This window comes from Lepus europaeus, chromosome 8, assembly GCF_033115175.1.
Source record: "Lepus europaeus isolate LE1 chromosome 8, mLepTim1.pri, whole genome shotgun sequence".
NCBI lineage: Eukaryota > Metazoa > Chordata > Mammalia > Lagomorpha > Leporidae > Lepus > Lepus europaeus.
The window spans coordinates 5,606,362-5,750,540 of NC_084834.1; the positions used below are offsets into that span (position 1 = coordinate 5,606,362).

Below are 144,179 nucleotides of genomic sequence, written 5' to 3' on the forward strand. Positions count from 1 at the left end.
GCTATCTCAGATGAAATACAAAAGATGTTAAGAAAATAAAGATATACCACCAACACACCCAAGACTATTCACTACTCACAATGACCTTTGCCTTCTTGCTTTGTTTCCTACCTTATGCTGAGATACCTAACCCTGCCACTTCCCCTATTGTTCCCAGAGAGATGAAACCAGAGTGACCTTCCTAGGAAGCTGAGTGACTGCCTCTGGTTCTCTTTTGTAGAAACTGTGAGCCCAGGGAACACCTTTCCTCTGGGGTTGTGCCAAGTGGGGGTGGGTGGGGAGGAGGGCAGTGCTGTCCAAGGCAGGTTGTTCTTCCTACCCTTCTAACTCCGATTTCATTCAGCTCTGTGGACTATACAGGGATCTCAGGCTTCTATCCATGTACTGGGGTTCTCAATAAGAGGGTCTAGCCTAGGGGTAGTTGCTAGATAAACTTTCTCTAGGGAAGAGTGGAACCTGATACTTGTTATCTCACCATTGGGCTGATCTCAACGCCATTTGCTCCATCTTTCAGAATGAAATCAGGTCGGCTTCAACGTTACAAAGCCAAGTATATCAACTTACAGGAAAAGCCTTTAAGTTAAATTTACACATAAATAAAACTTGGTTTCCTTCTCCCTTAACTTTTGTTTATGGTCTTATTGTTCACCATGGTTCTTTCTAGATTCAGAGAAGCAATTTTAACTTTTTTTCAGATGCTTCAGTCCTGAGCTATCAAGACTTTACTGCAAAAGAACTCTCAGAGTTCAGGACTGTCAGCCACTCAAGGCTGTATTTACAGCTGCGGGCTGTGACTTCAGACTCGGTTTCCTCCTCTTTCATCTTCCATAGGATGAACTACCAAAGGAGAGCCAGAAACAGCTTCTTTCCTTTCTGATGGCTTCCCTATGCTTTTACTTTCAGTATATAATGCAAAAGGAAGCGGGGAGGGGATCGTAGAAAAGAAGCTACAAGACTTCGCTTCAACACTGATAGGTCAAAAAGCAACTAAGCCGAATTTTCTACAATTTAAAGTGACCTACAGACTCACAGGGAGCTTACACTTTTTTTCTTTTATTGAATATTCCAGCTTACTTAAGTCTTTGTCAGCTATTCTATTAAAATAAAAACAGAGGCACTTCTTCATTGTGATTGAACCACACAAGCGATTGTTACAATTACTATGTATTTACTTGGCATTTCTCTCTGATTATTACTTAACTGTCTGCCTATAACTAGGTTGCAAGTTTTTTACGCATAGAGAATGCACCCTTTGTCAAATTATTCTGCATACAACAATACAGTGTATGCATTTGTTAATTACAAGAGCTCATTGAAAATAAACATCTGTAATTAAGGCTGCAGTTTCTATTAGTACCACATGCGATGTACTGAGCATTTCACAGAAATGGATTTTCAATAAAATTGAATAGACATACTTAGGGCCAGTGCTGTGGCACAGCATGTTAAGTCACTGCCAGCAGCACTAATAACTTACATAGGCACCAGTTCCAATCCCAGCTGTTCCACTTCAAATCCTGTTTTCTATAAATGAACTTGGGAAAGTAGAGAAGGATGACCCAAGTGCTTGGGCCCCTGCCACTCATGTGGGAGACTTGGATGAAGCTGCTGGCTCCAGGCTTTGGCTGGCCCAGCCCTGATCATATAAGCTCACTTGCTCGCTCGCTCTCTCTCTCTCTCTTCTCTGTAACTCACTCTTTCAAATAAATCAATAGTTAAAAATTAAAAAATAAATAAACATACTCAACAGGAAAAAGATACTATTGTAAATATATCCACAAAAATATAGCTAATACTGAACTGTTTTCTATTGTATTTCATACATGTGATTTCATTTTTTTAAATTTTATTTATTTTTATTTATTTGAAAGTCAGAGCAATAGCAAGAGACAGAGAGTGAGAGATCCTCCTGGTTAACTCACCAAATGCTCACAACAGCTAGAACCAAGGCAGGACTAGGCCAGGAGCCTGGAATGCCATGTCTCCCCTGTGGGTGGCAGGGACCCAAGTATTTGTACGATCATCTGCTGCCTCCCAACATGCATTGGCAGGAAGATGTACCAGAAGTAGCGGGGCGAGGACTCAAACCCAGGCTCTCCAATAGGGTACAGACATCACAGAAGTGTCTTAACCACTGTGCCACAGGCCTGCTCTGTAGTATCATTTTATCCTTAGTTGTATGAATATAACCAAACATGGAAAAAGATGTTGCCATTTTTACATCTGAAATTACTTAGTTATATTAAAGTAGTAAGGAGAGACACTTATAGTAAAAGAGACCTACTCATCCCAGATTCTGAGTTCATTCATTTCTTAGCCAGAGTCACAATTAAAAATCACTAAGAAACAATTTAAGAGCTGGCATTGTGTCACAGCAGGTTAAGCTGCCACCTGTGATGCTGGCATCCCATATGAGTGCCAGTTCATGGCCTGGCTGCCCTACATCCATCCAGCTTCTTGCTAATGTGCCTAGGAAACCAGTGCAAGATGATGGCCCAAGTGCTCCTGACTTCATCCTGGCCCAACTCCAGCTGTGTGGCCATTTGTGGAGTAAACCAGTAGATGGAAGATCAATCTCTCTCTCTCTCTCTCTCTCTCTCTCTCTCTCTGCCTTTCAAAAATTGTTCTTTTAAAAACAATTTACAATGCAGTAGAAATGATATGTACTGGTTTCTGCGTATCAGAGGAAGTGGTTCCATAAGAATGCTTGCAGGATGTTCTTTCCAATTTCAGTAATGATTACACAAGTCTTGTGAAATTCTTCGTTGATTTAGTATAGATGACTAGGAAACTATTTGTGCATAAGGTAATCCAACTAAATTATATCCACAACTCAACAATTTGCTCAGAGCTTTTCATGCATTGGGAAATTATATGTCTCAAAAGAAAATACAAGAAAAAATTCCAGCAGTCTCAGCAGTTGAAATTGTCATTATTATACTCAAGATAAATCTTTCTCCATCCTTGCTATTATTTAAAGCTATAGTCTCACCGTGTTACACTAAGACATCAGCAGATCCTCCCTTTTTTTAAAGATTTTATTTGAAAGTTAGAATTACAGACAGTGAGAAGGAGAGACAGAGAGAAAGGTCCTCCATCCTCTGGTTCACTCCCCAAGTGGCTGCAATGGCCGGAGCTGCACCGATCCGGAGCCAGGAGCCAGGAGCTTCCTCCGGTCTCCCACACGGGTGCAGGGGTCCAAGGACCTGGGGCATCCTCTACTGCTTTCCCAGGCCACAGCAGAGAGCCAGATTGGAAGAGGAGCAGCCAGGACTAGAACCAGCACCCATATGGGATGCCAGCGCTGCAGGTGGAAGATTAACCTTCTGTGCCACAGCACTGGCCCCAGCACATCCTCCTTTTTATCACCAGTTTTCAAGGTCCCTACAGTTTGCTGTTCTGGGATATGCTGTTATATACTGGCAGAAGCAACTGGAACACAAGCGAAGATTGCAGAACCCAGTGCACATCCCAGCCACAATTTAGTGGCTATGTGAGGTTTGGTAAATCAATCACCACAATCTGTAGTCTATTACCTATTGTAATTCAGATAACAATAGCACTTATATAATGGAATTGTTTTAAACATTAAATGAAATAAGATCTAATTAGCACTTAACACAGTGCTTGGTGTATAGTTTCAAATGCTTAATAAATGCTACCTATAATTGGATTATCAAGTGAAAACTGTGGAAAATAAGAGGTATAATCACAAACTAAAACATCACTTTTAAACAAACCTAATATCTATGATTCTTAACTAGGAAAAAAGGTAGCTGTTTAATACTAAACCAACTAATATGAATATTCTCTCATGTCTCTAAAATTTAGAAAACAATGTTATAATTGTAAAATTCTATTGGGAGTTATAATTTAGACTACAAATATACTGGATTACATTTTCATGTTATTATAAGACAAAAATTCACTCCTACAAAATAACATAACTACCTAAATTGTTCCAAAAGTAAAATAACTCATTTCTGGTAGACAAAAATATAATCCCTTTTGACCAAATATATTGCACTTTATAAATAAAATATATATGCATGTCTGGTTTGTATTTATCTTACATCCTTTAGTAGATATGGAAAACATGTTTATTTCTCAGGGCTCAATAATTAGTTGCTAAATTTTTGTCACTAATTTCAAGTTCTGATTCAGTTTCTATTGATATTTAGCTTGAGTTTTGATTGAAACTATGAAAAAATATGAGGAAGTGGTCTTGCAATGTTTATTTCTTAACATTTTCTTCTAAACTTCATAATTCATTTAAATATGATATCAACATGACTATCTTTTAATGTTAACCTTACTCATTTAAATAATTTGGTTTTTATTTAAGAAATGCACAATTAACCAATGTATTTTCCCCTAGAAACCTTAAGTTTTATAGACTTCACACATTTCATAAATACAATTTTAGAGACATAGTGACCCTTCCCACCATACCCATCCTCCCACCCACTCTCTCACCCTTCTTCCCCCTCCCTCTCCTATTCCCATCCTTATTTTTTATGAAAATCTAGTTTCAATTAACATTATAAACAGAAGATTAACTCTATACTAATTAGAGTTCAACAAATCGTATGAAAAAAAAAAAAAAAAAAAAAAAACCTGTTCCTCAACAGTTCTTTGGTTTCTCTTTTGGTTTCTTTTATGACCCACTGTTCATTCAGGAGCATTCTGTTCAGTCTCCATGTGTTTGCTTATGTTCTAGAGATTAGTTGTTGATTAAGTTATTGATTTCCAGCTTCACTCCATTGTGATCAGAGAAGATGCATGGTATGATTTCAATATTTTTTGAATTTGCTGAGATTTGCTTTATGGCCTGCATGTAGTCTATTCTAGAGAAAGTTCAATGCACTGGTGAGAAGAATGTGTATTCTGCAACTGTAGGATGAAAAGTTTTATAGATATCCGTTAGTTCCATTTGGTCTATACTGCGATTAACTGTTGTTTCCTTGCTGATTTTCTGTCTGGTTAATCTGTCCATTGCTGGAAGTGGAGTATTGAAGTCCCCCAATACATTGTATTGCATTTGTCTCCGTTTAAATCCATTAACATTTCTTTTTAACAGCCAGGTGCCATGAATTTAAGTGCATATGCGTTTATAGTAGTGATATCTTCCTGCTGAACTGATCCCTTAATCATGACAGTGACCTTATTTGTCTCTTTTAACATTGTTTGTGTTAATGCCAATTTTGTCTGATATTAGGATGAATATACCAACACTTTTCTGGTTTCTGTCAGAATGGAATATCTTTTTCCATCCTTCCACTTTCAATCTGCACGTATCTTTGTTGGTGAGATGTGTTTCCTATAGGCAACAAATAGATGGGTTTTGTTTTTTAATCCATTTAGCCAGTCTGTATCTTTTAACTGGAGAGTTGAAGCCATTTACATTCAAGGTTACTATTGATAAGTAACATCTTGGCCTTGCCATTTTTCCATAAATATCCCTAATGTTTACTTTGGATTTCCTTTGTACTTTGTGAAATTTTCTGCCTTCACCTTCTTTCACAGTGATGACCATGTTTCTGGGTGTAGCACATCCTTATTAAGCATCTTTTGTAAGGCTGGATGAGTGGTGACAAATTCTTTCCATTTCTGTTTGTTATGGAAGGTCTTTATTTCACTGTCACTCATAAATGAGAGCTTTGCAGATATTCTGGGTTGACAGTTTTTTTTTTTTCTCTTAAGACTTGGAATATATCTCACCATTCTTTCCTAACCTGTAGGGTTTCTGATGAGAAGTCCACTGTGTTTAATTGGAGATCCTTTGAAGGTAACCTAGTGTTTCTCTCGTGCACATTCTAGAAACTTTTCTATACATTTCTTTTAGTTGACAGCTTCACCACAATGTGTTGTGGTGAGGATCTTTTACAACAATTACGGTAACATGGTAAAGTAAAAAACAGAGAAACTGGAGCAGCGTGTGTCTCTACAATATTTACAACTGTCTATAAACCTTATATTGTTCTCTTTAAAACTATTTCAGAATAAAAAGGAAGACCACAAACAACTAAAAGAAACTGAATTGCACTCCTGCATCTTCTGAATCAAAGCTCCATTTCCCTCCCTAACTACCTCCTAGGTTCTGCAAGTTCTTCATTTGGAAACACATCTATGTGTTTATCTCCTACAGCTTCCTTCGTTAGCTTTGGGTCCTTGGCCATTGAATTTTTTGCCCTCCACAGTGGGTCTTCTGTTTTACTATGGAAAATTGGTCCTGTTTTCCTAACATCTCTTTCTCACATACTGGGTTCAGCCTTCCCATAAGTACTTTAATACTGACATGTTATTTTCCCGTGCTGCTCATTATTCTTTATGAAATTATTGGTAAGTAGCTGAAGTTTCACTGCTTTCTTAACTTGGGATACAGAAAAAAACACTAGCCTATTCTTTTTATTGCTCCCTTACCATTCATCTTTCTCAATGCTCATGTTGGAGGCATTAATTTCTTCATTCTTATACCTCATGCTCTTCTCTAAAAGCTACATATCTCAATGACAAAGTTCTTAGTCATTTCACCATATTAAAATACACAAAACTGTAAAAGATTGTATGTAAACAGTATCAACCTAGAAGAATTATAACAGGACTTCTTTTAACATTTGTTTAAAACTAAACACATACTTTTGCTTCCCATAATCATGTGATCTCCTATTTCCTTGCATTTGTTATCCTTCTTACCAATCTTCCTACCCAACTTTTTAATTTTTAGTTAGTGTTTAACAGATTCAGTATGCTCTGTAGATACAATTCTAAGAACATAATATTGGGGCCGGTGCCATGGCACAGTAGGTTAATCCTCCACCTATGACACCAGCATCCCATATGGGCACTGGTTCGTGTCCCGACTGCCCCTCTTCCAATCCAGCTCTCTGCTGTGGCCTGGGAAAGCAGTATAAGAAGGCCCAAGTCCTTGGGCCCCTGTACCTGCATGGGAGACTAGGAAGAAGTACCTGGCTCCTGGCTTTGGATCGGCACAGCTCCGGCCGTTGCAGCCACCTGGGGAGTGAACCAACGGAAGGAAGACCTGTCTCTCTCTCTCACATCTGTAACTCTATCTCTCAAATAAATAAATAAAATATTTAAAAAAAAAACATAATATTTCCTCCCTCTTTACTTCCCTCCTCTTTTCTCCCTCCCATGTTCCTTTATCCTCCCTCTCTTTTTTTTTTCCAGTCTTTGAGATAACATACTTTAAATTTACATTACAGAAAAAAAAGACTTAATACTTCACTAAATAAGAAATTTAACAAGGAGCAAAAAGACCCTAGTTTAGTAGGAATATAGACAACAGTTATAAATAATAATTGAATGGAAAAATGATCATTTCACCCATATACAGTAAATTTGAAAGTAATCACAGATAATTAAAACTACAGTAGTACAACATTATCATTGGTTTCACAAAGCTATAAAACAAAGTTTTACAAAATCATATTTGCAGCACATACCTGATGCAGACAGATATTTCTTCTTTATTCTTTCTTTTGTTCATTTTTTTTTTTATTTTAGCTCTCACATATAAGGGAGAACATGTGATATTTGTCTTTCTGGGTCAGGCTTACTTCACTCAACAGACTATAGTATTTATTTTTATAATTTGAAAGCCAGAGTTACAAAGAGAAGAGGAAAGACAAAGAGAGAGAAAGGGAGAGAGAGAGACAGAGAGCTAGTTAGCTAACTAGCTAGTTAGTTAGTTAGTTCTTCTATCTGCTGGTTCACTCCACAAATGGCTGCAATGTCTGAGACTGGGCAGGCCAAAGTCAGGGCCTGGAGCTTCTTCTGAGTCTCCCACATGGGTGCAGGGGCCCAAGCACTTGAGCCATCTTTTGCTGCTTTCCCATGCACAATAGTAGGGAACTAGATTGGAAGTGGAGTAGCTGGTACTCGAACTGGTGCCCATATAGCATTCCAGCCTCACAGGCAGTCTTAGCATGCTGCACCACAACGCTGCCTCCTCACCCCCAATTACAGTATTTCAAGCTAAGTACTTTGATGGTGCAAGGTATCCCAAACATTCTCAGATTCTACGTGTTGCATTGACCATTATGTCAAAGCATTCAGCTCATGTGGCTATGTAAGTTTCAATTAATGAGCACTAAATTTTAATTCAATCCCTCAGTCCCACTAGCCATACTACAAATGCCCAATAGCCCCTCACAGCATCATATTGGAGTGTAAATGTAGATCACTTCCATCAGACAACACGTCTTGATTTTCCACTTACTTCTTTTTCCTTCATAATTTTTGTTCTATTTGGTTTTTAATTTTTATTTTATTTGAAAAGCAGAGAGATAGAGACAGACAGATACAGAGAGAGCTTTCATTTACTCATTCACTCCCCAAATACCCATGGCTACCACGGCTGAACCAAGTACTCCAAAGCTTGGAGCCCAAAACTCAGTCCAGGTCTCTGAGAGTAGCAAGGACCTGAGTACTTGAGCCATCGTCTGCTGTCCCCTACAGTGTGCACTAACAGAAGGTTGAATCAGAAGAGAAGCCAGAACTAGACCAAGAACTCGGATGTGGCTGTTCCAGGAAGCATCCTGACCACTGCACAACATGCCTTCCCCTTCATTTTCTATAGTAATGAAAACTAAAGCTAAAAAGAATTGCTGACATCACACATGGTAAAATAATTTAATTTTTTCTTCTTTTAATCCTTCGGTTCAATTTCTTTTTTCTTCTCCTTCCTCCGATTTGTTCTTCTCAATATAATCAGTCAATGTGATGTCATTATAAATAGAATGAATACTTCATTTTAATTAAGAATTAATTTAGAAAAAAAAACTTATGTTTCCTAAGAAATTCAGATAACAATATAGACAAAGATATTTTAAAACCAAAGCATTAGGGGGCCGGAACTGTGGCACAGTTGGTAAAGCTACTACCTGCAGCACCAGCATTCCATATAGGCATCAGTTCCTGTCCTGGCTGCTCCACTTCTGATCCATCTCCCTGCTAAGACACCTGGGAAAGCGGTGGACAATGGCCTAAGTGCTTGAGCCCCTGCACATGTGTTGGGAGACCCAGAAGAGGCTCCTGGCTCTGGCCTAGCCCCCAGCCCAACCGTTATAGCCATTTGGGGAGTGAACCAGTGATGAAAGCTTTCTTTCTCTCTCTGATTTTAACTCTGCCTTTCAAATACATAAATAAATCTTTAAAAAAATCCAAGCATTAGATAGATAAGTATGTAGGTTACAAATACAATTCTAAAATAATAATGATTTACCAATGGTGAGTCAGGCAAAACTAGTAGCAAAATTTATTTTGATTTTTGGTATTGCACATTAGAGAGAATCCTACATCCTTTTCTCATTAATTACAAAGATACAGTTCAGGGTTATTTCTTCACATTTGTTTCTCTTAGGAGAACTGGCTATTCTCGCTACTCTGCGGGGTGGGGGGCAGTTCTTCCAGGAGTAGGGGTCACTGGGCCTGGAAGAAGAACCCCCAGCATCCACTTGCTCAGACCAGCCCCTGCCCAGGCACAGCAGGCTCTTTCGCCCACTTCCTCCTCTGTGAGGCAAGTACACTGTGTTCTCACTATACAGTCTTCTCCAGAGCAGAGCTTTCTGTTTCAAGTTTAGATTATCCACAGGAATAACTCAACTTCAATCCAAAGTGGCCTCACTGTAGCCTCACATCTAAGCACGTTTTTGATCAAGCTTTTCTCTCTGAGTTTTCATTACCTCAACCATTTATTTAAAAAATGATTCCCATAGGCCTATTCTTTCTCTATCATCTGTTCCATGAGCCAGAACTTGGGGGAGGACAGAAATCTTTAACTAAAAGCACAATGTACAATGTTTGCTGACTTGTTTTTCTTATTATTACTCCTCCCAAGGAGCCATTTTAGATTTTTTTTCCTAATCCCTACCATAAAGTGTTAATATCCAAGACAACACTGTGTAATTACTATATGTTGTCTACATATATATTTATGCGCATTATGCATAAAAAGACTAAGAATTTTTCACCTTTCGAGAATCAAGTTTCATCTTATTGAGAGCAATATGGCTCCCTTTGCTAATACTTGATATATAGATATGAAAATACCAGAAATGCATGCGATTTTCCAGATCTTTTATTTTGTTGCAGCGTTCTGTGATATATGTCTCAAAGCTAAAACAGCTTGTTTGAATGTGGAGAACATTAGGAGACCATATTCTCCTGCATTCACACATCTTAATTTGCATAAGGGTAACACCTGCTTGGGCTATCTAAGAAGTCACAGTGTCTGAAGCCAGTGACCACTGGCCTTTGAGATCTTATGTCATTCTACTCCAACATTTTCATTATAACTGCTTACAGGCAGTGAGCGACTGTGAATATCTGTGAAATAAAATCATGGAAGGAGAAGGGTCAAAATGGATGAAGATACCTAGATAATAACATATGGTACATTTAAAATTTTCCAATTTCCATTCATTCAAACCCATGAACCAGAAGCTTACTCATGTCTCTTTTGAAACTCCTAAATTGGTAGTTGGCAGCTGGACAGTATCGTGCTCAATCACAATTACTAAAATCTCCCCAATTTCCAAGGAAGAAAATAATATTCAAATGTTGAGTGCTGAATTATATATGAGGATCAATCAGGCCTAAAGAGAATAATTGCTACAGATTTACACTAACCTCATATTTTCATTGAATGAAAATCTTCTTCCTTTGTATTAGTTGATAAATAAAGAAATATTCAGAGTTACAACATGAAAGTCATTTGTTTCATTGATATTTTCCATTATTTTGCTTCACACAAGTAATAAAAATATGCAAATGTACAGTGGAACATATTATCCTTAACATGTGTGTAATTAAAATAACACAAGCAGAAATACACTCTCGTTTATTTTATCATTCATTCGCTCAATGAATATTCACTGTGGGTCTAATATGTGCCATGCATCATATGCCAAAGGAAGAAGCAAATACCCTAAGAAACTTGTTGCTTAGTGACTGTTCCAGTTTGTCTTCGATTCTCCCTTCCCTGATTAGTTCCCTATAAGCTTAGTGACGACTCCCTTGATTAGGGTTCCTTGGTGAAATTAAAACCAGAGAAACAAAGTCCCCTACTCCCTCCATTCTCTGCCCGAATCTTTGCTATCTGTTTATAATAAATTGTTAAAAGCTCTCCATCCAGGAGTGAGTATATAGTGTAACAGTTATAACACTGCTCAGGACAACAGCAGCTCATACTGTATTGCCTGGGTTCAAGCCCAGTTCCACTCTCCATTTCAGCTTCCTCCTAATGCAAACCCTGGGAGTCAACAGTGACAGCTCAAGAAGTTGGGCTCCTGTCCCAAGTGGAAGACGAAAATGGAGTTCTAGATTCCTGGCTTTAGGCCTGGCCCAGCCCTGGCATGTGGCAGGCTTTGGGAAGAGTAAACAGGCACAAAGGAGATTCCCTCTCTCTCTCTCTCTCTCTCTCTGTAACTTTCAAAATAAAATTTATTAAAAAATAAAGTGTGTGTGTGTATCCATGTGTACTTACCACACGTTAAACTGTGCCCAAGCTTTTAGTCTTGTTTCACTTGAGTTTTTACTTTTGTCACCATCAAGTTAAACTCCAGTATGGATTTCTGGAACTCAGAGTTAATGGGCTCCAGCCAATTCATAACAGAGATATTTATATTAGTAGTTCCAGGAACCAAGAATCATATTTCTATGGGCTTATTTAAATTTAGAAAAATAGATCAAAAGTCTACCTTAAACCTCAGAAAGCATGATTTTGTTTCTTTCTACAATAACTAGAAATTGTACTCCTTTCCATATAACAACTCACAAAAACATGTGTAAAAGTGAAAGCCCAAAGATTACTTTTTCAAGACTTCAGAAAACTCCTTACCTGTCTATATCTAGCAAAAACCTTTTTTACTTTGTAGATTTCTGGATGTGACTTCCAGCTATTATACACCTATACTTTGCTGTTTTGCCAAAGTGATGTGTTAAATATATTCTATTCCATATGGAGTTGAAAGATCAATCCAATGTTAAACAAATAGATGACTACTGGTCAAATAAGGAAGGGCTGATTATCAGGGTAAAAGGAAAAAACAAAGGGGAAATTTCTTGGGTGGTTTCCAACTCCATTGAGATGTTTAAATTCAGAAAGCTAACCCTGGAAAATTGGAAAGTAGGTCAATTCCCTACCTTAACCACTCCAATTCCCTCCTCAGCCCTAACACAAAGTAAAGGAAGCACGCAGTCCTTACTGTTGTTCTACTTGCTTGAGTCAGGTCTCTGATGCCTGAGCAACTGGAATAATGAGGTATCATCGACAGAGAAGGCAGAAGCTTCCAGCATTTCGCTGGAAAGTTTGGACATGTCAAGGTATCTATCACGTGTCTCACTAAAGATATCAGGTAGTCTGGGTTTCTGAGTCTGAGTGAAGTCTGAAAGAAAGAAGTGTGACTAGAAAACAGAAAAGAATCGAGCACAGTGCTCTGCGGACACTGTTATGTTAAGAAGCTGGGAAAAGAATGAGGTAGAAAATGAGACTGAAAAGTGCTTGAATCTGGGGGTGCCATTGGTATCTCTTAACAACTGTGCAATAGTGGACCATCTGAGAAAGATGGCCAGGGAAAATGAAGGAAAAAAAAAAAAAACACAACAAAAGAGAATTTGAGATCCTAGAAACCAGGTGGGAAAAATTCAGTAAATAGAAAATTTTATCAACCATGGGAAGAAGTTAAGCCTGATGAAGACTGAAATCAAACCATCACAGTTGGCATTGCTGAAGTCACTGATGACCTGGACAAGAGCAGTTTCCCCTAATCAGTGGGGACAAAAGCCTGATTAGAAGAAGTTAAGAAAAGGCTGGCGCCATGGCTCAATAGGCTAATCCTCCGCCTGTGGCGCCGGCACACTGGGTTCTAGTCCAGGTAGCACACCGGGTTCTAGTCCCAGTCGGGGCGCCGGATTCTGTCCCGGTTGCTCCTTTTCCAGGCCAGCTCTCTGCTGTGGCCCGGGAGTGCAGTGGAGGATGGCCCAAGTCCTTGGGCCCTACACCCACATGGGAGACCAGGAGAAGCACCTGACTCCTGCCTTCGGATCAGCGCCATGCGCTGGCCACAGCAGCCATTGGGGGGTGAACCAACGGAAAAGGAAGACCTTTCTCTCTGTCTCTCTCACTATCCACTCTGCCTGTCAAAAAAGGAAAAAAAAAAGTAAGTTAAGAAAAAAGATAGAAATCGCAAAGTAGGAGACTGGGATTATAAGCAGTTCTGATTTTTTGCAAAAGCGGGCAGAGAAGCAGGGTGCAAACTGGTGAAGTGGGCCAAAATAAGGATTATATTATAAAAGTATAACATGAAAGACGTAATGGCAATTTACCAACAAACCAAAAAATGGTGAAGTTGGAGGAGAAGAGAGTACTACTAGAGTGGAGTCTTTCAAATGCGCCGTCCAAGGGAAGCAAATCCTTTAAATGGAAGCATTCTCTACAGAAAACAGTTCTAGAGTACAAGATTAAGGCAGGCTCATGGGTGGGCATGCTAATGAGAGTCTGGAGTGAGAATTTCATTTGAGGTGTCACAGGTTAGTTTCTCTGGAAACAGATACTGAGATAGAGTTTGGAAATCTGTAGGATATTGTAGGGTTCCACATCTGAGAGTGGGAGGGACAGGAAATGTGAATGGGAGGAGGAAAAATTTAAAATGTAATCAATGCCTGGTGAAGCTTCACACATCCAAAAAGAGCTCTGGACTGGTCCTCTATGCATCAGGCCACCCTCAACCATTTCCCCTGAAACTAACACTTTAGGGCTTCCCCTAAAGCGTGCACTTTTTTGGTCTCTTGCCAAACTGTCTAATCTAGGAAGATAACCTTGACTCCATAAGCTGAGGTAGTAATGACTCTATCCATGAAAAAAGTAGATGATATATCATTATATCTGCCTAGCAGAATTGTTTCCATTCTCTCAGTACAGAATGCCAAATTCAATACTTGGGAGGTAGGATGGAAGGTGAAATTGGGGAAGTCAAGTGTTAAAGATAGAGCACTGTGAAATCATCACCTATATGAGTATCAAGTAAATGGACCAAGAAAACACAGTGCACTTCCAGGCATGTTTAAGGGTCCAGTATAGGTTCAGTGGATAGGAACTTCAAGTAATGGCAGGTTGCTGGGTGTTCTTCAATTATGTGCAACCACCCATGTGGGAAAGAAAGAGCAGAGCACAAGAGTAATTAAGAAGTCCAAGTTATTAAAGGAACCGATAATTTGGAGACTGGGGACCTTAAGGTTTCTTTATGGAATTGAACGGCAAGCTATCTCACGGCCATTCACTGTAATCCTCTGCATTTTGAGAATACACGTGTGGAAAACTGCACAGAACATAAATGGAGAACTGAATGCATTGTCACAAAGTAAGCACTCTGACAGCCCTCATTAGGCTCTGAAATACAGTAGGACCATTACAGTGGAAGGTGCCTCTCCCATCCCTTACGAATCATTACTCCCTTCTTCGCTGCTAATGGTAATTACTATCCTGGTATCTATGGTAATGTCTTTTGTGTTTTTTTTAAATTGTTGTTCTTCAAAATATGTGGTTTGCTGTTGGCTTTAATTTTAAATTTTCAGTTTTTCATGAATGGCATCAAATAATATATACTATTATTGTCTGGTATTTTTTGCTATTTTTTTTTTAGAGATTCATCCATGCTGCTTCACTTGTAAAGGCACCAGGCTTAGTTTTTAAGCTTGTTTTTCAGAAATCCCCAGCTATGCAATTATAGGAGATAACTTTCGTGGGATTTTGTTTTTGTTTTCATCTCAGAATAAATATAGAAGGCTTTTGGGTCTCTACCTAGGTTATGAGATTTGGATGTGAAGCCCTCAGTTCATTTTTTCTTTCTCCCAACTCTACTGCATGCAGAAGATGACCCAATGTACAGTTCCTTGTTATTTGATGCCTACTCTTTTATGGCAGCAGCTATTTGATCTTCTCTAGACACTAGGAAACTATTAATTCGCTGAATGCCATGAACTTCTCATGTTTTACTGGCCATGGTAATGTGGTCAATAATGCCTTTAAATCTAGTTACATCAGACAAACAGCTTCAGATTCTCACCCTTAAAATTGCATTGCTTCTATTTTAATTCACTTCCATTACCAACAACCCTACTGGTCAAGGTTCAACCAGGAAAACAAAGCCACTAAAAGTGATATGTGAGTAAGAGGTCTGCAGTAGAGATTACAGCACACACAAATATGGGGGGAACTGGCAAAGGGAACTCTGGAAGAGGTGGGTCAATAAATAACAGCAGGTCACTAGCATGACAGTGCCGGGCAGGAAGCAGAAATCCAAGCAGCTCTGTGTGTCTGGTTATGAAGTCGGACTACAAATTGGGGCTTTCTGGAGAGGGCTGTAGAAGCACTCATCTCAGAAGAAACTGCAGTGACACTCCTGGTGGTCAGTAAGCCCAGGAGCTGGTTGGAGACAGAAGCTGAGGCTACTTCTATTTCTGTAACTCTGCCTGAAGATCAGAAGCTCCCGTGAGTGTTTCTCTTCTTTCCTACCAAGTGGCCAACCTTGCATGGGTGCCTTCCTTGATCAATCCCACTCCAGAACCATACAGACAGGGGAGTCTGGAAAATATATTTCCCAGGCCTAGATAGGAATGGAAGTGCCGGCTGGCGCTGTGGCTCACTAGGCTAATCCTCCGCCTGCAGTGCCAGTACCCCAGGTTCTAGTTCTGGTTGGGCGCTGGATTCTGTCCCAGTTGCCCCTCTTCCAGGCCAGCTCTCTTCTGTGGGCTGGGAAGGCAGTGGAGAATGGCCCAAGTGCTTGGGCCCTGCACCCACATGGGAGACCAGGAGGAAGCACCTGGCTCCTGGCTTCGGATCGGCACAGTGCGCCAGCCATAGCGGCCATTTGGGGGGTGAACCAGCAGAAGGAAGACCTTTCTCTCTGTTTCTCTAACTCTGTCTGTCAAAAAAAAAAAAAAAAAAAAAAAGGAATGGAAGTGCCAAACTGATCAGCTCAGCATTTTCTCTTTATGGTCCACATTGATATTCACATGTTAAACTAATCTTTACTTCACGAAATAAATCCTACTTACCAGTGTTGTATCATATATATACTCTCAAATATGTGGTGTGTGTGTGTGTGTGTGTGTGAGAGAGAGAGAGAGAGAGAGAGAGAGAGAGAAAGAGAGAGAGAGAGAGAGAAAGAGAGAGAGAGGATCTTCCTGTAATATTTTCTTTTTTATAATGTCGTTTTCAGGTTTTGGCATCAAGTTTATGCTGGGCTCATAAATAGATAACATGGTATAGGTAACATGGTTTGTTTTTTCCAATTTTCTGGTAAATGTGTGTAAAAGTGAATATTTGTTCCTATAGTATTCACTGGTAAACCTATGCAAACTTGCTAAAATTCATATGGAAACACAGGAGACCAAAATAACAAAGCAATCTTACACAACAAAAACAAAGCCAGAGATATCACAATACCAGATTTCAGTTCATACTACAGGACAGTTATAATCAAGGTGATACTGGCACAAAAATAGGCATGTAGACCAATGGAACAGAATAGAAACTCCAGAAACGAATCCAAGAATCAGCAACCAACTAATTTTTGACAAAGGAGCTAAAATCAACTCCTGGAGAAATGACAGTCTCATCAACAAATGTGCTGGGGAAAACAGAGCTCCATGTGCAAAAATATGAAACAAGATCTTTCCCTTACCAAATCAACTCAAAACGGATCAAGGATCTAAATCTACAACCTGATGCCATCAAATTACTAGAGAAGAAATTGGAGGAACTCTGCAACACATTGGCATAGTCGAAGGCTTCTTAGAAAAGACCACTGAAGCACAGGCAATGAAGAAAAATAGACAAGTAGGATTACATCAAGCTGAAAAGCTTCGGCATTACAAAGGAAACACTCAGCAAAGTGAAGACAACTGACAGAATGGGAGACAACATCTGCAAGCAATGAAACTGATAAATAGTTAATATCCAGAATCTATAAAGAGCTTAAGAAACTAGACAACTAAACAAATAATCCAGTTAAGAAATGGGCAAAGGACTTGAACAGGCATTTTTCAAAAGAGGAAATTCAAATGGCCAACAGACACATGAAAAAATGCTCAGCATCACTAGCCATCAGGGAAATGCAGATCAAAACCACAAATGAGATTTCACCTCACTCCAATTAGAATGGCTCTCATACAGAAATCAACAAAAAATAAATGCTGGCAAGGATGTGGGAAAAAGATCCGCTGTTGGTGAGAATGTACAATAATATTCTCTTTGTGGAAGACAGTAAGGAGATACCTCAGAAATCTGAAAATAGATATACTATATGATCCAACAATATCACTTCTGAGTATTTAACAAAGGGAAATGAAATCAGCATAAGAAAGAATGATCTGTACCCCCATGTTTATTGCAGCTGCATTCACAATAGCTAAGATGTGGAATCAACCCAAATGTCCATCAATTGATGACTGTATAAACTATGGCATATATATATATTCTGGAATCCTACTCAACTGTAAAAAAGAATGAAATCCTGTCTTTTGTAACAAAATGGATGCAACTGGAAACCATTTACGTAGTAAAATAATCCAGTCCTAAAAAGACGAATATCAAATGTTTCCCCTGATCTGTATGACTAATAGAGTACCAAAAATGTAATGTATGGGAGTCAAATTGTTTGTAGCCCTTGTCTCTACTGTTGAGGAACAGTGTTTCTTAATTCTGACTATTTGTTTAAATCTGTATACATGAAATAATGAAATTTGTATACCTTAAATGAAATTTAAGAAAAATTCTACAAAGTAAAATTACTAGAGCCAAGAGTATAAAAAACTTTTGTTTCTTTTACTAACTTATCTTCTATAAGTGTGATACTCCAGTGGTATAAAAAATAATTTTTGTAGCCTCTGATATATGGTATCTCTTTTTATCTATACTTTGGCATTCTGATATACTGAAAGTTGCTTCCCACTAGTTAATCTTATTTATTATTGTTTATTTATTTAATTTTACCAGGAAGACTGAGCACATTTTAACTTTTTCATTCATTTTATTCATTTGAGAGACAGATAGAGCTCTTATCCACTGGTATATCACAAATACCTGGAGGCCAGGAACTCAATCTAGGTTTCTTAAATGGGTGGCAGGCAACTAATTACTTGGGCCATCACCTGCTGCCTCCTATGGTACACATTACCAGGAAGCCGGAATCAGGAGCAGAGGCAGGACTCAAACCCAAGCTCTCTGGTATTGGATCAGGTGTTCCAAAAACTTCACAGCTGCACCAAACCCCCACAGTTGAAAAAAATTTTTTAACAAATGTATTTTCCTTATATAGTTTTTGGTTAATTGACTGACATATCCTTTGATCTGAATGACTAAACAGGCAAAATGTACAAATACAAAAAGTCAAATTCTTTCAATATGACCATTGACCACAAGGTCACTCACAGTATGCAACATTCTCTCTTGGTTAAAACAACCATAGGTTTTACACTTTTAAAATATATATAAATGCAACAAAACTTAGTTAGCTGTTTTATATAATTCTTGCCTGTCATTTTATTTGTAGAGATCTATTTCATCGAATGAATTTCAAGGCAAAACAAAAGACAACCTAAATGCCTGCTAAATTATCATGTAAATTAATATCAACATTAGGACACCAAATTGCCTCTTGTAGCAAAATTGCCTCTTCTATAGTAAACAAATAAAATTAAGATGCAGCAGATGCACTCAATTAAAAACATCTTAGGTGTCTGTCAATGAAAATACTCAACATAAATTCCTGACATTGACACAATATGACACAGATATACCATCAGTTTTTGGTTGATATTAAGAGTTGAAGGGTCGGTCCTGTGGCATAGAAGTCTCAGCCTGCAGCACCAGCATCCCATATGGGTGCCAGTTTTGAGTCCCAGCTACTCCACTTCCGACCCAGCTCCCTGGCCTGGGAAAGCAGAGGAAGATGACCCAAATGCTTGGGCCCCTGATACTCACGTGGGAGACCCAGATGAAACTCCTGGCTTCAGCTGGATTCAGCTCCAGCCGTTTCAGCCATTTGGTGAGTGGACCAGTAGACGCAAGACCTCTCTTTCTGTCTCACCCTCTTTGTGTCTGTAACTCTGCCTCTCAAATAAATATTTTTAAAATTTTGAATTGCTTTAATAACCTGAAAAGTACATACCAATTTTAAAAATAATCTAAAGTTTCTTACCAATTATTTTGTATTAATTTTTAAAACAATTAATTTAAAAAACAATCCAGTTTCCAACTAATGACTTTAGAAGATACCAGAATGTTATGGAGTATTGAGCCAGTGGAGAGTGCCTACTTAGCTCATTGAGACTTAGCTTAATTATGTAACTGCTGCAAATACCCTCATTACAGAATCAAGAGGAACAAGTAAAAGTTCTAAGTAGATGAGTAGAGAACTACATCACTGAATCAAGCCTAAATTATTTTTATTCATGGATATCTGCATGTTATCTATATTAGAGCATATGTGGGAATGAAATATGTGCGATAAATTTCTAGCAGGATTTCTTAGCACTAATATCATTTTAAACATAAATTTAATGAGTGCATTTTTTTTCTTAAACATCTTATTTATGTATTTGAAAGCCAGAGTTAGAGAGAGAAATCTTCCATCCACTGGTTTACTCCCCAGATGGCCGCAACTGCCGGGACTGGGCCAGGCCAAAGCCAGGAGCCAGAAATTTCTTCCAGATCTCCCATGTGGGCAGTAGGAGTCCAAGCACTTGGCCCATCTTCTGCTGTTTTTCTCAGGCACATTAGTGAAAGCTAAGCAGAAATGAAGCAACCAGGACACAAACCAGCGCCCCTGAGATGCCAGATTGCAGGGCACAGCTCTGCCCACTACTCCACTACTCCCGCTCTGAGTGCTTTTTTTTTTTTTTAAATAGGTTTATTTTATTATTTTTTTCTTTTTTTTTTTTAAATTTTATTTAATGAATATAAATTTCCAGTGTACAGCTTATGGATTACAATGGCTTCCCCCTCCCATAACTTCCCTCCCACCGACAACCCTCCCCTCTCCCACTCCCTCTCCCCTTCCATTTGCATCAAGATTCATTTTCAATTCTCTTTATATACAGAAGATCAATTTAGTATAAAGATTTCAACAGTTTGCACCCACATAGAAACACAAAGTGAAACATACTGTTTGAGTACTAGTTATAGCATTAAATCACAATGTACAGCACATTAAGGACAGAGATCCCACATGAGGAGCAAGTGCACAGTGACTCCTGTTGTTCACCCAACAAATTGACACTCTAGTTTATGGTGCCAGTAACCATCCTAGGCTGTCGTCATGAGTTGCCAAGGCTATGGAAGCCTTCCAAGTTTACCGACTCTGATCATATTTAGACAAGGTCATAAAAGACAGAGTGAGGATAGTAACCAATGATCCTAAGAGTGGCATTTACCAGGTTTGAACAATTATACAGCATTAAGTGGGGAAGAGGACCATCAGTACACACAGGTTGGGAGTAGAGCCATGGGTGGTAGAGTAGAGGTTATGATTACAAAGGAATGAGGCCCAAGTGTGCTAGACAGGGTCTAGAACAAAGGACAGAGTCATTATTAGAGGAGCTAAGAAAGGTGCTGTCTAAGCTACAATTAAGTTTTCTGATTGAGAGGCAAATAGAACCTGATAGAAGGGGCTTGATAATAATCTGGTGGGCTTTAGGCCTTGTAAGTTAAGAGGCCCAGACCTATCTATCTCTTCACATGGGGTACATCCTAAGGGAGGTGTGAACCTCCTAGGGGAAGGCACTCTGTTGACTTTCATTACTTGGCTGGCCTGGGAGGAGAGCTGGCCAGGTAAAGGCAGGGGGCATCTCTAACAAGAAATTGACAGTTCTGCCTGCAATGTTGCTGACCCTACTTGACCATCCCCTCAGCTGCAGTGGTCACTTTGGACGTTGGGCTGAGTGAAGGGCTTTTCAGCTTAGAGCCAATAAGATCTGTGGCTCTGACCTGGGCATCCTTCGACTCCAGGGCAGGTCCATTTCCAGTGATCCAACTCTTGGCAGAGCTGCCAGGGCTCTTCACAAGCTGACTTCTGCTGAAGCCCAGGCTTACCACATTGAAAGCCACTGCAGTGGACTGGCCTGTTGGGTCTCCTTGAGGGCAGATCACTGTACAGATCAGCCATTAATAGGCCTGCCACCCATTGCTTCTGATGCCGAGCTTTCTTTTCCTCCTGGTTTGTGTTAAAGCAGACCAGAGGATGCAAGTCAAGGGAGTGCCCAAGTCCCATCTCTAATCTTCAGTGGCCTGAACTACAAGTCTATAGTCACAGGCATGTTCTGTAGTAGTTTTTCTAAGGTAGACAATGCCCATGAGGAAAATTATATTCTCACTTTAAAACTTTCTTTCCCTTTGGTCTGAAAGGGAGGTTTTTTCTACTTACTGTATACTTCGCTGATGGCGAAGTGAATCTAGCTATGAGATTATTATTTAAGTTCTTATTTTGGCTATGCTATTACAGAAAAATGTTAGCCATCTCTTTTATAAGGTCTAAAGATTAAATTGTGTGTCCTACAGATTCCTTCATAATAGAATTAGTTTCCTACCTTGAAGAGAATAGAGAAATGAAAGAACAAGTTGGGCTTAGAATAGAGAAATGAGGGAGCAAGTCCTAGATCGCTTGCTGACAATAGCAATATTACATGAATACTTAGCAAACCGTTTCAACCATTAGATAACAACTTAAGAAAACATTTACCAGAAGGTCCAATGCCTTCTATAAATTTTAAGAATCATGTATTTGAAAACACCTCTTAAATATCTAACATGGTGTAGTTTGTTTAGCCAGTAAACTTAAGCACAACCATATAAAATGTTTTTAGTTTCTTTCTACCAACAAGTTTAAAACATGATACACAGATTCAGGTCACACAAATTAAAATGTATCTTTGATTGATTTTAGCAGCTTAAATTTATAGACAATCTTATCTATAAGCCATTTAAAAGAAAACTCTTAATAAAATTTCCTATGTGGACATACAATATGTACACACATATAACATAGCATAATAGACCAATATAGCAATTTTAATAACAGCTTGAACAAGAGTGACAAATTGTTAAGTCAGCAACAGGAGTCACTGTGTACTTACATCCCATGTGGGATCTGTCCTTAATGTGTTGTCTAATGTGCAGTGATGCTATAACTAGTACTGAAATAGTATTTTTACACTTTGTGTTTCTGCGTGGGTACAAACTGATGAGATCTTTACTAATTATATACTGAATTGATCTCCTGTATATAAAGATAATTGGAAAGGAAAAAAAAAAACCCCTGGTGTTAAATTGGAAATGGCATAGAAAATTAATTAATTTTTTAAAAAATAATATGTAGGATCTCTGCCTTTAATGTGCTGTACACTCTTATTTAATGCTATAACTAGTACTCCAACAGTATTTTTTTTTTCACTTTGTGTTGCTATATGGGGGCAAACTGTTGAAATCGTTACCTAATTTATACTAAACTGATCTTTTGCATATAAAGAGAATTGAAAATGAATCATGATGTGATTGGAAGGGGAGAGGGAGCGGGAAAGGGGAGGATTGTGGGTGGGAGGGAAGTTTTGGGAGGGGGAAGCCATTGTAACCCATGAGCTGTACTTTGGAAATTTATATTCATTAAATAAAAGTTAAAATAAAATAAAATAAAATAATAATAATAATAATAATAAAATCTTTAACTCTTTTTGTAGATTGCCAATTGATTTGAATTGCTTTTTGTTTTTAGATTACTTTAACACATTGCTTTAACAGAGCATCAGAGTTTAATTCTATGTCAAAGAGAAATTGAGCTTCCTGTGATCTTTTTCTGTGAGGTTTCCTTTTTTACCTTCTTTCATATTGGTGACCATGTTTCTGTGTTTCTGTGTGTAACACATCTTTAAGCATCTTTTGCAGGGCAGGATGAGTGGCAACAAATTCTTTCAGTTTCTGTTTGCTATGAAAAGTCTTAATTTCACCTTCATTCACAAATGAGAGCTTTGCAGGATATAGTATTCTGGGCTGGCAGTTTTTCTCTCTTAGTACCTGGGCTATGTCTCGCCATTCCCTTCTAGCTTGTAGGGTTTCTGAAGAGAAGTCTGCTGTGAGTCTAATTGGAGATCCTCTGAGAGTAATCTGACGTTTCTCTCTTGCACCTTTTAGAATCTTTTCTTTATGTTTCACTGTGGTGAGTTTGATTACAATGTGTCGTGGTGAGGATCTCTTTTGGTCATGTTTATTAGGGGTTCTATAAGCTTCCTGTACTAAGATGCCTCTGTCCTTCTCCAAACCTGGGAAATTTTCTGCTAGTATCTCACTGAAAATGCCTTCTAATCCTTTCTCCCTCTCCATGCCTTCAGGAACTCCTAGAACCCGAATGTTGGGTTTTTTAATAGTATCCTGTAGATTCCCGACAATATTTTTTAGATTTCTAATTTGTTCTTCTTTTCTTTGGTTTGCCTGTTTCCTTTCCTGTTCTCTGTCTTCTAATTCTGATATTCTCTCTTCTGCTTCGCCCATTCTGTTTTTAAGGCTCTCTAATGTGTTTGTCATTTGATCTATTGAGTTCTTCATTTCATTGTGGTTTTTTGTCACTATCATAGTTTCATGTTCTACTAGTTGTTTCATTTCATTTTGATTCCTCCTTAATATTTCATTTTCACGAGAGAGATTTTCTATCTTGTCCATGAAGGATTTCTGTAGTTCAAGAATTTGTTTTTGAGAACTTCTTAATGTTCTTATCAATTTTTTGAGATCTGCTTCTTGCATTTCCTCTATCTCTTCATCTTCATAATCTTGGATTGGGGTGTCTTTTTCATTTGGGGGCGTCATAGTGTCTTCCTTGTTCTTGTTACCTCGGTTTTTGCGTTTGTTGTATGACATGTTGGAGATATTTGGTTTCTTCACCGTGGTGTTTTTTCTTGTTACACTATGGCTCTATATTAAGTGGACTGTCTGCTTTCGGTGGAGCCTTAGAGGCTTGAGATGAGTGTGGACTGAGAGCTGTGTTTGGTTCCTCAGGGTTGAGGGTGTGTCAAAGATGACACTCCCAGGTTAGGCGTGGTAAATCTCTCTCTCTCTTTTTTTTTTTTTTTTGATTCAAAAGGGAAGTAATTCCGCACAGCTGAACATAATTGGAGGTAGTTAGCAGGCAAATGATATACCCACAGGAGCCAGAGATTGGAAGCTCTTTCCCAAGGACCACACAGGGAATCTCTGCTGCCCTCGGTGTGGGCTCCAATTCTCCTGCAGTCTCCCACTGGATTGCCAAGTTAGATGCTAATCTCCTGTTATTTCACCCCTCCCCCCAGAGTCAGGTTTTTCTGCTAGGCTCAGGGCTGGTCCAGACCTGAGGTCACCCTGCTTATGACGTATGTCCAAAATGGCGCCTGCTCTTTGTCTTGCTCGCCTTTGAGGGGTGAGCAGAGAGAGAGAAACTCGTGTCCGTATCGGTGACTTTTTTTTTTTTTCCTCTCTCTCTTCTAGTTAGCCTGGTGAACTTTTCCCCACGGAGTTTCAAGCCTCGTTCCCTCTAGTCCTCTTTCTGCTTGCCCGCTGGTGTCTTGGGCTATTGAGGTTAGGCTCACCTCGCGTTCCAGTGCTGGTGTGTTGAGTCTGCCGCTGATGTCCCGAACTTGGGCTCCCACGCTCTCCACGCAGGTCCACTGTGAATCACTAGTTCCGGAAGAGTTTCTGCTGCTGTTTCTTCCCCTACTCTTCCTTGACCCTGCAGTATCTCCACTTTTATTAACCTGTGTGTCTTGCTGAACTATCAATGTGCTCCCTTCCTATTCTGCCATCTTGCCGCCAAAAATCCTGAGTGCTTTTTTTAATATTTATTTATTTGAAAGACTTAGAGAGAGAAATAGAGGCAGAGAGGAGGAGAAAGAGTGAAGTCTTCTGTCTGCTGGTTCACTCCCCAGTTGGCCACAACAGCTGGAGATGAGCCAATCAGAAGACAGGAGCCAGGAGCTTCCCATGGGTCTTCCCTTGTGAGTGCCGCAGCCCAAGGACTTGAGCTATCTTTTACTTCTTTCCCAGGCACAGCAGAGAAATGGATCAGAAAGCAGAGCAGCCGGGACCTGAATCAGCGCCCATATGGGATGCTGGCACTACAGGCGCTAACTTTACCCGCTACGCCAGTGTCGGCCCCCTGAGTGTTTTTTTCTTCATCTTTGTTATAACACTTTTTTTCTATTCCTCAATTCATCTTTTGAAAATCTTAATATGCTCAATATGGTTTAATTTTGAGCTGAAATAAATCAGGCAAAATCCTTAATGTATAGAAGTCCGTGTTAACTCAAAAATTGTTGTTAAGATTAAGAGACAGGCCGGCACCGTGGCTCAACAGGCTAATCCTCTGCCTTGCGGCGCCGGCACACCGGGTTCTAGTCCCGGTCGGGGCACCGGATTCTATCCCGGTTGCCCCTCTTCCAGGCCAGCTCTCTGCTATGGCCCGGGAAGGCAGTGGAGGATGGCCCAAGTCCTTGGGCCCTGCACCTGCATGGGAGACCAGGAGAAGCACCTGGCTCCTGGCTTCGGATGAGCGCAATGAGCCGGCCGCAGCGGCCATTGGAGGGTGAACCAGCGGCAAAAAGGAAGACCTTTCTCTCTGTCTCTCTCACTATCCACTCTGCCTGTCAAAAAAAAGAAAAAGAAAAAGAAAAAGAAAAGAGACAGAACATGCAAAATATACCCCCTTTTTTGGGGGACTGACACCCTAGCCAGTCACTCAGCCATGAAGCCGAGAGTCATCCCAGAAACCTTCACTGGACTCTTTTAACATTACAAGTCCTATCAACTCATGTTCTTTAAATCCACACCTGCAAAGCCAATATCCCATATGGGCACTGGTTTGAGTCTCAGCTGCTCCACTCCTGATCCAGATCCATCTAATGTGGCTGGAAAAGCAGTGAAAGATGGCACAAGTGCTTGGGCCCCTTCACCAAAGTGGGAGACCAGATGAATTTCCTGGGTCCTGGCTTCAGCCTGGCCCAGTCCTGGCCATTGCAGCCATTTGGGGAGTGAATCAGCAGATGGGAGATCTCTATTTTTTCCTCTCTCTTTCTGTAACTCTGCCCTTTAAACAAATACATTTTAAAAACTCCTATCATCTATACTCCCGTCTTCATATTCTTAGAGGGTTTTCACCCTATAAGTCCTTGTCATCACTCTCCTAAATAGTTTTTGTCAATAAGGTTCAAACTTGCTGCCCAGAATTTTTGTTCTTCCTCCTCCTGATTCTCTAGGACAGTGGTATTTCCAAAAAATAAAATACAGACAGTCCTCCATATTCCCAAGTTCAAGATGTGCAATTCTACCAACTATGGACTGAAAATTTTTGGAAAAACTACATCTTACTAAACATGGAGGTTTTTTTCTTCTCATTATTTCCTAAATAATATAACTATTTACCCAGCATTTATATTGTATTAGATATTAAAAGTAATCTAGAGATATCTTAGAGTATAGAATATGATAGGCATAGATTGTATGAAAATACTTAACCATTTTGCATAAGGGACATGAGCATCCATGGACATTGGTATCCAAAGGGACTTTGGAAGCAATTCCCTACAGACAGGAACCATTTCTCATTAAGCCAGTGTAGGGAACCATGTGGCTAGGATTCCCATCACTTCTAGGATAAAATTCTAACTCTCTCACCTGGCTTTCAATTCCTTTCAATTTCAATTTCAGTTTCAGGAATTGTCTTCCTCCATTCTACCCCCATAACCTGACTCAGTCTTAACTGTTTGCTATTATAAACACATGCTGGGGCCAGCGCTGTGGCTTAGTGGGTAAGGTCGCTGCCTGCAGTGCCAGCATCCCATACAGATGCCGGTTCCAGTCCTGGCTGTTCCTCTTCCTATCCAGCTCTCTGCTATGGCCTGGGAAAGCAGTGGAAGACGGTCCAAGTCCTTGGGCCCCTATACCCACGTGGGAGACCCGGAGGAAGCTCCTGGCTCCTAATCAGCCCAGTTCCAGCCATTGTGGCCAACTAGGGAGTGAACCATCAGATGGAAGACCTCTCTCTCTCTCTCTGCCTCTCCTCTCTGTGTAACTCTTTCAAGTAAATAAATAAATCTTTAAAAAAATAAAAAAAAAAAATAAACACATGCTGAGCTGTTTCACAATTCTGCAGGTTTAGCCCTTCTGTTCTAAGATTCAGCTCCAGGACTGTGTTCTCTTTGAATTATTCCACACCTTTTACCTCTTCCTAGCCCTATTCAAGGTACAATTTATTTCTCTCACTTCTGCATCCCCACTACACTCTGTAAACAAAACTTGCAAGATAGCACTCAGTCTCTTTGTTTACTTCCTACTATTGCATTCAAAGTGTTGTATCATCACGATCAAACAAATGGCCAATAATAGGCACAAAATAAATATTTATTGAGTAAATGAGCAGAAGAAAGTTCAATGACTCTATAAATCCAACTTACTTGGGTAGCACATTAAAATATAACAGCAAATTACAAGTAGCCCCTCTTCCAGTTGCTCCAATAGATTTACACAAAAATTATTTTTTTTTTCACATTTACTAGTCAATCTAGTTTATGGCCTCAAGTGTCTTCCTCATCCTGAAGCTATTTCACAAACTAGGGAAAACCCATAGGGTAAAACAAACATCTCCTAGAATTCTAAGTCTTCCACTCTTATTCTTTCCACTTAAATTCCCTCAATACCTTATTATACACAGACATCATCCGTTATTTGTTTGCTGTCCAAAAAGATCAGGACTTTGAAGGTATCTCTATGGATAGAGCAGCATAGATACAATCATATTGGATGATCAACATAGAAATCTCTCCACAGAATTGTAGTTTTATTATTCTTAGTGAATGCTTTGGCAACCATATGTTATCTAACTTTAAACATGTTTAAATTAATTATTTCAGAGTTAGCCAAAGAGAGTGTGCAAGCATGTGCCCATCTGTTAGTTCACTCCCGAGATGCCTGCCAAAGCCAGAGGCTGAATGAAGCTGGGACATAAGAACTCATTACGGTTTTCTATGTGGATGGCAGGGACCTAATTATTTGAACATTACCTGCTGCTTCCATGGGTCTATATCAGCAGGAAGCTCAAGTCACAACCCAGAACCAGACCGTGAACCCAGTAACTCCAGTACAAAACATGGGTGTCCTAACTGGAGTCTCAACCACTGGGTCAGACGCCTCCTCCAAAAGTCTGATTTTTTTTTTTAAGCAAACTGTATTACCCTTAAAAAAAGAATCATTAATTTTGCTTTTCTAAAATGCTGTCATTTCAAAGTCAGAACTTTATGGGGTTTTCTGAAAACCAGTTCCCCACACTTGGAAAGCCTGTATCACATCTCAGAGTGTGGGACCCAGTCCCACCTCTGCTTCTGATCCAGCTTCCTGGTATGCCTTGAAGGCTATAGATGAATAGGTGATGGCCCAAGTACTGGGTTCCTGCCACCTATGTGAGAGACCTGCATGGAGTTCCTGGTTCCTGGCTATTATCCTGGCCCAGCCTTGACCGCTGCAGACATGTGGGAAGTGAACCAAGGAAAATCTCTCAGTCTTTTTTGTCTTTCTAATAAATAAAACTTTTCTAAGTTAAAAAAAAAAAAAGTGCATCCAATTTCCATGGATCTTAGCCATTTTTGAGAAACAACAGACTCTGGATATCTGTAATAAAACAGATTTATGATATCCTAAGAGATGGCCAGTGCCGTGGCTTAACAGGCTAATCCTCTACCTTGCGGTGCCGGCACACCGGGTTCTAGTCCCGCTTGGGGCGCTGGATTCTATTCCGGTTGCCCCTCTTCCAGGCCAGCTCTCCGCTGTGGCCCGGGAGTGCAGTGGAGGATGGCCCAAGTCCTTGGGCCCTGCACCTGCATGGGAGACCAGGAGAAGCACCTGGCTCCTGGCTTCGGATCAGCGAGATGCACCGGCCGCAGCGGCCATTGGAGGGTGAACCAACGGCAAAAAGGAAGACCTTTCTCTCTGTCTCTCTCTCTCACCATTCACTCTGCCTGTCCGGAAAAAAAAAAAAAAAAAAAAAAGATACCCTAAGAGATACTTAAATGTAACCAAAGCTTATGGCGACCATCTGCAGCCGGCACATACATACGGCCACCTTATGCTAGGAACACGAGGGAGAAATCCAGCAGAGACAGATGAGCAAATGGCCACTGGAAACAATGCTTCACTTACCGTCTCTTACTGCCATGTACGCACGTGTAGGAACAGGTGTGCTAAGACAGAGCAGTGCCAGCCCTCGTGGACATGATACTCTAGTCAGGAAGATCACTGTTAGAATAGGCACTGGGAAGAGAGCGCTCTCTGAGGACCAAGGCTATTTTTAAATGTTTCCTTCAGAAAGGTACGCGACTTTTTAAATGAGCAGCACTGCTGCTTCCCCACAACCCGGAGGTTTCTATCCATGTGTGAACATATGTGGATATGCTTTTTGTCTACAACTTGATGACAATTAACAGAGATTCAAAGATGGTGGATTAGGGAAAGACATACTGCACTAGGCTAGGGATAAATAGTAAAATAAAAAAAGTGTAGAAAAATGCACTCTCGGGGAAGAATTAAGAGAGAAAACTATACTGGAGACTCTACAAAAGGAAGGGAATGCCACAGACCTGTGTGAAGGTGCAGATGAACAAGCAAACAACACATGACCGCAGCAGCGAGAGCCGGAGCAGGCAGCAGGTTGGAGATGGAGGTGAGGCCGGACTGCAGCAACCCAGGTTGACTCCGCTGGAGGGAGCACGGCCTGAGCCCAGACTGGAGCCCTGGGGCCAGCAGTTACTATCGATTATGTGCTGACCCAGTGGAAGCAAAATGGGCGCATTTATCTCACCCTTACCTCCCCACAACAGCGTCCGCTGCATGGCTGAGAAAGGGCAGGTGCCATTTTGGATCTGGGCAGCAGAAAACAATCTATCATATCAAAACTTACGGGATACAGCAAAAGCAGTGTAAAGAGGCAAGTTTATAGCAGTCGGTGGCTACATGAAGCAATTGGAAAGGTACCAAATAAATAAGCTATCAACACATCTCAAGGACTGAGAAAAACAACAGCAAACTGAACCCAATATTAGTAAGAGGCAATAATAATTAAAATTAGAGAATAAACAAACTTGAAACCAAAAAACCAATACATAAATCAGTGAAATGAACAGCTGGTTTTTTTGGAAAAAAAAAAATTGATATGTGACTGGCCCAACTAACCAAAAAAGAAAAAAAAAAAATAGGGAGAAGACCCACATCAATACAATCAGAGATGAAAAAGGAAATATAACAATAGATACTACAGAAATACAAAGAATCATCAGGAATTAGTACTAAGAGCTGTATGCCAACAAATTGGGAAACCTAGAAGAAATGGAAATTCCTGGACACATATAATCTACCAAAATTGAGTCATCAGAAAACCTAAACAGACCAATAACCAAGACTGGGATTGAATCAGAATCCCAACAAAGAAAAGTACAACCGGATGGCTTCACTGCTGAATTCTACTAGACATTCAAAGAACTAATTCCAATTCTTCTTAAGCTAATCAGAACAACTCAAAGGGAGGGAACCCTCCCAAACTCCTTCTATGGGACCACCATCACCTTAATTCCTAAAGCAGAAAGTTACAACAGAGAAAGAGAACTATAGACCAATATCCCTGATGAACAGAGATGCAAAAATCCTCAACCAAATATTAGCTAATCGAATCCAACAACACATCAGAAAGATCATTCACCCAGACCAATTTGAGATCTGTCCCTGGTATGCAGGGATGGTTCAACATTTGAAAATCAATGTGATACACCACATTAACAAATTGAGGGGAAAAAAAAAACCCCATATGATTATCTCAATAGATGCAGAGAAAACATTTGATAAAATACAACATCCTTTCAAGATGAAAACCTAAGCAAATGGTATAGAACAAATATTCCTAAACACAATCAAGGCAATTTATAACAAACCCATGGCCACCAACCTATTGAATGGAGAAAATCTGGAAGCATTCCCACTGAGAAACAGAGCCAAATAAGGATGCCCATTCTCACCACTGCTATTTAATACAGTCCTGGAAGTTTTAGCCAGAGCCATTAGGCAAGAAAAAGAAATCACAGGGTTGCAAATTGGAAAGAAGGAAGTCAAACTATCTCTAATTGCAAAGGACATGATTCCACATAAAGGCAGCCAAAAGACTCCACTGAGAAACTGGAATCCTTTATAAAAAAGTGGTAAAGAGGCCAGCGCCGTGGCACAGTAGGTTAATCCTCCACCCGCGCCGCCGGCATCCCTTATGGGCACTGGTCTGGTCCCGGCTGCTCCTCTTCCAATCCAGCTCTCTGCTATGGCCTGGGGAAGCAATGGAAGAAGGTGCAAGTCCTTGGGCCCCAGCATCTGCGTGGGAGACCTGAAGGAAGCTCCTGGCTCCTGGCTCCGGAGCGGCACAGCTCCGGCCATTGCAGCCATTTGGGGAGTGAACCAATGGACGGAAAACCTTTCTCTCTGTCTCTCCCTCTCACTGTCTGTAAATGTTAGGGATCCACTGGTGAAGAAACAAAAATCATTTAAACTGCGCTGCAGCAAAGCTTGCACGAGGAAATGGCCTAACCGCAAAACCGTTATAACCGCTGCTGCCATGACTATGGGGCTCAAAGGGAGGGAACATAGGCGGGGCTAACCCTAACCAAGGGTATATAAGAAGACCCTCAGATGCTTGTAATTCAGAGTGCTACTCAGCCTCCCTCCCTGGTCCGTAGAGCCTAGTGCCCGCGGGGAGAAGCTCCTGATCTGTAGAGCCTAGTGCCCGCAGGAGCCAGCTGAGTGGCCTTCCTTCCTAGTGCCAATGTAATAATAAAGAGCGTTTAACCTGATTCTTCTCAGTCTCCTCTGTGAACCCTCTGTCAGCGTCCTGGCCAGTCGGTGGCAGGAAAGCTGACAGTAACTCTACCTCTCTAATAAATACATAAAATCTTTATAAAAAAAAAAAGAAGTAGCAAAGTGGCAGGATATAAAATCAACATACAAAAATCAATAGCCTTCTTATACACAGACATTGCCATGGCTGAGAAAGAATTTCTAAGACCAATCTCATTCACAATAGCTGCAAACAAAAATATCTTGGAATAAATTTAACCAAGGATGTCAAAGATCTCAACAACAAAAATCACAAAACATTAAACAAAGAAATAGAATTAGACATTAAAACACGGAAAAATCTTCAATGTTCATGGAATGGAAGAATCAATATCATCAAAATGTCTATACTACCAAAAGCATTTTACCAGCTTCAATGTAATCTCAACAAAAAAAGAATGACATTCTTCACAGATCTAGAAAAAAACGATGGTAAAATTCATATGGAAACACAGGAGACCCCAAATAGCTAATCTTATACAACAAAAACAAAGCTGGAGGCATCACAATCAATACCAGATGTCAAGACATACTGCAGGATAGTTATAATCAAAACAGCCTGATACTGGCATAAAAACAGACATGCAGACCAATGGAACAGAACAGAAACTCCAGAAATCAATCTACGCCCCTACACAAACTTATCTTTGACAAAGGAGCTAAAATCAATCCCTACAGCAAGGACAGTCTCTTCAACAAACTACTCGGCAAACCGGATCTCCATAGTCAGAAGTATGAAAATAGACCTTTATCTTACACATTACACAAAAATCTACTAATAATAGATCAAAGACCTAAATCTATGACCCAATACCATCAAATTACTAGAGGATATTGCAATACATTGGCATAGGCAAAGACTTCTTGGAAAAGTCCCCAGAAGCGCAGGCAATCAAAGCCAAAATTAACAAATGGGGTTATATCAAGCAGAAAAGCTTCTACAAAAGAAATATTCAGAAAAGTGAAGAGGCAACCTGCAGAATGGGAATAAATATTAGCAAACTATGAAACAAAACTATAAACAAAATCTATAAAGAGCTCAAGAAACTCAACAACAGCAAACAATCCACTAAAGAGATGGGAGAAGAACTTGAACAGGTGTTTCTCAAGAGAGGAAATTCAAATGGCCCACAGGCACATTAAAAAATGCTCAGGATCACTAGCCATCAGGTAAATGCAAATCAAGTGAGGCTTCACCTCACTCCACTCAGAATGGTTCTCATAAAGAAATCAACAAATGCTGGCAAGGATGTGGGGGAAAGGGTACCCTAATCTACTGTTGCTAGGAGTATAAACTGGTACAGCCACAGTAGAAAACAGTATGGAGATGCTTTGGAAATCTGAATATAGACCTACCATATGATCCAGCCATTCCACTGCCCAGAATTTACCCAAACCAAAAGAAATCTGCCTATGAAAGTGTTATCTGCACCCCCACGAATTCATGATACCCGAGATATGGACACTCAAATAGAAATCATGGAAAATATACACTATAGAGTACTACTCAGCTGTTTAAAAAAAAAAAATCCTATCTTTTGCAACAAAATGGACCCAAACTGGAAACTAGTAAACTTAGTGAAATAAGCCCATCCCAAAGAGAGATACCATGTTTTCCCTGACCTGGGGTAACTAGTAGGGCACCTAAAATGTAATGTTTAGGAGCAAAATGGACATTTTAAGACTCGATGATTGTTTACATCCTTTGTCTCTTCCATTGAGTGGTTTTTTTCCTTCATAGTTTGCTGAACTCTTTTACTTAGTGTAGGATAAACTTTACTATCATTAAGCTAACTGAAAGTAGATCTTTGTAAAAATTAAGGTGGGAATGGGAGAGGAAGGAGGAACAGAGGCGGAAAGGACAGCAGTGTGGGAAGTGTCATTGTTCCTAAATCTGTATATGCAATGAACTTGGATAACTTAAATAGAATTAAAAATAAAAATAACTAATTAAATGATTATTTAAACACTAACAGCATTAACGAGCTTGATTGAATTCACTTTTTTGGTTAGAACCAAAAAATAAAAGAAAAAAAAATTTGCAACCATAAGAGAGCACTGTATTCATCCTTCCAAGTTCTCCACCCTAAGATACAAGGGAGACACTTTGCCTAGGTATGCCTAGCAGAACAGTCTGCTTGTGACGCCCTACCCATTTCTCTTCTTCCAGAACCCCTGGATCATGTCCATTGTTCCATTTTAGTCCTCTCACTTTCCATTGCTGTGTACAAGTATTTTCTAATTGTTTTTTAAAATTTCCTTTGACTTTGTAAACCTCAAATTTCAGTCTTTATCACAATATAACTGGGATAAGTTCTGTAATTAGAGACAAAAAACTAAATTTGTTAAGCTGAAGACAGTAATCCAATGGTAGTTTTTTCACTTTATGTTGCTATATGGGCAAAATGTTGAAATCTTTACCTAATATATACTAAACTGATCTTCTGTATACAAAGAGAATTGAAAATGAATCTTTACATGAATGGAAGGGGAAAGGGAGCGGGAAAGGGGAGGGTTGCGGGCGGGAGGGAAGTTATGGGAGGGGGGAAGCCATTGTAACCCATAAGCTATACTTTGGAAATTTATATTCATTAAATAAAAGTTTAATTAAAAAAAAAAAAAAAAAGAGTGATTTCCTGGCCGGCGCCGTGGCTTAACAGGCTAATCCTCTACCTTGCAGCACCAGCACACCAGGTTCTAGTCCCAGTCAGGGCGCCAGATTCTATCCCGGTTGCCCCTCTTCCAGGCCAGCTCTCTGCTATGGCCCGGGAAGGCAGTGGAGGGCCCTGCACCCGCATGGGAGACCAGAAGCACCTGACTCCTGGCTTCGGATCAGCGAGATGCGCCGGCCGCAGCGGCCATTGGGGGGGTGAACCAATGGCAAAAGGAAGACCTTTCTCTCTCTCTCTCTCTCTCTCTCACTATCCACTCTGCCTGTCCAAAAAAAAAAAAAAATCCTTAAAAGAGTGATTTCCTGTTTATCATCTAAATAAATACTAAATTCCCTGTTATGCAGAAATATGCACATTAGAATTTTCTGGATACCTAAGAACACAAGTATCTCCTTTACTCCTGACTACAATTGTTCAGAAGTTTTCATACACAGCCATTTTAAACCCTGTGTTATATAAGACAATTTTCTTTAAACTGATATCTGGAGATACATTTTTGCAGATATAGAACTCCTGTAAGAATCTGAAAACACATTTTCATTAAATAAAACTTCAGCTTCTTAACTCAATGTTTCCTAAACAGTATTTTGTAGATATATTTTGGAGGTCCATAACAATTTTATCTTTTTATAAGATTTGTGTTATCAAATTTGGTTAGTAGTCATGTTATTAATGCCTTCACATACTTTCTTCTGTGCTAAAATACTTCTCTGCCCATGATCTTGATAAACAGAATTCATTTGAACCCTTATTGTCACCAACAAATATGCCAGCAACTATGCTTTAGTCAAAAACCCAACTGATGTTACAGAAAATTAATAACTTGCTTTGAATCAATCAACTATGAAACCAGCTTTCATAACTGAGTCTGGCAGTGCCAAATCATGTCTGAGATGAAACACTGCATGGTACATAATCAAACAGATACATAAAAGCTATGAGATGGAGGGAGACAGCGTTTTTTCCCAGCACTCCTGGATGGCAAGGGAGCACACAATAAAAGGTTTAGAGAGCTGCACCGACAGGTTTTCCGTGTTGTGATGGCTCTTGATACTGAGAACATTTTAGAAGTTCATCTCTCTCACTCAAGCACTCCACACCACCACCATCTATTTATCACATTTTAATAGGAATTCTGAGTTAATAGATTCTATCCCTTTGTATTTGTCCCATCATATTATTATTTGGGTCATACCTGTTGTTAGAAACAATGTTTGGCCCATCTAGCCTCAATATAAATAAAAAGCTTTTACCACATAAACAAGGTCAGTTTGTTCTGTTTGGGGGATGCATTAATATGACTAACTACAAGGTAACAACATAAAATTTATTCTACTGCATCAACCTTGTATGGCTAGAAATGAAAGGCACTAAACAACTAAAATATGCATAACAATCAGACTTTTGTACCAGCCTTCAAATGTATACATTTGTACATAGACGGACAAGTAGATAAAATATACATTTCATAAATATATACTTTTTAATATTCCATGTGCACAAGAATATATTTGTATTTCTCTTCATTGCCTATTTCATTATTAAATACTTTATCATTGATACACAAATTTATACTTCGTTTCCAGGATACTAACTGTTCATGTCTAATCCACTAATGATAACAATTTAGGTATTTAGTGCAGTCAAAAATGAGGTGTAATAATTTCATTGCTGCTAAGCTCAAAACAAGTACATTGGCCTGACAGATATTATTAAGGAGATATTTCTCAACTTTAATTTCAGCCACATTAGATTGTTTCCTTGGTTTTCTGATCATAATCTACAACCATATAAAATTAAGATCAGATTAGTCACAATCTGAGAAGCAAAGATACACTTTTGGATTATGGCAATTTATCTGCAGAAAAGAATGCAAACGTGAGAATTTCTTTTTAGCATCAAAGTATTAAATCACAGTGTAACTGCAACAATATCTGATAATGAATTCTTGAACACAATTCTTTATTTTTCTAATATTTCTCAGCTTGCATTCTACTGAATTTATTTTTTGTCTTTATGGTTCAGAGCTTATCATCAGTGTCAAATATGCAACATTAGAACAAAAGATTTTATAAATGCATACTGTGTGAACAAATTCTCTCTAAATGTTTTATCTAGTTTCCTTTTTTAAATAAGGAAGGATTTAGCATTTAACAATACACTAATTTACTTTCCATAGGATTCAATTACAGTAGCACATGACTGTTCATTTCTAAAAGTTCTAAACACCCTGAACATGTGGAGAGAGTGTCCTAAGAATTTTCCAAGGCAGGTGTCGTACAGCAGGTGGATCAAGCTGCTGCTTGGGACATCCACATCCTATGTTGGGAGTGGCTGACTCGGCTGCCAGGGAAGGCAGCAGATGATGGCTCAAATGCATGGCTGCCTTCCACCCACATGGGAAACTGGGATGGAGACCATGACTTCCAGTTTTGGCCTAACCCAGCCCTGGTTGTTGCAGGCATCTGGGGAGTGAACCAGAGGATGGAAGGCATTTCTCTCTCTCTCTCTCTCTCTCTCTCTCTCTCTCTCTCTCTCTCTCTCTCTCTCCTTCTCTATCACTCTACCTTTCAAATAAATTAAAACACATTTTTTTTTTTTTTTTGTCTCAAGCCTATCTTAGGTACCTTGGACAAACAGGCTGGAAAAAAGTGAGGACACAAAGAATTTTTCTTCTTTTTCTTATAAATCACCCAGACATGAAAGAGACTGCTTTTTCTACTGGAGAACTTAATGGGCTGTTGACTACAAGGTCTAGTAGGAACCATTAAATGCAGTTAAACATATTGCTTTGGGGTAGGCATTTGGCCAAGTGGTTAAGAGGCTGGTTGAGATGCCAGTATCCTATAACAAAGTGCCTGGTTTCAACACCTGCCTCCAGTTCCTGACTCATTTTTTGCTGATGCTGACCCTGAGAGCAGCACTAAGAGTTCACATAGTTTCCTATGTGGGAGACCTGGATTGAGCTCCAAGGTCCCAAATTCATCTGGGCTCAGTCCCAGCTGTTGTGGTTATAGAGCAGTAAACCAGCAGATAGGAGTTGGGAGCTCTCTGCCTCTCAAACAAACAAAAAAATCCATGTTATTTAAAAACTTTTAATGAATATGTATCAATCTAAATGCCAGACGTTATTGAGAGAAAAATGTAAGAAACATATATCCCCTGTAATTAGAATATTGTCAAGCTCCTAGTATTTTATATAATACTTCTTCATATTGATCAAATACTTGAAAATTACAGCTCAAGAACTCAGATTATATTTCTTATTCATTAAATGAAAGAATTCTTTATTTATTTATTTTTGAAAGGTAGGGTGTCAAAGAGAGAGATGAAGATGAAGGAAGAGAAAGAAATATCTTCTTACTCTCAAAATGGCCACAACAGCCCAGCTATGGGCCAGAAAAAGCCAGGGACCTGGAACTTCATCCTAGTCTCTGCATGGGTGGTAGGGCCCAGACAATCAGGCCACCTTCCATTGCCTTCCCAGGCACATTAGAAGGAAGCTGGATTGGAGGTGGAGTAGCTGGGAATAGAACTGGTGCTCCAACATGGGGTGCCAGTGTCACAAGCAGCAGATTAACCCACTGTGCCACAACACCTGCCCTTAACCTGTACTTTTTAAAATGTACTTGGTGTTCACCATCTCTAAGCAACCAAAAGCAGCAAAAAAAGGAGACAAGGGAATTGACAAATCACAGTGTGGGTACACATAAGACTTCTGCATTCAGGTGCCATGTCATCACTTGCTACTTATATCCTCTGTTTCCCATTAATACTGACAAGTTAGGGTCTATTGCTAATCACCAAGCATCATAGTGATGGTAACATTTTTGGCATTGCATTACTTAACTATATTGCTTTTAAGAAATATCCAACTACGGTTGAATGTCTGCTAAAAATTCTTCATTGAAATTTAATTGCCATGGTAACAGTATTCAGGTGGGAACATTTAAAACGTGATTATACGAGGGCTCTACCCTCATGAATGAATGGGATTGATGCTGTCATAAAAGGGTGCCTTCAGGCTGTCTTTGGCCCTTTCTCCTTTGCCTTGTAATGATGCAACAAGAAAGCCCTCACAGACGTCAGCACCGTGATACTGACTTCCTAGATTTTAGAACAGTAAGCCATTTGATTTCTGTTCATTCCAAATTATGCAGTCTGTGGCATTCTGGAATAGTAGTATGAACTAAGACATGTCCTTTGCTAAGTTCTGAAACTGCATTCTATTCTAGGTCTCCACTGGACTCTCAACTCAGTTTTCAGTTATCTATTTTTCATGTCACCCAGTAATCGCAGACTTATTTTAAGGACTTATCTAACAAATGTATTAGCTTAGGCACTGAATTCTACTTAAAACATTTTTTTTTAATAGGTAGAGTTAGAGAGAGATACAGGGAGAAAGGTCTTCCTTTTTGTTGGTTCACCCCCTAAATGGCCGCTACAGCAGGTGTTGTGTCGACCCGAAGCCAGGAGCCAGGTGCCTCCTCCTGGTCTCCCATGCAGGTGCAGGGCCCAAGCACCTGGGCCATCTTCCACTGCCTTTCCAGCCCACAGCAGAGAGCTGGACTGGTGAAGAGGAGCAACCAGGACAGAACTGACACCTCAACCGGGACCAGAACCCGGGATGCCGGCACTGTAGGCGGAGGATTAGCCAAGTGAGCCGTGGCGCCGGCCTTACTTAGAACATTCTAACACATTTGCAACTACCAACATGCAAAGCCATTAGCCATTTGCAACTGTGTTAATATCAACCTATCTTAATTTATTACAGGAAAAGGCTAATAATAAAGAATTTTCTATCTGAATTAAGAAACTGTGTGAGTCAAACATTGTAAGTATTTACTTTTATACCAGGATCTAGAGCCACATGATTTCTTAAAAGGAACACTAAGATTAAGGTGGGAATGATGACAATTTATTATTTTGCTCTTCCAAATATGACAGTTGGTGCCCTCATTCACTTGCGTCCTTTATAAAAAATAAAAATTTACTTCCCACAGCTCTGGAGGCTACGAAGTTCAAGACTGAGATGCCAACAGGTCTATTATTGATGAAGGCTTCTGTCTGCTTACAACATGGCACCTTGTTAGGGAGGTAATCACTTCCCAACAGGCCCTACCACTTAATACCATGACAGTAATTAACTTTCAACACATGGATTTTGAAAGGAATACAACAAACATTCCAGCAGCTGAGTCCTCCTGAATTCCAAGGTGAATGGGATTGACAAAGCACGCCTCTGAGGACCAAGGAAGATGCTGATTTAAGTAGCTGGTTTTATTTTTCCCTTGTCACCAATTTGGATATCCTCACTGCTACCACCAAAAGAATTCCCCTGAGTTTCCAAAGTGAATGGCCAAGAAATTAAGAGTAATGTATTTGTCCTAAAATATATGTGCAGAACAAAATTCCTAAAATTAACTGCCAGGGTACTGACAAAAAATAGTTCTCTAGGATTTGTCTCAGACCTACGTAATTAAACTCTAGCAATAAACTCCAAGAGTGTTTATTAAGAAAAAAACTTACCCAGATGATTTCTAGAAGTTTCGAAGTTTCAAAGCCCTGAATTAAACATAGGCAAGAAGGCAAAAATTGGACCTAAGTGGTTAAGACACCAACTTAATTGAAAGTAAGAGTCAAAGAACATAATTAAGCTTTATGTTCCTTTGGATAGTGAATATTCACTGTTATGCTGACTGGACATTATATAAAGTATACATGCTATGAAATATCACCTAGTACTCCACAAAAATGTATAACTTTTATGTCTGTTAAAATTTATTTTTAAATTTTTTAAAAAAATTAAATATATTTACTATTAGTACCTCAGGCAAAAATTTTGAAAAAGATTTTTTTTTTTAATGTCATGGTGATTACCACTGCTTGATAGTTTACTATATTTTTTCCACTCTTTAAAAAAAAAAAAAGGCTTTTAGGTTTTACTTTAGTGCTTTTAAAAATTTTGGGGAGACAACCCTGGGGTTAAGACACTCACATTCTCCATTGAAGTGCTGAGTCTGATGCTAGGCTCTGGCTCCTGATTCTACCTTCCTGCTAATGCAGACGCTGGGAGGAAACAGTGATGGCCCAAGTGACCTGCAGTGACATCCTGGGTTTCATCTTTGGCTTAGCCCTGCTCCAGTTGTCAAGGACATTTGGGGAAAACTAGCAAAGGGGAGAATTCCCCTTACATTTACACTTTATATAAAAATCACAGTTCATTTCATTAAAAATGTTAAATTGTTATTCAATAAATATTTATTAAGTATCTAATTTATGACAAGTATATAAGAATCTAGGACACTTTATGGAAGACATATCCCTCAATATATCTTCTTGTGAAACTTAAATAGTATAACCTTCTAAAGAGTATTCAAATGATAGAAACAACAGAAGCTTGCCTGAATGTAAGTAACATTAACTTCATAGAGCTTCTGCCAGTTCTTAAGGCTCTCCTCTTTTACACTTTGTACTTGTTTTGAAGGAAAAAAAAAATCATTAAAATTTACTGCTAAGGTACATTTATACTCAAAATCAAATCCCAAACTTCATAAAAACAGTTTATTTTAAAGACTTTGAATAGGGCTTTAGCATTTCATTTTCAGATTCTACCAAGAAGACATTAGTGCATTTAGTGTATTTTAATCCATAATGAAATCTGTTCTACATCCACTACTGGTTGAGTACCTGTTACCTGAAATGCTTAGAATCAAAAGAATTTCAGATTTGGGAATTTGATTTTGGATAATGAGATACCGTGGTGAGGACCCAACTCGACACAAAATTCATTTATGCTTAATAAATACTTTATACACGCAAGCTGAAGGCTACTTTTTAATATGCCTAGCATTCTGACCATGATCCATCATCACAGGACAGGTGTACAATTTTCCATTTGTAGCTTCCTGTCAATGCTTAAGGTTTCAGATCTGAGAGCATTCTGGATTTTCAGATTAGCGATGCTCAACCTGTACTATATATACTGCTTGACAGGGTGGAGGAAGACATAGCTCGAAGGTTTTAATTGAATACTATATAATTGGATTTTTCCAAGAATTTGAGCAAAAATTTTCATATGAATACAATTTCACAAAGGTTACAAATATAGCAACCTACAACTGAAGGAATTATTCAGTATTTTACAGTTTTTCTAAAAATCTAGCTCCATAATCACTTTTCTTTTCTTAAAAAATAAAATATCCTACCATATACTATGAACAGTCCACATTTCTCTGCAAATGCATACAATCAGCTAATAGTAAGATCCAAAATGAGGAGCACTGCTATCTGCAGATGAGGGTGGAGGAGGCAGCGGGGGCGGGGGTGGGGGCGGGGGCAGGGAGTACGGTAAGTTGAGCATTGGATGAGGCGTCAGGTTAGGTGCAGCCCAACCCATGTTTACAGATGGGGGTGGTGGCGGTGGTGGTGGGGGAAGTGAAAAATTATGCAGGTCAAACACTGGAGGAGGAAAGGGGTACTGTGGAAGCATGGGATTATCTTGTCTCTGAGCTGGATATCCTGAAGTCTCCTGTTCTGCGTTATAAAACTGCTGAGGTGGCGGCCTGCCGTGGCAAGGTCGGGGATATCGACCCCTGGAGAATCCTCGTGTGAATTCCCTGGTGCGAAATCCTTTTGCGTGCTCTGAAGCCGAGCTGTCAGCATTCCAATTCTGATGTACTTCCGCAAAATCATCACCTATTAGAGAGGGAAAAAGACATGAAAATAAAATGAAGTACACTCAACATGTTAAAGAACACTCTACGAAATTTCAATAATTTCTTTTCTTTAATTATCAGTATATCTTACGGCAGTTAAAAAACTAAGTTTTAAAACTCAATTTTAAAGGAATTAAAGCAAAACTTAAAGCCAAAGGCTCAAGACAGATAAAACCACAGAAAACAAGAAAAACCATGGCACCATCCCCACCCAAAATCAGAAAGGTGCAGCAGGGAGTCTAGGCTTCCCTCTTGACAGGCTGTGATGGGCTGCCCCAACCTTCCCACCAGCTAATGTGAAGAGCAGACCACACAAGACAACAGCATCAATGCCTCCCCAACATGACAGTGGAGATCTGCTGGGGGACCTAAACATCCACCCCCACCAAACACAGTCTTCTCCCCCTCTGGCACTAACGGCGTCAGCAGAGACCAAGTCAAGTCAGGACTTTATCCTCGCCTAGTGGTAATGAGGCTGTGCTCCACCAGGGTCAGTGAACACCACGAGGGAGTGCGGGGAGAGATGAGGTATTCCTGCCCCTACTATCAGGCACAGCCTAAGACCTCGGTCTTCTATCCTTACCCAGCAGTGACAAAGCTCCTTGGCTGTGTTTCCAACAGAGGCTAAGAGGCAAAGCTGGACTTCAGTCTGTTCCTTTCCTTTTCCCTACAAGATGGTGTTTAAGAAAAAGAAAACAAACAAACCCAGCCAAAACAGATGATTCACATAAGACCCAAAGTCTCAACACCCAATATATCATAAAAGGGAGCAGGAAGATTTCAAACTCAATGAAAAAAAAGACAGACAAAGCAGCAAAGACATTAGAATTGAGAAAGATATTAAAAGCCATAAAATGCTGCATCAAGAAATGATGAACATACTTAAAAAAGTCTCAGAAAAAAAAGAGGATTTTTTTAAAAAGAGAATAAAAATCACTGAACTGAATTTTTTTTTTTTTAATTTGACAGGCAGAGAGAGAGAGAGAGAGAAAGGGCTTCCTTCCGCTGGTTCATCCCCCAAATGGCCACCACGGCCGGCACACTGCGCCGATCCAACGCCCAGGAGCCAGGTGCTTCCTCCTGGTCTCCCATGCAGGTGCAGGGGCCCAAGCACCTGGGCCATCCTCCGCTGCCTTTCTGGGCTACAGCAGAGAGCTGGACTGAAAGAGGAGCAACCGGGACTAGAACCTGGTGCTCATATGGGATGCTGGCGCCGCAGGTGGAGAAGATTAACCAAATGAGCCATGGCGCCAGCCCCCTGAACTGAAAATTTTAACTGATATTTAAAAACTTAATAATCCTAAAGGAGAAGAACAAAACTAAAGGATCAACACTATCAAATGTCAAGATTCAGCTACACAACTACAATAATCAGCTGGTAAAAGACCAACAGGACAGAACAGAGTCCAGTAATAAATTCATACAAATACAAACAACTTGTCTTTAAAAAAAAAAAAAAAGAAAAGAAAAAAGTGAATATAGAAACAGACCTTAACCTCTTAACTCAAAATGGATCACAAACCTAAATTCAAAATGTAAAATTATGAAACTCTTATAAGGTAACATAAGAGAAAATTTAGATGAAACTTGGAGTGAGTATGATATTTTAGACAGGGCATTGACAATAGTAAAAAAAAAAACTGAAAAGCTGTATTTAATTGAAATTAAAAACTTCTGCTCTGGAACATACAAAATCAAAAGAAGAAAAGCCACAAACTAGGAGAAGGGCAAATAGTTGGCCTAGCAGTTAACCACCAGTTAGCACAAATACATCCCATATTGGGGTACCTGGGTCTAATTTCTGGCTCGAGCTTAATTGCAGCTTCCTGCCATTGAAGACCCTGTGAGGTAGTGGTAGTAGTGTTCAAGTAACTGGGTTCCTACTACCCACATAAAAGACCTGAATGGAGTTCCCAGCTCCCTGCTCGAGTCTCCTGGCTGTTGAAGGTATTTGGAAAGTACATCAGCAGATGGGAGCACTCTCTCCCTTTCTCTCTACCTTTTTCTTCCTGCTTCTCAGAAAAAGTAACAAAAGAACTATCTAACAAAGAACTGTTGCACAAAACAGGCAAAGATACGTACCAAAGAAGATGGAAAATGAGAACATAAGAGGAAGATCTGTATTGTATGTCATTAGGGAAATGCAAACAATGACATCACTACACACATATTGGAATTACCAAAATTCACAACAATGATAGCACAAACAGTGGTGAGGATACGAAGCACTATGACCTCCTGTCCACTGCTTCCAGGAAAGAAAAATGCAGGGGGCGGGCACTGTGATGCGGTCCGCAGGGCCACATCTCTTATGGGTAATGGTTCAAGTCCCAGCTGCTCCACTTGCAATCCAGCTCCCTGATAATGAGCCCTGGGAAGGATGGTCCAAGTCCCTGGCCCCCTGCACCCATGTGAGAGGCCTGGATGAAACTCCTGGCTTCAGCCTGGTCCAGCCAAGGCTGATGTGACCATTTGGGGAGTGAATCAGCGGATAGAATGTGTGTGTGCGTGTGTGTGTGTGTGTGTGTGTCTCCATCTCTCTCTTTCAAATAAAATAAATAAATCTTAAAAAAAACATTGTGTAGGGCCGGCGCCATGGCTTAACAGACTAATCCTCCGCCTTGCGGCGCCGGCACACAAGGTTCTAGTCCCGGTTGGGGCGCCGGATTCTATCCCGGTTGCCCCTCTTCCAGGCCAGCTCTCTGCTATGGCCCGGGAGTGCAGTGGAGGATGGCCCAAGTGCTTGGGCCCTGCACCCCATGGGAGACCAGGAGAAGCACCTGGCTCCTGGCTTCGGATCAGCACAATGCACCAGCCGCAGCGGCCACTGGAGGGTGAACCAACGGCAAAAAGGAAGATCTTTCTCTCTTTCTCTCTCTATCCACTCTGCCTGTCAAAAAAATAAAAATAAAAAATTAAAAAAAAAAAAAAAAAACATTGTGTAGACAAGTAAGTCAATGAAACACTATCATCGACACAGAATACACCAACATAAATACAGTGAAATATAGTCAAGTGACTTCTGACTGACAGGGTTCAAAAGTATTTCATCGGAAGAACTATACTTTTTTTTTTTTTTTAAATGGTGCAAGAGTAAATGGGTATGCATAGTAAAGGAATGAACACTGAACTAAGCTTTACATTCTATTCAAAATTTAACTCAAAATGAATCATGGATTTAGCAGAAGACTATGAAGCTTTAAGAAGAAAAAAAAGGTAAAAATCTTTAAGATCTATGGCTAGACAACAAGTTCTCAGACCTCATTTAAGAAAAAAGATAAACCAAACTTCCTCAAAACTAACATTTGTTCTTCAAGAGGCCCTAATAAGAGAATGAAAAGACAAGCTATAGATTAGAAGAAATTATGTGCAAAGGATGCATATGACAAAGGACTAGCAACTACAATATGTTGTCATAAAACTCTCATGATTCTGTAACAGTAAAGAAATACAATCACAAAATCAGATATTCTCACTGAAGCAAATATACAGAAAGCAAATGATAAGATGTTCTCCATTACATATTAGAAAAATACACATTAAAGCCACAATTAGATATCACTATGTACCTACCAGAATGCCTAAAATAAAAAATAGTGACACCACCAAATGCTGGCAAGAATACAGGAAAATGGAGTCTTGCATGGGAATATAAAATACCATGGCCACACTACGAAACAGCATGGGAATCTCTTGAGTAACCATGTTCTGTTAACTATCATCCAGTCCAGCAATTGCACTCTTGGATATTTATCCCAGAGAAATGAAAATTGTTTACACACAAGAACCAGCAAACAAATATTTACAAAGCAGCTTTTTAATCTAACAACCCAAAAAAATGGAAACAACCCACATGTCTTTTAAAGGATGAAGTGTTAAACAGCCTGTAGTGCATTCACACCATGAATACTACTCTGTAATGAAGATGAGCAAACTACTGATACATGCAGTAACCTGGAGGAATCTCCAAAATATGATATTCAGTGGAAAAAAGCCAATCCCTAATCGTTACATCATATGGCTCCATTTACATGACAAAGCAGATTTGTTTTTTTAATATATTTATATATATATATATATATTTTTTTTTTGACAGGCAGAGTGGATAGTGAGAGAAAGAGACAGAGAGAAAGGTCTTCCTTTTTGCCGTTGGTTCACCCTCCAATGGCCGCTGCGGCCGGCGCATCGCGCTGATTCGAAGCCAGGAGCCAGGTGCTTCTCCTGGTCTCCCATGCGGGTGCAGGGCCCAAGGACTTGGGCCATCCTCCACTGCACTCCCGGGCCATAGCAGAGAGCTGGCCTGGAAGAGGGGCAACCGGGATAGAATCCGGCGCCCTGACCAGGACTAGAACCCCGTGTGCCGGCGCCGCAAGGCGGAGGATTAGCCCGTTAAGCCACGGCGCCGGCCGACAAAGCAGATTTGTAGATACTCTGAGAAAAAGAGGGAGTACGAAGGAAGGATGTGCTGTGACTATAAAAAGGCAACATATGAAATTTCTGGTGATGGAAATACTGGGTATCTTCAATGTAACGTATCGATGTCCCGGATGTGACGCTACACAATCTGAGTATAGTTTTGTAAAATTCTGTGACTAGAGTAAAATAGATAAAGGGCATACAGTATCCCCCTACTATTTCTCAAAAATTTTTTTGAGAAATATACAATTATCTCAAATTTTTTAATTTCAAAAATAGAAAAAGAAAACAAGAAAAGTATGATAAAAGGGAATATCTGCTGAAAGATAAAATGCTGTGACTTAGGTGTTAATTAAGTAGTACCATACAATTAAATTCTAAAAATGGAAACAAATATGTTTCCTAAGAAAAAAGTGCTGATGGGGCCGGCGTTATGGCCCAGCGGGTTAACGCCCTGGCCTGAAGCGCTAAGTGCCGGCATGGGCGCCAGTTCAAGTCCTGGCTGCTCCACTTCCAATCCAGCTCTCTGCTATGGCCTGGGAAAGCAGTAGAAGATGGCCCAAGTCCTTGGGCCCCTGCACCCACATGGGAGACCTGGAAGAAGCTCCTGGCTTTGGATCGGCACAGCTCCAGCTGTTGCAGCCATCTGGGAAGTGAACCACCAGACAAAGCCTCTCTGTCTCTCTCTCTCTCTGCCTCTCCTCTCTCTGTGTAACTCTTTCAAATAAATAAATAAATCTTAAAAAAGGAAAAAGTACTGATAAGGATAAATGACTAACAAGCCTACAAGCTTTAGCTTGTCTGTTGCCCTTGCAAACCGTTTTTATGTTTAAGCTCATAAAACTACCACTGAATAGTCCTTGTCACTCTCTCCTACTGTGTAATGCGTAATTCTATGTAATGTCAATGCCTGCTAGACGCCAGGAGGCAGAAAAAAGAGAGAGAACTCAGAGGTTTCTTTAGTTTTACTGTTGATGAACTAATATAAATGTAAATGAAGACAAAGAACTACTAGACTGCATTCACTCACCTGCTTCATTAAATTCTGATTTGGGTCTTTTCCGGCCTTGAATCTGAGATTTTTTTCGCTGTTTGGCTTCTTTTTCTTTCTCATCATCACTGAAATCTAAGGCCTAGCAGAAAAAAATATAGATTTATATCAACTCGATTTATCAATTCAATAGTACAAACTTGGAGGGAAAAAGAATAAGCCTATGTTTCCCACTAACTCTAAAAAAATGGTAGTCCTTTTGATACTAAGTATTTTCTGGTAATACCTGAATAAATCAATTAGATTGATTTTTGATAAATGCCTAATGATTCTTAACTAAAAGGCATCCTGACTTCATGATTCAATCATCTGCCCGGGACAGGGGGGGAGAGCATCAGGAGGTATTCAGACTTTCATTTTTTTTGTAGTTAACCTAACGAAATCTGTTTTTTGAGCAGTTAACATTACCATAATAACAACTTCAATGCTTAGGTCTGAAACAACAGGAACACATTATAATATTTGGATTTTACAACGAACATTTCAAGGCCTTTGTGAATCTTCAAACACTTTCAAAACATAAAATTTCAGTAATAAGACGCTCTTCCCATAACTGAGAATGTTAAAGGAATGATCACTGTCTTAATAGGAATTACATGTATATATAACATAACTAGAAAACATACTCCCATTTCAATATGAATACTAAGGTAGGATTCCTCACTGATCAAATGATTCCCATCACATAAAATTCTCTAAGTTGGCATAAGCCTGACTCATGCCTCAGTAGAATTAGAAATTAACGCACAACATGATCTTCAGCACTGCTTGACAACATCTAAAATACCCAAAATCTGCCAACAGCAAGTGTCTACAATACTAAAAAACTGTGAGTACTGCTGAATACATCAAAAAACTCTCACATATAACAATACTCTTAAACTATATAAATTTATATTACTTTCAAGAAATGAATACACTCACTGCTGTAACTTTTGTATTGTAATTACTTTGACAGGGCGGGGCAAGAAAATGTGCTTAAAATCTCCACAGAAAACTCATCCAAACTAAATGATTTCCTCATTTACATATTATTCATGAATTTATTCCAAATCTCTAGAAATACCAGATAATCAAGTTACTCTGGAGCACAAAATTATTGTTTTGTCGACATGGATACAAAAGAAAATTAAGAAGTCTCTTAAGGAAGATAATTACAATGAAAAAAGAAAGAGTGTGATATTATGATTCGTACCTCCAGAAGGAGGTCAGTTTATCATTAAGGTGCCACATAAATGTCTTCACATCCTTGATGGTGAATTTATTAAACTGAAGAAGATTTTTTAAAAATAATGACATTCTGCCGTTACCAGACAACAGCAAAACTGATAAAAGAAATTACAAGGTAAATAAGCTCATATTTAAAGTGGTTACTATCCTCACCCTGTCTTTTATGACCTTGTCTAAATATGATCAGAGTCGGCAAACTTGGAAGGCTTCCATAGCCTTGGCAACTCATGACGACAGCCTAGGGTGGTTACTGGCGCCATAAACTAGAGTGTCAATTTGTTGGGTCAACAACAGGAGCCACTGTGCACTTGCTCCTCATGTGGGATCTCTGTCCTTAATGTGCTGTACATTGTGATTTAATGCTATAACTAGTACTCAAACAGTATGTTTCACTTTGTGTTTCTATGTGGGTGCAAACTGTTGAAATCTTTATACTAAATTGATCTTCTGTATATAAAGAGAATTGAAAATGAATCTTGATGTGAATGGAAGGGGAGAGGGAGCGGGAGAGGGGAGGGTTGCGGGTGGGAGGGAAGTTATGGGAGGGGGAAGCCATTGTAATCCATAAGCTGTACACTGGAAATTTATATTCATTAAATAAAAGTTAAAAAAAAATAGATGCAAAAATTCTCAACAAAATTCTAGCCAATCGAATCCAACAACACATCAGAAAGATCATGCACCCAGCCCAAGTGGGATTTATCCCTGGTATGCAGGGATGGTTCAACATTCACAAATCAATGTGATACATCACACTCACAAACTGAAGAACAAAAACCATATGATTATCTCAATAGATGCAGAGAACACATTTGATGTCATACATAAGAATGTTAATTGTTAAATTAACAACAGGAATCACTGTGCACTTACTTCCCATGTAGGACTTCTATTCTCAATGAATTGTATTATGAGAATTAACTGTAAAAGTTGTTCTCAGTTTTTGTGTCTGTGTGTATGTGTGTGTGTGTGTGCGCGCGCGCAAATTGTTGAAACTTTACTTAGTATAGAGTTGGTCTTTTGTGTATAAAGTTAACTGAAAATTAATCTTAATGGAGAATGGGACTGGGAATGGGAGAGGGAGGAAGAGGTGGGGTGAGACTGGGTGTGGGAGAACGGATATGGTAGGAAGAATCACCATATTCTTAAAGTTGTACTTATGAAATCTGTGCTTATTAAATAAAAGGTTTCTCTGGGGGAAAAAAAAAAAAAAAAAGTAATTATTAGGGGCCTGTGCTGTGGCGCAGAGGGTTAACACCCTGGCCTGAAGCGTTAGCATCCTATATGGGCGCTGGTTCATGACCTGGCTGCTCCACTTCCGATCCAGCTCTCTGCTGTGGCCTGGGAAGATGTCCCAAGTCCTTGGGCTCCTGCACCCACATGAGAGACCTGGAAGAAGCTCCTGGCTCCAAGCTCCTAGCTTCGGATTGGCGCAGCTCCAGCCATTGCAGCCAACTGGGTAGTGAACCAGCGGATGGAAGACCTCTCTCTCTCTCTCTCTCTCTGCCTCTCCTCTCTCTGTGTAACTCACTTTCAAATAAATAAATAAATCTTTTAAAAAAATAATTATTAAAATGTTACAGGGAGCTGATACACATGGGAAAGCAGCAGCGGATGGCCCAATCCTTAGGCCTCTGCACCCACAAGAAAGACACAGAAGAAGCTCCTGGCCATTTGAGGAAGGAACAAGAAGGCAGAAGACCTCACTGTCTCTCCTTCTCTCTCTGTAAATCTACTTTTCAAATAAATAAATAAATCTTTTTTAAAAAAATCAATAAAATAAAATGTTACATGGGCCAATATTATGGTAGAGCAGTTTAAGCTGCCATCTTCCAGTGCCTGCAGCCCATTTGGGTGCCGGTTCAAGTGCCACCTGCTCCACTTCTGATCCAACTCCCTGCTAATGTGCTTGGGAAAGCAATAGAAGATGGTCCAAGTACTCAGGCCCCTGCAGTCCACACGGTAAATCTGGATAAAGGTCCCAGCTCCTGGTCAGCCTGATCTAGCCCTGGCTCTTGTGGCCATTTGGGGAGGGAACCAGCAATGGAAGAGCTCTTCCTCTCTCTGTCTCACCCTCTCTCTGCAACTCCACCTTTCAAATAAATAAATCTTTTTACAAAAAAGTTACTGAAAGTATTTACAACGTTTATTAAAAGGTACATGCAATCATCCAGAAGAGTAGGGGCAATACTCAGGCCAGAAGAAAGCAGCTGACTGTCAAGCAGTGTCAATGACCTCCTTAAGGTCTAGAATGTGCCAACAAACTTACATCTGGTGGTGGTTCCTGGTCATTCTTCCACGACGCGTCTGACCCCCTATCCCTAGATAAAGGAAAGAAAAAGATAAAGAAGTAGTTAAGTCACTATAACACAATGGTATGGAATTAATAAAGAGAAGACATGAACTCAACCTTTAATTTTACAATGCCAACAGAAACAGCAAAAACAAACAAGACAGAAACAGGTATTTGACCTAGTGGTTAGGCGATGCATCTGGGGGCCAGCATTGTGGTGTACCCAGTAAAGCCTCCAGCTGCAATGCAGGCATTCCATATGGGCATTGGTTAGAGTCCCAGTTGCTCCACTTCAGATCCAGCTCCCTGCTAATAACCTGAGAAAAGCAGCAGAACATGGCTCTACTGCTTGGGCCTGACAGCAGCATGAGAAACTGGAGGAAGCTCCTGGCTTCGGCCTAGCCTAGCCCTGGCCACTGCAGCAATGTGGGGAGTGAACCGGCAGATGGGGGAATAACTCTGACTCTGTCTCTCTCTCACCCTATCTGTAACTCTGATTTTCAAATAAATAAATATAAATGTTTTGAAAACATGCTGCACCCCAAGGCTGGACGCCTGGTTCCAGCCCCAGAATCCAGCTTCCTGCAAGTGCCAACTGTGGGAGGCTGCAGAGGTGGCATGCTGGGTAATGTTCACCCACACAGGATTCCTGGTGTGACTTCCTGGCTCCTGGCTCCAGCCCAGTGCAAACCTGGCCAAGGCCAGCATTTAGGGAGTGAACATCAGAGGGAAGCACGCTCTTTCTGCCTCTCAAATAAAAATAAAGATCACTTGTGTGTCCTTTACCTTATTTCAAATGATGCAGGGAGTTAAAAGTAGCTTTGGCAGTTCTCTCAATTTTTACATTCATGGCAGAGGTTTTCATAAAACTCAGTTCAATAAATGCTTATTCAATACCAACTACAGATCAGGAGCTGATCCAGCTGGTTACACAAAAATGAGGGAGGGATTCCTTTTACTATAATTCTATAGGCTGGATGACAAAAATAATAATGGTTCTTTTCTCAATTCACAAGGGAATAATAATCCTTACAAGTAACTGTAGGCTTATTCCTGTTGTGATTCTCAAGCAGACAAGGTAAAATAAAGACTAAATCATTTGGAGAAGAGGTTCTCAGGATTTGCAGAAGACTATAATCAGAAGCATATGTGAAGTTACTAATTATAGTAGGAAATTAATTTTGATTTAAGTTTTATACTCTGTGACCAACAAAAGTAAATTCATCTATTATGAACATGATTTTCTAAGTTCTGAAATCTCATTTTCAATCTTTTCTATAATCTTAGTGATTTCGTAGTTTTATACAGTATCTTCTTATTCAGTTACATTAAAATGTTACAAAGTATTTCACTAGGTGAACTGTCACTGAGCCATACTAGATCTTGAAAATGAGTCTCAGGAATTAATGCCATTAAAATCAATGCACAGAGGTCAATTTGCTAGCACAAAATGAAAATCACTATGTTTGCTAATGTTTGATTCAGAACTTCCGCATTATATATCAGGCATTATCAACGCAACTGCCATCTTAAAAGAAAAAAAGCATTTACTCAACTGTGATCTTATACCAGTGCACAGCACAGCTCCAGCACTCCTTGTGGCAGATGAGCCAACTCATGACCTGACGTGTCCTCAGTTTAAAGACACAAATGGCGAAAATTCCCAATTCAACATTACTACAGGAAATCAGAATCTACCAAGGGAAGATCAAGTAACAATTCATAAAGCACTTTTAACAAGGAAATAGGTAAGCGCTGATATTGTGGCCCAGCAGTTTAAGCCACTGCACTGCCTTCAATGACAGCACCCCCAGAGCATCAGTTCAAGTCCCAGCTACTCCAACCTGATCCAGCTCCCTGCTAACGGGCCTGGGAGAGCAATGAAAAATGGCCAAGTGCTTGGGCCCCTGCACTCATGTAGGAAACTGGGAAGAAGCTCCTGGCTCCTGGCTTCAGCCTGGCCCAGACCTAGCTGTTGTATCGATCTGAGGAGTGAACAAGCAGGTGAAAGATCTCTCTCTCCCTCTGTGTGTGTGTGTCTGTGTAAGTCTGACTTTCAAATAAATAAATCTTTGAATGAAAAACAATCAATACCTGGGAAGCTAAGATTAAATCAGCCTTACCAGTGGCCAGTAACCTTAAAAGGAGCTCAACTCTATCTCAAAGGCAAAATACTCTATGGAGCCTTATGTAGTCTGGAATAGTCTTCACAAGGTGGGATTCTGCAGTGTGAGCCAATTTCCCAATACTTTGGATTATTCTCATTTCTCTCCAGGAGAGTTGTAAATCAATAACAAAGACCATGCAAATTATTTACAATCTATTTAATAAACATTTCCAGAAACTTTTTCAGTCTACCTGTTTTAAGTTAAAATGTTTTATTTGTTAAAACTTAATAAATGACACAGCCACAGTAGCATTTTGATAATCAAAGCAGAATGAAATTAAAGAACTACGTTAAAACATATTAAAATCTTTATGAACTTACATCTATTTAATTCATCTTTCTGGTCAGCAGTTACTTAGGAAAATTAGCCTTACACAGCCTGAAGCGTTAATTAGGGCAAAATGTTCCTTCAGATCATTATGTGGATCTTAAATCAGAGTTTAATCAATTACCAGGACCAAAATTGTCATCTCTGAAATAATAAATGAAATTCAGAGACTTGATTTAATATGTAAGCTGCATATGACACACAGCTTACTGTGTGGGACCAGTGCTTACTGACATTGCTTTATATTTCCTGAGAAATTACATCTATAAAAATGCATCTATATTTCAAGTTTTTAAAAGGAGAGCTTGAACTAAAAGTAAACTGTATATCAAGCAAGTCATTTTGAATTCAACATTCCCTTCATTTGCCTCAGTCTTCTGCAGTCTTTTCTTTCACTAATTTGACAGTATTTTTTAGTTATTGAAATTCCTCTTGCCAAAGTACTCAACATAATCCTATAGAAAAATTTATTCTATTTGAACTCATAGGCTATGTCTATATGAAAAATTAAATTGCATAATTATAACAAGTTTGATATAAGAAACCTTACATCTCACAATTGGCAACAAAATATCTGAAAAACACACAATGAACCAGCAGGAGCACAAATACACAGAAATAACTACGAGTCATGTGCCAAGGTATCATTTGGGACAGAGCGCTGATTTAGTGTCTGCATCAATCCAATTTAATGTCTTCATATACAACTTTGTAGGAACACATTTTAGTTGTCTGTTCTAAAAATGTGCAGCTGATTGTAAGGAACCCGAGGGCTCGGAGTATCTAAGGAGCCTGCATGCTGCAGCAGGCTCTGGTAAAGTTACCAACTGCAACACCGGCATCCTCTATGACAGCCGGTCTGAGTCCCGGCTGCTCCTCTTCAGATCTACCTTGCTGCTAGCACGCCTGGGAACGCAGGGGATGATCCCAGGTGTTCGGGCCCCTGCCAGTCACATGGGAGATGTGGATGGGGTTCCAGACTCCTGGCTTCAGTCTGCCCAGCACCAGTCATTGCAGTCATTTAGGGAGTGAACCAGTGGTTGAAAAATCACTCTCCTGAATGCACTAGCTCTCTTGCTCTCGCTCGCTCTGTGTGTGTGTGTGTGTGAATGTGTGTAACTCTGCCTTTCAAATAAATCAATCTTAAAAAAGAACCTAAAATTTACTCATTTTTTCACTGAAAAATTTTATTGAGTAGAGAATTCTACGAATGTAATCCAAAGGCTAAATAAAACAAAATAGTTTTTAAAATTAAAATACTGGGGCCGGTGCTGTGGCACAGCAGGTTAACGTCCTGGCCTGAAGTGCTGGCATCCATATGGGCACCGGTTCGAGTCCCGGCTGCTCCTCTTATGATCCAACTCTCTGCTGTGGCCTAGGAAAGCAGCAGAAGATGGCCTAAGTCCTTGGGCCCCTGCACCCCCGTGGGAGACCCGGAGGAAGCTCCTGGCTCCTGGCTTCGGATCAGCACAGCTCTGGCCGTTGTGGCCAACTGGGGAGTGAACCATCGGATGGAAGACCTCTCTCTCAGCCTCTCCTCTCTCTATGTAACTCTTTCAAATAAATAAATAAATCTTTAAAAAAATTAAAATACTAAAGTATATAATGGAAAATAACAATGAATTAGAATTCAGAAAATAAACATGACCCAAATGTGCTCTTGGTAACTAATCATGTTATTTTGGGTAAAAGATGTATAGGATTTTCACCTATAAAGTCAGAAAATATTGTAGTTTTTAGTGATGTTACTAGAAAGATAAATGAACTCTGGATGACAGACATCATCATTTAAGAAAAACTACCATAAGATAAGCAAAGAACAATTAACATGTCAGAACAAGGTACTTACTGTTTAAGTTTCTCTGTAAATATATATTGGGTGAAGTCTTTCATTGATGGAGCAAAATACATAGTCTCCTTTATTTTAATACCTTTACTTTCAATGTGGTCTGATGAATTAAATCTTAAAACATAAAATGGATGTGCAACAGGTCCAAATATCTCAAATATCTATGGAAGAAACATAAAGGCTTCTTTTTACATGTTAAATAACTCAAAGATATAGCAATATTTTCTTTTAAAAAACTGATAATTTTTAAAATAAGGTAATTTTGTTAATGTAAGAGCAATAAGTTATATATATATATATATTCAAGTTGACTTTATATATATTCAAAGTCTTTATAATTTTCCTCATAAATACAATAGCTCATTCCAGATTTCTTTTTTGAATTTAAAACTGTGAAGAGTCTGTTCCTTGCCACATCAAATGATTCTGGTGGTATCAATAAGATGTATACTGCAATTTTTAAAAATTAATTGCTTATTTAATAGGTTGTAAGGTACAAAGAACTGCAACTGTCAAGTTTTAAAAAGTGAAATGCTGGAGCCAGCACTGCAACACAGTAGGTTAATCCTCCACCTGCAGCGCCAACATCCCAGATGGGCGTCAGTTCCAGTCCCAGCTGCTCCTCTTCCCATCCAGCTCTCTGCTGTGGCCTGGGAAAGCAGCAGCAGATGGCCCAAGTCCTTGGGCCTCTGCACCCACATAGGAGATCCATAGGAAGCTCTTGGCTCCTGGCTTTGGACTGGCTCAGCTCCAGCCATTGCAGTGAGTGAACCAGTAGATGGAAGACCTTTCTCTGTCTCTCTCTCCCTCTGTCTATAACTCTACCTCTCAAATAAATTTAAAAAAGTAAAATGTTTTCTGCATTTGGAATCTTGTAGCAGGAAACAGAAAGCAATATTTCTGGGCTACTGTTTTGATGCACTGGATTAAGCCCCATTTCCAATGCAGGCAACCCATATCAGTGCCAGTTCACACTGTGGCTGCTGCATATCCAACCTGGTTTCCTACTAAGGCACCTGGGAAGGCAGCTGAAGATGGTGTGCCTGGATTTGAGTGTCTGGACCCTTGCCTCACAAGTGAGGTTCTGGGTGTTGGCTTCAGCTTGGCCCAACCCTGGCTCCTGTGGCCATTTGGGGAGGGAACCAGTGAATGAAAGATGTCTTTGTCTCTGTCTCTCCCTCTCTCTTTTGTCCTCTGCCCCTTTCAAATAAATAAATAAATCCTTAAAATGCTTCTGCTGTAACAAGTGTTTAATCACATCTATAGTTTCCATAGTATTAATATTTTTAGAAAATTAAACAACATTCTCATTTAAAAAGCAGTAAACCTGAACTTTGAAGTTACTTATTTTTAAAAGAACTGAAAATGCTACAACCTTTAACTTAATACCTGAATTAAAAAAAAAAAATTCTGATAATATATGCATTTTGTAGACACTAGACCATAAACAATGTACGGGTAGATTTTTCCAGTCTTTTTAATATTAGTCATTTATTTCCAAGACTACAATGTAGTTTTGTTTACTGGCCCCTTTTAAAACCTAAAATTGTATTAAATTTTCCATGTAATAAATATTCCTCAAAAGGAACACTCTTTCACAGATCTAGAATGATGCATTTATATTATATTATAGGACATGTAGGCAGCAGTTGCTGCTTGCCATATCGAATGCTGACATCCCATATTAGAGAGCCTGGGATCAAGTCCAAGGTTGTGACCCAGCTTCCTGTCAATGCACCTGGGAAGCAGCAGACGAAGGCCCAAGTACTTGGGTTCCTGCCACCCTCATGGGAGACCCAGATGGGGTTCCTGGATCCTGCCTTCTTCCTGGCCCAGCCCCAAATTTCCACATTGGGGATCGAATCTGCAGATGAAAGATCTCTCTCTCTCTCTCTCTCTGCCTCCCCCTGTCTTTCAAGTAATTGAGTCACTGTCACCCACATAGGAGACTGGATGAAGTTCCTGCCTCCTGCTTTCAGTCTGGTCAAACCCTGGCTACAGTGACCATTTGGAGAATAAAGGAGCAGATGGAAGATTCTCTCTCTCTCTCTCTTGATTTTTTTCCCTTAAAGTAGTCTAAGTTAATTACTAAGAGAAAAAGACAACCATCACAAAATAAATCAAAGGAATCAAGGAAATTATCAGCTTTAATACCTCCACTTCATATTCAAATAATCAAGAAACATATTTGTGTTGTCTCTTTCTTCCAAGACCAACTCCCTACAACTTTCTTAAGGACAGGAAATGTTTTGTTTTTTCCAGGGCAGAAAATTGGTTCCTCATAAAGCAGCAGACCAATGGGTATGGAGAGCTACTCACAGCAGTCATCTACTCACATGCAATTACCTTTCTTTCTCAAGCCTCTCTGAGGGTAAGCCCCTAACATATCTCCAAGTCATTACAAAGGCACTACAGTAAATATAGCTAATACTATCAAATCATACTTATTCGTTCAAGCAAAAGAACTGATAGCCACACTTGTACCACAAATACTAAGCATATGGGTTCGAGAGGGAAAAATAAGCACAGCACAATCCTTCTAATTATCAAGCTGTTTCTTCCCCTCACAAACTTTCTCAAAAACTGCCTAAAATATTAGCACTGCATACTCCAATTAACTCTGACACAGACTGCTTTGCAATGAGGTGTCTAGGCCCCTGACCAAAACCTAATCCCTTTCTAATTTGTATTAGCATAAAATAGCAGGAAAGGCAGAAAGCATGGAAGGTTATATGAGTTGACTCAATAACACAGCTTAAAATATTTGCTTTTCCCTGATTAGGCATAAATTAATTTTATCTCCCAGAACTACAAAAAAAAAAAAAAAAAAAAAAAAAAAAAAGCCACCTATTGCTCACCTGGAAAACATTAAGCCCCAGTAACTTGTTTCTCCAAAGACAGTGGTTGGTTGGTTGGTTTGTTTGCTTCTCACTCAGTGAACACTTATTTAACACATGTAATTAATTTGAAAGGACTGTATTGTGTACTGTAGGAAATACTGAGGTGAACAAAACTATCCTATTGCAGGCACTGGTTAGCTATATTTACATTGTTGACTGTGGAAGGTTTTACATCCTCTGCTGACTGCTCAGAACCATGTACTTTTCGGGGAATGTGTAGTTTCCGATACTAAGGACAGAGTTGTTCCACTAGTAAGATGTTAAAAGGAAACGGAATCTATAGTTATTACTAAAATACACATATTCATTCCCCAGAATGTTCTTAAAGTGACACTTCACCACTGTCACTGAAATCGTTTCCACTTGAATTTTATTCTCAACTTCCACCTGAGGAAGCCAAAGTCTAAAAAATTTGAAAGCCACCAAAGGATTTAAGTACTATTACAGTGTAGAAATTCTATTTCACACAGCTCTGAGTACCTGCAAGTAGGGTACAATGTCTCTCATTTAATTATGTAGACTCACCATCCAGAAAGTATCTGGTAAACATATGGAACAAATTCTGTATATGGATATGTAAGGACTCAGGCTTCAAAGAAAAAGTAACATTAAATAAATTTACAGAAAAAAAGTTATCAAAGAAAATCAAGAATGTATTAAATTTGAGAGCTTCTACTGAAATTAATAAACTCTTCTTAGAACAAAGAAGGAAATTCAGAAATACCAATCAACAAGGAAACAATATAATTTGTAGGATCTGAAATGTTCTTCACAAACCTTTCCTGCTGCTTGTCGATCACTTTTAAAAATTACAGTCTCTTCATTAACTGGAGGTAAGTTACTCATAGATTCAATTATTACTGAAAAATAAAACAAATTTCAACATTTAAGCAGATGATAATTATAGAATTTTAATGAGAATTTAGAATTTAATTCCAATATAATTTAAAATAGAGTTTAAGAAGGCAGGCATTTAGCCTCGCGGTTCAGATACACACATCCCATGTGGAAATACCAGGGCTCATTACCCAGCTCCAGCTCTTTATTCCAGCTTCCTGCTAACGCAGACTCTTGGAGAATGCATTAATGGCTCCGGTGACCGAGAGAGACATGGATTGAGTTCCTGGCTCTAGCATTTGCCTGACCCAGCGCAATCACCGTAGGCATTTCAGAAGTGAACCAGTGGATAGGAACTCTCTACCTACCTTGTCTCTTTGCTTCTCAAATAATTTTTAGAATAAATAAAATTTAAGGTGTTATAATATACCTCAGCAACTAGCCCTCTTCCGTAACAAAGTCTTATTATTACCAAACAGCTACAATTCTTAGAGAAAAATTAAAACATAAAATCTCACATAAATTTGGATCATCAATTAAAGAGCTAATAAATTTAAGCTGCTTGCATTTTCTCAAGCAATTTGAACAAAGTAGAATAATCATACTGGAACATAAAACTCCTGTTAGGATGCAATGAGTTTTATTTTTCACTCTAGAACTCTTCTACAGTGCAAAGGTTAGTCACAGACATATAAACAAGCAAAGTGCTTCACAAAAGTATCATCCTCTGAACAGAAGACAGAAATTAGAGTAAGTGTTGGCATCACTCTGATGAGTCAAACTACATGAAAATTACTGTGTATCACCTAATCCAAGGAACCAGAGATTAACACATTAACATTAACACATTAACATTAACACATTAACATTGTTAACATGTTCAAGGCAGTTGTCAACAGAACCTACACCTTTAGTTCCAATGCTCTTTCTAGAATAACTATCTAAGCAACTGACTGTGCCTACAGTCCCATTCACTTACGATTCTAGAGGTAAGCAGTTTCAGCTAACCGGATACAAATGAACTGAGAGTCTGTACTATATGTTAATAAAAACTGTCAAAGGCCCTCAAACTAACAGAAAGTATAGACTAGAACAAGACTACTAATTTTGTAACATCTCTCCACTTCTACTAGATATGCTATCTAATTAGCCTCTTGTTTTATCCAGATATGCTATCTAATTAGCCTCTTGTTTTATCCAAATTAAAAGAAAACAAAAAGACCAGCACGGCTTGTAGATTTGGCATGCCACACCAAATCCTCTCTTTTTATCTTTAGATCTTTATTTGAATTCACAGACTATTTTTGCCTAAACTACTAATACTTGTTTCTCATTTGTAATTTGGTTCTAACAGTGCTAGTTATTTTAGGCTTTCAAAACAGGGTAGCATGCAACTTTCGCATGTGCTGCTTTTGATTCATTCAGATGAGGTTAAGAATTTTGTTAGTTCTATTACAATATACATCAGTATCATCAAAAAGCATTATTACATGTGTCTCTTATAATTCACATACATGTATTCTCTTACAGATCAATATTTCTACTTAAAATTTTTCTGTATACATCAAGTGCAGTTAATGCTAAACTCACTATATAATCAAGAATTAATCATCTATTTATCTACACATACTACTAAATAACACAAGGTAATGACTCAGGGATTACATTATGTGATTTTTGTAAATGTCTCACTTTAAACTTTATTAACAAAATAAAAATACAAAATTAGTAAAGTATGACTTTTTAAAAGTGATATGAATATTATTAGAAAAAGGTCAAAAGATAAAGTCACTTATACAATTTACAAAGAAAGCAAATGACTTGTATTTATCTATATTAAGATCTATAAACTATTACAGCTGGCAAGCAATTTAGTTCTTTTTCCAATTCAAACATCCTATGATTTCGTCAACACTGAGTTCTACTACCCTGAGAGTTAATAGTACTTACATTAATTTCATGATTTACCTCACACCTTAGAGCCAAACAAACGTACAATATCCGGTTCCCACATAATATAGGTTTCATATATCATGTCACTGATACAATTATTAAATCACAGAACTTTCAGTTTAAATGCTTCTAAGATAAACCAAAGGTGACAGGTAGAATGCTTCCCCAAAAGATATCCCCACTATAATCCCTATATCAGTGAACATTTTACCTTACAAAAAAAAAAAAGACTTTGCATAGGTGATCAAAGTTAAGGACCTTGAAATGGGAGAGATCATTCTGGATTGTGCAGGTAGGCTGAACCTAGAGTCCTTAAAAGCAAAGAATCTTTCCAGAGTTTGATCAGACAGAGATATGCTAACGAAAGGAGGGTCACAGAGAAGCTACATCATTGGTTTGGAAGATGGAAGAAAGCCATGAGCCAAATATATGGGCAGGCTCCAGAAGCCTAAAGCAGCAAGAAACCAGAACTCACCTACACCCTACAGGAAGGAATTCAGCCCTGCTAGACATCTTGATTTTAGTTCCCTGAGATCCCTACCAAACTTCTACTCCACAGAACTTTAAGACAGTAAATACACTGTGGCAAGCCACTAAGATTGGGGTCATTTGTTTTAGCAGTGAGGAAAAATAACAGCAAATCAAAGAGAATTCTGGAGAAATGGTGTCAGTAAAAAGACTGAACCTTCAAAAAGAAAAAACAAAACATTACCTATGTGAGCAAAAACTCAATCTTATTCTTTTAAACTTAATGACTATAAAATGAAGTGGTTCTACCTACCTATTTCAAAGAAAGTTTACTAGTCTTTAAGTCCTTTGTTAGATTATCAGGGCATTTATGACTATAAACAATTTTATTAGTAAAGTTATTTACATACCTAGTTGTTCAATAATGCTTGAAACCATTCCAAGAGGCTTTAATTCAATATCTTCTGGCAGAATAATAGTGAGTTCTTCAACAGAAGGCAGTTCCTTTAATATAGAAAAAGCATTAATCTTACCCCAGCTTCAACAGCTTAACAAAATGAGATATTTTCCATTTAAAGTGCTACACACATCCCTGAGGATATCTACAAGCATATTAAGTGCTTAGAGCACCTGTTTAATGTTATCCTTTCTAGCGGTTTAATGGACTTCTGTTAGCATCTCCCCCACCTCTCCCAAGAACCAAGTGAGGTACAGCATATATATCTTAAATCCAATTAGATTAAGAATTCACACAAAAGTAACTTTCCAGATTTTTCGAATCACACTCGAACAAGAGACCAGAAAAAAAAAAGGGGGGGGGAGGGGGGACCAGAGGAAATGTGATTACTAAAGGACTCCAGAGAAATTCCATTTGAAGAGAAATAATTCTAATGGTAATGAATTTTTCCACAAAAGGAGAGTTCTGTGAGCTGTCTTGCTAATTTACATAATTAGTTAGACTGTGATTAAACAGAAGAACACTTAGGCAGCCATCTTTTTGCAGGCTGCATGAAGAAGAGGTGAGTGGCCTCTTCAGAAAAAAAAAGGACATGACACCTAACAGTCAAGCATAAAACTCTTAGAAATAAAAGTAGGCTTCAGCCTCTGAAAGCTGTGAAGGTGTTGTCTGATACTTTCTCTCTAGATAAAAAATAAATTTCTTTACACCTAAAGATTTCTCTTTTCTGACCCACCTACAAACTGTATCTCAGTTGCTATAGAAACTGGGTACTGAAGTAGAGATGAAGTTGGAGAGGAATCTAAGAATAAAACTGACTTTTGCCTTCAAATTAAATAAACAAACTTTCTGCTCTTGACCCTTGCCAGAAGGCATTAACTTTTAATAAAGTTTTTCCTTAAGAAGCCTTGAAAGTGCAAAGACCCTAACAACAGTGTATTAACAGTTGATTTGTGAGGAAAAGGATAACTTTTGGAAAACATTAGAAAATATGGGAAAACTAAATAATAAAACTATTATTATTGATGAATGTATTATGGTAATCATCCCCCTTGGGATTTTAAACAAGGTTTTCTGAAGTTTTTTTTTTTTTTACTTGAAAAAAAGAGCCACAAAAAGACATACATACACACATGCACATGCACACACACATACAGAGTGAGAAAGACAGAGATGAGATTATCTTCCATCTGCTGGTTCAATCCCCAAATGGCCCCAACAGCCACATATACAATCATTGAGGAGCAGACATCTAAAATATACTCTGCCTCTGAGACATGCCATGCCGTTTTGATCAAGGATTATTTATGAAGAGCCACAATAAGAGTCTCAATAAACTCAATGCAGGAGAAAGCCACCAACTTGCCTCTGCACGGTTAGTCTCCCACGTGCTGAAGGAAATGATTTTGCTTTATCTGTCAGAATTCCTCTGAGTACCTTCAGGAAAAGACAGCCAACTGCAATTTTAATTATTAAATCTGGAAAGCCTTTTCTGGGCAAGACCGTCATCTGTGTTTATGTCAGAACAGAGAAGGGAGCTCAGTTGTTAGGACAATATATGACACGACATAACATTTTTAAAGTTCTTGGCTAAAGAAATTTCACACCTTGTTCCAGGCTCTTGTTAGGCCTGGCCCAGAGCCAACCGGGGCAGCCATTTGGTGAGTGACCCAGTGGATGGAAGATCGCTGTCTCTCCCTCTCTCTATATAACTCTGCCTTTCAAATAAAATAAATTTTTACAAAAATTCTTTGATATTTTCTTCACTTCTCTAGTTTCATTTTCAACACTCATATTTGCATACTGGGTCCATCTGCAATTTTATTCTTGTATAAAAGATACACTCAGAGGGCTGGGGCTGTGGCACAGTTAACCCCCCACCTGCATTGCTTGCATTCCAAAGGGGCACCAGGCTGCTTCACTTCCGGTACAGCTCCTTGCTGATGGCCTGGGAAGAGAATAGCCAAAGTACTTGGGTCCCTGCACCCACGAAGGAGATCAGGATGAAACTCCTGGCTCCTGGCATCAGTCTGGCCCAGCCCTGGTTGTTGCCATCATCTGGAGAATGAACCAGCCGACAGAAGACCTCTCCCTCTGCCTCTACCTCCACCTCTCCCTCTTTGTAAGTCTGCCTTTCAAATAAATAAATAAATCTTAAAAGAAAAAAAAAATAAAAGATATACTCAATTCCCTGCCACTCATAAGGGAGCCCTGGGTGGAGTTCTAGGCTCCAGACTTCAGCCTGCTTTAGCCCTAGCTGTTGTGGGCATTCGGGAAGTGACCTGGCAAATCCTGATCACTGCATTAATATTTTTCTCCTTGAAGTCTTTCTAGCTGTTTTCATATGTTTATTTTATTAGAAAAACATTTAGAAGCATTTTGTCACATTAATGTTGCTAAGTGTTGGCTGAGGTCACATTTAATGATAGCTGTCTTTGTATAGGTGCTTACATAAAAGCTCAGGCTTATTTCAAGCTGTTTAACTTTACTTGTCATTATAAATTCCTGGATAATTTAATATCTCTTATTGCTTTTTTTAAGTGGATTCTTTACAGGGAAATGTTTGAATGTAACAAAGCATTAGGCTGAAATTTATTTCTGGCGATTTTCTTGTATATTTACTAAGCCAAGTCCTCCTTTGTAATGTTAGTACATCATATTTTTCACTTTCCAAATGATATTGACTGGTGTTTCCAGAATGTCAACACTGATCAAGTAATTGTGGCAATGGTGGCCTTGATGTCATTCTATTAGAAGGAATGTTTCAAATGTTAAACGTGATGTATTCCGACTGAAATAATGAAATTTTAAATGTATCCATCTATTCCTGTAGTCTTGTTAATCAAAAATGATTATTGAACGTCATCAGATGTCTTAACAATGAGATCATTGGCCGGCGCCGTGGCTTAACAGGCTAATCCTCCACCTTGTGGTGCCGGCACCCCGGGTTCTAGTCCCGGTTGGGGCGCTGGATTCTATCCTGGTTGCCCCTCTTCCAAGCTAGCTCTCTGCTGTCGCCCGGGAAGGCAGTGGAGGATGGCCCAAGTCCTTGGGCCCTGCACCTGCATGGGAGACCAGGAGAAGCACCTGGCTCCTGGCTTTGGATCAGCGAGACGCGCCAGCCGCGGCGGCCATTGGCTTTGGATCAACGGCAAAAAGGAAGACCTTTCTCTCTCTCTCTCTCTCTCTCTCTCACTATCCACTCTGCCTGTCAAAAACAAACAAACAAACAAACAAACAAAAACAATGAGATCATTACAACAAGATTTTCTCTTAAGTTGTCATTCAGGCTATAGGATCTGATGAAGTCCAGATGTTCTGCTCCAACGAGTAGCTGACCCATCTAGCATGGGGAAAACAAGGGAAGATACACAAAGTCAGAATACTTGCGGTGAGGCAAGAATTCAGCTGGTGGTCAAAAACAGAATCTGGAGTGTACGGCACAGCAATTAAGATGCCACTTGGGCTGCCCGCATGCCAAACTGGAGCACCCAAGTTCAAGTCTCAAATATGCTTGATTGAAGTTCCTGCTAATGTGCACCCTAGGAGGCAATAGGTGATGGCCCACGCAGCTGAGTCCTACCACCTAAGTGGGAGCTTCAGCTCGAGTTCTGGACTCCTGAGTTCAGCCTGGCCCAGTCCCAGCTGTTGTGGTTATCTGGAGACTGAACCAGCAAAAAGAAAACTGATCTCTGTCTCTCTGCCTTTCAAATAAATGAAAATACATGAATAAATAATTTTAATAAGACACATCTGGCAGGTTTCCTTAATTCCAGTCACTACCTTGTTTCCAACCTACATTTAAGAATGAAGTTTCTACTACACATGGGGAGGATCTCTGATTTTGGGCAGAAACAGACTTAGGGGAGAAAATCAGACCCAGGCACCGCTATCTGTGATCATCACACAGTTCCAATTTCAGTTCAGTGATCCTATTACCCTGCACCACAGGAATGTATAGTTTCCTGAGCACTCCTTTACAGGGCTACTAAAGGCATTAAGTGGCCCCTTGACAGTAACAGAACCAACCTCCAAAAAGGAATATTCACGAACACTCTATCATAAATACTTTGCAGAACACGAAATAGATACCAAAAAAAAAAAAAAAAAAACCAAAAAACAAAAAAAACCCTAAATACTGTACACAAACATGCAAGAGATAAGTAAATGAAACGAGCGTTCTGCCTTATGAAGTCCAGTTACGTGAAGCAGTATATACTTGCCTTGAGAATGGAAGATATTTTGGTGACTGAATCAAAAGAAAATAAACCTCTTTGATCCTTTTAATGAGCACAGAAGAAGACAGAGGGAAAAATGTCCCAAACCACATAACAAGAATTCTTCCAAAAGATGTGCTTCTTTGAAGATCTCAGTCAAGTTCAAAGAGCCAGAACTTCAGCAGGTTCAGAGAGGAAGTTCCTTGTATTGTCATGTCAGATGGAGCAAAGTGAGATCTTACCTTGATGTCTGGATGCCAATGCCAACATATCTTCCCTAACAATTAAATCTAAAGTACCTTACCACCACCATGCCTAGACATTCTCTTTATATTATCCAGCTGTTTTAAATATATTATTGCTTAAAATTCTGTTTGCTTACATAATGTTCATGTCCCTAACCACACAATAAATCCAACAATTAACTAAGATCTGGGCAGCTTTGCTCACTGCTGGAGCATCAGAAAGATGGTAAGCACACAGTAGGTATCTAGGATCTATTTATTAAATGAACAACCAACTTCATCAGTTCAGACTAAACAGAAATCTCAGAAGTCATAGTCTTTTTAGTCAGAGCAGAAATCAGATAATGAAAACATAATTCAATACGGAATCCTCAAGTAATAAAAAAGACCTGAACCCAACCTTCTCAAAAATAAAATTAAAAAAAAAAAAGAAAAAGAAAAAAAAAAAAGGCTTTTAAGGAACGTAAGTGTCTAGGACTTCGGCAAAGGTTTGATGGGACAACCACTGTAATTATCAGATGAACACCTGGCTCCCTGACAACACAGCCGCTGGGTCTAGTAAGACCAGTGTATCAGTTGCACAGTCTCATAAGGAAATAAAAACCACTGCTTCTCCATCTGTGAAGAAGGGGCATATCCATGTGATAGTCAAGACACGCACACATACAACAAGGGGCAAAGATGTCCAGAACACACTCTGAGGCTCATTACCATTCTGACAGTGCATGCAAGATACAAACAGATAATGAGGGAAGAATGGGAGAGAATGACCCTCATCATAACTGGAAACACAAGACAGGAAGTCTACTTAAAGCAGGTTAGGAACACTTAAGTATGAGTCTGGATCACCCTACGATGCCTAAGGATAGACAGATGAATGAGTGAGAAAGATTCCTTTTATTTTACTTATCCAATACTATACTCTGACTATATTTGACTACATAAATTTAATTAAAGCTAATTTTAAAATCTGGCTGAAAGTCACGCAAGCCACCTTTACTAGCACTAACTACAGCATAAGAAAGCATGGAAGGGGCCAGAGTTGTGGTATAGAAGGTAAAGCTACTACTTGTGGCACTGGCATCTCCAATGGGCACTGGCCCATGTCCCAGCTGCTCTACTTCCAATCCAGCTCCCTGGGACAAGCAACAGAAGACAGTCCAAGATAGCCTGGGAAAAGCAATGGAAGATAGTCTAAGTGTTTGAGCCACTGCAACCCACATGGGAGACCCAAATGAAGCTCCTAGCTTCCACCTGGCCCAGCCCTGGCCATAGCAGCTATCTGGGGAGTGAACCAATGAATGGAAGATCTCTCTCTTCTTCTTTATCTTTCAAAAGAAATAAAGAAAGAAAGCACTGATAGAGAATATTCCCACCATTGCAGAAAGAGAGCCTATTTTCACACAACAGAAGAGCCCTCCACAGGGCTGGCACTCTGGCATCGTGGGTTAAATCCACCTCCTAGAGTGCCAGCATCCCATATGGGCACGGGTTTCAAGTCCTGGCTGCTCCAATTCCAATCCAACTCTCTGCTATGGCCTGGGAAAGCAGCAGAAGATGGTCCAAGTCCCTGGGCCCCTGCACCCATGTGGGAGACCTGGAAGAAGCTCCTGGATCCTGGCTTTGGATCGCCACAGCTCCAGCCAATGTGGCCAATTGGGGAGTGAATCAGCGGATGGAAGACCTTTCTCTCTCTCTGCCTCTCCTTCTCTCTCTGTGTAACTATAACTTTCAAATAAACTAATAAATATTAAAAAAAAAAAAAAAGAGCCCTCCATTACAAAACATAAATCCTGGTACTAACAGCATGGATCTGTTTGCAACCATTAATGCAAGTGTAATCTTAACACTACATTATAACAACATGGACCAAATCACTATGAAGTCATAGTGCTAATCCATAAACATCACTTAGGAAATGAAAATGTGTACAAAAATAAGTAAAAGTTCTAGACAGTTAATTCAAATTTTAACAACATAAAGATTATTCAACTGAATGTGATAAAAAAAAGAGAGTACACTAACACAGAAATTATACACCAGACCTGAACACAATAATTACTATGATTCTGTGGTAACACTCAGAACTACAGCATTAAAGAAATCAAAGATCCTAACCACCCTTCTGAAATATCCATGAAAGAACAATTACTGTCAGCCTATTGTTGTTAGCAATTATGTCAAGCTATTACTAGATATAGATTCTCTAAACACCTATAATGCCTACAAAATTAGTCAAGCGAAATATTCAAATGAGCAGCATATAACATCAAAAATCCACCCTACTAAAAATTAAGTTATTGCCACAGCACTTAAAAGTGTTTAAAATTTCCATTGTAAAAATTAAAGGGGCAAATGTATTACAAGTGGTCCTTTGAGAAGTTAACATACACACTTTAAAACGTCCTTGACTTCTGTAGCTATTCTGAAGGCTTGTTACTTGGCAAAAATAGTATTAATAGTAATAATTTGATGACCTTCTAAGGTAAAATACCTAAAGAACATTGATTTGGACTTCCACTCACAAATATAGAAAAAGGAGAGCAGAGATGGCTGGGGAAGGAATCAAACATTCCAAATGCAAAGTAATTCGGTTTGGTGCTGCTAGTCTGGGGAGAACTGAGAAAAGTGAGAAAGATAAAATGAAATTATCTGACCACTTTTCTCATATTACCCAAAAAGAGAGGACATGCATACGGCAGCCAATTACCTGATACTACTTGGTGAGCCTTCACCTTTCAAACATAGTTGAAAAGTAGGATCCAATTCCTGGAGCACTGAGAGCCAAGATTGGATTTTTTTTTTCCTATAGCTGGTAAAACATATTGGAAAAACAATGGGTTAGATGTGTACATTCTGTATCCAGTTATTTATTTGAAAGGCAGAACCAAATGGCCACCACAGCTGTGCTGGACCAGGCCGATGCCAGAAGCCAGAAGCTCCATCCTGGCCCCCTCCCACAAGCGTGGCAAGGACCCAAGTCTTTGGTCCATCTTCCACTGCCTTCCCAGAGACATTATTAGGAAGCTGGATTAGAAGTGGAGCAGCCAGGACTCAAACCAGCATTCCCATTTGGAATGCCAATGTTGTAAGGGGAAATTTAACCACTGTGCCAAAATACCAGTCCCAGGGCTATATACTTTTTGTAAACTATCACCACATTTAACATTTAGCCTAATTCATCAACTGCTTCAGGGAAAGTAATTTTACAAGTTTCTATGAAACTCGGCTATTTCTTTAACTGTCACTCATAAGCATTAATGCCCTGACACTGTTGTATATAGCAGAAAACATTGACTCAAAGTAGACCAGTAAATATTTTCATCTACAAAATCAATGTCAATACTTCACCTGGAAGTGTCTTTATATTTTTGTTTCTTAAAGGAACAAAATACACTCATCCTATTTTTTCCTTTAAAATTACTATCACAGAAACAAATTCCTAAGAGTATCTTCACAAATTAAATCACATAAATATAAAACAAATAAAGTAATAATCTCTCAGTAAGAAAGAGGCCAACAATGAAAACATGAGTCACTCAGTATATCGTCAATGTTAACTGAGGAGCACACATTTCATCAACTCACTAATTCATACATCAGTAAGATAAAATCACTGTAAAGAAACTCCAAAATGCCATAAAGTAGCCAAATTTTTCAGAAATGCTAAAAGACTGAAAAATGTTCACTTAAGAATTCACGAGACTAGCTGTATGGATAAGTTAATGAATAAGCAAGCATTCCTCAAGGTTCTACTAGGTGAGCTACACTGAGACCGTAACTGCCACGTGACAGGCACAGCCTTCTCCTCTGGAATATTGCAGGCTCTTCTCTTGTCACTCCATGTCTATCTCATCTACCTTTCAGTCTGAGTTCAGGCTGTGATGCCTTTCTTGACCAACACAGTGCAAGTTACCAAGCACCTCTCTCTCCATTCCCAGCTGACAGCTTCCTATGTGATGTACCATTTATGCATTTGACACTTAGTCATCAACACTGGTGTCACTTTGCTTTTAGCACAAGTTTGTCTGTTCACTTTCTTTAAAAGGTTGTCTTCATCCTCCACAGTAATCAGCATAACTCACTTAATAAAATCTACTGGGGAATAATGGAATCTAAAAAATGGATCGCTCCTGTATAATAATAATCATATATATGAATATACACAGGACTTATATGGACACTCTACTGAAAAAACAGAATTTACTTGAATTTTAAGATATCATTCATGCTTCATGTAAGCTTTTTGAAATAATTTCAAAATGTGAAGTATAAAATTTTAATTTAACAAATCTGAGCATTAAATTTTGAAAAACACCAAGGATTACTGAAAAATAATTGCTTTTCAAGTAACCAGCCTTTGCTTAAATATTAGGCACTTTGAAAAGTGTGCAATCAATATTCTAGGAGAGAATGCAGTAATTCCAAATATACATAGAGTCACAAAACACTTGAGTTGAAAAAGGCCTGCATTTAGGACAAAACTTATATACCAAGCTAAGGCCTTGAAAACAAAATGTTCAATTAGTAATTAGTAGTGAAGATCTAAGTGTAATACAATTTTATAGCTGATGGGATATCAAATGGATATGAAATACTATTCTGCAGTTTCTAAACATTTTGAGATGACCCAGATATTTCCATTGGTCATGTTAGAACAGTTTAGAATATGTGTCTACACTGCCAAAAATCAGAAGCAAATACAGTACACTCAACCTAGCTACACATTGGACTTATAATATCACAGGCAGTCTTCAAATTATAAAGGTTCAATTTTCCAAGAACTGCTTCCAAGAACTTTTGGTGATTCTACATCATTTGCACAAACACACATTATTATCCCTATTGAAGTATTACCTATTTTTCATCCCTATAAGCCAAGATGGGGAACCTTTTTCTGCTAAGGGTCATTTGGATATTTAATAGCATCTGTAGACCACACAAAATTATCAATTCAAAAATAAGCCTGGGCCGGCGCCGCGGCTCAATAGGCTAATCCTCCGCCTTGCGGCGCCGGCACACCGGGTTCTAGTCCCGGTCGGGGCACCGATCCTGTCCCGGTTGCCCCTCTTCCAGGCCAGCTCTCTGCTGTGGCCAGAGAGTGCAGTGGAGGATGGTCCAAGTCCTTGGGCCCTGCACCCCATGGGAGACCAGGAGAAGCACCTGGCTCCTGCCATCGGATCAGCGCGGTGCGCCGGCCGCAGTGCGCCTACCGCGGCGGCCATTGGAGGGTGAACCAACGGCAAAAGGAAGACCTTTCTCTCTGTCTCTCTCTCACTGTCCACTCTGCCTGTCAAAAATTTAAAAAAAAAAAAATAAGCCTGGTAAAAACTGACTGAATTTCTTTAAAAAAAAAAAAAATTATCTGAAAGGCAGAGTTAGAGAGAGAGAAAGAGAAAGAGAGATCGATCTTCCACCAGCTGGTTCACTCCCCAAATGGCCTAGGCTGTTCCAAAGCCAGGAGCCTGGAGTTTCTTCCAGTTCTCCCATGTGGATGCAAGGGCCCAAGGACTTGGGACATCTTATTGCTTTCCCAAGCCATGGATGAGAGCTGGATCAGAAGTGGAGCAGCCAGGACTTGAACCAATGCCCATCAGATGCCAGCACTGTAGGTGGCAACTTTACCCACTACACCACAGCGCTGGCCTCAGTTGACTGAATTTCAAGACCCGCATGTAATTGCCTTGGTAGGGCTTGAACAAATGCCTTCACGGGCCTTATATATCCAACAGGCCATGTTCCCCACCCCTGCTATAAGCACACAGAAGACAATACAATAGGCATTCATTTATAAAACTCAATTCTAATTAAGATTCTGAAATATCACAATGTCAAATATTTTATGCTTCTTAATTTTTAATTATATTTAATGTATTTCAATGAAGAGCTTGCAGGAAAAAAATGCTGCGAACATTTTTCAAAGAAAACTTAATTTTCCAATTCACTGAACCACTGAATAAATCCTATGTAGGTTAATGTAGTTCCAAAGCTGTTAAAAAGCATGCTGCCGGGGCCAGCACTGTGGTGTAGAAGGTTAAAGCCCCAGCCTACAGCGCCGGGATCCAGCTCTCTGCTATAGCCTGGGAAAGCAGAAGACAGCCCATGTGTTTGGGCCCCTGTACCCACGTGGGAGACCCCGAAGAAACTCCTGGCTTCAGGTGGAGTGAACAAGCAGATGAAGACCTCTGTCTCTACCTCTCTAACTCTTTAAAATAAATAAAATAAATCTTTAAAAAGGAAAAAAAAAAAAAAGATGTATGCTGCCTTACTAGTTACCATGCAGGTTATACATAAACTTTCTTGGCTTTTTTTTTTTTTTTTTTTTTGACAGGCAGAGTGGACAGTGAGAGAGAGACAGAGAGAAAGGTCTTCCTTTTGCCGTTGGTTCACCCTCCAATGGCCGCCGCGGTAGGCGCACTGCGGCCGGCGCACCGCGCTGATCCGATGGCAGGAATCAGGTGCTTCTCCTGGTCTCCCAGGGGGTGCAGGGCCCAAGCACTTGGGCCATCCTCCACTGCACTCCCTGGCCACAGCAGAGAGCTGGCCTGGAAGAGGGGCAACCGGGACAGGATCGGTGCCCCGACCGGGACTAGAACCCGGTGTGCCGGCGCCGCAAGGCGGAGGATTAGCCTAGTGAGCCGCGGCGCCGGCCTATACATAAACTTTCTTGGCATTAATGGAGGGTTATGTTTAAAAGAAGTCTACTTGGCTCAACTAAATGACATAATCATGATATTACGATGACAGCTAGTTAAAGATTCCCCATTGCCTCTAAGGCTCGATAATCCCTCTTGTATGTCTCTTCTCTTACCACTTCGACTTCTTGTTGTAAACTGAATTATAATTAAATCTTCAGATGAGAAGATGTGTCTTTAACCCAATTCCAAAAAAGAACTTCATCTAAGATTTAATTTTAAAAATAACAATGTCAAAGTTACTTTACTGTAGTTACCATATATCTACAACCAAAGTTCTGCACAGACCGTAATTATACCACTGAGAAATAATTCTCCAATAATGGCAAAGATTTAGAGACAAACCCAGAGACAACATTCTTGCTTGAGAAGTAAAATAATTAGAGGTAAAACTTAAGCTCAGCATGCCTAAATTGCAGCAGGAAACTAGGTAGAAGATGAAAACACTTCAGAAGGGAGGACGTGAACCTGGACTCTATCAGACATGGCTATGTTCTTGAAATCCCTGAAGGGCCAGCACAAACTTTAAAACTGATATTAGCTGCTTAGCATATTTGAATTTATGTTTGCTTTTTAGCAAAGACAAGTTATATAGACTACTACAGTAACTTTCTTTAAAATTTCATTGGGTAATTAAATTAATAGACCACAGAGAGCTAGCAGCTACACACCACCTAAGACAAACAACGCTTTGCTGCCAAAAAGTGCAGGTGATGTATCAGGAGTCCTGAACAAACAGTATCACGGCAATTAGAGCCAGCTGTAGCAAATGAGGAGCTACCTCCTAGGAAGAAGGGATTGTCATTTTCCTAACAAAACAAAGACAAAACTACCCTAAGTCCCAAATGTGAATAAAGAAATCTAACACTGGCCAGTGCATAGGGAAGTTGAAAGTAAAAGATGTCAGAGAGAGAGCCAAGGATACAAAAATCCATCTACATCCATGTACATTAAAACATTGAAAAGACTGTTCTACAAGGTGAACAGAGGAAACCAGCCCATAAAGAAAGAATAAAATGGCATTCAGAGAACTCTAAGAACGTCCAAGAGACATATAAAAGCAGCAGCAAGATCTGCCTAACAGCCGCTGTAGTTTCTAGAGGTTTACACGGGGATGACAGCACACACGCAACACCAACCCTCCTCAACATGCACACGCATTCACACTCCCTTTCTGTCGACTGCTCTGAAGAGAGGGTCAGCCTTCTCAACACCAGCCACGTGCTCTGCTAAGCACTTCCTTTTCCGTAGGCACTCTCACACTCTCTCTCCTACACACTTGCACACAATCAGGAACAACGATGGATTCACGCCCAAGCAATTTGAATACCCATTCCACTAGCCTCAGTGATTTGTACCAGGCTATTTACCAAGCCTCAGATAAGTCAGAAGTTCTCCCCATGATTTTCATTCAAAGTATCAGAAGCAAAACTGCCAGCCCTAATAAGCAACAGAGTCCTAAGGATACTGAGAACTTACAGCCATAAACTGGTATTCAGAACCAAGCCATTCTCTTCCCTTGAACTTCACAGTTGAAATCTTCAAGAAATCCTAATAGATTCTTTTAGAGCCCTACGTCAGAGATTTAGGGCAAACCAAAGGATACATCATTGTGCTACCTAACTCTACCAGCAGAATGTTCTAAATGACCAGGTACTTCTAATAAACCTCCTTTCTAATCACGAAACTATAAAGTTAAGTCAATCAAGAACCTAAAATTGAAAAATAAAGACTGCAATTGTCTCTTCTATCCTTTCAAATGATCCCTTTGAACTGTCATAAAAAAGAACACATTAGTCCACTGTTCTGTTTTAAAAGTTAGAAACATACTTCACTAGTAAAAATGGAATTTTCTGATACAAGCCAAACATACACTTACACAATCCAATAGCACTTTTAACAATTAAATATGTCTATCTCTGCTTTATTAAATGTCAGTCTCCCTCCACTACACATTATGAGAGAAGAAACTGGATTGATGTTTTTTACAGCACCTGGCTAATGACAACTGTGTTATAATTTCTCAAAAGAATGCACTCACTCTATAATCATATATTACATACAACTGAAAACTCAGTATCTGCAATGCTTTATGAGGGCTACAAAAAACAGAAATAAGTTCAGTTCTCAAAGAACATGATCCCTGGCTTCTATGTGGCCACAGACCCTTTCTGATTTTTCTGATGATAATATAGGCATAATTATCAGAGCAAACAAACCATAAGATGTTTGCATTACATTTCAAGGTAAGCATTCCGGATCTAGTAAGATAAATAATACAATGATATACATATATTTACAAAAATACTACGACCTTTTATTTATTTTTATATATGTAAGGGAGGACTTATACAGAAAGGTGATCTAGATATAGACAAGAGACCAAACAAGTCTCCCAAAACTTTCAAAAAATTGCTACATGAGGTGGCAGCCTTTGTGAAAGGTTATTAAGAGTTATCAACACAGATGTAGCATGAAAAAAATGAATCTCAGCATACAAATCGAAGTTTTCAATGCATAAAGCATAAATGAAGCAGGAAATTTATTTTAAGGAGAGAAAAAGAGAAACAGGGTGGGCATTAAGCCTAGCACTGAAGAAACCAACTAAAATGTCCACATCCCACACTGAAGCGTCTGCCTTTGCCTCCTGGCTGCGGCTCTGGATTCAGCTTGCTGGGGACGCAGAACCTGGGAAGCAGCAGCGATGCCTCAAGGATCAGGTTCCCACTGGGAGACCTGGATGTGGTTCCCAGCTCCTAGCTTTGGCCAAAAAATACTTCTGCAAAGACACCTGCCCAGCAACTGTCTGTGCAGCTTCAGACTGGCACCACCGCTGTTACTGGTCCTTGTGCCCAAGGGTGATTTTAGTTAAGTATCTCATGTAATTTTCCTCATTGGCCCTTTGGAAGCCCCACACCTTACCAGTATATCTTTGAATGCACTTGTAGTTTACTTGAGCATGCATATTCCCATAGCAACACTACTGGATTCCCAAATAAATACCTATTTTTTGGAGAATCTCTCTCTGATGTTTACTTAGGCTGAGGCCAAGTAAGATCAATATCAGAACCACAGTGGTGTAAAACATGCAAATTAAACTTCACAGATCCAAGTACTTACATTAAGAAGTAACTCATCTTTTGTTTTAAGAGGAAAATTCTTACTTTCCTTCTCAACTTGTAAATCATCTTCTCCATCTGACAGCACTGGAGGAAATGATAAACGAGACGATGAGGAGGAGGAGGAAGATGACGATGATGAAGAGGAAGAGCTTGAACTGTCTGAATCTGTCTCACTGCAGGAAGAAAAAGTTGAAAACTTAGTTGAGTATTATGTAACAATATTAACATTATTCAACTAGGACCTATCTACTCTACATGTTTACTATATTGCGGGTCTAATTCAAATCTAGCATAACTGAAGTTGACTACAGTACTGGAAAGCAGTCTTTAATCCACCAAGAACATTTTCAAAACCCTGCTAAGACCCAAACATTACTTCAATAATTTATTTCAATAATCAAGCACATGACAAATCGTTGACAAAAGGGAGCCCTAGACAAGTCACCTCTCTGTCTCCAACACCCAGATTAACTCAATTGCCAATCAAGTTTCTTCTCAGTCTTCAACTTGAGAATTCCTCAAAGTTACCAACTATGTTAACAGATCTATCTGCTGAAAACTCCTTTGGTCCTTCAGCTTTTCACAGAAATTGTCACCAGTAATCCACATCTCAGTTTAGAATTCTGTTCACTGGCTCTCTCCTCCCACCCCATTTAAAAGCTGATTTTTTTTTTTTTTTTTTTTTTTTTTGACAGGCAGAGTGGACAGTGAGAGAGAGAGAGACAGAGAGAAAGGTCTTCCTTTTGCCGTTGGTTCACCCTCCAATGGCCGCCGCGGTAGGCGCACTGCGGCCGGCGCACCGCGCTGATCCGATGGCAGGAGCCAGGTGCTTCTCCTGGTCTCCCATGGGGTGCAGGGCCCAAGGACTTTGGGCCATCCTCCACTGCACTCTCTGGCCACAGCAGAGAGCTGGCCTGGAAGAGGGGCAACCGGGACAGGATCGGTGCCCCGACCGGGACTAGAACCCGGTGTGCCGGCACCGCAAGGCGGAGGATTAGCCTAGTGAGCCGGCCTGCTTAATCTTTAAAATCCAGCCACTAGAGTTTGAAACTTTGGAATCATTTTGAGCTACTGAATTCTCACATCAACGATAAAATAAAGTCCTTTCTCCAGATGGGTAAACATCAGTCCTATTCCACCTCGTCATCTAAACTTCACTGCGATTATAGCCCTATTCCAGGCGTTCACTTTTCATCTACTTTCCTGTAATAGTTTTAATGCCAATAAATAACCACCCTTTCATTCTACTGTTGTCACCTTCTCCTACTCATGATCTCCTATCCTAATCACTCCATGTGCTTGCTTTAAAAACAAAACTATTACAGGGGCCAGTGCTGTGGCGTACAAGGTTAAGATTCCGCTTGAAGCGCTGGCATCCCATATGAGCACCGGTTCGGGTCCTTGCTGCTCCACTTCCGATCCAGCGCCCTGATAATGTGCCTGGGAAAGCAATACAAGATGGCCAAGGTACTTGGGCCCCTGCAGCCACATGGGAGACCCAGAAGAAGCTCCTGTCCCTGGCCACTGCAACCATTTGGGGAATGAACCAATGGATGGAAACTCTCTTTCTCCCCCTTTCACTCCTTCTATTTCCGCCTTTCAAATAAACAAATAAATAAATCTTAAAAAAAAAAACTATTACTGGACATACACATGATAGAATTACTATTAATTTTATCTGTGATAACAGCATTGTATTTAGTAGGAGAATGTCCTCAAGAATGCATGCTGAATTAAAGTGCTACAATGTGTACAATCATCTTTAGAACAGGTCAATAACATATTAAGAGGCCAGCACTGTGGTACAGCTGATTAGAGCCCCAACCTGCAGCACCAGCATCCCATATGGGCGCCAGTTTGAGTCCCAGGTGCTCCTCTTCCAATCCAGCTCTGTTATGGCCTGAGAAAGGAATAGAAAACGGCCCAAGTACTTGGGCCCCTGCACCTCCATGGGAGACCGGGAAGAAGCTCCTGGCTCCTGGCTTCAGATCAGCTCAGCTCTGGCCATTGAGGTCATTTGGGGAGTGAACCAGCAAAATGGAAGACCTCTCTCTCTGGCTCTACCTCTCTCTGTAACTCTTTCAAATAAATAATTAAAAAATGTATGTTAAGATAATAGTTTCAAAGTGTTAATAGTTAAGTCAAGGTATAATTACATTGGTTTGTACTACTCCTTATACTTTTTACTAATAAACATACAGAAAAATTTAAGAAGTTTTTCCATAAATGCACTGTGTATGTGTACAAAACAAGTCACATCCCTTAGCATGACACCTCAGAGCCTTTTGCAAACAGGTTCCTGATAGCTTTCAAAATGCCATCTCCTATCACCTCTCACACAGGGCCTACATCTAGCATACAAGTTAATATAACTTTTCACATCTCCTTTTATTTTCATGACCAAGTATCATTACCAATGCTATTTCCTTGCCTGAAACGCCCTCAGCCCAGGGAAGTCCTTCTGTACAGGCTCTTTAAAAGCTCAACACAGACAGGTACCACCTCCTCCGAGGCTCTTTACCCACCAAAAGTAGAATGCACCTCCTTCCCTAGCTCCCACAGGACTTTTTCCTAACTATGAAGAACTGTAAACCAAAGACAAATGCGTCAAAACACTGCCTAGCTAACAAAGGCAGAAAGTTGTCGGTTGGCACTTTTCCAATCATCTGTCAAACGTGGTGTCCAGCCACTAAGTTGTCCTATGGGGATTCCATAGCCCCGTATCTGCTTTGAAAACTTGTCCCAAATCGTCCACCACTTCTCGGCGGCCTGCACTGAGAAGTCCGGTGACGGCGTGTACTTCAGCACTGCTTGTTGGCTCCCTGCTTCCTCTCAGTCTATCTCCTACTCAAATCCTTTCTCCTCCACTCTTTGAACTGCTGACTTCCCGGGAAAACTGCTCCCGTGTGTCTGCCTCGCTTACCTGCTACCTAACACACGCAAATATTCGGAGACGACGTTCGGTGACTTAGCGTCATTCCTCACGCGGATGCCCTCTCCCTGCAAAGAGGGTGCACACGGAGGACGGGACAGGGGCGGGGTGCGGACTTTTACAAAATGCATGGAGCATGAACTACTACCAAAAAGCAAGGTCTGGCTACTTCCACGAACATACTCGGATTCTATTCACATCACTGTCAAAAGAGCTAACTTTCAAACGGTCCAAAGGAAACCCTGTACCTCGATGTATCCAGTTCAACAAACAAGACCATCAAACGCTAAATCTGACTTAAAAAAAAAAAAAAAACTCAGCCCTATAGTGAAACTCAAATTACAACCACAAAGGTGCATCTCCCAACCGAACTTGACGGGATCATCCAACATCCCCGGGTATTAGTCTAACTAAAAAGGTGCGCACCCTGCACACAGCACCTCTCAAGGTACCGAGCCCGGGAGAGAAGCGAGCACCGACGACCCCAGCCCAGCCTCAGCGCGTGACTGCAGGGCAGGGCCCGACACGTGCGCCCGCAGCACCTGCGCCCGCCTGGCTAGGCCCCGGCCCCTGCCCGCCCTCCGGGGCCCGCCAGCACCCGACCTGTCCGAGTCCGAGTCCGAGTCCGAGGTCCCCAGAGCACTGGGGGGCCGCGCTTCCTCCGCAGCGCCCGGGGCCCCGCAGGGCGGCGGCTCGGGGCTCCCGCCCGCCACGGCGCTCAGCGCAGGCGGCGGCGGCTGCTCCCCGCCTACAGGAGCCTCCGCCGTCTGCCCGGTGTCCGGGGACCCCGCGTCCGCCTGCACCGGCGTCTGCGGCGCCGGACCCCCGCCACCCCCAGGGCCGGGGCCGCTGAATTTCAGAGTTTGCAGCTGAGCGGCGGCGGCCTCCACCACCTCCATGGCGCCGAGCCCGAGACAGGGTCTCCCTCGGGTTCCGCTGCGGCTCTCGCACACCACCACACAACCACAGCCGCGGGGCAGGAGCGCGCGGGCCAACTTCCCGCGTTTCTGCGGTAACGACGCGCGAAGGCGCCCGGAGACACGCCCCCTTCGCGCTCTCGGCGGCACTTCCGGGGGAGCGTGTGACGCAAGAGGCGCGACGGCGCGACGGCGCCCACCGGGGGCGGGGCGGAGCTGCGCGCGTGCCGAACGGGCGTGGCGGGGCCTGTGCTGTGGCCGGGCCGTCCCTTCCCGTGTGGCGCCGCAGTGCCACAAGGCCAGAGAGTCTCACTGCTGGGTCGGGCCGGAAACGGGCTGCAGGCGCCGCACGCCGAACAGTGGCCGTGGTGGGGGTGCTGGGGTCTGTCACAGACTTGAGCCAGCTTGACGAGACACTTTGATAACTTCATTCTGGTGACGCTAGATCCGTGATTGATGAATACGTTTACAAAAGTAAAAATGGTGACTGGAACTAGTCTGCAGCTCGCTCTCCAAAGCACTCTCGACATAAAGACGGCAGTCACGGTGGTCGGGATTCGGCGGAATGTCGATATTATGGTGATGTCTACACTGAAGTTGACACTGTTTCCTGGAAACCATGAGGAGGGGAGGACCCGCATCCCGTACCAGACTGCCTATTTCAGGTTCAGGCTACTCCACTTACTGTCCAGCTTCCTGCTGCTGCACCTAGGAGGGACAGGGTGAGGGTCCTAACACTTGGGTTCCTGCCACCCACATTGGAGACCTGGATAGAGTTCGTGGCTCCCAGCGGTTGCTGACATTTGAGGAGTGAACTAACGATTGGAAGCTATTCTCTCTGGCCCCCTGCCTTCCAAATACATGAAAATCAGTAAAAATAACGTTAGAGACCCATGTTGTGCTACATCAGCTTAAGCAGCCACATGGACACCTGCCTCCCATATGAGCGCAGGTTCAAGGCCTGACTGCCCCGCTTCTCATCCAGCCCCCTGCTAGTGTACCTCGGAAGACAGCAGACGAGGGCCCAAAGGCTTGGGTCCCTGCCATTCAAGTGAGAGACCCAGGTTCCCAGCTTGGACCGGCCCTGGGCACTTGGTGAGTGAACAAGCGTTTGGAAGATCTCAGTCAACAGTAGAGTGGGCATTCTTTGTTAATTCCCTTTCTTCTCACTTAGTAACAGCTCCCTGCCCTAGGGCTTCAGCCACCTCAGCCCTGCTCTGCTGTGTCGTGGGGGGCCGAAAGCTCAGTCCAGTGGCGTCACCAGTGTAGTAACGGCACTGAGGCAGTATTGGTTCCAATAAGGATGTTATTATGCAGTGGGGGATCCCATGTTCTTAATTCATGCAACACACTGGGTAAACCGACCACCCAAGGTTCCCAAACGACTTCCAGTGCTCCTCCCATCACATCGTCCTAGCCACGCAGGGCCGATTCACGTGGTGTCCGCTTGGGTGGTGCCTCTGAACCGAAGAATGCAGGTCTTGGAAGGCTAGTGGAGTCTGGGCGTTGATGGAGCACAGGACTGGCTGGGAGGCTCTCTCGCGGGAAGGTCTGTGGGTTGCTGGTCATCCCTGAAGGTCTGGGGAAGAGCTTTGGCTCAGCTGCCCTCAGGAGAGTCTGCATGCGGTCGATTTGCTTGTGGTTTATATTTGCTTCATTGTAGTCTTATCAATTGAGTGCAGTCCATTGCTGATGGGTGGTACAGTCATGGGTGGCGTAATTTGTCTTACCTGTTGGAGCACATTGGCCGGCCGCTGCATGTTTCTTGTACTTATCCTATGGGACAGGTCCAGTTCTGTGTGCTTCTTGCAAGCAGGGTGCGAGAGCTTTGCTTCTGCCTGGAAGAGGGGGTTCTGGCTCCGGTGACAGAGGTGAAGAACTGTTACTGGAGAACGGCAGGGTCCTTGTCTGTGTGCGAGAAAGAATTCAGGCAGAGACAGAGAGTAAGTGGAAAGCAAATAGCAGGGTTTATTAGGGCAGGGACAGCCGTAAGAACAGAGGGGCACCTCTCCAGACAGAACTTGAGAGAGAGTGCCCTGTCGCTCAGACTGGGGGAGAGCGGGGCTGCATGGGTAAGTGGAGAGTACACCTGGCCAGGCCAGGCAGGCAGCTCAGCATAGAGGCAGAGGGCTGAGCACGAAGTCCAGTTGAGGGCGGGGGGCTTGCCTCCCCACATCTGCTCCTCCTGGAACAAAGGACTTTTGGGATGTAAATACGAAAAATTCCTATCTGAGTTTTCCCCCTGAAGTTATCAGACAGGAGGAAGTCTGGCTGGTTACAGGAAGAAGGAGCAGGACCCCCTGGAAGGTCGGTATGGGGCAGGATATTTGAAATGCAGATACTGGGCTGCACCTGGAGGATGATCAGGCAAAAGGGGCAGGGATGCCCACATGGCAGGTTATCAGGTAGAAGGGGCAGGGCAGGATGCAGACACTGGGCTGCCCCTGGAAGGTTATCGGATGACTCAGATGCAGATGCTGGACACAGATGTCTCCTTAGGCCTTTGTCACACACACAGAAGCTCATATCTGACTTCCTACCTAACAGAACCACACACAATGAGGCATTCTACCCGCCTGCCATCTTTCCTTTCCAACAACAGCCAGAGCTAGTAGGAGCCATGGGCCTCTGTATCCTGCATAACTCTGCTCTCGGGTTTGTGTGTGAGCTCCTTCCACCTCTCCCCAACTCCTGCCACCTCTGGCCATCCCACGCTGCTGGTGGACTCTGGCTTCCAGCCTATGCTGTGGGATCATCATGGTGTTTAGTTGAAAGTTCAGCAGCTTTGGATTGAAATAAGACACACTATTAAAAACAAAATAACACCTAGACTGTTGGCCCCATTTGGGGAATGAGCCAGTGAATGTAAGATTAATGCTAGCCCTAAGGCCCACTCAAGCATTTTACTATATGACACTTGGCGTATGATGCAAACTTTTCTGGAGAGTTCCACCCCTGGCCCAGATGTTACCAGAACACAAGGCCACAGCAGCACAGATATAACTCTCCCATGAACCTCAAAACAAAATCTACCTAACAAAAATAGCTTAAACATCTTTTATGAAAAAGCACCTGGTAACTGATCCAGTCTGAATACCGGTGTAAGGAACAGGAAAGACCCCTAAAATCTGATAATGGTGTCTGGTTGGAGACGCTCCCAGTCAGGCTGTTGTAGGCAGGCATACAGGATAACATTTATCAGCTTTGAGAGCTGGAAGTTCATACCTTCACCATGCCCCTACCTGGCCATACCTGTGTGCCTACTGGCCAATCAGACTATTTAAGCACTCCCCCTTGGAAGTGAATTAAAAGCCTGGGACACGGTGGGCTTGCTTTCTTGGCTTTCTGGCCTTTTGCCAGTGTAGGCCCGTGCTGCCCTGCACCCCCAAGGGCACATGGCCTTCGGGCCACCAGCCCCATGCTTCATGGCCTAGATGCTCCTCCACGTGGCTGGCTCCTGCTACTCGGTATGAATCCAGATTTCCCTGTCTCCTTTAGATAGGGCCCTCACTCTCCTATGTATCTTTCTCTCTGAATAAAATCTTAAAACATATGGTGCCTCGCTCATTTATACCGATATTCAGACTCCTCCCCTGAACATTAGGCGAGAACCCACACAGGCTTATTAATATTGGGAATTTATTAATAAGCACATGGTGATATCATATGGCACCCCATAGTCCTATTTCAAGGCAGTCCTCTGACTCCTTGATTAAATCTGGCCCATGCCAGCAGCCTGCTCACACCCTCCCTCTTGTATCAGTGCTGCCAGTATAAACTGAGCATCACGGTAGGTCTGGCATCTTAGGAAGAAGTCACCCTATAGAAGCACTAGGACCACTCAGAACCCCCCCGCCCCCACAAGACAGAAAGCTGTACCGTGTGACTTTTGAGGTAGGCTTCTAAAGAAAACTGTGAATTGTGAAAGTAGGAAAACTTCACAAAGGAGAATAATGTCATGTTATTTCCTGCTTGAAACCATAAATATTTATAATCACACTTAGCATAAATCCAGGCTTGCTGCTTTGATTTTCAATACTCTACATGATTTCACTGCTCATTTTCCCTCTTCCTCCTCTTCTTTTCTCTCTCTCTCTCTCTCTCTCTCTCTTTCTTTCCCTCCTATTTCCCTCTCTTTATGCCACAGGCTCATTGGTCATTATGATTTCATTTTAACTTACCAAGTTTGTTCATCACATGTTTCATTTTCACTTTACTGTTCTCTCCCTATTAGCATGTCTTATTTGCTCATTTCTCTATACAAATCCTACACTCTAGAGAGCCTTCCAGACCACCCCATCTAGGAGTGCCCCCAATACCCAGCAGTCACCTTATGGATCACTGGGTTGTTTGTTTTGGGAGGGTATTTATTTATTTGAGAGACAAAGCTGCCTTCTGATATTTCACTTACTAAATATCCACAGTTGTGTGGGCTAGACTGGGCCAAAGCCAGGAGCAGGGAACCCAATTCAGATCGCCCACATACGTGGCAAGGACCCAATTACTTCTTAATCCATCAACTTCTGCCTTTGACCTCTGCACTGGCAGGGAGCTGGAATCAGGAGCTGGACTGGGAATTGAACCCAGGTCCTCAAATGTGGGATGCAGGCATCTTAACCCCTCGGCTAAACCCCAATCTCTCTGTTGTTTTTAAGAGCACTTATCTTCATATGAAATTATATATATATATATATATATATTTACTCTCTCTATTGTCCCATAAAATCAAGCCTCAAGAACCCAGGATCTTTGTCTAATTCACAACGGTTTTTTCCAGTGCCCAAAACCATAATTAAGCCTATAAAGATTTTCTAATGGGAAAATGAAAGAAAAAAACAAACTAATTAGGCTTGTGGAACGATCACAGTAATGAAGATGTCTTACAGATGAAGGTAGAAATGATACCAAAATTATTCTTTCAGTTTAAATTAACCGGATGATATCTTAAAAATAAAATAAAACAGGCTGCTGGTTTCGAATGAAAATCTTGTTTGTGAGGTAGGATTTATTTCGGTGCTTCAGGATAAGAATAGCTGTACCAGTGCCTGGCTTTGAAATGGGTTACTAATTTACAAATGATACTTTTCCTAAGAGCTTGACTGTTTCAAAATGTCCTGAATTTACTTAATTCTAGCACCTGTCTCTCTACTGCATTATTTCTATTAGCTGCTAAACTTAGCCTGAAGTCTTTAGCCTAAGGCTACATCTAAAATTGCCCTTGAAAGGATCACTATCAAAATTGAGAGAGAATGTGCCTTGAATAAATGAGTTAAAAGCCATATCATACTTCAAAGTGAACATGTAAAACAACATATTCTTTACAGAACAAAAAAGTGTATAAAAAGAAATTTACTTGGAAAACAAACATAGGGCTGAATGTTTGGCTCAGCAGTTAATACACCACTTGGGTCACTCGCATCCTGTATCTAAGAATTTGAGTCTCAGCTCCACACCTTATCCAGCTTCCAACTAATGTACACCCCAGAGGCAGCAAGTGATAGCTCAAGTACTTGAATCCCTGCCAGCCATGTGGGAGCCCTAAAATGAGTTCCAGGCACCCAGCTGCTGAAGCTATTGTGGGGCATTTGGAAAATGAACCAGCAGATGAGAGATATCTTCCCATTCTCCCCCTCTCCTACTTTCCCTCCCCCGCCTTCTATATCCCTCTATCTCTTTCTCTCTTTCAAAATTAATTGATTTTAAAAAAAGAAAAATTATCATCATCCCCTATGTATTGTAATGATTTTAAAATTTTTACCAAGAATAGGCAAGAATGTGATGGTTGGTGAGCAGATTTGTCATCACGTGGAACATGATGAAAAATGCAGAACCTCAGACCCTACACCCACCTTCTGAATCAGAGCCTGTATTTTAACAAGGCTCCTCATGTGATTTGTATGGACATTAAACTTTAAGAAGCGCTGTCCCAGTGTGTATGTTACATTGAGAAATATCCCCAGATTAGCAGAGTGCTTGAAATTAAATGAATAAATGTCTTTTGCAAAAAATAGTTGAAGTGCTAAATCAGAGTCTAATCTTAGCCAAATAGACTGAACATGTCATTGGCTCTTGTTACTGCACTTGAGTGCTCTCCAAGGACCTCAGGCTCCCATGTCTAAAGCTGATCTCCTTTCCTACCATACTTTGTTTGTTTCCCATGCTGGTAATGACACTAACATCTAGCTGTTCTTGAGCAACAGTCCTACCCCACTCACCACACTGGGTTAGGAAAGCACCATATGCATCTTCCGAGAAAAAGATTTATTAGAGGCCTGTAAGGATATGAAGAAGAAAAATTAACAAGGCCCAAATCCATCTCCTCTTTCACAAAAGGGTTTGGAAACTTACGGAGTTAAGGTATATGGGGCATACCTGGGTGAAACTAAGCAACTATGTGGACTCAGAAGATCATTTTGCTGCAGTAAATACTGCATTGGACAGAAGCTATTTCAAGCCTTCATTCTCCTTCTCAAATTCTATTTAATAATCCCCTTACTCTTATCAAACACGCATTACATTATGAACTTCCTTACCTTTTGTTCTAAAGATTCATAAGCTTCCTCCATACTCATTCTTACTACTATCTATTTGATTCATACACCTAAGAAATTCCCCCTAATCCAAACCTAATTCTTTCAGCTGTGCTGTGGGATTTCATCTTTTTTGCCTCCTCAGATACCCTTCTCATCTATTTTCTTTATCATTTTCCATTAAAATCAACCTTCACTTTTTCTTTCTCCTTAAGCATGTTTTTTACATCCTTTTTTTTTTTTTTTGCTTTATAGGAAAACTTCTTGATAAATAGTCTGTATAGTCTGTATCGTTTTTTTTCCACTTTATCTTCCATTCCTTAACTTATTCTAGTACACTTAAGATAAAGTACATTGAATTGTTCTTTAAAACTGAATAATCTTAGCCTAAATGCCAACTCAAATCAGTCTTTTCATATTCATGTTTGTTCCCTATAGGAATCCAATGCAGTTTATCACTGCTTCTGCTTTTGACATTTGTGATACTGTTCTTTTTTTTTTTTTTTTAGGTTTATTGTTTTGAAAGGTATTTGTTTGTTGGGAGAGAGAGAGAGAGAGCGAGAGCGAGAGAGCTCACCACTGGCTCATTCCCCAGATGGCCACAACAGCCAGGTCTGGGCCAGATCAAAGCCGTGAGCCATCCTCTCTCCCACATGGGGTCAGGGACTTAAGCACCAGGGCAATCTTCCTCTGCCTTCCCACATTCATTAGCATGACGCTGGATCTGAAGCAGAGTAGCCAGGACTCAATGGATGCTTAGTTAATGGACCGCCAACCTAGCAAGAAGCAGCCTCGCCCACTCTGCCATAATGCCAGGTGCTGTGATTATTAATATAATTCCCCCCTTTTATGCTCTTATTTTTCATCCCTCTCCATTCTCTCTTAACTTTGGTGTACCTTACTCTAATCCATCAAATCTGATCAAATATCATGACATAATTACTTTATTTTAAATCCATTCAATGATATCATTGTCTATAAAGCCCACTCCTAACTGTGGCATGGAAACATAACATTGGGAGTCTACTTCCCAAGTGGTGATAAGAATTAAGATGGTATTGTCAGAGATGATTTTAAACAAAGCATAGAAGCAAGGCAGTGTTGGGCAGTTTTACCAGGCTGGAAATTGTGTCATTTCTACTTTAAACATCCTGTTCCCAAATATATCAAAACACACATGATGTAATTTTCTAATATTTGTGTACTCTTGAAAGTTGGAACCACACCATGTTAAAACACCCTCAGGACTCCACATATAAGACTTCAAAAAGTTCATGGAGGGGGCCAGCACTGTGGTGTAGCAGGTAAAGCCGCCACCTGCAGTGCTAGCAGCATCCCATTTGGATGCTGGTTCGAGTCCCAGCTGCTCCACTTTTGATCCAGCTTCCTGCTATGGCCTGGGAAAGCAGTAGAAGATGGCCCAAGTCCTTGGGCCCCAGCACCCACATGGGAGACCTAGAGGAAGCACCTAGCCCTTGGCTTTAGATCAGCCCAGCTCTGGCTGTTGCAGCCATTTGGGGAGTGAACCAGTGGATGGAAGACTCTCTCTCTCTCTCTGCCTCTCTGCCTTTCTGTAACTCTGCCTTTCAAATAAATAAATAAATAAATACTAAAAAAAAGTTCATGGAAGAATGGAATTTTTTTTTTTTTTTTGGACAGGCAGAGTGGACAGTGAGAGAGAGAGACAGAGAGAAAGGTCTTCCTTTTGCCGTTGGTTCACCCTCCAATGGCCGCCGCGGTTGGCGCGCTGCGGCCGGCGCACCGCGCTGATCCAATGGCAGGAGCCAGGGGCTTATCCTGGTGACCCATGGGGTGCAGGGCCCAAGGACTTGGGCCATCCTCCACTGCACTCCCTGACCACAGCAGAGAGCTGGCCTGGAAGAGGGGCAACCGGGACAGGATCGGTGCCCTGACCGGGACTAGAACCCCGTGTGCCGGCGCCGCAAGGCGGAGGATTAGCCTAGTGAGCCGTGGCGCCGGCCCGGAAGAATGGAATTTAAAAACAAGTTTACTCTGTTCCAAAAATAAAATGAAATGAAACCCATACAGTTTTTCTCTTTTATTTATTTATTTATTTGAAAGTCAGAGTTAAAGAGAGAGTGACATCTTTCATTTGCTGGTTCACTCCTCACTCAGATGGCTATGCAAACTAGAGGGCAATGCAAAAATAAGGCTGAGCCAGGCTGAAGTCAGAAGACAAGAGCTTCCTGCAGGTCTTCCATGTAAGTGCAGGGACCTAAATGCTTGGGCCATTCTCTGCTGCTTTTCCCAGGCTATTAGTAGACAGCTGGATTGCAAGTGGAGCAGCTGGAATCTGAACCAGTGCCCATATGGGATGCCATTGTTACAGGCAGCAGCTTTACCTACTATGCCACAATGCCAACCCCCACAGATTTTTTTTATAATGTATATTTCCCTTAATTTTTGAAGATTGCTTATATGTAGCTGTTGACCCTTAACAATGATGATCTATCCATTATATTAGGTCATCTTCTGCTCCAACTCTAACTCAAAAACCGGGTTTTTGAGGCTTATGTTTTAAAATTGCCATAACCATGTCAAACATGACTAAGAACTCCAGTTGGTGTCAGTCTTTCAGGGACTCTTCAAGCTCCCTTAGGACATCCCCATTGCCCTCCCTTTTTGTAAACAAGTATTTGAAAGAGTGATGGCTGGTTGTAGAGGGGGGAGAGAGAGAGAGAGAGAGAGACAGAGACAGAGAGAGACAGAGAGAGAGACATTGAGATCTTTCATTCACTGATCCACTCCTGGTGAGAAGATTTTATGTTAAAATTGAATTTAGAGTTTTGATTACTATCTAGGACGTGTTACATTTCTGACATGAGACTATTTGCTACTTAAAAAGACCAGAGGATTTTCTCTTATCAGAGTAACCGCACTGATAGTGTAATGGGAGTAAGTTTCACCCAAACACCATCAGATGTTTCTTTTAGAGTCAGTGCCTGTCACAGTTTGCTGTACATAGTCCTGTGGTCTGTAGTTATCATGGTTGTCATCCCAGTGCAATCACAGAGGGCAATGCCTTTCATTCCCAATGCATCCCATGATGCACAATAAAATTTGTGATCAATCTGTTTTTGGCTTTATGTCCCATGAAAGCAGGTTAATTTTGAAAGTGACCAATCCATTAGATATTAAATGATCAAATCACCAATTTGTCCCTTCCTTTAACTGTGACTTTATTTGACTGATTTTTATCTTATTTTCACAGCAGCAACAAAATTTGTGTCACCTGCAAAAAAAAAAAAGACAAAAAAGTCAGATAGACTGAGTTTTCAGAGTAAAGATTACTCCTGCTAGGCAGATTTAATGGACAGCAGAAGACAAAACAAAAGCTGTTTTTTGGACTAGATGGCATGAGGCCTGCATCTTCAAAGTTTAGCTACACAGCCATAGCCCCTAGACTTTCCCAGCCATCTGGCTGTCAAAACATGAAAGTTCCCACTGTGGCATACATTTTTATAGCCAAGTACTAGCACCCCACAAAGCCCATAGAAAAAAGGGTTTGTACCTTTGCTCCTCTGAAAGCAGAAGGAAATCCAAGCAAAGGTACAAACCACTGCTTTAACACATCAGAAATACAGTGCTGTTGATCTCATCACTTTCTTGCCTAAGATCTCCCACTTTGTATGTTAATCTTTGTTTTTCTTCATTTTCTATTTTATCTTTTTTAGACACTGCCTCATAGAGTACCTCAAAAAATTTGTAGAAAAATGAAACTAAACGTATGAGCTTATTTGGTGCAAAAAGATTTTGAAGTTCATGCATAGTTTTTGCATAATATGCATTTTCTACATATAATGGGGAAAATGGGGGCGTTTCAAAAGAATTTATTTGAGCCAAAATAAATGCAGAATTTAAAAAAGATTAATTAATTTATTTAGAATGCAGAGTTACAGAGAGGAAGAAACAAAGAGAGAAAGAGGTCTTCCATCCACTGGTTCACTCCCCAGATGGCTACAACAGCCGGCGGAACAAGCTGAACAAGCCGAGTCAGATCAAAGCCAGGAGCCAGTAGCTTCATCTGGGTCTTCCACGTGGGTGCAAGGGCCCAAGTACTTGTGACATCTCCCAGGCACATTAGCAAGGAGCTGCTGGGGACTGGAAGTAGAGCAGCTGGGGACTGGCGACTCCAACTGTCTTCTATATGAGATGCTGGCATTACAGATGGTTACCCCTAAACTCATACTTTTAATGCCATTTTTCCACAGATTTTTTGAAGTGCTCTTACACATTCTTTCCCAAACTCAGTTTCAGTACATCCAGATCAGGCACATGTGTGGTTACTGTGGAGGAAGTAGGGAGAGAAGGGAGAGTAGTGTGCCCTTCCTCACAAGTCAGTCTCCAGCAGGCATAGAACTCCAGGTTAAAATGAGTGTTTCAGGCCAGCGCCATGGCTCACTTGGCTAATCTTCCGCCTGTGGTGCCGGCACCACGGGTTCTAGTCCTGGTTGGGGCACCGGATTCTGTCCCGGTTGCTTCTCTTCCAGTCTAGCTCTCTGCAGTGGCCTGGGAAGGCAGTGGAGGATGGCCCAAGTGCTTGGGCCCTGCACCCACATGGGAGACCAGGATAAGCACCTGGCTCCTGGCTTCGGATCGGCACAGCGCCGGCCGTAGTGGCTGTTTGGGGGGTGAACCAACGGAAGGAAGACCTTTCTCTCTGTCTCACTTTCTTACTCTGCCTGTCAAAAAAAAAAAAAAAAAGAGTGTTTCAAACAAGCTGAGCTGCAGGACCCAATACATGTGCTATAGCCATTTCTGTTTAACTTTTAATTGTTATTATTTGAAAGAGAAGACAGAGAAAGAAGCTCCAATCCACTGGTTCACTCCTCAAATGCTCACAAAAGCTGGAGCTGGGCCACACCAAAGCCAGGAACTGAGAACTCAATCCAGGTCTCTCATGTGGGAGACAGGAAACCAATTACTCGAGCCATTAGTGTTGCTCATTAGCAGGGATCTCAGATTGGGAGCAAAGTTGGAACTCAAACCCAAGTCCTCTGATATGGGAAACCAGTGCCCTAACTTCTAGGCCAAATGCCTCCTCCTGCTTCATTCTTTATTTTTCTGGAAACTACTTTGTAAATTTTTTCCAATCCCATCTAAACAGAATTTGCATTTGTTTATATATATATATATATATATATATATATATATATATATATTTACCTTTCTCACCGTATTAAATGATATCTTTTCATCACCTCCCCTCTACCTTATACACATCTCACAACCACCTTGGCCAGCACTGCTTCAGAATCTTAACCTCGAGCAACCTCTAGTCCAAGGATGCTCTGTTGTGAGCAGTGCTGCCACCCACTTGGCTCACCTGTGCTGAAATTAAGTCAGACAGGAAAAGCAGGCACAGAGACATAAAAGAAGACAGCATCAAGAAACTACGATTATTTTTGGAACTGAACTAACATAGAGTAGAGTCACAGATAATGCATTCAACCCATTTCTGACAATTTTTTTATTCTCAGTTCTAAAGCCAGAGTTTGTTTCTTCCTTTTCTAAATTACAATTCACAGGCACATTTCGAGTATTTCTTTCTATTTGTTGGCTGTAATTCAATCTTGAAGTCACTAAAGCGAATTTTACTTTCCCAAGAAAAATATTTTATTTTTAATAAAGCAACATGAAAGTTAAAAAGAGGTCACTCAATAGTTGAATGGCTTCATGAAATAGCCAATTAGAATGTAGCAGCTGCCACCATTTCCAATTTTGGAAAGAAGCAATAAAAACAGATTTTTTTTGTTGGTTTGTTTGCTGGATCAGAGAAAGTTATCTTTGTGCTTCTTTGTCAAAACCTGCAGGTGATTGAGGAAAAGATTTTACAGGAAATACTTTATTTTTTTCTAGACTCCAAATTCAAATACAGTGTCAAGGTCATTGTTCATTCAGTTTTCTAAATTAGATGATAATGTCAATCAGTGGATTATTTACCACATTTACCGCTGGGAAGGTGAAACTTGGATGACAGAATGTGGAAAATTTACTGTGGTCTAGTAGACCTGAGAGTCTTTTTGTCAAAGACAAGTTGGTGTTTTGACTGAATTAGACAAAAGCATTTGGCAGTGGTCATGGAATCACATGATAAACTCAGTTCTGAATCATGTCTACATAAAAATGTAGTGGCCTTACTATGTCTATCCCTTCTCCACCTTTCACCTGGTAAGTGCCAACTTTAGAAATATTTAGTGGTTTGTTTATTGCAAGCAGCATAATTCAAATATGTATATGGCCAACTTATTCATGAGCTGATGAGTTTAAAGCCATACTAGAATGCTTCATCTGAGAAAGTACTGAAGAATTGGGTTTTTCTTTTAATTTATTTACTTGAATGTCAAAAATTACAGAGATAGGGAGAGGCACAGAGAGATTTTCCATCTTCTTGTTCACAGTACATAAAATTAAAAACTTGAAATTAAAAAGAAAAATTTAATCAGTTTTATAAACATTTTCCAAACCCAGTTAAAGAGAAATAGTTATTTTAATGGTAATATTAGAATTTGCATGCAGTTGTAGCTGTAATAAAAAATTGATGCTTATGTACTTTACTTTGAAATCCAATGTACAACTACATATGTTTCACAATTTGAGGGACTAGAAGGCATTTTTCTGTTTTTTAATTGTTAAGTAAAAAAATGCATCTATTGTGTAATACATGATGTTTTGAAGTATATGTTTAGTCAAACAGCTAAATCAAGCTAATTAGCATAAAACATAGCCTGCGCCATAGCTCACTAGGCTAATCCTCTGCCTGTGGTGTGGGCAACCCAGGTTCTAGTCCCAGTCGGGGCGACGGATTCTGTCCCGGCTGCTCCTCTTCCAGTCCAGCTCTCTGCTCTGGCCCGGGAAGGCAGTGGTGGATGGCCCAAGTGCTTGGGCCCTGCACCCGCACGGGAGACCAGGAGGAAGCACCTGGCTCCTGGCTTCGGATCAGCGCAGGCCATTAGGGGAGTGAACCAACGGAAGGAAGACCTTTTTCTCTGTCTCTCACTGTCTATTCTAACTCTCTCACTGTCTCTCTCTCTCTCACTGTCTAACTCTGCCTGTTAAAAAAAAAAAAGTGTAAAACATCAGTTTTAATACATCAGTCATAGAAATACTATTGAATGTACTTTATGTTTACTTTTTACTTTTTAATTTATTTAGGATAGGTAGAAAGATAAAGACACACAGATGTGCAGAGGGAGAAAAACAGAGACTCAGTGTTCCCAAACACTGCTTCATTTCATAAATACCTGTTATAGCCAGGACTAAGCCAGGCTGAAGCCAAGAACCAGGAATTCAATCTGGATTTCCCACATGGGTAACAGAGACTCAATTACTTGAGCCATTACCTGCTGCCTCCCAGGGTGCACATTAGTAGGAACCTGGAATCAAGAGTGGAGCCAAGACTGGAACCCCTGCATGGCAATGAATGCGAGTTTTGCCAGTGACATGCTTCTCTGCTTCCCATCCAGCTCTCTGCTATGGCCTGGGAAAGCAGTGGAAGATGGCCCTGGTCCTTGGGCCCCTGTACCTGTGTGGGAGACCCGGAAGAAGCCCCTGGCTCCTGACTTTGGATCAGCACATTTCCGGCTGTTGCAGCCAATTAAAGAGTAAACCAGCAGATGGAAAGATGGAAGACCTCTCTCTCTCTCTCTCTCTCTCTCTCTGCCTCTCCTTCTCTCTCTGTGTAACTCTGACTTTCAAATAAATAAATAAATGGATAAATAATCTTAGCTATTGTAAATTGAACTGCAATAAACACAGGGGTACAGATAACTCTTTCATATGTTGATTTCATTTTGTTTGGGAAAATTCCCAGGAGTGGGATGGTTGGGTCATACAGTAGATCTATTTTAGATTTCTGAGGAATCTCCATACTGTCCTCCACAATGGCTGTAATAGTTTGCATTCCCAGCAACGGTGGATTAGGGTACCCTTTTCCCCCCACATCCTTGCCAGCATTTATTGTTGATTTCTATATGAGAGCCATTCTAACTGGGGGGAGGTGAAACTCAGTTGTGCTTTTTATTTGCATTTCCCTGATGGCTAGTGATCCTGAGCATTTTTGCAGTGTCTTTTGGCCATTTGAATTTCATCTTTTGAAAAATAACTAAGGGCCGGCGCCATGGCTCAACGGGCTAATCCTCTGCCTAGCGGTGCCGGCACACCGGGTTCTAGTCCCGGTCGGGGCGCCAGATTCTGTCCCAGTTGCCCCTCTTCCAGGCCAGCTCTCTGCCATGGCCCGGGAGTGCAGTGGAGGATGGCCCAAGTGCTTGGGCCCTGCACCCACATGGGAGACCAGGAGAAGCACCTGGCTCCTGCCTTCGGATCAGCGCAGTGCACTGGCCGCAGCACGCCGGCCATGGCAGCCATTGGAGGGTGAACCAATGGCAAAGGAAGACCTTTCTCTCTCTCTCTCTCACTGTCCACTCTACCTGTCAAAAATAAAATTTAAAAAAAAAAAAAAGGAAAAAGAAAAATAACTAGGGCCAGCATTGTGGCATGGGGGTAAAGCCATGGCCTGTGATGCTGGCATCCATATGGATGGCAGTTTGAGTCCCAGCTACTCTACTCCCAATCCAGCTCCCTGGTAATATCTGGAAAGCAGAAGATAGTCCAAGTCCTTTTTTGGTCAATTCTATTAGAATTGGATTTTTATCTTTGAACTATGCCTCTGTGGCTTAGTGGAGTGTCTGCTCCTTCAGTGAATACCCAGATGTGTGTGCTGGGTAAGTACAGGGAGCTCTGCTTAGTGCTCAGCTATGGGGTGAGAATCCGGTTTGACACCCAAGTTGAGCATAGTAGACCTTCTCTGTTGTCATCCATGGTGAGAGTATGATCATGCTTGTTGGTGTAATCATAACATTACCTCTTCTCTACCATGGTTATCAATGCTCAGGGTTAGCCCACAGTGGCTACAACCCTCACCATTGCTGGCACATGAACTACACAGAGTATCTGTGCAGTCCTCAGTGTGAGCGCAGAATTCTCTGCAATGACCCACCCCAGCCAGTCAGGGAGCTCTGAGCCTCTGATGCCAGCCACAGTGATTGCCCAGAGACTCAGCTACACCCCAAACCCTATCATGCAGTCACATAAATCTCACAGTCACAGCGCACAAGGCTCCCAATAGTCGTGGGGTACAGAGGGTCCCCTCTCAGCCCCGTAAACTTGCCCTGTCCCTGGAGAGAGCAGTCATTTTCAGGGCAAGCTGCCTGTGGGTGCTCCACCTTGACAGCTTGGGCCTTGGAGGCTGTGATAGGTTGAGAGAATGGGAGTACCTCACAATCCTAATTGGGCGCCCAGCCTCCTGTCAACCCTTCAAGCCAGACTCAAAGGCAGTGGGGAATGTGGATTTTTCTCTCTGAAAAAATCACCTGGTCACACACACAGGAGCTGCCACAGCTTCTGCTGGTGTCAAGATGGTGCCTTTTCCCTGCTAGTAGCTGAGTGCTCTTGTGGGGGCATGGGGAGGAAGAAATGTGCTTTGCCTTTGCTACATTGGGTGGGTGCCCTGTCCTTGCTAGTGCTCCAGTCTGGACTCAAAGTCAGTGTGGTCCACAGTGTTCCTGAGTGCAGGTCACCAGTGGCATGCCTGTCCCAGTCTGCCGGCACCTCACTCTCAGAAGCTGGCACCTCCCCCAGCCCCAGCTGCAGGTGTCCCTGCTTGCTGCTGCATGTCTGCTCCCCCCTGCACCCCTCTTCTCTCTGTGGAATTCCCACTGCGAGTTTTCCTCCAGCTCTCCCGAGAATACACTTCCTCCACGTTTCTTCAGCGCTCTTCCCCTGCTGAAATCAGCACCTGGTAGTTTTTCGTTTAATGTCAGGAATTGTATATGAACAATTATAGATGAATTGAATCTCTAGATATTTCCTCACAGGAAGATTACACTTTTGCTGCTTTCACTGAAATGCTGGGAATCCCAGATCATGTCAATATAATCACCAGCTGAGATGATTCTTATGTGAGGCTTACTTCGGGTTCACCTTTGATTCCTAGAAGGGGCCGTTTAGGGTCCTAGCATAAAACTTGAAGTGTTTAATAGGTCATCCCTCTTGTAGGCCCTAATGCCCGGTTTTTTGTCCTCAGAACATTGGGAGTCTATAAAGTCTCTCCTTAACTTTGCAACCTCAGTAGTTATTTTGGAACTGGCAGATCCTGAGCGCACCTCTCCAAACTTCTGCTCTGTATGGGATCTTGGTCTCACAAATCTGCCATTTGGCAACTTTCCTATAGCTTCAAATAGATTTTATTTTCTTTTATTTTTGTCCAGAACTTCTAGTTCTAAGTTAGAATTAGAATTACTGAAAATACTTTTTTTTTTTCAATAGGGCCATAGAGAATAAAAAGCATTTGTTTAGTCTGTATCTTAGTAATATGGCATTTTGGTCCCATAGCAATTAAAGCAGCAAACAAGGTCTGGCCTAGAAATGGGATAAGTGCCTATTTTCTTGTAGAATACCAGGCATCTAAAAACAACTAATTTCTTTAATATGTCTTTTAAGTTTACACCTGTGAATTCCCTAGTTGGTGTCACAACTACAAACTTTCTTTTTGTAATTTTCCTTGCAAACACCAGTTCTGGCTAAAGCAGCAAAATTTTACAGCATATAACTGCTGAAAATTGGCCTGTGAAGTTAAATATAGCTCTCTGGGAATTCTGTGGTTAAGCAAGCTCCTTAGGTGACAGTTTACTCTTTAAAACTCCACAGCTAGTTTCTTCGGTTTCATGATTACATGAACTTTGGTAGTAACCTTAATGGTCTCACATATTTTAGAGGTCATCCCAGAGGAAAATGAGCAAGCTTTCCTTAAATAGATTTTGAACTCCTAGAAAAGATGGTCTTCCCGCCTTAACTACTTATTGCCTTTTGTGCTTGCTGGACCATGCAGATGTTTGGTGTAGCATGAGCAAAATAATGAATGAAAAATAAAAAGGCATTCTTCAGATTTTCAATGTTCTTTTCAATGTTCAAACTGAAAATAACATTCCATGTATGTTCTGTGGAGCAAAGGAGTCTTCTGAAGTTTTGGGAAATTTTTAATTGGAGGAAAATATTTTTAGAAAAATGTAAAAATGCAAGCAAAATAGTAATTCAAGTTTTAAAAAGTAATGAAATTGCCTGTAGGCTAAACAATTATTTACCATCAGGGACAAAAGTAATTTCCAAAGGCTTGTATATCTTAAATTTTCCACATTATGATATTTTCATAATATTTTTTTCTTTTCCTGGAATAAGATATTTCCTGTTGTTATCTTCCCAAAGAGATGCATAGGAAAATGCAGAGTTGTACTGTAACTCTGTTGTAGTTTGGAAAAATAGAAATGTGAGAAGCATTCAGTGACTTTATATCTTTCTTCAACATGATAAAATTTCATTAATCAACATGGCATTGCTTCTTCTTTAATATTTATTTATTTGAAAGGCAGAGCAACAGAGAGAGAGGCAGAGCTCTTCCATCTGCTGGCTTACTCTGCAATGCCTGCAACAGCCAGGGCTGGGCTAGGATAAAACCAGGAATCAGGAACCAGGAACCCCATCTGGGTCTCTGACATGAGTGGCAGGGACACAAGTACTTGGGCCATCATCCCTGCTTTCTCAGGCCTATTAACATGGAGCTGGATTAGAACTGGAAGATCTGGGACTCCAACCAGCACTCCCATATGGGATGCTGCTGTTGCAATGAAGGACTTAATGTGCTGCACCACACCGGTATCCTCAACATGATATTATTTTTTTATACCAATGTTTTCTTTTATTTATTGCATTTTATAAAACTTCAAACTGTCTTAAAAGTAACAAAATAACAATAATGAGTAATTATAAAAATTATAAATGTTTTTAGTTACTGGGTAGATGATTTTTTTTTTTTTAATTTTTTGACAGGCAGAGTGGATGGTAGAGGGAGACAGAGAGAAAGGTCTTCCTTTTTGCCGTTGGTTCACCCTCCAATGGCTGCTGCAGTAGGCGCGCTGCGGCCTGCGCACCGCGCTAATCCGATGGCAGGAGCCAGGTGCTTCTCCTGGTCTCCCATGCAGGTGCAGGGCCCAAGCACTTGGGCCATCCTCCACTGCACTCCCTGGCCACAGCAGAGAGCTGGCCTGGAAGAGGGGCAACCGGGACAGGATCGGTGCCCCGACCGGGACTAGAACCTGGTGTGCCGGCGCCGCAAGGCAGAGGATTAGCCTAGTGAGCCGCGGCGCCGGCCTGGGTAGATGATTTTTAGAGTGGTTGATTATTTCTGTTTCTTTAAACATAATAGTGTTTATTTTAAAGCAGGTTTTTTTTTTTTAAAAAAAAAGATTTTGTTTATTTATTTGAAAGGTAGAGTTACAGACAGAGGGAGAGACAGAGAAAAAGATCTTACATCCGCTGGTTCACTCCCCAGTTGGCTGTAATGACCAGAACTGAGCAAATCCAAAGCCAGGAGCCAGGAGCTTCTTCCAGGAAGCATTTGGGCCATCTTCCACTGCTTTCCCAGGCCATAGCAGAGAGCTGGATCAGAAGAGGAGCAGCCGGACACGAACCAGAGCCCATATGGGATGCCAGCACCACAGGTGAAGGTTTAGCCTACTCTGCCACAGCGCTAGCCTGAAGGTTTTTTGTTTTATTTTACTCAATAGCAAAACTATTAACTGTTAAATTAAACTAAATATATAGAAAATGCAACACATAGTCTACCGTTGGTGGTTCCATCTTCACAGAGAAATGCTCCACTCAGAGATTCCCTAAACTACACCATTTATGTATTGAATTGTGATTCTGCTTAAACATCATTAAAAGCTTGATAATAGGTCTTATTGATGTGGGTTCTGTTGGTTTCCTCTCAAGAAGTTTTATATGTAGAACAGAAACTTTGGAAGTTTACTTTGTGTATTATCAACCCATTAAACTTATAGTTTTAAAACCCTAACACTTTCTTAAACATTTAAATTCACCTATGATCTTATTGTTTACTTGGTAACACTAGTCAGTTTTAATAATCATTTTTCTTTGGAAAGGTAGAGCAACAGAAACAGAGGAAAGGACACAGAGATAGACAAAAAGATCCTTCTGCTGCTTCACTCCCCAGATGGCTGCAACAGCCAATCTGAGATGGTCAAACCCAGGATCCAGGAAATCCATCTTGTCTCCCTCATGGGTCACTGGGACCCAGGCAGTTGGCCATCATCTGCTGCCTTTCTAGGTTCGTTTGCAGGAGCCTGGATCAGAAGCAGAGCAGCCAAGACTCAAATTGGTATTCCAATATGGGATACTGGTGTCCCAAAAGGCAGTTTAACCTGCAGTACCACAAAGCTGGCCCCTTAATAATCACTTTGGAGAAAACCTTAGATTATTATTGAGAGCTGTTTGAACATTAAACACCTTCACCATTTCAGGTTGTATTTATGTTTCATGTAGTTCATTTTGTTCTTCAGCATTTCAATTGTTTTCATATAGATCCTGCCTCATTACTTAAATAACTCTTCTAGATCTAGCAAATTGAGTTGTTAAAAATGACGGGAGTTGGCCGGCGCCGTGGCTTAACAGGCTAGTCCTCCGCCTTGCGGCGCCGGCACACCGGGTTCTAGTCCCGGTCGGGGCGCCGGATTCTATCCCGGTTGCTCCTCTTCCAGTCCAGCTCTCTGCTATGGCCCGGGAAGGCAGTGGAGGATGGCCCAAGTGCTTGGGCCCTGCACCCGCATGGGAGACCAGGAGAAGCACCTGGCTCCTGGCTTCAGATCAGCGTGATGCGCCGGCCGCAGCGGCCATTGGAGGGTGAACCAACGGCAAAAAGGAAGACCTTTCTGAATCTCTGTCTCTCTCTCACTATCCACTCTGCCTGAAATTAAAAAAAAAAAAAAAAAAAAAAAGACTGGAGCCCAGTGTGGTAGCACAGCAGGTTAAGCAGCCTCCTGCAATGCTGGCAACTAATATGAGCACCGGTTCATGTCCTTGCTGCTCCACTTTCGATCCAGCTCCCTGTTAATATTCCTGTGAAAGTAGCAGAGAATGGTTCAAGTACTAAGGCTCCTGTACCCACATGAGAGACCAGGATGAAGCTCCTGGCTCCTGACTTTAGCTTGGCCCAGCCCCAGCTGTTGTGGCCATTTAGGAAGTGAACCAGCAGATGAAAGATATTTCTCTCTCCCTGTATTTCCCTCTCTCTCTAACTTTGCCTTTCAAATAAATAAATCTTTAAAAAAAAATAAGCTTGGTGAAGCTGAAGTTTTCTCAGATGTCTTAACATTATGAATAAACTTGGCAATATTTCAACTTAAAACACCAATGTAAATGAATTAACCAATTTCATGTTAAATTGAAGTAAGGAGCAGACATTTTGTGCAACAGTTCAGACATCACTAAGGATGTCTGCTTCTCATACCCAAATGCCTTGATTGAGTCTTAGCTCCTCAGATCCAGTTTACTGCCAATGTGCACCGGAGGAGGCAGCAGGTAATGGCTCAAATACTTGGGTCTCTGCCACCCAATGGGAAACCCAGGTGGAGTTCTGGGCTTCTGGCTTTTTCCTTAAACAGCCCTGTCTTTTTCAGGCATTTGAGGAATGAACCAGCAAATGAAAGCTCTCTCTCTATCTCTCTGATTTTCAAATAAAATGAAAACCAGTAAAAAAAAAAATTGGGAAATAAAATGAAATAAATTGAAAAAAACAAACTTTCATTTTAATAAACCAAACCCCTTTTAAAATTATTTTTTTTCAATTATGCTTTATTTATTTATTTATTTATTTATTTTTGACAGGCAGAGTGGACAGTGAGAGAGAGAGAGAGACAGAGAGAAAGGTCTTCCTTTGCCATTGGTTCACCCTCCAATGGCCACCGTGGCCGGCGCCCTGCAGCCAGCACACCGCGCTGATCCAATGGCAGGAGCCAGGTGCTTCTCCTGGTCTCCCATGCGGGTGCAGGGCCCAAGCACTTGGGCCATCCTCCACTGCACTCCCGGGCCATGGCAGAGAGCTGGCCTGGAAGAGGGGCAACAGGGACAGAATCTGGCACCCCGACCAGGACTAGAACCCAGTGTGCCAGTGCCGCTAGGCGGAGGATTAGCCTGTTGAGCCATGGCGCTGGCCTCCTTTTAAAATTATTAAAATACAAAGTTTCAATGTATACTTTCCTTCCAAACACAAAAGTAGTTAGTATTTCATTCCTCATTACCCTTTACATCCTTAATCCATCTTTTTTCCATTTTAGAATCCCAAATAAAATCTGAGTTCATATGCTTGACATGCAACAAGACAATTGCTGACACTGGGGTGGGGAAAGAAAGTCTGTGTTTATTTTTCATTGTAACAAATTAGTGTTATTGCTCAATTCCTAGACTCCCCAAGGAATGCAAGGTGGGGGATCTTACAGATCAATGTTAAGGTTGAGTCATGCATTATCACCTGATGTACAGGTCTCTGGTTGGTCCACAGTGCTTGTGGCCTTCTTAGGACTGGACAGTAGTAGGAGGTTGAAGATTACTGGGATGGGAAAGTGGGCTTCGGTCTGAGCTATGTGGATAGACAGGCATTACCTTGTTTAATCAGAAGGTGGGATTCATGTGAAGCATCTCAGAATAGAGTAGCACTTTGTTAAATAGAGAGGTTATAACCAACTCTCAGTCTTATTAAGATGGATTAGGCAGGGGGTCAGTGAACAAAGGAGCTGAGAGGTTTCCAACAGTCTTTGTACCTTAGCAATGCACAGCTAACATAACCCCACTCCCTTCTGTGTCAGTTCAGCACACCACCCTTCTGTGATGCACTGAAGACCCCTCCATCATGCAGAAGATGCCATATTGAACACATGTATACTGAGCTCCACATGGAGATGCCATGAAACCTTCCCAGAGATTACCAGGGACACTAAACCCCACTCAAACTCCACCTCATTCATATATTCAGTTAGAATACCATCCCCTACCAAATAAAATGTTCAACAGAATTGGGGTACAGCACAATTCTCATGAGCTGCTTGCATTCAATTCTGAGCCTGTACTTTCCCTTTTTAAATAAAACTTTTATTTATTTAAATAAAACTTTTTTTATATAAAACTTTTTTAAATAAAACTTTATTTACTTAAATAAAACTTTTATTTATTATTTAAAAAAACCTTTTATTTAATAAATATAAATTTGGAAAGTACAGCTTTTGGATTAGAGCAGTTTTCCCCCCCATAACCACCTTCCCACCTGCAAACCATCCCATCCCCTACTCCTTCTCCTATCCCATTCTTCATTAAGATTATTTTTAATTACCTTTATATACATAAGATCAACTTAGTCTATACTAAGTAAAGATTTCAACAGTTTTCACACACATAGTCACACAAAGTATAAAGTACTGTTTGAAGACTAGTTTTACCGTTATTGCTCATGCTGTACGTTCTCTTGAATCTATATAAATCCTGTTCCTATTCTTGAACTTTATATCTCTGCTTTGAATTCATCTTGTACATTGAGACAAGAACTTGGAATAAATACAGTTGGAGAACCCATATACTCATATACATTGTAAACTGGGGTCTTGTGAGGTTGGCCTGACCAGTGCACCACTCTCTTAATTTAATGAGTTAATCTTTAGTAAGGAGTTGGTTTACAATCATCAAAGTGGAGATAGAGGAACTCCCAGCTAAGGGAGAGAAACCAAGGCCTGTTAAAATCTACATCAAACACATAAGAAATAGGGACTCAGTTTCATATCTGTGATTAAACGATGCATATCTATAAGAAAATAAGTTCTAACCCATTTCACTCACCCAGTCATTCATTCAACAGGTATTTCCTGCACACCTTCCATGTACCAGGCACTATACTAGACACAGTGTATGGCTCAGTGAACAAAGCAGAGGGGGAACCCTGCTGTCATGGAACTTACTTTTTTCTTTCTATTTAAAGATTTATTTATTTGAGACCCAGAGTTACAGAGAGACAGAGAGAGGTATCTTCCATCCTCCAGTTCACTCCCTAGATGGCCAACAACAGCCAGGTTTGGGCCAGGCCAAAGCCAGGAACCAGGAGTTTTATCCAGGTCTCCCACATGGGTGGCAGGGGCCTAAACACTTCCTAGGCCATTATCAGGGATCTGGAATGGAAGGATCAAACAGGTGGCAGCTTTACCTGCTACTCCACAACGCTGGCCCCAGAACTTACTTCTTAAGGGAGAGGACAAATAATAAGATAAAGATATGCAATTTCTAGTGTGCTAAAAGGTGATCATGCCACAAAGAAAAGAAAACTTGGTAAGAGGCCTGAAGTTATTTTAAATAGGATTGTCAGAGAGCGGAGTGACTTAGAAGTAGATTGCGCAGGGCAGGAAGTGTGGATCTGCAGACATTTGGTCTCATGCCAATGAGCCTCCAGTTTTGGTCCCTAGGGCACCAACTACAAAGCTCATGTGGGGACTAGTCTCACAGCTCACCTTACCCAAGTTTTCTCTTACTCCTAAGTCTTTAACTCTTATTCAAGCAGACACTTCAGAGAAATTTACATGTCTTTAACTTCTAAGATATGTAAAATAATCCCTTCTACTGCTAAAACAATCTTGTGTATATTTTTCAAGATCTCTAAATTCTTACGGATATTTAAAAGGTTATCTTATAGGAGATAGAAGCAGGTATTTGGCAAACAGGTATAGTGTTGTGATACCCACATCCCATATCAGAGTGCCTAGGTTCAAATCTCAGGTCTGCTTTTGGCTCTAACTTCCTGCACACCCTATGAGGCAACAGTGATGACTCCAATGGGAGGGGGGGGTCCCTTGTCACCCTTGTGGGAGACCCAGATTAAGTTCCTGGCTCTTGGCTTTATTCCGCCCTAGCTCTGATTGTTGGCATTTAAGAAGTAAGGCAGCAGATAGAAGATCTCTCTCTTTATTTCCCCATCTTTCATGTAAAGAATAAATAAATAAATTTTAAATTAAAAACAAATATGTAAAATACTACCTGTTCTAATTTGGACATTCCACAGGCTTTCACTGATTTGTGGTTATATTTATGAGATTATTTTTCCATCATAGATATATGGTTTTCATTTTGAATACACATAACATGAATATTGCTCACAAAATGTTTTTCCTGAGGAAATCTATTTATTGAATTTAGAAAATGATACTTGGAATATATTTTAAATGCTAATGGTTCCCCAAAGTAATTATATTGGATTCATATAAACAAAAGATTGAGAAATTTTGCCAATTCATATTTTCAAATTACATTAACAGATTTTTAACTTGATCTCACCAATTTCATTGTAATGAGCAATACCTCCTTCCACCAATACAGCTTAATATGAGAAAGAGCAAAAATTTTCCACAGAGAGAACATTTTCAACAGTAGAAAATTGCTAATAATTTTAGGTGCATTTTAAAAGTTTGGCAACTGATTTGTTGTGCAAATTTCAGAAAAAAAAACAGATAAAATTGATTTAAATTAAATTTGCTGACCACATTTTAAAAGACAATACAGAAACTAAGTAAGAAAAATTTATATTACACAGCAAATTACTCTGCTTGTGGGCATACAAGCGATGTTATAAACTAATTTAAAATTTTAGATAGAGATGCATTTATGTAGTGGACGAGTAGTGGCGATCAGAACTAGGCTCATCGTCATTTCTCCCACCCCGACTCCAAGACTCTTCCCTAAGAATGGAGGGAGGGAAGGGCCTACCTGCTCTGCAAACAGCTGGAATGGGGAAGTGACAGAGCCTGCAGAGGGAATGGCTGCATGGTGACAAAGCTTTGCTTTCTGGCACAGGGGGAGCCCACCTGAGCAGGCTCCACTGTTCTCCAGCTAGACTAAGAAACAGCAGAGGCTCCAGCATCCTTCGCCGTAGAAAAAGTGCAGATCCCAGGCTACCCATTCAAAACCAATACAGAAGAACCAGGCTGACTAACAAAACAGCATGGAGCTCGAGCCTGCAAACTTTTCCTTAGATGACAAGACTAGATAGTTTTACTCTAAATAATTTTCACATTGGGTAATAACAAAAAAAAGAAATTCATTTAAAAGTCTATGATTTGCTTAAATACTTGTTTGTTTGTCCACTACTTCCCTGTTATCCAGCTACTCTCAGTTCTTACCATTAGCTGTCTACCGGCTCCAGGTACAGGTAAAAAGAAGAAAAATGAAAGCAGAGAAAATGAGAACTAAGAGAGAAGGGTGTCAAGTTACAAATCAAATGAAGAAGTTAAAAAGTGGGCTGTGGAGGGATGGAGTTAGAAGGTAGGCAGCATTTGGCCTAATGGTTAAGAAGCCTGTGTCAGGGACTGACATTGTGGCTCAGAGTGTTAAGCTGCTGCTTGCAATGCCAGGATCCCATATCAGAGTGCCAGTTCAAATCCGGGGTACTTCACTTCCAATCCAGCTTTCTGTTGGTACACTTGAGAAGGCAGCCGAACGTGGCCCAAGGACTTAAGCCCCACATGGGAGACATGGTTGGAATTCCTGGCCCTGACCTGGCTGTCACAGCCATCTGGGGAATGAACCAGCAGATGGAAAACTTTTATCTCTCTTTGATGTTCTTTCAGATAAATAAATAAATCTATTAAGTAATAATAATAAGACAGCCTGCATCCCATATCACGTTGAATATGCTTGACATCTGCTTCTAGCACTCAGTTTTGGATTTCTCCTAATGCAGACCTTGGGAGGCACTGGCTCAAGTAATTGGGTTCCTGTCACCCAGATGGGAGACCTGGATTGAGTTCCTGGCTCCTAGCTTTGGCCCCAGCCCAACCTTGACTGTCAGAGGTGTTGGGGGAATAAACCAACAGAGCAGAGCACTCTCTCTGGCTCCCTCTAATAAATAAAAAAAGTAGTAAAAAAAAAAAAAAAAGGTACTCAAAGACAATGTGTATCATTCATACATAGAACACAGAAGAAGAAAATCCAGAAGATAAACAAGACTACTGTTACCTCCACTTCAGAAACTGTTTCAATAATTTGCTAGAGGAAAATAGACTCAAGAGCCATTTCTAGAAAAAGATATAACACTTGACTCATCATGATACTTATAAAAGAATAGTGATAGTTCACTTACAAGATCTTTGTAGAGTTCTAATCATTTATTTAATCAGCAGATTATTCTATTTTGCTAGTTACTTGGTGGTTTTTTTTTTTTTTTTTTTTTTTTTTTTTTTTTTTTTTTTTTTTTTTTTACAGGCAGAGTGGACAGTGAGAGAGAGAGAGACAGAGAGAAAGGTCTTCCTTTACCGTTGGTTCACCCTCCAATGGCCGCTGCAGCTGGCATGGTGTGGCCAGCGCACCGCGCTGATCCGAAGCCAGGTGCTTCTCCTGGTCTCCCGTGGGGTGCAGGGCCCAAGCAATTGGGCCATCCTCCACTGCACTCCCGGGCCACAACAGAGAGCTGGCCTGGAAGAGGGGCAACCGGGACAGAATCCGGCACCCCGACCTGGACTGGAACCTGGGGTGCTGGCGCCGCAGGCTGAGGATTAGCCTATTGAGCCGCGGCGCCGGCCTAGTTACTTGGTTCTAATTGCAAATCTAGTGTTTGCATGTGTTTTGCTAGAACTAGAAGATGCTCTTACCTGATTGATAGATTAGATGTTAGGGGGAAAAAAATGAAGAAAAAAACCCAGAAAGTAAAATACAAGTCAGACAAGTTTTCCCAAAGCAAACATAAATATTCAAGCACAAAACAGTGGTTATTTGGTAAGGTTTGCTCCAAAGTATTTAGATGTTCCTTAGGCACAAATTAAAGGAAATAAAATAAAATTGACTTTTAAAAGATTTACTTAATTATTTGAAAATCTGAGTTACAGAGAGAGAGGGAGAAATCTTCCATTCACTGATTCACTCCCCAGCTGGAACTAGGCCAGGCAGAAGCCAGGATCCAGGAGTTCCATCTAGGTCTCTCACATGGGTGGCAAGAACCATCTTCTACTGCTTTCCCCATGCCGTTAACAAGGAGCTGGGTTGGAAGTAAAGCACAGAACACAAACAAGCGCCCATATGGAATGCCGGCCTCTCAGGTGGTGGTTTAACCTCCTACGCCAAAATACTGGCCCCAAAGTTTATTTTTCTTGTTCAAAATTATTTATTTTTATTTCTTTAAATTTTTTTCCTGACTTATTTAAAAAAAAAAAAAAAAAGGCCGGCGCCGCAGCTCACAGGCTAATCCTCCGCCTTGCGGCGCCGGCACACAGGCCAGCTCTCTGCTGTGGCATTTTTTTTTTTTTTTTTTATTTTTTGCAAGGCGGAGTTAGACAGTAAGAGAGAGAGACAGAGAGAGAGAGTTATAGACAGTGAGAGAGAGACAGAGAGAAAGGTCTTCCTTGCATTGGTTCACTTCCCTGATGGCCGCTACGGCCGGTGCTGCGCCGATCTGGAGCCAGGAGCCGGGTACTTCCTCCCAGTCTCCCATGCGGGTGCAGGGGCCCAAGCACTTGGGCCATCCTCCACTGCACTCCCAGGCCACAGCAGAGAGCTGGATTGGAAGAGGAGCAACCGGGACAGAATCTGGCGCCCCAACCGGGACCAGAACCCAAGGTGCTGGCGCCGCAGGTGGAGGATTAGCCAAGTGAGCCACGGTGCCACCTTTCAAAATTATTTTGCTTGTTACTTCTCCTAGCAGTTTTTGGAAAACACTAGAGCTTGCAGAATTCCCAACCCAAAAGACTTTTCTCTAAAACTTACAATATACCATGAACAGAAAATCCATGAAAAGAAGTAATATCATTAATAGGAAACAGGAGCCTCTCCATTTACTAGACTTTTTCTAGTCTAACAATGGTGACATAGTGGGTCAATCTGCTTTGTCAATATTGTCTAGCTGAATTTCATTTCTCCTAAAATCAATATCCCAAAGTTTAAATTTCTTTATATGAACCTGAAACAATCAATTGTATTATCAAAAGAAACTCAAAATCAACTTGCTAGCAAAAACTGTCCACTGTTTAACAAAATTATGTAGAAGATAATAGTATATAGTCAGTATAGAAGCATGTAGCACTTGTTATATGTCATGTAGAAAATCGGAAAAAATAGAGATAACTGAGCAAGAAGTGATAAAGAGAAGGCATTGAACTGGGCATGGAAAAACGAATTAAATTTTCCTAAGTAGTGGGAAATGGAAGGACTGTCAATATGATATACTATTTATATGTTCATTTATCCCACAAATATTTATTGAACATCTATTATGTTCCAGGAACACATAAAGCTAGAAATTAGGTGTTGAGCAAGACAAAAATCTTTGCCTTTAAACAGCTTTTGCTCTATGCAGAATCAAACAATCAGCCTGGGTAAGTTCACACATTTGAAAGAAGCTGATTACTCCCTCCTACTTTCCTGTCTTGTCTGCTTGTCACCCTGCTTGCTTCCTACCTTTATGGCCAGTCTTTTTGTCTGGCTGACTCTTTCTGAGCTCATGGACTCCTAACCTGGAAGTACAATACCCTAGGACTCAGTCTTCGGCCCTCTCTATGTACATTCCCTCTCCTGGTAATCTCATCGAAGCTCATTCTTAAATAACATCTATGTGTAGTTCCCATCCAAATTCACTTCCCCAACTTTGAATCTTCCCCATAAACTCCAGACTTGAAACTACCTACTCTTCAGCTGATCTTGGTTGCCTGAAAAGCATCTAGAACCAAAACAGACTCCTGATTTCTCCTTCAAAATATTCCCTTCCGCTCTTTGCGAATGGCAGTCACAATCTTTGCTGTTTCTGTGGCCCAAAGCCTTGGAATATCCCCTGTCACTTTCTTTGCATCACATTCCAAGCAAATTCTATTTCTCAGCCTTCAAAATAAATCCAGAATCTCACCGTTTCTCACCATCTCCCCAGCAGGAATGTTATTATGGCCTCTTAATTAGAGGACACCCTTGCCTGGCCCTTCCAGAGGCCATTCTGAAACAGAAGATTGGGAAAAAAAAAATCCTTGTGAAACTTCAGTTAAATCATGTGACTGCTCTGTCTAAAATACTCCAGCTGTGTTCCATCTCACTCAATATAAAGTCAAAGTACTTAGATGGTCCTACTAGACCTTACATAATCTATATATCCCTCTTCAACTCTGTAACTTCAGAATTCTTCGCTCAAACATAGTTTTCAGTGAGACTTTCTGTAGCAGATTCTGTTTTTTCCAAAATGCCACAGCAGTATTTCTAGTCCTGCATGCTCTTCCCAAAGCTTGCCACTCCCTGGTGAAGAGGTAGAACCTATTTTCAAGCCCTTTAAATCTCATTCGCCTTTGTAACTCCCTTACCAAATAGAAAGCAGCAAAATGGGCACTGCAACATTGAGGCTAGGCCACAAAGGGCTTCTGCATGGATTTATTTACAGATAGAAGGAGAGAAGGAGAGAGAGGGAGAGAGAGGGAGAGAGAGGGAGAGAGAGAGAGAGAGAGAGCACCTCCATCCACTGATTCACTCCCCAAGTGGCCTCAATGGTTGGGGCTGGGGCAGGCTAAAGACAGGAACCTGGAACTATGTTTTGATCTCCCTTGTGGGTGGCAGGGACCCAAGTACTTGGGCCATCTTCTGCTGCTTTTCCCAGGTGCCTTTGTGGGAGCTGGTTTAGAAGTGGATAGCCTAGACTCAAACCAGCACACATATTGAAGCTAGTATTGCAGTCACTGGCTTAACCTGCTGCACCACACTGCTGTTCCCATGGATTTGTCTCTTTGCATTTTGACTCAAGTTTTTGGAACCCAACTGTTGTTTGATAAGGAAGTGTGCTTCATTATCCAGTTACAAATATAAGCATTTGAGTGATCAAGTATTCAGATAATTGAAGCCCTCAGCCTTTGAATCTTCTAGCTGAGGCCTCAGACATTGTGAAACACAGACAACCTCCCTCTTCCATGTCTTGTCCAAATGGTTGATTCACAGATACTTGGATAACAAATGATTATTTTATATGACTAAGATTTGGGGTCATTTTTATGCAGTTATGTATAACTAGCTGGTATACTATTTTTTTTTCCAGTTGCTATTTTTGATAGTTTCTGTTGCCATGTTCCAAGTTTGCTAATTATTTCTGCAATGTGTTATTAGTGTTAAGCCCATCCAATCTGTTCTTCATCTAACAAGGGTAGAGAACTTCAGGCCCACAGATCACTTAAGGCCCACAAATTCATTTGGTCTGATCATGCCAAGGCAACTGCAGGGCAGACTCAAAATTCAATAAATCTATAGTAAGCTAATTTTAAATTGATAAATCTGTATGGCTTGTGACTGATGTTATAAATACCCACAAGGCCCTCGGCAGAATGAAGGTTCTCCTACCCCTGCCTTAGAGTAGGTGGGGCCCTTGTAGATGGTCATTGTGGAGCTCCTGTCAATGGGCCCATATGAGGTATAGTGATATATCAAGTGCAATTTTATTTATTATCCTGTCCTGTATGTAAATATTCTTAGTCCCATACCTGGCCTGCAACAGACTCTCATCGAATCAGTAGGTCAATACAATTCTGATGGCCCAATAACTCTCATTCCTAAGAAGGAAATATGTGGTGGCCCAAAGTGATGCCGTCCCGCTGGATCTGGGGCCTGGCCAGGGTAACCCCAGAGGCATGAGTCCTAGAGCTTTTCAGGGCATCCAGTCAATTCTGCATATGAAGTTGAAGGTCAGAGAATGTCCCAAAGAGGAAAACCAGGGCCCAAATCCCTTGATGGCACACCTAGTCTCAGATATCCCAGTCACTAAAGTGAGACTAAGAAAATTTAGAGAGAAGAAATCCAAACAATGAGAATTATTGAGGCACAGAGACTGGGACAGGGTCTCCGTTGCTATCTAAACTCCGTATTAATAGTCAAAACACCTTCCTTAATCTTTCTATTCTAAATTTCCTCTATTCATAGCATTCCCTATACACTTTGCCTGATTTATTTTTATACATAACACTTGCAACCAGTTAATATATATTTATCATTTCTTTAAAAATTAATGTCTTCTGGCTGGCACTGTGGCACAGTGGGTTAAGCTGCCATCTGCAATACCAACATCCCATATGGCACCAGTTCAAGTTTTGGCTGTTCCACTTCTGATCCTGCTCCCTGCTATTGTGCCTGGGAAAGTAACAGAAGATGGCCTGAGTACCTGTCCTTAGTACTCTGTACCAACATGGGAGACCCCAGTGAAACTCCTGGCCACTGGCTTTGGCCTGGTCCAGTCCTGGCCTTTGTGGCTATTTGAGGAGTGAACCAGCAGATGAAAGATCTCTCTCTCCCTCTCTGTCTCTCCTTCTCTCTCTCAGTTTTTTTCTTTTTTTAAGATTTATTTATTTATTTGACAGTAAGAGTTACACAGAGAGAGGAGAGGCAGTGACAGAGAGAGGACTTCCATCCGCTGGTTCACTCCCCCAGTTGGCTGCAATGGCTGGAGCTGCATTGATCTGAAGCCATGAGCCAGGAGCTTCTTCCAGGTCTCCAATGTGGGTGCAGGGGCCTGCTTTCCCAGGCCATAGCAGAGAGCTGAATCGGAAGAGAAGCAGCCGGGTCTCGACCTGCACCCATGTGGGATGCTGGCACTTCAAGCCAGGGCATTAACCCACTGCGCCACAGCACAGGTCCCTCTTTTATATGATTGATCAAAGTCTCTATTATTTGATTTTTTTCTCATGGATGCCATGCAATCACAAATCAGATATTCATATATGCATATGTGTAGATTTCTATCCGTGATCCTTATAATATTCTATTGCCTATGTGTTTATTATTGTACAAATACCATCTTGTATTAGTTACTCTTTCTAAGAATTATTGATACATCTATGTAATATATAAAAGAATTAAATTCTTTATACTAATGTTTTGTGGGATTTTTAAAAAAGTTTTTATTTCTTTTTATTTGAAAGGCAGAGAGACGGAGACAGAGAACCAGACAGAGAGAGAAATCTTCCATCCAGTGGTTCCCACCTCAAATGCCTGGAATTCATTCTGAGACTCCCATGTGGGTGGCAGGGACCCAAGTATTTAGCCATGACTCCTGGCCCACCCTCCAAGATACATATTAACAGGAATGTAGATCAGAAGCAGAGGACCTGGAACTGAAAACAAATACTCCAATATGAGATTCAGGAATTTCAACCACTGGGCCAAATGCTCACCCCCAGGTCAATTGCCTGAAAGTCTACCAGTTTGATTGTAATTAGCTGCATAAACTTTCTTTCAGGTAATGTTTACATGGTATATATTTTCAATTTTTTTTCTTTTTTTAAAGATTTATTTATTTATTTGAAGGGCAGTTACAGAGAGGCAGAGAGAGACAGAGAGGTCTCCCATCTGCTGGTTCACTCCCCAAATGACCGCAGTAGCCAGAGCAAGGCCAATTCGAAGCCAGGAGCCAGGAGTTTCTTCCAAGTCTCCCACATGGGTGCAGGGGCCCAAGGACTTGGGCCATCTTCTACTGCTTTCCCAGGCAATGGAGAGAGAACTGGATCAGAAGTGGAGCAGCCGGGTCTTGAACCAACACCTATATGGGATGCTGGCACTGTAGGCAGCAGCTTTACCTGCTACATCATAGCACTGGCCCCCAATATTTTTATTCTTAATTAGTCTTTGGGTATCCTTATATTTCATGTTGTATCTCTTGTAAGCAGTGTATAATTGGCCTTGTTGTTGCTATTGCCAATATGATCATCCTTGTCTTGATTGGAGAAATCAGTCTATTTTTATTTAGGTTAATAATTGATTGGGTTTAATTTATCATCTCGCAATTTGCTAAATATTCATCTTGTTTATTCTGTATGTCTTTAAAAAAAAATTTAGATTGTTTTGAAAAGCAGAGAGACATGGGGAGAGAGAGAGATAGTCAAAAAGAAAGACAAAGATCTTCCATCTGCTGGTTCATTCCCCAAATGGCCACAACAGCTGTGACTGAACCAGGTCAAAGCCCGGAGCCTGTAACTCAATCCAGCTCTCTCTCTGTTGGATGGTGGCAGGGACCCAAGTATTTGAGTCATTACCTCCTGCCTCCCAGGGTGCTCATTAGCAGGGAGCTAGAACTGGAAGCAGAGCCTGGACTTGAAATCTGGCATTCCTACATGAGACGCAGTCATCCCTAGCAACATCTCAATTGCTGTGCCAAATGCCCATTCCTATTTGCTTTTTCTCTCATTTAGGTCAGTCATTTGCTCCAAATAGGTACAATTTAAGTTAAGTTATTTTAGTAGGGTTCTGTCACCAATGTCCAAGTATCCCCAGGAAATATAAAAGTACATCTTGAATGAGACATAATATAAAGTGAACAGTTAGGGGTCCGAGGAGACTAGAGTTGAAGAAAGGATGGGTACACAGCTGTCAAGGAGATAACCAAATCCTAAGAAAAAAATGAGCATTCATTCAATTTTAGTATTGGAGGAGCTAAATTATAGCTGAAAAAGTATGCAAAGATCCAAAGGATGGGGGTCAAGGACTCAGCATTCTAATTCCTGTTGCTGTCCGTTATCTGTATTAGTCAATTTGGGCTGCGTATAAGACAATGCTACAGTCACCATAAGTACAGTAAGTATTTATTCTCACACTCAAAACCCATATAGGTCAACTTCCATGGCTCCAACCCGAGGGTGCTTCACACCTTGAATATTCATGTTGGGGCCCAGAAAGTGGGAATAATGACTACCTTGGGAGTGGTCTGAATTGCTCAGTGGAAATGAGACACTGGCATGTAAGACCTGAGATAAAATGTGTACACTCACTTCCTTTTTTTTTTTTTTTTTTTTGACAGGCAGAGTGGATAGTGTGAGAGAGAGACAGAGAGAAAGATCTTCCTTTTTGCCATTGGTTCACCCTCCAATGGCCGCTGCATCTCGCTGATCCGAAGCCAGGAGCCAGGTGCTTCTCCTGGTCTCCCATGCGGGTGCAGGGCCCAAGCACTTGGGTCATCCTCCACTGCCTTCCCGGGCCGTAGCAGAGAGCTGGACTGGAAGAGGGGCAACCAGGATAGAATCCGGCGCCCCGACTGGGACTAGAACCCGGTGTGCCGGCGCCGCAAGGCGGAGGATTAGCCTGTTAAGCCACGGCGCCAGCCTACACTCACTTCCATCCACACCTCTCTGCTTCCCATACAGCTTCTGCTAATGCACATCTTGGAAGGCAGCAGGTGATGGCCCAAGCACTTGGGTGCCTGCCACCCACAAGGGAGGTGTAGATGGAGTTCTGGGATCCTTGTTTTGGCCTGGTATATATTTGGGGAGTGAACCAGCACATGGAAGACCTCTCTCTCTCTTTCTGTTTCTCTCTCTCCTTTCTCTCTCCATTTAAAATAAAAAACAAATAAATAAATAACTTTGATAGTTTTCCTAATGCTTTTTGTTCAGGCAGCAAAAATTTTATCCTTGGCCTTCTGCTCCTTCCTACTTTGATCTTTATGAATATTTAAATGAAATCTGGAAAGCATCTGAGTCCTTTATGATTTCAGCTTGCCTACCATATGTTTTAGAAATTGAAAAAAATATATAGATGGTATTAGAAGGTAATTGACTCCTCTCCTTCTTCCCCACAACAGTTCTTCCAGTGCAGGAACTGTCTATTTCAACTGGCAACTTATCTAGGTTGCATTAAATGTGGGCATCCGTTCATGGACTTAGGATATTTGCAAATGTAGTCTGAAATTTTTAATACCATAGTTATGAGAACAATAAAAATTCATACTATAAACATTAACATATCGATTTTCATCACTTTATTATTTTAATATTAGGGAAATATAAATTCCCAGTGTATCGGATATACTACCATAGAGAACAGAAGAAGGCATTTGCAACAATATATGCAAAAAATCACTTACAACATTTTCTGCTTGCTAAGCATATAAAAACCTGCATGTATAAGAAACACTTGAATTAAAGATGATTATAGTGAAATACTTGCCCAAAAGAGCATGAATAAAATAAAACCTCCATGCTGTTGAATAGAAATAGTAAAATCAATGGTATAGGATATGATGGCAGAATATTGGAGCAGTTGTTACCAGTGGTGGAAGTTTCATCATTACCTAATATTTTCAGGTTAAATAATTCACAATAGGCACTTCAGAAGAAATAAAAAAAAAGAACAACTACAAAAGACATTTATGACAGTCCCAAATACGGCATTATAATTTTTAAAATGGTGACAGAACAAAACCAATTCCATGAAAGTTGAAAGGAATTTGTTTGCTCCAGAATGGCAAAGAATCTTTGATGCTGAAAAGTCACAAAGCAGAAAAGACAGCACAAATTAGTCACCTAGACAGAGGAGAAGACCAAAGAAACTGGGAGGTTTGGGTGAGCATAGAAATAAGAGAAATCCAATTTGTGGAAGTTCGGTTGAGTCAGGAAAGACAAAAAGAGCAAGAAGGAAAAAAGGGAAAGTGGTAATTAAACCCCAGGCAGTTATTCATTTTAACTCTTGTGTGCCCTGTGGACTTTTGCTTTGTTGTTTTCAGTCTAAGAAAATCTTTCTCATTTTCTCTAAAACTTGTGTTTCAAAAATATATCTATCATTGTATATGTGCTATACTGAAAGGTTTATCTGAATACTCATGGATTTATTGGCATAAATAAAATTTCTTGTTAATGAAAATCTTTACCAAATCTAAAGTGACAATGAGGTTCTTAGATTATCATATGATTTTGGAAACCTTGTTGATATGAAATGCTGTTTTTTCAAATCAATCTTTTCTTTCAAGATAATTTACATAAATAGGTTTATATGCAGGTCCTTCACAAAGTTCATGGAAAATAGAATTAAAATAAGTTTATTTTGGTAGAAAAAATTCTGAAATCCATGAAGATTCTTTTTTTCACAACACACATTTCTGTGAAATTTTTCTGATGAAAATGCCCCCAAAATCCTGTTTTCTAGGTTTTGGTTTTGTTTTTTAAAATTTACTTATTTATTTGAAAGGTGGAGTAACAGAGAGAAGGAGAGACAGACATACTGAGAGAGAGAAAGGGAGAGAGGGAGGGGGATCTTCCATCCACTGGTTCACTCCCCAGATGGCCACAAAAGCCAGGACTAGGCAACGCTGAAGCCAGGAGCCTGGAGCTCCATCTGGGTCTCCCACATGGCAGGGATCCAAGTACTTGTGCCATCTTCTGCTACTTTTCTGGAATTTATTAAGGGATCTGCATGAGAAACAGAGCAGCCAGGACTCAACTGGCACTTCAATATGGGATACCAGTGTCGCATGCAGTAGCTTAACCCACTGTATCACCCAGACCTCTGTGTTCTGTTTTGATAGAAGCACCCATTGTCTGAGGTAAGACACTCTCTGCAACTGGCCTGGACTGTGGAGAAGGGTCATATGGTGTTTTTGGAGAAAACTTATATCAAATTTCATCCCAATCAATGCTGGTGAATTATTACTCCAGATGTGAACCTTGTCTCATTGTGTGCATCAGCCTAGAGGTCAGGATATAGGGGGGTAGGGGTTAGAGAACTTTCCTGTTCTTTTGCCTTTTTCTTCAAAACCCTCAGCTTCTTTGAAGATTATCTGCTTTGATATACCACCAACCAACCTTCTTTATTTCTGTCATTTTCTGGGGCACTCTCCTTCAGTCACAGAAACTTGAAATCCCTGTCTTTCATGCTGATCAACCCCAGGGTGAATGTATTGACATCTGTTCTTTGATCTCATTATCTTAAATTTCCCTTCCCATCTTTTCCAGCCCTTTCCATAGTTCCGCTCTAGCCTAAACCTTGTCATTACCAGTAAGTGAAATAGAGAAACTGTTTCAAGCATCTTATACTCTGGCCCATTCCCTTAGCTCTGGTAGCTTTTACCAGTTCCCTTGGCTTGTGGTGCAGTCTGCCCCAATCCTTCACCTTTGCCAGTGTACCTCCTCAAGGTCACGATCTTCCCCTTCCTTCAGTTCCCTCTTTACTCAAGGTCCATGGTCATCACATAACTGTTATGCAAAGACTCCAGTTTTCTTGTTCTTTCTTAGATAGTGCACACACTAGAAGGATTCCACCCCTTGTTGAGCCCAGTTGTCTTCATTCCGTCTGCACCAGATCATTATAGGAATATATACACTCAAATAAGCTGTAATCGAAGCCCTCAAACTGGTCATCCAAAGTGTCTTACATTTAACGAGAGGTTTCACTTTTACCTATTTCCTTACTTATTTCTTCCAACTTTGATGTTCCTCTCTTCCCTCCTTTGTTGATGATCTCCACATTTTATTGTAAAAATACTCAAAACCAGACATAATCAATAAGCCAATATAGCCAAATGCATCTACACTCATATTGTGGGTGTCTTCTCTCTTGCTACAAGAGGTAAGTGTTCCTGATCCACCAAACAGGCCAGCCACTCCATAATGCTCCAGCCCCAGCTTCTCCTCTTTTCCCTCTGTCTCTCACGGGAACCTCATCCTGTCTGTTCTCTTCAGGACATGCACGCTGCTTGAGCATCATCTTCCCTTGCCTCCATGTGCTCTTTGCCTTCCATCTTCTTTGTCTGCCCACCTTCATAGCAAAGAAAATAATGAGATGCAAATATAGCTGAGTGGTTACTGAGCACACATCACATGTCAAGTGTTTTGCCAGAAGTTGCAAATATAACTGAGCACAACAGTCTTGAATCTTATGGAAAAGATTAATTAGCAAAAATTGGCATTCCTAATTAAAGCTGTGGGCTACCTGCTAAGAAGGAAGAGAAGTTGGGTCTGAGTATATAAAAAAGAGAAATGATTTTACAGGAGTGGGATGAGGAGAATTTGAGGAGGAGAAGCAATGGTTGAAATAAGAATGAAGTGTGCTGTGGGGGAATGAGGAGGAAAGAAAGGGAAGGGGAGGGCGGGAAGGAGAAAGGAGGGGGAGGGAAAAGAGGGAGGGGGAGAAGAGAGATGGCAAAGAACAAAGGGAGGGTTGTAGGTACAGAACCAACACACTTGTAGAGATTCTGAATTCAGGAACATGCACGTTGCATACGAGAGACTGAAAAGGGACAGTATTTTAGAATGTGGAAAACTTTCAAGAGAGAGTGGGGCCAGTTACGGATTTTGTTTTTATCACAAGAGTGATGGGAATGTACTGAAAATAGTTAAGGAATCAAGCACTATGACTAAATGTACATTTTTGGTGCATTATGGATGTATCTTGTAAAACAAACTGTGACAGACTAGTAACATGAAGTTCAATTTCAATCCTGACCAGAGACTCAGAATCAACAAAATCATAGAAGTTACTTAAAAATGAATCTTGAAATAGGAATACTCTTTAACACATTTAAATAATTTGTTCTAGCATCAATACAATAGGCATATTTAAGAAACAATCATCAGGTATTATAAATTATATTAAAGAATATATTTTTAAAAGGCAATTTTTTTAACTTTTATTTAATGAATATAAATTTCCAAAGTACAGCTTATGGATTACAATGGCTTCCCTCCCCATAACTTCCCTCCCACCCGCAACCCTCCCCTCTCCCGCTCCCTCTCCCCTTTAAAAGGCAAAATTATTATAACTCTCATACAAATGTAAAATGAAAAAATGGCAAAGATTTTTTAAGTCATTAATTGATGATGGAATCAGTAAGATACTACAATCAGTTTCAAAGGAAAATTCAAAGAATCATATATATATATATATATATATATATACACACACAAATAAGGAATATGGAAATAAGTTTACAGATAGATGCACAAAATGTTTATTCACAATCAATAATTATTTCCACCTAATACAACTAATTTATGTTTCTATAGGGAAGAATCTTTGCATTATTATCAGTTATCCATTATTAATTGAATTGCAAATAGCACAAAGATACAACGAAAAAGAGAAAACCTGAAAGGATATCCTGGAAGAAAATATTTTTGATCCATTTCAAAGTCTTTCAGAATTTTTTCCTAGAAGTAAATATATATACATATATGACAATGTAATATGATTTATGATGTAGTAAATGTTTTGATCCACAGAAAGGCTGCACTAGTACTGTTCTGAAAACTGCTTTTACAATAGATTTGACCGAAAATACATGCTCCTATTTCTGGCAAAGCTTTGTGAGCTCCAGGAACAGTTTCACTTTAATCTTAATGTAGGTCAGACTCAGATCTGTTATTTTAGACAGATTTCCATCTTGGAAGACCCTGAACAGAGAATTTAGCCATGTCATGCAGGGCTCCTGATCTGTGGAAAATGTAAGAGAGGAAGACGAGTAAGTTGCCTCTTGAGATACCTGCATCTCATATAGAAGTGTCTGGCTTGAGTTCTGGTTCCCATGCAACTTCCTGTAATACACATCATGGGAGACAGCAGGTGATGGCTTAAATTCTTGGGTCACTGACATGCATTTGAAGGCTCAGGATAGAGTTCCTGGCTCCTGGCTTCATCCTGGTTCAACTCTGGCTATTGCAGACATTTGGAGAGTGAACTAATAGAGAATCAATCTCTATCAATATCAATCTCTCTCTCTCTCTCTCTCTCTCTCTCTCTCTCTCTCTCTCTCTCTGTCTCTGCTGTCATTCTGTCACTGAGTTACTCAGACTACAAAACTAATATAAATTCATCCCATATTATTCTCTCTCTCTCTCTCTCTCTCTTTTTTTTTTTTATTTCAGAGCAGAGTTACAGAGAGAGAGGGAGAGACAGAGTGATCTTCAATCCCCTGGTGCTCTCCCCAAATGGCCACAGCGGTCAGGTCAGGGCCAGGCCAAAGCCAGAAGCCAGGAGGTTCTCCTGGGTCTCCCACATGGGTGACAGGAGCCCAAGCATTTGGACCATCCTCTGCTGCTTTTCTAGGTGCATTAGTAGGGAGCTGTATCAGAAGTGGAGCAATGGGGAATCAAGCCAGTGCACCTACAGGATGCTGGCATGGCAGGCGGCGGCTTATCTCACTACGCCACAGTGCCAGTCCCCATATTATTCCTTTTATGGAGAATTTAAATCTAGGCAAAAGTGAACTAAAGAGTTGTGAGATGTTAACATCATGGCTACCTTTGGGGAGCAGGGAGGTGGTAGCTACCGAAGTCTGATAATGCTCTATTTCTTGACATAGATGATTCCCCCTTTGGGGAAATCCACTGAGTTGTTTGCTTGGGATTTGTGTGCTTTTCTGTGTGTGTATGTGGTTCAATTAAATATCATTTAAAAAATATATGAGTTTGGGCCGGCGCCGTGGCTTAACAGGCTAATCCTCCACCTTGCGGCGCCGGCACACTGGGTTCTAGTCCCAGTTGGGGCGCCAGATTCTATCCCGGTTGCCCCTCTTCCAGGCCAGCTCTCTGCTATGGCCCGGGAGTGCAGTGGAGGATGGCCCAAGTGCTTGGGCCCTGCACCCGCATGGGAGACCAGGAGAAGCACCTGGCTCCTGGCTTCGGATCAGCACGATGTGCCGGCCGCAGCGGCCATTGGAGGGTGAACCAACGGCAAAAAGGAAGACCTTTCTCTCTGTCTCTCTCTCTCACTATCCACTCTGCCTGTCAAAAATTTAAAAAAAAAAAAATATATGAGTTTGCTTTCCTATGTCTGATTCCACTGCCAAAAATATCTGCTAATAAATACACATATTGAGACCATGTGAAGCATCAGGACTGTGTTTAAGGGCTTTATATCAATAATCATTTTATAATTTAAATTTGGTCTTAGCACACACAGAATTTTGTTAATTTGATATAAGCAAATGTATAACTATTGGCCTTATGGCATGTACTTATATCTTGATAAAAAAATCTTTCCTTGCCCCATAATGTTTTTAAAGTTAAATCAGCACAGAGTTGGTGAAACAACTTCCAGGAAAAAAATAAATTGTTTCTTGTGTATTATAATTAGTTTAGTGCACACTTTTTTTTTTTTTTGAAGAAAAGTACAAAGTCTTTGATGTGTATGAAAAACAGTTTCTTTGCCACACAGAAACCTGTAATTAAAAAACATTTTGATGTTTGTATTGAACCTAATTTATTCCCTTCATGTGGAATAAATGACATACTTCTCACTACAAATATATCAATACTCTGGCTTTTTTAAAAAGATTTATTTATTTATTTGAAAGGCAGAGTCACAGAGAGGCAGAGGCAGAGAGAGACAGAGAGATCTTCCATCTACTGGTTCACTCCCCAAATGGCCCCAATGGCTGGAGCTTTGCCAATCTGAAGCCAGGAGCCAGGAGCTTTTTCCAGTTCTCCCATGTGGGTGCAGGGGCCCTGGGACTTGGGCCATCTTCTACTGCTTTCTCAGGCTGTAAGCTGAGAGCTGGATCAGAAAAGGAGAAGCCAGGTCTTGAACTGGCATCCATATAGGATGCTGGCACAGCAGGCTGCGTCTTCACCCACTACACCACTGTGCTGGCCCCAATACTCTGTTCTAAGGCTATTCTTGATCATAATAAAATAGAGGCTGGCATTGTGATGCAGTGTTTAACCCATCTCTTGGGATGCCCACACCACATATCGGAGCACCAGAGTCACTGCTGCTCTGCTTCAGATCCAGTTCCCTACTGGTGCACCTGGGAAACAGCAGATGCTGGCTCAGTTACTTGAGTCCCTGCCGCCCATCTGGGATGCCTGGATGAAGTTCCTGACTCGGCGGCAGCGTGCTCCACCCCATCTGTCGCAGTCATTTGGGAAGTGAACCTGCAGATGGAAGATGTTCTCTTTCTCTGTCCCTGTAACATAGCCTTTCAAATAAGTAAATAGTTATGAAGGAAGAAGGAGGAAGAAAGAAATTTTCTCGTAGAATTTTCCTCCTAGGACATATAGAGAGAAATCGTTTGCTCTAATAAACCTCAAATATAAATTTGTGGTTGCTTAAGCCAACCATTCTCTCTGTGGCTCCTGTTTATCCTATTCTCAAATAAAAACAAAAGCTGATTTATCCTTTAAAGTCATTAAGTGTTATCCTCATGGAATTATCTTTGAACAGTCACTTTATGCACACCGCACATCAGAGAAAACATTAAGTAGTGATTTCTGAGTGGATTCTGACATTTTATTGTATAACAACTTATTCTTTATTCAAAAATACCTTAAAAATCATGTCATTCCTAATTATATGCTACAGGAGGAATACAGATGTTTAAAAAAACATTCTTATGCATGGACAGTCTGTCAGCTTTCATTTGTTAAATGTTAACATGACTTACTGCAACTTTAGATTATTTTAAAAAGTATAGTAATGAAGTACCTGAGCATTTCCAAGTGTATAGTGTGATTACTGTTTTTACTACACCACACTCAGAGAAAGTTATAAGAATATGAAGAAGATTTTTTTGTTTTACTTATTTTATTTTCCATACAAAAAATGTTAAAAGTCTCTGTTTTCCCAAACAGGCCATTCAGCAATATGTGAGTCTTTTTGTGTGGGTGGCAATTTTTCTTAGTAATTTCTATTTTCTTATAATCTCTGTTGAATTGCACTCTCTTGTTTGTTATTCAAGATAATTTTAATTATATGTACTTATGTTTTGAATTATTGTATTTCTTCATTTCAAAATTAAAAAGATATAAAAGTGAATACAGGGAAAAAAAAATCACCCTCCTACATTTGTATCTGAAGCCTTACTTCTCCTCCTCCCCATGCTAAGGCAATAGAGTATCATTTCCTCGCCAACCTTTACAGAGAGATTTTAAAAAAAAGAATTTGAAATACATGAATGTTTCTGCATAATACACATTTCTCGTGACCTCTTTGAAGAGCTTTCATATGAAAGGATTTCAAAATGTTTACACCAAAATGAACTTATCTTTTAATTCCACAAAACTTTGTCCTTTTGTATGTCTGTGTGTGTGTGTGTGTGTATTTAGTGATCAAGTTATCAACACTTACAGAGAGTAAGCTCCTAAAGGTAAGAGTTTGTATCCTATGTCTTACTCATCTGTGTGGTGTTCTCATATGAATGTTTGTGTACATATATGTGTATATGCACTATATTTTGTTTTTGCTTTTTGGATAATTGCATTTATTTGCAGCAAATTCTATATTGTTACAGAAAGCTCTTCCTCTTCCACATTCCTTTGTGGCTGCATCTCTTTTTAAGATTCATTTTGTGTATTTTGAAAGGCAGAGTTAGAAAGAGAGAGTGAAACAGAGAGAGAAGTCTTCCAGCGGCTGGCTGGAATGGCTGCAATGGCTGGGCTTGTGCCAAGCCAAACAAGGAGCTTATTCTAGGTCTCCCACTCAGGTGCTGGGGCCTAAGCACATAGGTCATCTTCCGCTGCTTTACCAGGCACATTAGCAGGGAGCTGGATCAGACATGGAGCAGCTGGGACTTGAATCAGTGCCCAAAAGAGATGCCAGCATTGCAGGTAGTGGCTTTACCCACCATGCCACAATGTCGGCCCCATGGCTACATCTGTACACACCACCACATTTTCATCTCATCTTCTCTAGATGCCTAGTTAGCAGCTAATAGTTATTTTTAATATATTGCCACTATAATGTACTTATAGCCATGGAAAATATTTCATAGTTTGTAATCTTTTCTTTATTTACTACTAGCCAAGTCCAGCTGAGCACTTGGGAAGACTTCAGTATCATCTGAAGTGCTTTACTACCTCATTCAATTCTCAAACTAACTCTAGGAGCTTAGTTTTTTTTTTTTTTTTCAATCCCATTTTACAGATAAAATGAAAGTTTGATTAATTTGCCTTAAATGGGAAAATAAGTAAGTGGAAGAATCTGGATCAGAAGTGGATGATGGGGCCAACATTGTGGTACAGCAGTTTACGTCACTGCCTGTGACACTGGCATCCTATATGAGTGCTGGTTTGAGTACCAGCTCCCTGCTGATGTGCCTGGGAAAGCAGCAGAAGATGGCCCAAGGGCTTGGGCCCCTGCCACTCACCTGGGAGACTTAGAGGGAGTTCCAGGCTCCTGGCTTTAGCCTGGCCCAACCCCAGCCATTGTGGTCATTTGGGGTGTGAATTAGCTGATGGAAGATCTCTCTCTCTCTCTCTCTCTCTCTCTCTCTCTCTGTCTCTGTCTCTCTCTCTCTCTCTCTGTAACTTTCTCTGTAACTCTGCCTTTTAAATAAATAAATAAATAAATATTTTTTAAATAAAAGTGGAGGGGCTGGCACTATGGTGCAGTAGATTTATCCTCCGCCTAAGGCGCCAACATTTCATGTGGGTACTGGGTTTTAGTCCTGGCTTCTCCTCTACCAATCCAGCTCTCTGCTTACAGCCTAGGAAAGTAGTGGAAGAAGGCTCAAGTTCTTGGGACCCCGCACCCACCTGGGAGATCTCAAAGAAGTTCCTAGCTTCGGCTCAGCCCAGCCCCAGCCATTGTGGCCATTTGGGGAGTGAACCAGCAGATGGAAGACCTTTCTATCTGTCTCTCCCTTTCATTGTCTGTAACTCTACCTCTCATTTACTTTTTTTTTTTTTTTTTTTTTTTTTTTTTGACAGGCAGAGTGGACAGTGAGAAAGAGAGACAGAGAGAAAGGTCTTCTTTTTACCATTGGTTCACCCTCCAGTGGCCGCCGCGGCTGGTGCACAGCGCTGATCCAAAGCCAGGAGCCAGGTGCTTATCCTGGTCTCCCATGGGGTGCAGAGCCCAAGAACTTGGGCTATCCTCCACTGCACTCTCAGGCCACAGCAGAGAGCTGGCCTGGAAGAGGGGCAACCGGGACAGAATCTGGCGCCCTGACCAGGACTAGAACCCGGTGTGCCGGCGCCGCAGGCGGAGGATTAGCCTATTGAGCCACGGCACCAGCCGTAATAGCTAATTTTCAAATATGACCATTCTTTAGAAGTAAATTAGCAACATCTCTAAATTATTAATTACAGCTTGAAATAAGTCTTCCAACAGAGGAGAATTTGAAACAAATATTGAGAAAATGAATGGCTTAGGAATAATTCTGAAAATGGTTTGCCTATGCCTACGATTGGCAATTAAATGTAATTTGATTATTGGATTTTGAAAATGTCCATTTTTATTTTTTCCCTGCCTATTTCCTTCAGGGACAAAGATTAGACGTGTCAAAAATAACATGAAACTGGCCAGCTCCGTGGCTTAACAGGCTAATCCTCCACCTTGCGGTGCTGGCACAACGGGTTCTAGTCCCGGTCAGGGCGCTGGATTCTATCCCGGTTGCCCCTCTTCCAGGCCAGCTCTCTGCTATGGCCCGGGAAGGCAGTGGAGGATGGCCCAAGTGTTGGGCCCTGCATCCCATGGGAGACCAGGAGAAGCACCTGGCTTCTGGCTTCGGATCAGCGCGATGCGCCGGCCGCAGCAGCCATTGGAGGGTGAACCAACGGCAAAAAGAAGACCTTTCTCTCTGTCTCTCTCTGACTGTCCACTCTGCCTGTCAAAAAAAAAAAAAAAAAAAACCATGAAACAGACATTTCTCCCAAATGTTGTGGTTTGAGGAAGGATGGAAAATGTTATGAAGAAAACTTCTTTCAAATTACCCAGCCTAGTTTTGAATGTTAAAAAAGAAAAGGAAAAAAAAAAAAAACTCAGTTGCCTTAAGAACAGCAAACACAGTTTGTGGAGAGCCACTTATATCCACTTAAATTACTCCTCTCACTCTAGGTCTGCAGCTGCCCTTCAGTTTACTCAAGACGTCAAATTGTGGTCATTATGTTCTTCATGTAATGATTCCTATAATTTGCCTACATAAAATATAAAAATGAGGTGGAATTAGCATGCAGGAGTACTTATAAGTTTTTGGTCTTTGAATTGACAGATAAAGTCTACAGATGTGACCATCACAATGCAGATTCCCTGGCCCCAATCCTGACCTGTTGAAACAAAAAACCAAAGTAATGCTACTCAACTTTTAGAACCACTGCACTGGGAAGAAGGAAGTGTAGAGGTCGCTTTACTTAGGACTTCCATGTCTCTACTAAACTCAGAGAGCGATCAATGTAAGAGAAAATTCACCAGTTTAAGACTCTGGGAAAATGTATTCCATACCTAGCTCTGCTCCTTCCCAGCAGATGGACCTAATATGGGTCTCTGAAGATCTATGAATCCCAGTTCCTCGTGTGTGCCCAGGTTACCATGGGGTCAAGATGTACAGACACTGTATCTCCTGCCATAAAAATGTATGATCTTAATGCTAACCACATGCTATATTGTAATAATAAGTACTATATTTTAATAATGACATCCATGTTCATTTGCAACAGAAAAGGAGTGAATAAAAAACAAGGAAGGAAACAGATAAATACTGTTTATGAATTGATGGCAGTATTAAATATCTTTTTCCATAATTATTTGATTCTTAATTTAATAACTATTACTGTGTTACTTTCTCAAATGGAAACAGAAACCACAAATGCTTTCATTGATTAAAACTACACAAGATTCATGGTACAAAACATTGCCTACTTCTTGATGAAACTGAATTTCCACCAAATCCCTGAATGTCTTCTTTTGTTGTTCAGCATGTATGCCTTTGGGATCATGGTATCTCTTGCTTTTTATTTTAGAAAAGAAGCATGACTTTGCCTGAGATGCATGACACATACAATCACAGCCCTTGGGAAATTAAAGGGTTTTCTAGAGACATCACTAAAGAGTACTGACTGAAACAATTCCTAGATGATGTGAAATGCTAGATACACCAAGGCTAGAAGCCATCAGAGTGAACAGGCAAGGTGAATATCTGTCACTGGTTGCTCACACTGATCAAATCATTGCCGACTCAGTGCACAAATCTGTGGAGTGCAGGAGCCCCTTATCGTTCATGGGCTTCAAGGTCCACGTAACAACGAAGAAACAGGATCAAGTAATGAAGGCACCATCCAGGATCCGAATCCTATGTCATTCTATCAGCATAAAATAAAGATGCTTCAGTTGACAACAAAGGTTGAGAGGAAAAATAGAAAGGAAAAACGTGAAACTGTGAAGAAAGGGAAGTTGTAAAACCAAAGTGCCATATGTTGCTGCAGTTGGAGAGAGAGAGAGAAGAAGATGCAGCAGCTTAGTTTAAGGCCAGAGGAGCCTCATGGTGAAACATGAGGACTTCAGAGCCAGGTGGCCTTTATCAGAAACCCAGTGCTGCATTTCTGGGAGTGTGGCCCTGAACCAGCGACTTAGCCAGTCTGTTTCATTTACATTATCTGTAAAATGGGAATTGCACCAGCAACAGCCTGCCACACAGAAGCACCAAATGTTAACTGTTATCAGTAGTGTTAAACGTGTCACACAATTGATACTCAAAGTGACCAAGAATAGTTTATGACACAATAGGCACTTGACAAATGATCGTTGAATCTAATTCAAGGAGTAAACATTTTCAGTATCTGTTACGACAGTGGGATTTGGTGCAGCAATGAACAGCCTTCTCTGTTATTTTTCTATTATTTTATATTTGGAGTCACAGACTCTTAAGATTTGCTGGAAAAATCAGTCAACTGCAAAATTTGAAAATAAATTCACATCTGAAATTTTAATAAATCTAAATGAGAAGCAAAATGTATTTCCTTCACTGATCTACTTTATTCTCACTCAAAGTTAAGCTAAGCATATATTTCTTTTTTTTTTTTAAAGATTTATTTAAAAGAGTTATGGGGAGAAGGGAGATAGGGAGAGAGAAAGAGAGAGAGAAAGAGATTTTCCATCCACTGGTTCAACTCCAGATGGCCACAATGGCCCCGAGGCTGGACTAGGTAGAAGCCAGGAGCTTCTTCTGGGTCTCCCTCATGGGTGCAGGGGCCCAAGCACTTAGGCCATCTTCTGCTGCTTTCCCAGGTGCATTTGCAGGGAGCTGGATGGAAAGTAGAGCAGCTGGGACTAGAACCAGCACCCATGTAGGATGTTGGCATTGCAGGCAGTGGCTTAAACCATTGTGCCAGCGCTGACCTCAGCTCCCTCGTTTGTGGAACAGGCAGAGGGAAGGCCAAGGAATGGGTTCCCACAAGAAGGGAAGAGATGCAAAGTTAAACTGAGGCTCTAGCTTTTGCTTGTTGTCAGCACCACCTGTACATAAATGTATGCACACACAAGCACTGGGGAGCTCTCTGACATGGAATTAAAAACAAGAGCGCTCCTATATCATGAAACAAATTACAGTTTATGTATGTTTGTGTTTTTACAACAGAACTGGCTTGTACTTGTAGAAACAAGTGTATCTGCCAGAGAATCAAGGAACTTAAATTCTCCACTCTGGGGAAGCAAGTATGCAAAACCAGCAAGATTCTTCCTGTTTTCCTCAGCACAGAGCTGGGCTTCAAGAACTTTTCAAAATAAGCTGTCAGGCTTTGGCTGACTTCTACTCCACCTGTGAGCGCTTTCACACAACCTGCAGCTGTCCAGGAATAACCAGCTCCCTGAAGCACCCTGTGACCTAAAACTCATTTGTTCCTTTTACCTCCTTTCTAAGAGGGACTCCACCTAACGGCAGAATCAACTGAAACAATCAACAGTAAGGTAAGGTGCCAACATCACGTAGTGGACAACCCTCTCAGACATTTATATTTTAAGACACAAAGCTTAAAATATCAAATCAATCTTTTAACTGGTAGGATTTCAGGCAGAATAACAGAAAAGTAAAAAATAAAAATCAGGTCATAGATACATATTGGGAAATGGGGCTAGGTTTTTATCTCAAATGTTTATACAGCTCCTTTGGGTTCTTTCTGCTTTCCAAGGCTGTCTCTGTTTATCTAAAATGTCCCATCCAGAATTTTTTTAAAAACACCAATGGTTGTGAAGATCCCTCCTCTCTCACCCAATGAGAGAGAAGAGTTTTAGGAAGGCAGATGTCATATCATAGAGAGAAAACAGCATACCAGGGTGTAACATCAGAGGGAGGAGTCTCAAACTTAACACCAGTACATTACTGTCCACAATAATATAGAGTAAGTTATTATGTTATAAAAATATACAATAAAATATTATAAGAAACTCTGAATTGACTGAAGCTTGACAATTCTCTTAAGTAAACAGACTAAAATAAAGCCATATCTGTTGGCTAAATTCCATCAATCTTTTTTAACTCTCTTTGATTTTTCCTCCTGGTTTTCTGTTATCCTTTCTGCAGGTCGCTTCTTCAACCCCTTCATCTTCCTGGTTTGTAGTTTGCTTAGGTCTTGCTTCTGCATATGAATCCTTCCGTAAGTTGTACCAAAAGTATCATGGGAGATATTTTTCTTCTTCTTTGGCTTGAGAGCTTTGGGCATTTTCATGGATAATTTATAAAGGTCATCGGATGCTAAGTGCGTCCTCCTCAGAACCAGATCCAGTGAGGGTCCCATCTCTTCTAATTCAATCCGAGGCGTTCTGCAACCAGATTTCTTCAAGAGCAACTTATAGCTTCGAAAGTAAATCTTCCCGTTCAGGGCAGTGAAGTGCAGAACATACTCCAACCCAGCCAGGCGAATATTTGGTACTGTGGGGCCTCTGAAGAAATCAATAAGAAGACTTTTTAGTCTTCTATAGTCTTCTGTTGCATCAAAATCATCACCAGCAAATATCAACATGGGTTTCGTGCCCTCAGGACATTTACTATTCTTAATATCTTTTAGAGAGACAAACTTCTCAATTCCTAATTCAATCATATCCAGCACGTGGTAGTCATACATACGACCCAGAACTAGATTATTAGGTCGCTTCTTATTATGGGAGCCAAACATGAATAAAGAACAATCTGACTTCTTTGAAAAGAATTCCAGTGATGTCTGATCTTCAAATGGTCTTGTAATATTTTTCTTTTTATACAGTATACCATATGGTTTTTTCAGTGCATACACATCTCTAAGCACTTGTGTTACTGTTGCATTTGCGTTGCCTCCTTTAATCAGCATGGCATTTTTAATATTTTCACTCAGCTTCGGTTCTCTCTTCTCAAGGAACCTCTTGGCCCTTTTTGTTTTGGGACTATCCGATCCAAAGGGTCCATCGCCACTGCAGCCAAGCCAAGAAAGCACACGTGCAGCTCGCGGTAACCGGAGACAGCCGCGAGCCGCCAAGCATATATTTCAATTAATTACTCTTATTCTAGGATTATATAAATACTAAAAGATAGCAATGAATTTTAAAATCCTGGTGAAGTGGTTGTATTTACTATTCCATTTCGTTTAGCTTTTTAAGATTACAGTCATAATTCAAAGTCCTCTGAGTGAATCTGTGACATTTAAGATGTAGCTATTTAGGAGCAAGCATTTAGCCTGGTGGTTAAGAGGTCCACATCCTACATCGGAGTGGCTGGGTTGGATTCCCAGGTCTAGCTCCTGACTCCAGTTTCCTGATTTCAGATTCTGGGAGGCGGCACTGATGGATCAAGTTCTTGGGTTTCTCCCGCCCACCACAGAGATGTAGACTTCATTTCTGACAGCCAGCTTTGGCCCCAGCCAAGCACGTAGCCTTTGTAGGCATCTGGGGAGTGAACCAGAGAATGGGAGCATGCCCTCTCTCTGTCTCTCTACTTCTCAAATAAATAAATGAAAACTTTTAAATAAAAAGAAATTAAATTAATCATTGTGGGATATGTAGGCTAGCAATTAACCAGGAAGGGATTTTTTTTTCTTTTTATTAAGGAGAAAAACTGGATTTTGAGTCCTGCATCTCAGTTATATAATTTTGCAGCTAAAAAACATTGCTATTGAAATATTTCATCTGATTCATCCAGAGCATTTTTAGCGAAGAGGGATAAGTATAACTAGTTTGTTGCCTGTGACTTGACTGTATACATACACTGTGCGACACTGAAGGGAAAGAGGGAAGAACAGAGCCTTCTGCCTCCTGGCCACAGGGTGTGAACACTGCAGGGACTCTACCACTATATGTCACACTGTTATTTAATGATCATGGGCTGAATTCATCAGCATTAACGTTTGAGACTGACAAGGATTCAAAACATGATTGATTTGGCATTAAGAGAATACCAAAGGAACATTGGCATGGCACCTGCTACGCCTTTCCAAGGACATAATCAGGAGATAGTTGGACAACCCACACCACCCACAGTTCCCAGGTGGCTGGAAAAGAAATGGATCATTACTGGATAGCCTTGCAGAATTTCAGGATGTTTGAAACAAACTGTCCGTGACTATGTTTCAAGTTTAGAGACATCCAGGAGTCCACTCTTTGACATTTAAAACAAGAGTTTAGTTAAATCATTTTCATTGGAAGAAAGTGACCAAAATGAGGTGGAGGCAGAACAATTTCTAGTGTTTTTGCTGCTGCTACTGATGTGTTATTTTACTGTGTTCTTGGGAGAGGAAATATTTTTATTTGGATATTTAAAGTGACCATATTCTTGATTTACATAAGAAACTACATAATTTTATTTACACCTAAGTTCAACATAACTAGGGCTCCCATAATTATTAATAGAAATGTGTTGTACTTTTTGATAAAGTTAATAGATTTCAGTCTCTTTACACATGTATTTGGTCATAAGTTGACAATTTTTATAGGCATCACTGATTTTGATACAGAAGAATTAAGAAAATGAATTAATTGGAGAGCGGCAAGATGGCGGAATAGGCAGGGAGCACACTATTAGTCCGGGGGGGGGAGAAAGTTTAATATAAGTGGAGATACTGCAGGGTCAAGGAAGAGTAGGGGAAGAAACAGCAGAAGAAACTCTTCCGGAACTAGTGATTCACAGTGGACCTGCGTGGAGAGCGTGGGAGCCCAAGTTCGGGACACCAGCGGCAGACTCAACACACCAGCACTGGAACGTGAGGTGAGCTGAACCTCAATAGCCTGAGACACCAGCGGGCAAGCGGAAAGAGGAGACTAGAGGGAATGAGGCTTGAAACTCCATGGGGAAAAGTTCACCAGGCTAACTAGAAGAGAGATAGGAAAAAAATAAAAAAAGTGACCAATACAGACACAAGTTTCTCTCTCTCCGCTCACCTCTCAAAGGCGAGCAAGACAGAGCAGGCGCTATTTTGGACATACGTCATAAGCAGGGCAACCTCAGGTCTGCACCAGCCCTGAGCCTAGCAGAAAAACCTGACTCTGGGGGGAGGGGTGAAATAACAGGAGATTAGCATCTAACTTGGCAACCCAGTGGGAGACTGCAGGAGAATTGGAGCCCACACTGAGGGCAGCAGAGATTCCCTGTGTGGTCCTTGGGAAAGAGCTTCCGATCTCTGGCTCCTGTGGGTATATTATTTGCCTGCTGACTACCTCCAATTACGTTCAGCTGTGTGGAATTACTTCCCTTTTAAATCAAAAAAAGAAAGAGAGATTTACCATACGTAACCTGGGAGTGTCATCTTTGACACACCCTCAACCCTGAGGAACCAAACACAGCTCTCAGTCCACACTCATCTCAAGCCTCTAAGGCTCCACTGAAAGCAGACAATCCATTTAATATAGAGCCATAGCGTAACAAGAAAAAACACCACGGTGAAGAAACCAAATATCTCCAACATGCCAAACAACAAACGCAAAAACCAAGCTAACAAGAACAAGGAAGACACTATGACGCCCCCAAATGAACAAGACACCCCAATTCAAGATTATGAAGATGATGAGATCGAAGAAATGCAAGAAGCGGATCTCAAAAAATTGATAAGAACATTAAGAAGTTCTCAAAAACAAATTCTTGAACTACAGAAATCCTTCATGGACAAGATAGAAAATCTCTCTCGTGAAAGTGAAATATTAAGGAGGAATCAAAATGAAATGAAACAACTAGTGGAACAAGAAACTCTGATAGTGACGAGGAATCATAATGAAATGAAGAATTCAATGGATCAAATGACAAACACATTAGAGAGCCTTAAAAACAGAATGGGTGAAGCAGAAGAGAGAATATCAGACTTAGAAGACAGAGAACAGGAAAGGAAACAGGCAAACCAAAGAAAAGAAGAGGAAATTAGAAATCTAAAAAATATTGTCGGGAATCTACAGGATACTATTAAAAAACCCAACATTCGGGTTCTAGGAGTTCCTGAAGGCATGGAGAGGGAGAAAGGATTAGAAGGCATTTTCAGTGAGATACTAGCAGAAAATTTCCCAGGTTTGGAGAAGGACAGAGGCATCTTAGTACAGGAAGCTTATAGAACCCCTAATAAACATGACCAAAAGAGATCCTCACCACGACATGTTGTAATCAAACTCACCACAGTGAAACATAAAGAAAAGAGCCTAAAATGTGCAAGAGAGAAACGTCAGATCACTCTTAGAGGATCTCCAATTGGACTCACAGCAGACTTCTCATCAGAAACCCTACAAGCTAGAAGGGAATGGCGAGACATAGCCCAGGTACTAAGAGAGAAAAACTGCCAGCCCAGAATACTATATCCTGCAAAGCTCTCATTTGTGAATGAAGGTGAAATTGAGACTTTTCATAGCGAACAGAAACTGAAAGAATTTGTTGCCACTCATCCTGCCCTGCAAAAGATGCTTAAAGATGTCTTACACACAGAAACACAGAAACATGGTCACCAATATGAAAGAAGGTAAAGGAAGGAAACCTCACAGCAAAAGATCACAGGAAGCTCAATTTCTCTTTGACATAGAATTATACTCTGATGCTCTGTTAAAGCAATGTGTTAAAGTAATCTATTATGTTCTCTTGATGTCTGTTAAATTCTAATTGTTCAAAAACAGCTGAATTTTTATTAAGAGCTATGGGTTATTTAAATATGTGCTTTTTTCAAAAATTTGAATAATCACCTTGTAACAATGATCAAATTTGGTCTATGTTATGTCATGATTTTAAGAAATCTTATTTCAACCAGATATTTTGGATTTTGAGCCTTCTTGGCATTCTTGACAGGCATTCAAAAAATCAAAGTTTCAAACAATCTGGTCTCTAAAATTTCCAGTAAATCCTGGACTTTGGTTTTTCCAGTTTGGGCCCAACTGAAAAAATCGAAGGACCTATGTCTCTCATCTTATAGAGACACCAACTAATCAGTCTATCTGGAGTATATTAGAAGGACTGTCAAGATGTGATGTGGTACCAGACTTTAAGTTTCTATAATGGAAAATGCTATTAATACAAATGTTTGAGAATTAAAAAGTCTAATGATCTTGTGTTACTAGACATGATAGTTATCTTAATGAGAAAGCCCCAGAGGCCTAAAGGGTTAAATACTTGTAAAATCCTACAGGTGCTTTCAAAAATACTGTGAAGTAAGCAAGTGCCTCTTCTTGGTTGATGAGTTTATAATTTTAAACATGGCAATTTAAAGTCTTTTGTCATCCACAGTTATATATGATGTGCTGCTCATAAAACTAAAGCGTTGTTGATTCTGTGTTTAGCTGTCCTCCTATAGGTTCCTATGGACTTTTTCCAGCCACTTTTATTGTATTCAGTACTTTGGGATGGCTCTGTAAACAGATGAAGCCAATAATGTATTCACAGTACCAACTGAGAGAAAGTATGGTTAACTGAGATTACTAAAAACAAAAAGCAATTCAAATCAATTGGCAATCTACAAAAAGAGTTAAAGATTTTAAAAGCTATTATTAAAATTGCTATATTGGTCTATTATGCTATATTATATGTGTGTACATATTGTATGTCCACATGGGGAAATTTTATTAAGAGTTTTATTTTAAATGGCGTATAGATAAGATTGTCCATAAACTTAAGCTGCTAAAATCAATCAAAGATACATTTTAATTTGTGGGACCTGAATCTGTGTATCATATGTTTTAGACTTGTTGGTAGAAAGAAACTAAAAACATTTTAGATGGTTGTGCTTAAGTTTACTGGCTAAACAAACTATACCATGTTAGATATTTAAGAGGTGTTTTCAAATACATGATTCTTAAAATTTATAGAAGGCATTGGACCTTCTGGTAAATGTTTTCTTAAGTTGTTATCTAATGGTTGAAACGGTTTGCTAAGTATTCATGTAATATTGCTATTGTCAGCAAGCGATCTAGGACTTGCTCCCTCATTTCTCTATTCTAAGCCCAACTTGTTCTTTCATTTCTCTATTCTCTTCAAGGTAGGAAACTAATTCTATTATGAAGGAATCTGTAGGACACACAATTTAATCTTTAGACCTTATAAAAGAGATGGCTAACATTTTTCTGTAATAGCATAGCCAAAATAAGAACTTAAATAATAATCTCATAGCTAGATTCACTTCGCCATCAGCGAAGTATACAGTAAGTAGAAAAAACCTCCCTTTCAGACCAAAGGGAAAGAAAGTTTTAAAGTGAGAATATAATTTTCCTCATGGGCATTGTCTACCTTAGAAAAACTACTACAGAACATGCCTGTGACTATAGACTTGTAGTTCAGGCCACTGAAGATTAGAGATGGGACTTGGGCACTCCCTTGACTTGCATCCTCTGGTCTGCTTTAACACAAACCAGGAGGAAAAGAAAGCTCGGCATCAGAAGCAATGGGTGGCAGGCCTATTAATGGCTGATCTGTACAGTGATCTGCCCTCAAGGAGACCCAACAGGCCAGTCCACTGCAGTGGCTTTCAATGTGGTAAGCCTGGGCTTCAGCAGAAGTCAGCTTGTGAAGAGCCCTGGCAGCTCTGCCAAGAGTTGGATCACTGGAAATGGACCTGCCCTGGAGTCGAAGGATGCCCAGGTCAGAGCCACAGATCTTATTGGCTCTAAGCTGAAAAGCCCTTCACTCAGCCCAACTTCCAAAGTGACCACTGCAGCTGAGGGGATGGTCAAGTAGGGTCAGCAACATTGCAGGCAGAACTGTAAATTTCTTGTTAGAGATGCCCCCTGCCTTTACCTGGCCAGCTCTCCTCCCAGCCCAGCCAAGTAATGAAAGTCAACAGAGTGCCTTCCCCTAGGAGGTTCACACCTCCCTTAGGATATACCCCATGTGAAGAGATAGATAGGTCTGGGCCTCTGAATTTACAAGGCCTAAAGCCCACCAGATTATTATCAAGCCCCTTCTATCAGGTTCTATTTGCCTCTCAATCAGAAAAATTACTTGTAGCTTAGACAGCACCTTTCTTAGCTCCTCTAATAATGACTCTGTCCTTTGTTCTAGGCCCTGTCTAGTGCACTTGGGCCTCATTCCTTTGTAATCATAACCTCTACTCTACCACCAATGGCTCTACTCCCAACCTGTGTGTACTGATAGTCCTCTTCCCCACTTAATGCTGTATAATTGTTCAAACCTGGTAAATGCCACTCTTAGGATCATTGGTTACTATCCTCACTCTGTCTTTTATGAACTTGTCTAAATATGATCAGAGTCGGCAGACTTGGAAGGCTTCCATAGCCTTGGCAACTCATGACGACAGCCTAGGATGGTTACTGGCGCCATAAACTAGAGTGTCAATTTGTTGGGTCAACAACAAGAGCCACTGTGCACTTTGCTCCTCATGTGGGATCTCTGTCCTTAATGTGCTGTCCATTGTGATTTAATGCTATAACTAGTACTCAAACAGTATGTTTCACTTTGTGTTTCTATGTGGGTGCAAACTGTTGAAATCTTTATACTAAATTGATCTTCTGTATATAAAGAGAATTGAAAATGAATCTTGATGCAAATGGAAGGGGAGAGGGAGCGGGAGAGGGGAGGGTTGCGGGTGGGAGGGAAGTTATGGCAGGGGGAAGCCATTGTAATCCATAAGCTGTACACTGGAAATTTATATTCATTAAATAAAAGTTAAAAAAAAAAGAATGACCCAATAAACAGATAGTAATGCCTTAAAACCCCTGAGCACTTCTGGAAAGCGAGTGTCCTGTTTGGGCACTCTGCCTGCGCTCCTCTTGGACCACATGCTTTTCTGTCACTTGCCAATCAAATAAAAGTTTCCTCCTCTTTGAAAAAAAAAAAAAAGAAAATGAATTAATCTATATAAAAATGAGTTAGACATAACTATGGGCAAACAATGATCAGACTGATTTACAATGGGTAATTTCATGGTAGTTTAAAAGATGAAAAGCATACAGTATTCACCAAAAAAAAAAAACCACATTTTTTATGTACATGTAAAAGTTTCCTCTCCTCTTCAAGTGTATTCCATACTTTATAACTCACTTTAAAAATAACAGATTTTGGGCTGGTGCTATGGCAGAGTAGGTTAATCCCCTGCCTGAGGTGCCGGCATCCCATATGGCATGGGATCCTGTCCCAGATGCTCCTCATCTGATCCAGCTCCCTTCTTATGGCCTGGGAAAGCAGTGGAGGATGGCCCAAGTGTTTGGGCCCCTGCACCCATGTGGTAGACCCAACGGAAGCTCCTGGCTTTGGACTGGCTCAGCTGCAGCTGTGGCAGCCATTTGGGGAGTGAGCCAGTGGATTGAAGACCTCTCTCTCTGCCTCTCCCTCTCTCTGTCTATAACTCTGCCTCTCAAATAAATCGATTAAAATCTTTAAAAATAAACAGCTTTATTGAAATAGAACTGATTTACCCTAAAATTCATCTTCTTAACATTTTATACAATATTAAAATTGCGCAGTCACTATCACCACTATTTAATTTCAGAAAAATTTAATCAGCCATTATTTCATCAGCCAATATTTTCTTTTTTTTTTTTAAAGAATTCCATTAAATATTTGCTGAACAAATGCAGAATAATGTAACTAAGGGTTGTTTCAACCTGAAGATATACTAAATAGCTTCAAATATTTGGAGGGCTATCCCACAGAGAATGAAAGACGTGTTCAGGGATTCAAGAAGCAGAACTTCAACAAAGGGATGCGCCACGAGGTTGCAGGACAGCTGTCCAGAGTACATGGCTCCTCTTAGTAGGTTCATTCCTCAAGGTGCATTCTACACTTTTCCCTTCTTCTAAAGGAGGTCTGGCAACTTTGTACTTCTCATGAACATCTTCCGTTGCATTTTCCTGGCAAGCCCTCCACTGCCTGCAAGGGATATACTCAGCTATTGGAAAAAAATGTGATGTTATCAAGTGGGTTGACTAAGGAGACGATTTATTGTTCCTTGGCTGTTTTTCGGTGTTCCACATTAGTGATTCTTCGGAGGCAGGGAGAAAAGAGAGCATATTCTCCAACGACGATGAGTCACAATCTCAAGCAGTCCAGGGATGCCTGTGGGGACAGTCCTCCTGAAACCCCAACCAGTCCTTATGACTGTCAGCCAGGGATACAGATGGGAGTGTGGCGTGTGCTGGGCCAGGGAAAAGCCTGCTGACAGGACTGTTCTCAATGAAGCCAAAAGCTTATTTTGAGTCACTAGGAAATAGAAACTGCATAATACTGACAGGCTCTATCCAAATTGCTAAATATTACAAAATGAGAATTGTTTCAATGACTACTCCCCATGTTTGAGGGACAGGTATATTTAATACACTTTATATTATACATATATTTTGTTACATACTCAGTAAGAAATGCTGAGGTGCTTAATCTAGGCAATAAATTGAAAATAAAAAGTTTAACGTTTCTCTGTGTGTAGGTTTATAGGATACTAAACGTGGATCTTGAACTCAGTGATCAATCGGTTTTCCAGGAAAGCCACATAATCAGTCAGTCTGGCTAGCTGCTGCTTGTTAGGGATCAGAGGGGCCAGGGCAGGTTCTGATAAGGAAATAAATCCATTAAAGGAAACATCTAGGGCCCCTGCACCTGGCTTCCTGGGCAGCACCATCCTCCTGGCGGAGTCGGCTTGCCAATCTTGCTCCAAGACACTTTTCACAGCCTCTTGCACAGAAGGTCAACAAAGGCTGCGAGTCATCAGTGATTGGTGAGGTGTATGCTTGAGAGACCAGCGCAAAGGCTCTGCTTGCATCTCTCAGTGAATCTACTGTCTGTCCCTGTGTTTGTCTCTTCTGATATTTCATATAAACTGAACTATGTAATATATGGCCTTTTGTGACTTCCCTTTTTCACTTAGCATAGTGTTTTGAAAGTTCTCTCATGCTGTGGCATGTATCATTATTTCACTCCCCTTTGTCATCAAATGGCTCTTTTTATTTACAGATAATAATCAAATTCATACATATATCTCATTTTGTCTACCCTTTTGTCAGCTGATGGACATGTGGGTTGTTTCCACCTTTTGGTTCTTATGCATAATGCTGCTATGAGCATTACATTTAAGTTTTGTGTGGGTATATATTTCCATTCTTTTGGCACATAGCTAGGAGTGGGTCTTACTAGATCTTATGATAACTATATATTTAGCATTTTGAGAAGTCTGTAAGCTATTTTCCAAAGTGGCTCCCACCAGCAATGCATGAGGGTTTCATTTTTCCACATCCTTGTCTCAGTGCTTGTTATTATCTTTTTAATTTATCCATCAGCACTGGTAATGAAGTGGTGTTTTGTTGCTGTTTTGATTTGTATTCCCTTAATAATTAACTGAGTATCTTTTTATTTGTTTATTAGAAATGCATGTATATATATATTATATATATGTAATTTCTTTCATATATATATATGTAAATTCTTTTCTTTTTGCTGCAGTGTCTTGGCTTTCTATGCCTGAAATGCTCTTATGGGCTTTTCACCCAGATCTGAATGCCTTAAGGGATGATTCTGAGGTCGGAGTGCTATTTAGGGCATTTGTCATTCTATGAGTCTGCTGTGTGGCCTGCTTCCCATGTTGGATCATTCTCTCCTTTTTAATTCTATCTACTGTTATTACCAGACACTTGGTCTTATTTATGTGATCACTTTGACACTATTTTATAAGTTTCAATGTGTACGTCTTGCATTTATTTTGTCATATTTATTCCTAATCATTCTTTGTTGATATTAAAAATGGAATTGTTTCCTCGATTTTATTTTTGTATTGCTAATTGTCAGTGTATAGAAATGCAATTGTTTTTTATATATTAATCTTATACCATGTAACATTGTTGGACACATATTGGTTTTTTTTCTTTAGTGAATCCTTCAGGATTTTCTATATGAAGTTAATATCATCTGCAAAGACAGATAATTTTGTTTCTTCCTTTTCAATTTAAATATCTTTTATTTCACTTTCTTGTCTACTTGACCTCATGCACAGCCTTGAACAGAAGTGAGACTTATCTTGTTCCAAAATTTACAATGAATAAATCCAACCCACACACAGGTAGGAAGTTGAGGGGTACTGATATGAAACTCAGCAGTCTAGCTCTGTTTGGGAATGTTAGAGCAATAGATGCAGTTTCAGAAGTTTCTACATCAAGATGTTTTTATTTTCTATGCTTCTTTTTGCTTAAAGATTTAACTCTACCTGAGAGGTAGAGTTACAGACAGAGAGAGCAAGAGACAGAGAGAAAGGTCCTCCATCCAGTGGTTCACTCCCCAGATGGCTGTAATGGCCAGAGCTGAGATGATCAGGAGCCAGGAACTTCCTCCAGGTCTCCCATGTGAGTGCAGGGAACCAAGCACTTGGGCCATCTTTCACTGCTTTCCCAGGCCATAAACAGAGTTGGATCAGAAGAGGAGCAACTGGGCCACAAACTGGTGCCCATATGGGATGCAGGCACTGCGGGTGGAGGCTTAGCCCACCACGCCATAGCATTGGCCCCTATTTTCTGTATTTCAGTTGTCATTCTTCCAATGCCGGTTTTAATTATGAAAATTTACCAGGATGAAAGTCTAAATTAATAGGCTATCTGGCAGTGAAGTGTTCCTAACTAGTGAAGCTGTCAGTATTTATTTGCATTCACTGACAGAGATTTGAAAGAGTATTGTGGGTGGGGGCAAGATCTGGACTTTGTCCATATCTAGCATTCAAAGCAACACAAGTTTTGTAGGGGACCCCAGCAGTGGCCGTGTGCATGGGAGATGATGGGTTCCTGAGGCTGGAGTTACTGGGAGGTATGACAGCATGTCACACATTTGTTCAGTCTTTGCAGGAGGCTCTGGAGATCAATTAAGGCAGAGGAGTGAAAGCTAATTGTGCAGCACAGCTCCAGGTAGCAGTTCTGCTGCATCTTGTGCATCGTGCAGGAGAGGACTGTGCAGGAGTTGAGAGAACTGTTTCCTTTGACTCTGCCGTACGTCGGCATGTCAACAAACTTGTAGACCCAAATGGACATTCAATAGAGGAGGCCCCTCTGGCAGGCGTGCCTAGCCCAGTACATTGTGACAAAGACCAGCAAGCAGTCCTCTGGGCGTTCAGGTGGAGATGAGGATGGGAAATGTGCAGGCAGGCAGCTGAGTGCTTAGGGATTAGAGGGCTTGTGTGGGTGTCTGGCTGTTTCATGTGTAGGCTGATGAAGCTAGGACATGTAGGTTACAAGATTTAAGAAGACCAATAAGCTATGAAATACCACAGCACAGTCACCCACTTGCCTGTACAAATTAGCTCCTGTGTAAAATGAGTGACTGCTTCCTGAAAAAGCTTGGTGCTGAATGGTTTATGCTGCCCTAGAGTTATTTGAAAGTACCAAATGAGGGCAGGGTTGTGCTGCAGTGTGTTAAGCAGCCTCCTGCAATGCAGAAGGTGGCATCCTATATTGAGGTACCAGCTGAAGGCCCTGCTCCTCTCCCTCCACTCCAGATTCCAGTGCATTCTAGGAGTCAGTGGATGATGGCTCAAGTACTTGAGTCCTTGCCAACCATGTGGGAGACCAGGATGGGATTCCTGGCTGCTGACTTCAGCTAAGCTCAGACCTGTCTATTGCAGCCATTTAAGGAGTAAACAAGTGGATGAGGGGCCAGCCCAGTGGCTCAGCAGGTTAAACCCCTGGCCTAAAGTGCCGGCATCCCATATGGCCACTGGTTCTAGTCTCGGCTGCTCCTCTTACAATCCAGCTCTCTTCTGTGGCCTGGGAAAGCAGTAAAAGATGGCCCAAGTCCTTGGGCCCCTGCACCCACATGGAAGACTCAGAAGAAGCTCCTGGCTCCTGACTTGGGATCGGCTCAGCTCCAGCTGTTGCGGCCATCTGGGAAGTGAACCAGTAGATGGTTCTCTCTCTGTCTTCTCTCTCTGTCTCTACCTCTCTCTGTAACTCTGTCTTTCAAATAAATAAAATAAATCTTTAAAAAAAATAAATAAATAAATCAGTGAATGAAAGGTCTCTCCCCCACCCGTTGCTCTGCCTTTCAGATACGTAACCAAATATTTCTTTAAATATACCAAATAAAATCAAATAAATTATTATTGTAAACAAAACTGTTCATTAAGTCTGTCTACAGTCACTACTAATTAAATGCCTCTGGAGATGAGAGAGATAAACACAACTGAAGGCTGAATACATATGGAAATATCTCCATTAAGAAGTTTCAAACCCACTGAACCAGACTGCAACTGATGACTTGATCATGATATTTGTCAAGTTAATGTCTGAAGACTTTAGTCTGTGAAAGATAGTAAAGCAGTTATGCAAATTTATGCATAAAAATAAAATCCCATATGTGCCTAGAGGGAGAGGTTTCCAGCCAAAATGCTAATGATATGAAATAATAATACTTAGCATTCCTACAGATCTTAATTCAAAGAGCTCAAAATGTACTACAAAAATATTATCTGCAAAATGAGAATAGATAATACTGTTTTTCTCTTATAAATTTCAAAAGTGATTACATTTTAATTGAGCAAAAATACATAAAGAATAAAGTCTTGAAAGGGAAAATATCTCAATAAAGCTTTCAGGATTTTATAACACCTCAGATATCCAGTTGAATCAAATGCATGATGAAAATGGTACGGAAAGTTGGACATTATAAACATTTGAAGAATGAATCTAATCAAAAGCATCATTTTAAGTTATCAATAAACACTAAATTATTTTTAATACTATGAGTTCTAGGTTATGTGAACAAAATATGACTGCTGCCTTTAGAAGTTTAGGGACTACTGGAGGAAGTGAAACAAGTAACTAACTTTGTAGGCAGCCCATAAACAAGTCATAGACAAGTCAAGGTCAGTCTTGGCTTGTGGAATTCCTGGGATGAAAAAAAGTCACCTACTCCCATGCTGAAGGAGAATGATCAAACAAGAACACTCCACTAAAATTAACTATGTTATGATTGTGTTGCAGAAGCCTGATAAGTTGCTTGCCTGTGTTGTTAACTTCTGTGTTGCCTTGAGCTGCAGCTGGTTATGTATAAAATATCGCTGAGATGCTGGAATAAACGAGCCTTGACCAGACTTTTGTCTTGGCTCCATTCTCTGCGCCCTTGTCCCTCTTTTCATTCCCACTCCGTCCTTCAGGTTCCGTTTGACTGATGCGGCTGGCCCGCATCATAACTCTGACATTAGCCGGATGTTCCAAGCTAAACACTGCTAAAGGAGGTGCCAGGAGAAAAAAAAATAAGATAGTTACATGAGATGGATGGGAAGAGCAACCAAGTCAGATTTTGAAACAGTATAGGACTTTGCAGGTCTATACTGGAGGACTTAACTTGAGGAGTAATGAAATAACATTAAGGGAAGGGAAGACATATGAAAGAGATCAGGATCTACCACCTCAAATATGCCACTTTGGTATAAGAATTATTTTGAACCCATGGCATTTGAGTGCCTGCAATCCCTTATCTGCTTGAAAGCAGAGGCTCCCATAAGA

At 40.8% G+C, this 144,179-nt stretch overlaps 1 protein-coding gene and 1 pseudogene across 1 annotated transcript; both read right to left on the reverse strand.

Annotated features, from left to right (window-relative positions):
• Positions 1-35,739: 35,739 nt before the first annotated feature.
• Positions 35,740-80,555, reverse strand: NAF1 (nuclear assembly factor 1 ribonucleoprotein). The gene is made up of 8 exons (XM_062199357.1): positions 80,111-80,555; positions 76,574-76,748; positions 62,250-62,343; positions 59,359-59,441; positions 55,682-55,842; positions 51,314-51,365; positions 47,794-47,896; positions 35,740-42,327 (listed from the first exon to the last, which is right to left on the reverse strand). The coding sequence occupies exons 1-8, from the start codon at positions 80,404-80,406 to the stop codon at positions 41,885-41,887; spliced, it is 1,407 nt and encodes a 468-aa protein (XP_062055341.1). The 5' UTR covers positions 80,407-80,555; the 3' UTR covers positions 35,740-41,884.
• A 47,996-nt stretch (positions 80,556-128,551) lies between these two features.
• On the reverse strand, positions 128,552-130,722 carry LOC133765433 (ribosome production factor 2 homolog; annotated as a pseudogene).
• Positions 130,723-144,179: the final 13,457 nt, after the last annotated feature.

Bases quoted from the DNA above. Each gene is read 5' to 3' on its own strand.
- NAF1 (XM_062199357.1), bottom strand. From the start codon at position 80,406: ATGGAGGTGGTGGAGGCCGCCGCCGCTCAGCTGCAAACTCTGAAATTC. The intron at 76,749-80,110 runs GTCGGGTGCTGG...TTCTTCCTGCAG, and splicing joins TCGGACTCGGACTCGGACAG to TGAGACAGATTCAGACAGTT. The intron at 51,366-55,681 runs GTAAGTACCTTG...TCCTTTATCTAG, and splicing joins TTTACAGAGAAACTTAAACA to GGATAGGGGGTCAGACGCGT.